This window comes from Prinia subflava, chromosome 2 (genome assembly GCF_021018805.1).
Source record: "Prinia subflava isolate CZ2003 ecotype Zambia chromosome 2, Cam_Psub_1.2, whole genome shotgun sequence".
NCBI classification, from domain to species: domain Eukaryota; kingdom Metazoa; phylum Chordata; class Aves; order Passeriformes; family Cisticolidae; genus Prinia; species Prinia subflava.
The window spans coordinates 57,183,252-57,325,538 of record NC_086248.1 but is presented as its reverse complement, the minus strand read 5'-3'; the positions used below and the strand labels follow the sequence as shown (position 1 = coordinate 57,325,538).

Genomic DNA, 142,287 nt, shown 5'->3' with positions numbered 1-142,287 from the left:
CTCATCCAGTCCTATTGATATTATAAATGTTCTGCAAGAGGATAAAATTCATCACTTTTGCCTCAAAAACACAAAAGCAGACATAAATACATAGCAGAGAAAGGATCCACACTGAAGTCTGTTTTCTTTATAAGTGCTAAAAATATTTGAGTAGGTCTTGATGCAGTCCCACAGAGTTAAGTCATTATATGCTATTGACTTCGATGTAATAAATTTCCTATTATCTACTGACATGTTTTATGATAGTTTCATACCCTGATTGACATAAACCACTACAAAACCTCATATCTGAACTTAGATCAAAAGAGATTATGCACTAGCTCAGACAGATGCTTTTAATTCAGTTCTCTCAGAAATGCCTGGAATTTCCATGGCAAGCCTTCTTGGGACTTTCTGCAGATATCTGGTCATCCACTGAGCAGTCTGCAGATTTACAAAGGTTGCTGCAGAACTTATGAGAGCTGGAAGGAAACTCATTTTCCATAGCTCAGGCCACATTTTTCTCTTGGAAAGCCCTGCATTCCATGGGTTTCACTGTCTGAGTTTAATATATATGACATTCAAGTTTCTAAATGTGTTCTCTGTGAAACTTCTTTTTTTCTAACACAAATACTTTAAAGCAGGCATCATGATAGGAAAAACACTGGAAGAGGAGAAGTGTTAGATGATAGAACGGTGAAGTAATAGTATCATCATTTCTCAAATGATGATACTATTCATCAGAGAAGTCTTCACAAGCTGGCCATTAATTTAGAAAGGAGGGTTAGTAGGAGCTGACTGGCAATATATATATATATATATATATATATATATATATATATTTTTTTTTTTTTTTTTTTTTTTTTTTTTTTTTTTTTTTTGCTGCAGCCTGAAAGTCCCAACACCTACTGACCACCAGCTACCCCTGGTTTCAAGGCTGCTCAAGGTGTGATACTCCTTCTCACACGAGAAGCACCCTCTCTGTCAGGAGAGCAGACATGGAGTTTCTGAGCACACTGACAATTTTTACTTTTTTTGACAATACCAACAGTCACAGGAGGAGCTCCCTGTGAGCACAAGCAGCAAGTTGTGTCATAACCCTGGCACACAGAGTTATTTAGCTCAAAATTGGATCTGGACACACGTTCCCCCCTACACACCAATAGAGCAGGGGCTGACTGAGCACTGGGACTCTGCAGTGACTTGCTTGACTTGTGCTCCACAATCTCTATGTTTGCTTGTAAAAGCCTATTATTGCCTGCTTATCAGTGGTTACTGCAAGTGTTGGTGAGACCTGGCAGCTAGAAATTGCCAAATGCACAATGACAGTGCAAGACAAGGTCTTGTCTCCTGTGCAATGCATGCCACTAAGTTGATGCTACCCTTGGGGACAGGAGCCTTGCTGTGGCAATTCTATTTGCAAAGTTTTGTGGGAACCTTGCTGTGAGGTCCAAGAGCACCAGAAGACCCTTTCTCCTTCCCTCCTCCTCCTTCACACCTTAGCCCCCTCAGCCAGCCCAAGGCAAAATCACAATCCTGGAAAGATCCTAGTGCTACTCACTGTGTTCACAAACACCCTGAAGTCACTGGCCATGTCAGCAAAGCTGAGAGTCAAAGCCCAGCTGTAGGAAGGTTTATTAGAGCTTGGCAACTACTGGGTGACAGCTATCTCAGCAAACACTTAAAACTTGGCCCCCTTCCCAAATACTGTCAGCTTACAGATGGAGGAGTGGCCATTCCAGGCTGTCCTGTGCCTGGCCCTGCCAGCATGGATGGAAAAGCTGTGCACAGGGGGAATAAGGTGTCCCAGGGCTTGGACTTTGTTGTGATCCATCCCCCCTTGGATGCAGGCAAGGGCACTGAAATAGGCAGAAGGGCAGTTCTGCCTAAAACACACTTCTTTACAGACAGCAGTGACATGGAGTGCAATCCAGAAACATGATGTCATCCTTTTTATCATCCATAAATCTCCTGCTTTCTGTACTTCTAGCCAACTCTACGACATGGATCAAAGTTTCCTAGAGAAGGAATGGGAGCCCACTTGTTATTTCTTATGAAATACCCAGTGGATCTGCTACAAAGGGATATCAAACACTGTTTATCCAAATCTGTAGATCTTGTGAGAGATAATGTAGGGATTAGGATGTAGTTTTGGTGCAACTCCACTACATATGCTGTAAGAGAAATAATGTTACCCTGAAGGGATAGCACTTGCAAGTTTTGAGAAACAGTGCCATAGAATATCTCCTTTGCTCCATATAAATACACTCTCTAAAGTCTTGAGCCTTTAGCTCTGCTGAAACCATCAGACAGATAAGAGTCCTTCTCAACCAGATAAGCACCATGGGGGAGGAGGTGCCACCCTGAATTTTAGGACTGGTTTCATGTAAATGCAGCACTGTAGAGCAGATTGAAATGGAATGATTCAGGAGATGTGTGGGAAGACAAAGATAAGGTATGTCCCCAAATAAGTATCTTTTTGTATATGTATATTTTTATCTAAGATACTGCTGTCAGTATCTAAGTATTTAAATCTCATAGGACATAGCCATAATCCATGTTTAGCCAAGGTCAAAGAGCAGTTGACCACTGCATGAAAAAGGAAAACTCAAGAGCATGTTCATCTCTGTTGCAATATATTACCTCAGTTTGACTGGCAAATTAAAAGAAACATTGAACTTGCCATATGAATGCAAAAATATTGGTGAGCTGAGAACCTTCAAATACTCCAAAGCAAATGTGACAACGCCTGTCAGCAGTCCTAGTGTAATGCATCCAGCCCAAAGTGACTGTCCTAGGGAGAAGATGCTTATCTGAGGCAGAGCCTGGACCTACGGTCTCCAGCAATTCCTAAATTATCTTTGTATAGGAAAACCACTGTGGGGACCCAGTGTTAGCGCCCCAATCCCATCTCTATTCCTGTGGTACCTCGTATTTGTGACTTTTGCACGTTTATGAAGATTTTGCTAATAGCAGTTTGCTGGGCAGCTGTAGCTGTGGATGCAATGTGAGGCTGATGTCTGTCAAGTGTGAGGTAGGGGGAACAAGTGTTCTACTGCCCTTTCCAGAGTGAAGCCTGATCCCTAGTGCTGGTCTTGTGGACTGGGCTCACCCCACCACATTTACACCTGCACTCACCAAACTCTTCACAATACGTGTGAACTCAGCCACACAGAAAGGTGCCAGAGTACCTGAGCCTCAAGGTGCTCTTGTATTTCAGAAATCCTTGAAGAACTACTCATACTTATAAAACTAATAGCCTTAAGAGGCTGCCAAAATTATGGTTGCCGACAACATAAATGGCAAATGCATAAAAGAAATGTGACTTTGCAGGAGGACTGGCTGCCAGACCTAACTCCTGCAAGTTTTCTGACTCATTGGGTAGCCTCACACTTGTCTGTCACTGTTGCCAGGCACAGTACATAACCAGCTTTCCATCCTGCAAAATCAGCAGAGTGACAGGAGCACAGATGAGGCAAACATTGGAAAGAACAGGTGTATTGTTTGGCTCTTGCTCAGCTGGATTCTCATACACAGAAACATGCCTGCCTTTGAGCCAAGAGATGTGTACATTGGTATGGACCAACATCAGTATGTGTAGGGTACTAGCAAAATCACATTCCCTTCTTCACTTCACTTTGGCTTAGTGGTCTTCCCTTCATTCAGGGACAGATATCTTTGATTCCTGCCATGTTTAAAATCAGAAGGAAAATCTCTAGTGTTTATTCAGTCTTTGCAGGAAAGGCATTTAGGTATTTTTTTCTGAAGAGCTGTGCAGAACATTTTTCATTACAACAAAGGCAAAGATCATCCTCCAGTTCCCCACATGATCTCACAGTTGTTCTGCCTCTTTAACTTTAAAACTAGGCTTTTCTTTGGAAAGTAATACACCACGGACAACTCAGGCCTCAACAGGATGTGTATATCAACCTTTCTTTTCCTGCAGAAAGGAGGAAACAGGAGATACCTGTGTTGTTGCATGAAAAGGAGAATTCCATCTCCCTGCTTCAGGGAAAAACCTAAGACTAAACCCAAGCATTCTGTGATCCACCAGCATCTCCATGCCTGATGTATCCTGCCGGCACACAGTCCTTACCAGTATGTGTAGAGTAATTTTAAAGGGAGACTGTTTCGTGGAGGAAGAGAGTGCAACAACCTGTGCCACCATGGACAGTCAATGAATCTGGTCAGAGCTCAGCCAGCACAATACAAAGGTGCTGCCTAGTGGGGATGTGGAGTGCGAGATGCCTGTCCTTGTGTCCTGCAGCCATTAGCGGGTCATACTGGATTAAATACAGCACTGATGTAAGAGAAGGGCACAAGCATGTGTTGGATGCAGATGCTGACAGTGCTTAGACCTTTACTTCTGTCTGGTCTCAGCAGCCTCTTCCCCTTCACCTCACCCCTCATCTCACCCACTGCCAGTGGCTATCCAGAGCCATGTTGTCAGTAAGGAAATGGATTTCAAATTTGTATCACAGAATCTGTAACTATTTATGCTGTTACTTGTTGATATTTCTTTTACAGTGCATCTGGCTAATTCTCACTGCCTGTGAGGCTGAAGCTCTTCTGTTTCTTACTTCGGCTGTTTACAGGACCATCAAACTTGCTTTTTGAGAAGCATGGATTACTCGTATTTATTTAAACCAAGGAAGTGCCTAGAAATTCTAGGCATGGACCAACACACATCTTGGTAGGGTGTTATTCAAACATATAACAAAATGATTCTCCACCTCACTTCAAGTCCACAGTCAAAAAAAAGAGAAAAAACAGAGCGGGCACACATGGAACATAGGGAAGCAACATCCATGTATGACAAATATTGACTGTTAAGACTTGCTGGGTTTGATAGATTAAAGACTGTGAATGTAATGCTGAATGAAACATCAGAATGAAACACAGGAATGGTTGTGCTGGATCAGAATAGGTTGCTGTGCTCCTTCTCAGTTCCTCACCATTATGCATGAGGTCCTTGCTTTTCTAAGTCCAGAGCTGATACCTTTGCTAGACTTCTCTGTGGCAATGGCTGTTCATACAAGAATGACAGCACATCTCCATCTATCTTTCTTGCCTAGAACTCCACATTCAGAAAAAGTGCATTGTGACACAGACACCAATCCCAGAGGTCATTCAGATCCACACACAACTCCCAACTTGGAAATTTCCTCTGACCTGAGTGAGTGCAACAAAGCCCAAGTTTGACCAGTGTACTTTATATAAGCTGTACATCATAGTCAGGTGATGGTGGCTCAAAAATTTCTCAGAGGAATGTAGAGCTGTTACTGATTTACACAGCTGCTCTGAAAAAAATCCTTCCTTCCTTCCTTCCTTCCTTCCTTCCTTCCTTCCTTCCTTCCTTCCTTCCTTCCTTCCTTCCTTCCTTCCTTCCTTCCTTCCTTCCTTCCTTCCTTCCTTCCTTCCTTCCTTCCTTCCTTCCTTCCTTCCTTCCTTCCTTCCTTCCTTCCTTCCTTCCTTCCTTCCTTCCTTCCTTCCTTCCTTCCTTCCTTCCTTCCTTCCTTCCTTCCTTCCTTCCTTCCTTCCTTCCTTCCTTCCTTCCTTCCTTCCTTCCTTCCTTCCTTCCTTCCTTCCTTCCTTCCTTCCTTCCTTCCTTCCTTCCTTCCTTCCTTCCTTCCTTCCTTCCTTCCTTCCTTCCTTCCTTCCTTCCTTCCTTCCTTCCTTCCTTCCTTCCTTCCTTCCTTCCTTCCTTCCTTCCTTCCTTCCTTCCTTCCTTCCTTCCTTCCTTCCTTCCTTCCTTCCTTCCTTCCTTCCTTCCTCCCTCCCTCCCTCCCTCCCTCCCTCCCTCCCTTCCTTCTGTGCCTTCCTTCCTTCCCTTTTCTCAGTGAAACATCTTGCACCCATCTTTTTGCTCATTAAACCTTAATGAGAAAATCTAAGTGTAGTAGAAGAAATGCAGTTTCTGTAACACTGCTTCACTTCCAGAAAGATACAAAAACAAGATGCAGGTGTGCTTTTTTGATGTGCCTACACATCTTTCAAAGATGAATCCAACTGTTGTTCTTAGTTTTCCATTACTATTTATTGCCCTCCCAAAAGGTTTCAAAAGTTAATAGAGCTTCTTCAAGATGATTATAGTATTCCCTTTTCTTGAGTAATAGGAAAATCTGATACTCACAGTAATGATTTATTTGAAAAATCTTTCCACTCACCTGCACTTATGAGTAATACTAAAACATACCGTAATATCATCAGTCTGAGACATCTGAGCAAAAATTCTGCTTTCTGTGATATTTTGCAATGCAACTGAAGCTAATGGGATTTAATAAAGTCAAAGTGAGCAGTGTTGGAGGAGAGTGTAAGAGCACTTTACAGGTGCAAAACATCTGTCACCTGGTCACCCTCTCAGCAGATGCAGGTGGGTGGCTCCAGGGATGGAAATGATTGTGAAAATGGCACTCTCACCTCCTGAGGGTCAGAAAAAAATCGGGGTCCTTTGCCTTCCTCTCAGGCATTTTGCTTGTAGTTGTTAATTTCCTTTCTTTTCTTGCAAGTTATTGAAATAACACATTTAATCTGGAGTTAGAAGGGGTACTTCCTGCCAAACTATGTAGACTTAGTTTGATTCTGCTTCATTGGGTGAGAAACCAGACTTCCTTTTCTACACTACTTCAATCCAAAGCCAAATAATTTTTTCCCTTTATCTGGCTTGATACAGCTTCATGAAGAAAAGAAAGCACAGCTGTGCCCCACACCACCAACAGTTCAAGTGCAAGGGGAGAGGCAGGAGATGAGCACAACCTTCTTGACTCTTCCTGTCTTTGAAGAAGTGACAAGAGGTGACAAAGTCTGTCCTGGTCCCCAAATTTATGCCAAGGGCTGTTGTTCCAAATGCTTCTTGACTTGGGCTTGTCTCATCCTTTATTCCATGATGAACTTTCATGTGGTGTCTGACATCCCACGGGCACCTGGGATGAGACAAGGACTTGAAAGACCATCTTTTTTGAGATATACCAAAGAGCAAAACAAAACTGGCATACTGACTGTAACAAAGAGGATCTTGGTAGTAGTTACTGAGTTTCTTACACCTCAGATAGCTGCCCTCCATCATTTCTGTACCTTGGCATTTAACCCCACCAATAGTTGTTTCTCCCTTACAAGTGAAACACATCAGTTTCAAACTACAAGGATGTTTCTCTGGTGCATTGATGAGGAAGACAGACCTCACACAAATACACAGCAGCATTACTTGCTGCTCAGCAGATGTTTGTGTCCCAGTCCACTCAGGAGCTCCAGCCACTGCACTGTGCAAGAACAGCCTCCATATGAGCAGGAGGACCCACAGTGGCAGCATCCTCCTGCCAACCCTGTTCTGCTTTCCAATTGGCTTGTGGGTGCCTCTGCCCTGGCACAGGTACCCTGGTGTGGGCAGAAAGCAGAGTAACTTCCCCCCAGTGGTAAAACAGCAGCTTTCTCTCTTGTGCTGCACATCTGGAAGCATCACTACTACCACCTCAGCCAGCAGTGCAATCTCCTCCAGGCTGCTCAGGAACAACACAGCCTTGTAGCCTGCACTTAAGTGCAGGCACCTCATGAAGGGCAAAAGCAATTTCCATGGCAGTAGCCAGTCTTTTCTCTCTACGGGAAATCTCCCAAAATGCCTGTCTCAGGGTCTGAGTGCTTGGGATTTTGGTAGAGGGTGTGTAATTGATACTGAAGAGGAACAGTCAGTAAATCAAATGCTTGTGGCTAGAAGGGGAAATGGTTTGGCTGAGGCAATCCCCAGTAATTATAGAGATCACTGTAATTAGGAGGTTAATGCTGTCCCAGGAGCCTGGAAAAGAAGATGTCTTCTTGCAGGGATCAGCAAGGAATTTCCCCTGCCATTCCTCACCATGCAGCATTGCTTTCTCCAGGGGATGTCCTGACAGACTTCCCAGCCTCCAGCCTGGGAATCTGGTGGCTATCAGGGCAGTACAGCAAATGATCAGTGCTGAGCTCCAGCCCTCAAGGGGAACATCACAAACTTGAGACCACCATGGAAATGAGCCATGAAAAACCTTTGCCTTACACTGGAAACCACAGCCATGCCATCACAGAGCATTGTCCAGGCTGTTCCAGAAATGACCACTCCTGCACCCTGCTGTGGCTGCCCACACAGATCAGCATTGCTTGGCTTGTGGTACATCAGTGCCTCTTTGCAAAGTCACTCTGGTTTACCCAAACAGCAATTCCAAACACTTCCTCTCCTTCTCTTCCCCTGTCCCTGCAGCATTTGGGGAAAGCGCAGCTGAGGCAGGAGATATTTGTCCTACAGCCTGCAGAAGTGACAGGCTCAGGAAACAAAGCTAGACCTGAAGACAAATGTCTTGTTCATGGCTCTCCAGCTTACCAAGGCCTGTTTTTTGGGGTGGGAGATGACAGTGAGGAGGATGGCATGAATTATCTTCAGGACTTCCTAGTCAGGTATAGAGCTATAAGCATGGGCTGATAAGCTTGATTGTACAGAAATCATATATGTATGTATAAATATATCTATGTGTATGTAACTATATCCATGTGAATACAGAAGAATTTCTATACATGGCAAACCCATCAGTGAGCAGTCTGAGCAGGCCAAGACCTTGGCTCAGATCACATTATCTGCAAAGAAGTAGAACACTATTTTTCCAACCTATAGGCTGAGGCGACAAGCTGTGTTTTCATCCTTCAGCTGAAGAATACTGGAATATTCAGAGGTCCCACGTGAAGGGTAAATATGCCAATTCCATTAACTTCCTTAATCATTGTCACAGCATCACCATGAAAACACATTTGTCCAGAGGTTAATTTTTCCCTAATGGGATAAACAGAAGTATCTGTAAGAAGTATTGTGCCCCTTTCTCCTCCCACAGAAAGCTACATGAGAGACCAGCAAGGACAGGAATCTAATGAATCCAAAAGAGCCCAGTAACAAAAGCAAAGGTCTCTCTGCTGTGGTCTGGACCCAGCCAAAATCTTCCAGCTGTTCAGTTTACTTTCAGCAAGTACAAACCTGGCAGGTAAAAATGGAGAAGCATCTTGGGAGTTGTTGCTTCGAGTACAAGACTTCCCTTCCTCATGCCCCACATTCCTTGGGGTACACCAACCAAATTTTTGCTTTTTCCTGCAAGCTAACATCAGGCTACATGGAGATGACAGCCAGTTCTCTGAATTAAAATGACAGGCAAAGGCTTCCAACCATGCTCCTAAATACCCTGTTTTCAATGCAATTACTTCAATTATTCTTATAAAATATCTGTCCACTGCAACTAATCAAACAGGAGAATGTTTTCTCTGTAAATCGGAGAAGAGTTTGGTTTTGGTAACAATGAAAGATGACCAACCCACATTTTACCTTTGGTAATTCAAGATGATACAGCCTAGATCACCAGTGAAATTTTTAACCCGTGTGACAGTTATAGTCCAAATCTTCAACTGGAACTCTTTTAAAAAGATGGGGACAAAATTCCCCTCAGAAAACATCATCAATAGAATTGATGATCAATCTCACACTATGAGACTGCTGCAGTATAATTCTCTAAATAGAAAAGGAAAAAAATAAGTTGAAATAAGAAAACCAACGGACACACTGAGAGATTTTGCCAGAAAAGACCCGAGGGATAAATGCAGAGGGATGTAGAGAAATTGCTTCAGGAGTAGCAGACACATCACAAAGGTGTATGTTAAATGAAAATAAATTGCAAGGTGAGAAAGTGGTGGAAAAGACAACACTCACACAGTCTCCAAGAGAGGCAAGTGGAAGAGGCTAATAACAGGACTTCAAAGTACCCATATCAGGATTTCATGACATTCATGTTTCTGAATACCTTCAGCCACTGAGCATAGTTGTAAAATATCAGTCAGCAGATGCTCTAAGTCAAAAAATACATCTCATTCCAACACTTTGGCAGCAAGTTACAGACAAGCTTGTTGTGTCAATGACACACATTCATGTTCAAATGTTTTATTTCATCTACAGTTCACTTTTCACCCTCAAACAGGGATTAGAGTGTGAGCACTTTTAAACCTCTACAATAAAACCTTTTACTAGGAACACATTCATAAGTCCATAGCCCGACTGAACTTTCAGCTAAGCCTCAGCCAACCCAATAAAAGAAGTTATTGGCCAGTCACTAATGATTAATAGTATGCTGTTGATAGGAAATGTTTCAGGCAAAACAGGTCCTGTTGATGATCTTGAAAAGAGAAAGCCCTAGAAGTCCAGTTGCTTGCTGAAGCATCCCCATGCCACCGTGTCTCCAGAGAGGACATCTCTGCAGAAGTGACACGTTTTCAGCACTAAAGCTAAGAAACTTCTTAGGCTTTTCTAAGTCTTTTATGTTTTGAAGCAAAAGGAATGATTGCTCTTGGCAAGCATCCTCTCCAAAATGTGCAGATAGTTCCTATACAGTAAAAACGAAAGATAAAATTGCACTGTACAAGAGGACAACTTATAAAACAGACCTTCCTGAGAGGAGCCAAGCTAAACATGTCTAGCAGTCTTCAGGAACCTGCTCTGCTTCAACTGCTGTTGCCCAAACCACAGGGCAGTGCTGGGCTTGGCAAAACCCTGAATGCCTGTGCTGTTTCCCTGGGGATCCTAAGAGCCTGCTCTCCCTCCAGATGCACTTGGAAGCCAGCACCATCATCTTTTCTGTGACAGGGCCAGAGGCTGCCCCCATCACATGGCTTTGCCTGTAGAGCAGCACTTCCATATATCTCCAGGCTCATAATCTTTGTTTATTTCTAAGATCTCTCATGTCCTTTCCCTGAACAATTTCTTCCCTTCCCTATCATCCTTAGGGACCTCAGATAAAAAAAATATCTCCAAGGTCATCCTCCTTCTTACTTCTCCAGTGAGTCTACCCCTTCTCTCTTTCCTCCTTTCACAGGCCTCCTCCCCACTGGGCGTGTGACTGTATGAGCTCAAACACTGTCCAGGTCTTAGGTGCTCCATCAAAAACCTTCATTATGCATGATCCCTTCTCTGGCTGCTGGCAATCTTATGTCATCCTGTTCTTTTTACTGGGTGGCACATGTCAAAACTGCCAATGTGCATCTGCTTTCATGAACCAGCTGAAACTGCAAGTATTTCATCGTTTTCTCGTGCAACCAGAACCAATTTCTCTCACAACAAGGCTTACATTTATCCTAAGTATCAAAGCAGAGCTTTTTAAAGAGTTTAACATAATACAGTGAAGAGTGTGAGGTCACATTAAAAGACGTGTGACCAGCAGGACAAGGGAGGGGATTCTCCGCCTCTGCTCTGCTCTGGTGAGACCTCACCCGCAGTGCTGCATCCAGCTCTGGGGTCCCCACCACAGGAAGGAGATGGATCTATCAGAATGAGTCCAGAGGAGGGCCATGAAGATGATGAGAGGGCTGGACTACCTCTCCTTTGAAGACAGGCTGAGAGATTTGGGGTTGTTCATTCTGGAGAAGAGCAGACTCCAGGGTGATTCTTGAGAAGCCTTCTCATACCCGAAGTGGGCCTACAGGAGAGTTGGAGAGGGACTTTTTACAGGGGTGTGTAGTGACAGGACATGGGGGAATAGCTTTAAACTCAAAACAAGCAGGTTTACATCAAATATAGGCAAGAAATTCTTTCCTATGAAGGGGCTGAGGCACTGGATTAGGTTGCCCAATGGAGTTGCAGATGCCCTATTCCTTGAAGTCTTAGGGACTGGATAGGAATTCAAGAAGCCTGGAAAGGGTCTCTGCCCATGGCAGAGGGATTTGAACTAGATGATCCCTAAGGTTCCTTCCAACCCAAACCATTCTGTGATTTGATGCCATCCCATGGCCACATGTTTCCACTGTTGTAAAGAGGATGGAGGATACACAGCTTGTTGCACAGCTGCAGCTCCATTGAGGCCTGACCCACCTGCTGCTGTACTTTGAGTTAGCAGTCAGTGCTGAGTTAATCTGAACCATCTGGCTGCTGCCATCCTCTAACAGCCACACATTTTCTGCATATTTTCTTGTCATTGCAGTGCTGTGTTCCAGTGTCTTTGAGAAAATGTCTGCCCTGAGGAATCCCCTTTTATAATATCTTTAAAATATGTCACCATCTGCTCACTCTTAAAATTTCTCCCTTTATCCCATCACAAGCAAGTGGCCCCTCAGTGACCTCCCATTTCATAGCAAGGTGCTTGAGCAGGAACATTCATTTCTTTGCTTCACAACGTGTAATACTCTCAGTCAGGTTTTGATCCACTGGTTTGTTCAGTGTATAGCAGAGAAATGTCTCTGCCTTAGCAAATGACTCTTCTCTTGACTGTTGTAGGCTTCTTTGCTTCTTGGCATTGGTGCAATGTCAGAAAGAAGACCTCCATCCCATCTTCCCCTGAAGCAGCCCAACTCCAGGCAGAAATTCCTTTGGTTCTTGCATTGTAATAAACCATTTTTTCCACTGCCCCAAAACCCATCTGCACCACACACCAGACATGACCACTCTGGAATCTTCACTGCTTGCTCTTCCCCTTGTCACCTTGTTTCTCCTCTGCCGTGTACATCCCACAGTCTTCTGCTGCTGCCTCTAACAGCCCACCATGTGCTGTCTCCATTTACTTTACCTGTACTCAGGCTCATTTGTCTCAAACGCCAAAATGCATTGCATGTCATGACCTTTGGACTTCACAGAGTGGCTGATTCATTACACACCCCTGTTGAGTGAACAGAGTGGTTGTTTAATTCCCTGTTTTGAAGAGAAAAAAACTACAAAAATTGATTGTGTGGGTCCAAAAGCTGTTTTCTCATGCCCAATGGGCATGGTTCCCCACGTAATTGCTATTTTAGGGCCAGTTCCAGATAAGAACAGTTAATATCTGCTTTAAGATGAAAAAATTATCCCCAGGTCTTCTCCACAGCTCAGCTTTTAGCTGAAATTTTCTCATGTTTCACAAAGAAACCACCAGGATGGTCACAACTGCTAGGCAAACTGTTTGTGCTTTAGCTCCAAACTACCAGTGCAAAGAAACACAACCTCTTTTGCCAAAACTCTGAGAGACATGAAAATCTGTCTTGTTAATCTGTCTTGAAATGGAGAACAAGAAGTAAACCTTCCCTTGCATCTGTCAAAACACATACTTTAAAAAGTGCTAAATGATTTGGTTTGCATGCAAATACATGAAGATCAGAAAAACAGACTTTGATTTCCTCGAGCGAGTTTATATACTAAAGGCAATGACTTAGCTAATTTGAAAATGTGAAGTATGGAAAGGATAAAACAGTTCTGTAAGAACATATCCTGGGCAAAAAACAGGGAGGAAGAACTGCCCATAGAGAAGGATGTCACTGACGCCAGCAAAAGGGTGACAAACTGGACTTAATACCATTAGCTTGCAAAGTGGGAGAAATCCCTGGACTGGAGTCCTATGAGGATAAAGGACAACCCCTAGGCTCTGCTGGGACAAGCAGCTGACATGCAGAGAGGAGTGTCCTTGGCTCCCCAAAGGGGTCTGCTCTGGCAGCTGTGGCTACACAGCCCCTTTGGCACCTCTCAGCAGGGCCTGGAGCTAATTTGTGGCAGGTGTCTTTCTGCATCTGAGAGCTGAGCCCTACCCCAGCAATCCAGCTGGTCCTGGTTAACCAAAACATTGCAGAATGCTGGAGAGAAATTTTAGCATCTTAGAGACCCAGAGGATGTCACTGCTGTCACTGGACATTATTTTGAATGCAGCATTCTAGAGCATTATCTGTGTTATTGTGAGGATTTGAAACTGGAATCTTTGAGATGAAAAGAAGAAATTGGTTGATTTTTTTTTTTCTTCCCATTTGCTTTTAATTTATTAAAATACTTGTGAATTTTCCTGGAGATTCACCAGGAATAATTCCAGAGGGACTAATACTCATCACTTTTCTGGATTCAATTAAATCTAACATCCACTGCCCTCATCACTAACATGTTCAACTATGTCCAACAGAGCTAAATATTTCGTCTTATTGTAAACTGCATATAATTTGGCTTCCTTGTTTTTCTTTTGTGGGCACTGATAGCTGTTTTCTGCTCTGAATTTCTCATCAATAAACCAGAACTCATCCAGAGAGAGCAGTTAACTGCTTGTGTAAAGTAATCTATCAGAAGTTCCTGAAGAATGTTTGTAATGGGCATTACAGAGAGTTACAACCATTTCTAAAATGGGGAAAATGTTGCAGTTCCCGCCACTGTTCCTTGCACAACTTGACTTCTAAAAACACTGGCAATCAGAAATGTGACACTTGCAATTGTGTCATAGTTCCTAATACTGAACTTTTTAATGAAGTTCTCACTCCCGAAAGCATCTGGACTAGATGAAAATCTAAACTTTCATTTGTTATAAACACACTGTCTTTCTAAACCACATGGTTAGAAAAGCTTGGCAAAACATGGGTGTCATCTCATCTGGATAAACTGTAACTTAGACACCTCATACAAGCAGGCCACCTCCTCCATTCTACAATCCATGAAAGAGGCTGGTACTTCCACAGATTATCCGGCCCTCTCCACTCACTGACAGCTCAAAGTGAGCCTGGGCTCAAGGAAGTGGAAAGAACAGAGCTGCTTCTCTTCCCCTCTGCTCACACATGTCCTACATTGACCCGCCAGCAACTTGATTCAGCCCCCAATAACTTGATTTCAAAGGAAATCCACAGGTGGAAGCAAGAAACAAATCCATGTGGCTGTGTGGCCCCACCATCACCAGCATTCCCTCTCCAAATAGTGGCCGTGGCCTGAACCCTCGAATGGTGCTGGGTGTTGCCTGAGCCACAAAGACTTGCCCTGGCAGAAAGCTGTAAGAAAATAGAGCCCTCCTTTTCCTCAGGAGGCACTGCAGTGCTGGAGCAAGTCCCAGGTAAAGCATGAGCTTCCTTTCCTTGGGGGTTTCCCAAGGACTAACCTAGTCTGGTGTCAGTACAGAGCAGGGCTGAAGTAGGTGATCTTCAGGGATTCTCTCCTTTCGTTATATCCTCACTCTGAAAGAAGTGGATTTTGTGTCAGTGATTATGCCAGCCCTCTCTAGAGAGAACTTCTGACACACTCCTCAGGTGCTGCTGGGAGTCAGCAGAGAGCTCATTTTGAGAGGCATGAATTGTGCTCCATGTACTGGAACATGCTCTCTTTTCATTTTTAATGCTCATCTTTTGTCTTCACTTTCTTAGAGCAGCTGTGAAATAAGTCATAATGTTTTAAGAGCTCCCTTCAAAAACGATTGTGTCTCCTCTCCTCTCCTCTCCTCTCCTCTCCTCTCCTCTCCTCTCCTCTCCTCTCCTCTCCTCTCCTCTCCTCTCCTCTCCTCTCCTCTCCTCTCCTCTCCTCTCCTCTCCTCTCCTCTCCTCTCCTCTCCTCTCCTCTCCTCTCCTCTCCTCTCCTCTCCTCTCCTCTCCTCTCCTCTCCTCTCCTCTCCTCTCCTCTCCTCTCCTCTCCTCTCCTCTCCTCTCCTCTCCTCTCCTCTCCTCTCCTCTCCCCTTCCCCCCCGGCCCCTCAATGTTTTATATCCCCAAAAGGCTTGTTTGAGAGCTGGGGATGTTTGATGATGACAAGAAATATTGTGTTAATAGAGGGAAATGCAAGTTCTGTAAAAGAAAAGTATCATGTGCTATGCATATTTAGTTAAAGACTATTTGAAAGACAGTTAGTTTACCACAGGATAAAGTGTTTTTGACCAAAGTGATGGTTAAGAAAACCTAGCACTTGCACTCACTTTCTAAGGAAGATTCAAAATTTTTAAAAAGTTCAGCAGATAAGCTGGAAAACAAGATGTTTTTCTATGTAAGATATAGCTAGACATGGAAGTTCCTTAAGTATGCTTCTGAAAGAGCAGGAAATGCCAAGGGAGGAAGAACAGAGTAATTCCACAGTTTGAAGCTCAAAAGCTTGTCAACATGGGGAATGCCTCCCTATAGACAAAAAAATCACTGTATTTCTGCTTCATGAAAACCCTAGATGTTCAAAATACTGCATTTAAAGAGAACATAAGGAACAAGAAAAATGTCATCACAACGCAGCTAGCAAGTGTGTCTAGACACCAGAACTGGAAGGCGGACAGAGCTCCTTGGGGCTTGGAAGATCAGCTGCACTGGTTTTGGGGTGCAGCATCCAAAACACAATTGAGGATCTGCTGCAGAAAGCAAGGCTAGGAATAAGAGGAAGATTTTTTTTCCAAGTCAAAAACTGGTAACAAAAAAAGCAAACACAGCCCTCCCCCAGTGGAGCAACAGCCTATCATTGTGCAGTCTTACCTCTCACTTGGCATCTCCACAGCAGCATTACCTCATCTTGGCTACTCTGGCTGTGGAAGAGCAGAGGCAGAAACATGCTCCTAAGGTCACATGTAGACTTAGAAGTTACATTATGGAGTACCTGCGTTGCAGCCAGCAGTAAACAATCTCTGTCCATGTAAGTTTGCTTCCAAGTTGCCATGTGTCCAGCACATGGGGAATGCCTGGGGAGTCAACACACTTAGGGGCAGAATGTGCAGGAACACACACAAGGGAGAAGCGTCAAGAGCAGTGAAAAATTCACCCTTAATCATCTGTGTGTTTTTCACAGGCTTGAAACAGAGTTTGTAAACACAGAGTTTCAGCACCCCAGCTGTGGCAGGGTCTTGGTGGGACATGCTCCCTCTGAAGGACAACTGCGCCTCCGAGTGACTTCCCCCTGCACACACATAGTGGGCCTTGACTAACAATGGCTGGCACAATGTTAGCCCATGCTGCCCTGCATGGCCAGTCTTTTCCATCTGGGGAAAGGTCATGGATAAAATTGATGACAGGACTTTTACACTCCCAGGTTCACCACAACACCATTAACTACAAGAACTGAACTCAGCAGAGAGCAGTGTAGAGCAGACACACCCTGGGGCAGCAGAGAATGGTGCCCAGGCTGGGCAGGAGATTAGTTTAACCTTTCATTCCTGAAGCCACAGCATTCACATTTGCTCAGGAAAAATTGCCAAGGGGATCCAAAAGCCCTTCAGAGGTTCTCAGGGTCAGCCAAACCTTGAGACTAGGAAACAGTAACGCTACCCATCATTCAACCACAAAAGAGAGAGCTGCTGCAGCTTTGGGGGTCATTCTGCTCCTCTCAGAGGGGTGGGGCAGAGACACCCTCGGGATGCCCACATGGCTTTTCGGTGAGGGGCAAGCAGGAGGTCAGGCCACTGCTGGACAATGAGCAGAGTGAAGACTGCTTTGAAGGGTAGCTTTGTAATGTTTTTTACATTACTCTGCTGGCTGGACAGCAGCATGGAGCATCTGTTTCCAGCTACAGAACTGCTCATGGAAAATACTCTGGTGATGGCTAAGGCTCCCTTCCCCCTCCCCAAGGCCTCCCCCCAAACCGCACAGCGCTGGATTGCAGGCCTCACCGCTCAGGGCATTTTGCCTGTAATCACTGGCAATAGATTTAGACATGTAGTCCAATTATGTCCCAAAATTTGTGATTATAACAGAATGATTTATGCTGCAAATGAGAGAGCCAATGGGTCACAAGACTTGCCTTCCCATGTTTCTATTTGTTTCCCTAATGTGTTTTGTTCTCTTTCACTTTTGGGGAGTTGGAGTTTGGGTTTTGTTGCTGGTTTGGGTTTTTTCCTGCCACAGGAGCTGCCTCCTCATGGTTTGACTGTACCAGGCAAGAGGGAGGAGGCATGCCAGCGGGAAGCAGGGCCTCGATGTGTCTTGTACAGTTAATTTGTTTTAATTTATGAGCTGTAGGCAGATGGTGGCTGCAGCACATAAAGATTCTTTAGGAAATAACACATAGATTTTTCCCTCTGGTGCCTGAAAATATTGCATCCTGAATAAAAAGTTTGAGACTGCACAACCCAGCATCAGCACTGTGGCAACACCTGTGTACAGCTGATGAGCCTTAGGCTCTGTTGTTTTCCAGGGCTTTTGTTGAATGAAGGCAGCTAAAGAAAATCACAAGACCTCCAACGAAATCAGAAAAGCTGATGACAACAGATGCCTGCTCCCTCTCACCCTGTGCAACACTGTCTCCATATCTATTTATCTTCCCTGAGCTGGTGAGAAACCTCAAAGGAAAAAGAACAAAGTAAAAGCAAACAGAATCTTGGAAGAGAAGAAGAGCTGCTGCTATGAATAAAGGATGCCAGATGGGAAAATCACAGCACAGAAATGTAGCATGGATCACTACAGCAAGAAATATGGCTCTTCTGCTATACCTGGACCACCGAAGGCAGACACTTCTGACACTGTGTGTCAGAAGCTTGGCATATACTATTACTATTAATAAATATTTCATCACAGGTCACTTGCAACATCTTGTTATAGAAAATGTTTGCAAGAAGACCAAGCAACTCTCTGGATCTCACTACTGACAACTGTAGAAAGGCAGATAAAACCTTTAATTCTGCTCATGGCATGAGGACTCCACCATCAATATCTTCCCACACCAAACAAACTTGGCATGGAATGCTGCAGGAGTGAAAGTCTACTTGGGTTCAAGTGACAGCTTTATACATTCATGAGCCAGAAATACATCAAGAGCTATTACATACCCACTTCTAGCTCATACACAAATTTCTGGAAGATAGGGAAGCATCCCTGTGCATTTGCCCCAGTCTTACACCATTCCATGGCTTTGAGTATGAGTAATGGCAGGGCTCATCTTGCTGGGCTGGGTGAATCTCTGCTCTGACCACTTGGTTGGTCTTATGTTCCTGCAAGATGCATTTTATGGTAAGTCTGGTCAATTATTGGTAGATCATTTACAGCTGACCTCTAATATCTTTCCTCCATGAAAGAGCATATCAGATGTTACCTACACAGTAGTTTCCATCACTGTAGTAGCTATTAAGTGTTTTAATGAGTCTGATTGAGCCAATGAAAGCTTATAGACAGGCACAAAGTGCTGTAATACTCTATTTTAACTCTAAACTATTTTTTTTCATCAAATGAAAAGAAATCAGAATAAGCCACACTTTACCCCCAGTAGCCTAAACCTATGCTGTCCTATATAGCCACACCAGCTACAATATGCAATGTTAATAATGCCTGATATTTTGCAGGGAGAACAGGCCTTTCTTGCAGTTCCTTGGGGATGCTTTGTTCAGCACCATGAAACCACAGATGCAGGTGTGGACAGAAATTTTTGAGAGACTATATAGAGGTGATACAATGTTAGGGTCTATCTAGCATGTCACTCTGCATGCCACAGGGTTCCAGCAAACCCCTCCCTGGCTGTTGGGGGTTGAAATACTGGAACATCGACACTGCACTCATGCCTTAGATTTAAGGAGGTGGAGAGATATCTTTCCCTTGGAAATGCTGCTTGGAGTAACAGAATGCCTTCGAGGCATCCAGTCCCCATATGGGATGAGCACTTTGTTCCACTGCAGTAAGGAGAGCAAACCTAACTTGGATTTTGGACTGTTTTAGAATGTAAGTATAAATAGGAATTATACCCAACACATACTTCACTCCTTGCAGTGACAGAATGTGCTTAAAATTGTTCTTTCCATTTGTCTGTCCCTGCTTCCAGTCAAATGATTCAACCTCGCACACAATTCAGAGCTTGAACCTTGCAGGGGTTATTTTATGTGCACGTGTTTGCAGAGATGAGAAACGCTTCTGGCCATAAGGCCATACTAGATGTTTGAAAAGAAATCATATGGAAAATATATTGCAAAGAACCATATCGGGAATCTTAAAGCTCCAAAAATACAGTATTTAAAGTAGCTGACTTCTATTGAAGAACAGTGCAGAAGTTGGTAAAGACTCATATCTCAAACAGATCTCCAAACAGAAGACAACTCCCTTCATAATCCCAGTTTGATGCTAACCAGCCTCCTAACACTACAAGCAATATACACCCTGAGGTCAAAGCAACCAGCTTTACCAGGTAAACACGTTCAAGCCACCCTTGTGCTCAAGAAAAGAAAGCATTGAAAGCCTCCTGGGCTCATCACAAAGAGCAGCGCTGTGCCAATCCACACCATCAAAGAAGTGGAGCGAGAGCACAGCTTTTGTTGGCACCACTTTGAGTAACTCACTGCTCAGTGCCTGCTGCTCCAGAGCACGAGCAAGCCCCTGTGGGCAGGCTGCTGGGAGCCTGCTGGTCTGAGAGATGGTGCTTTTGCCCATGGGCAGCACAGATCCATCCATGCCCGTGTCACCTGCAGGTGGGACAGCTGCCGTGGCCTCCCCCAGGCTGCAGGTCTGGAGCAGTGGGGGCAGAAGCTGGGGGAGGCTGAGCTGTGTCCCTGCCCTGAGCGCAGAGAGAGGGGAGCAGAGCCTGGAGTCCCTTTCCCACAGGCTCGGTTTCCGGGAGCACTGCGGTCCCCATCCAGTGGCTCCTGCCAGCACCGCTGTTTTCTCTCTCGGCTCCTCCTGGCTTCATCATCTGCAGCTGTGCTCTCCACATCAGAAGGGACTTTTCATAGAAAAGTGGAATTAGCACAAATAAAGATAGTTAAATGCATTCTGTTTCACCAGAGAGACTGTTTGTGGTTAGCAAATAGACACGAAATGTTATAACATAATTTCTAACAGTACCCTATAGAGATGACTTGTGTGTTAAACATGAAATAAAACTGGCAGGAAACCACCATATTGACTTAATAAGGCATAACATTAACTGACTTAAGAAGTAGAAAACTTTACAACCTCAGTTATTTGAAAAATACAGAGGTAGCCCAGCAATTAAATTGAAAGTGATCATTAGGGTGATTTGCACTATTCTGTTCACTGCAATTAAACATGATGCCATGAATGCATTGGGTTGGAATTTATTTGACTCCATTCTTCTCCTGACTAGTCCTGATCAAAAAAAATATTAAAATACTAACTGCCAGTTGAAAACCATACATTGTTTGGCAATATTCATTTAGAGATATTTCTAGCTGAGCCAATTAAAGCTTCAGAGTTTATGGAGCACACATCTTCCCAGTCCATAATGGTACACACATTCTTGACATATTCTGTGGCTCAGACTGGGTAACCAGAGGTACTGCCTGCATCTGAGGCCCTGGAAGCAGGTGTTGTTAATCCTTTCTGTCTTTTAACTGGGATTTTGCAAGAGCATCTGTTCCCCCAAAAAAAGTGAAATACAGTAAGATGCTAAGCTAGAAGATAGTTTCTAGTTCACACCTATGTTTCTGTACTGTGTTCTCCCTGGTCCAGACTTAACTCCTTATGCCATGGGGCCCAGAAGAGCATCACAGTCTCTGCTGCTCTGCCTGTCATGAGCAGCTTTGTGGAAAATCACAGGATGCTCAAATGGCTGGTGAGGCAGATCAGTGTGAAACCACAGAGAGGTGAACATCACTTGTTCATGCTGCAAGCAAGCCCTTGTGACAGTGCAGCTGGTACTATTTTAGCTGCAATTCCACAATCCCAATTCCTGATTGTTTGTGGTGGGAATCTAGGGTACCAGATCATCTCCTGATGACTGTCAGCAAAGGGCTGGTATAACTTTACCTTGAGGCAGTGCATGATCTCAAAGTACACCATAAGGGCCTATCCCACAACTGGATAGATCCTGACCCTATTCCTCTCTATTCTCCCCACTGTCTGAGGTGTCTCCTTTTTATCACATCTTCTCTAATAGCATAGTTAGTAATTTATTCACTTTTAGATGTACAGCTTCCCTGAGAGCATCAGCAATTACCCCTTTTTTTGCTAAAGACAAGCACAACCCATGTTGGGGTGTCAGGGTTTATTCCAGCTGCCTCTTTGCCAGACTGATGCAATACTTCAAACACCCCTGCAAATACTTCAAATACAACAAGAAATACAGCTACTGTAAACATTTTCCCAGTACCTAGACAGCCACAGAAAGAGAGAAAGGTGAGAGTCTTTTGGTAGTGGTGTGTGTTTAAAGAGTGTCTAATCCCATGGATTATAGCAAGTACCTAAGTCTCCTAAGTGATAAAATATAAAGAAATTAATTAGGAGAACAAAGCAATTATATGGAGTAAATGTATAGGAACATTGATTCAGCCTTCCTCCTTAAACTCTAGAGTTGTGGTGCCATTTGTCTTAAGATAGAAGACTTCAAATGCCAACATGCAAAGTTTTAATATGCTTTTTCCCTAAGGCTAAAGAAAATTGGCTGCACTTTCCTGGAGTTAACAGGTCACATTTATCATGCTGCCACTTATGTTCAAGAACTAGCAATTTACTGTTCCTAACTGGCTTGGTTCAGCCTTCCTGAAACTGGAGATGGGCTGAGGTTTTTACATAATCTTATCTGCTGGAAGTGACTAATATTAGAATAACACAGGACTACAATCTTGACATTCTAGAAAGCTGGTGAGATCCTATCCCCAAATTCTCCTTAAATGCTGCTGCTAATTTCAGCAGTGTTTGTGTTATTACTATGATATATATATATATAGGTCCCCGATAAGTTAACCACGAAGGAAAAGACAATCGACAAATTCTCCACTAGTCTTCTGAGTTGTTTTTTCCCCTCCTAGGATCAACATTTCTTTAGAAAAAAAGATGATTATTCACTCCCCACAGCTATAAATTCCTCAGCCAATTCCTCTGTTACCATGCAGTCTGCTGGGCATATTCCAGAATTATTTCTGAAGTTTTCTCAAACTTCCATATAAGTCCAAACATTCCATAGTCCTGCTCCATGCCAGCATGACAGTCGACCCTTACTGCTTGGTATAAATTCTTGAAACACTCAGTTCCACCGATGCGGAGCAGCCAGTCAAATTAAGGGCACAAAATCCACATAGTACTTTGGGAAAGTGCTGCCACAATAATCACATCCATCTCTCCAGAAGCTTCAGTTCTTTGTTGCAAACCAAGCTGCCCTAGAAACCATGGGGGCAGAAAGCAGCCAGCCATCACCACATAGCCTGACACTGATCACTGCCAGAGGAGGAGGTGTTGGGGGGCAGTTATATAAAAGAGTAGGGTAAAACCCCTGATATCTGTCCCAAAATACATGACATGTACAAAACAAAATAACGCTCCTCCACTGGAGGCAAAGAAATCACTCCCAGGCTACAAGTCAAGCATGACTTGAAGGACTTTATGAAAATAGATGCAGCATTCTCAGCATGGTGGTGTCCACAGTGAGGGCTTCCTAGCAGAGCCTGGTGTCCCAGGCAAGGTGTGGCTCCCATGCCCACCACAGGCTGGATGTGCAAGGCCAGTGGCTGCTCATGGCCTGTGCATCCCTGTTCCCTGCTAAAAGAGCAAGTTAGCCAAAAATAACAATGTTTGTTTTGTTGCCATCTCAGTAGACGCTCTAATACAGCTAATAGGAAAAAGAAACCTCACCAGAGAAGGGAAAGGTCAGAAGGCTAATAAAATAAATGCAGCTATTGTGCGATCCCTTGGCAATTCATAAGGGAGTGTAATTTTCTCTTTTTTTTTACTCAGTAGCATGAGAATCTTCTAATGAATCCAGAATGAAATTTCGGCTTTCATGCAAAGTTTATTCCTGGCAGTCACACCACTGCAGAAGTAGGAATATTAGAGATTTATTTACATTTGTTAGATTCCCCCCTCATTTCATTTCTCTAGGGTTTTCTGAGCTTTTCTTCCAGTCAGCTTTTGCTACCAAAGAGAAGCAGTGTCATACATGGCAAAGTGTTGGCCAAAAAGGTAATTTTACACTGAGAGTCCCATGTTGTTCTTGAAGGACACAGCTGGCCAGCTGCTGCCCTTTCAATAGCACTGCCCATCCAGGTAATTGATGGTTGGTTGCTCTTTAATCTAGCAAGTGTTCCTCTGTTTATAATCAAATACCTGCTGAACAGTTCGGCTGTTCAAGGGCTTTGAGTCGACAAAACACGGTTTGATAAATGGTTTTCTTCCAAGCACACTCCTCTCCAGCATGATGTTGACACCACGGCACTGCTGGATTCAGGGGCTGCCATTCCTGAGTGTCTAAGTGTGCATAGACACCTATATCCTGTGTCTCTGAGAGTCACAAGTGACACACACGGCTGGAATTCGATCCTCATAGCAGTAGCAAAATCACTACAGTGCTGGAAAAGATGTCCCCATGGATAAGGGATTTAAATGCAGCTGCTGCCCCTTCTCTAGGAAGGTTGCACCTGTGCTCCTCTGCCTTCCAGGAGGAGCCAGCAACAGCAGCCTGGGGCTATGGGTGAGTGGGCACTCTGGGAAGGCCCAGCTGGTACCCCAGTGCCTGCCCTGCATCCAGGCAGGACACACAACCAAGGCAACAAATCCTCCAGTGCTGCCAGCCCTTGGCTCTTCTCATACCCAGTGGAGAGGGACAGACTCTGAAGCAGGGCAGCTGTTGTAAGGGATATGAACACAGGCCACGGTATTAGAAAGAGCACAGCACAGCACAAGCTCAGGGAGAAGGTAGCCTGAAAGGCTGCCAAATAAGTTGCATGGCCTCACTTAAGGAGGTTTGCTCCCAGGAACCACAAGAGGAGGCCACCTGCTGCAATGAAACTCAGATCTCAGAAGGATGCAGAAGGATGCACTCAGGCCAGCCCTCTCCCCTGCTATGGACTCCTACAGAGCCATCAGCTGAATCAGCAGCACCTGCAACTTCCCAGACAGCCCAAAGACATTGCCTAGTTTAAAAACCTATCACACACAGGAGAAGGCTACATCCTGGCTTCTTGTATGGCAGGCTGATGCAAGAAAACACTCAGGCCCCATGCCCTGGGGTGGAAGGAGAGCAGTGTTTTGGAGTGATACAAATCCCTTCCCAGCATACTAGAGGAGAAATTCACTGTACTAGAGAGGAAAACCCATCTGTCATTTCGGCCATCCCTCTACAGCAGTGGAGCTTTTTTGTAGGCAGTGTTTGTTAATTTAAAGGGTCCACTTTGTGGCTTTTCACATCAATCATTACTGAAGTTATGTCAAGAACATTAAAAAACCCCTACATCTGTAGTCTCATCTGGTATATATGCTTCACAAGTAACAATACATCCTGCCTCAACAAAACTTTACTTCTTTATAGAAAAACCAGCCTGAGATTCTTTACAGAGTTAATGGGATGCTGAGATTAATTAACAGGATATTAAGCATCACTCAGAGGTGTTTTTTACCCTCTGTACTCAGCTCTGGTGAGGGCAGGACAAGGACAGGTGCAAGTACCAGGCTGACAACCATCCATTCAAAAGGATGCTGAAAAGAAAGCAAGTTCATAGATCTGCTACAAGAAAAAAATCTCATCTTTGGCTGGAGTCTCTGTTCATACAGTTGGTGACAGACCATGAAAGAGAGCTCAGTTAAACAAAGCAAATCATGGGAACACAAAACTAGTTTGTGAACATCTTAAGTTTTCAGTCCACATAAAAACCTATCGCTCATCATGTATAATCTATCCTCTTGGCAACCCAGGTCTCCTGCCTACGTTAGTAGTACAGCTCCTTAGCTCTCCCTGAAAGTTTCCTATCCAAATGCTTTCTTCTATGGAAAGAAAAACAATTATATTACATCAGTGTGACTGAGAAGGAGATTAGTTATTGCTGCTGTTAAAACAAGAGATCATAATTTCTTTTTGAGGCTCTCTTGTATCACACGGAATTGGTTGGCCTTGGAAAACTTGGTTATTTCATACACTTTAGTGCAGAGGCTTGGACTAGCAACAGACATCCTTCTCTGTTGGGTTACACACATTGGAAAGAGGAAGGCAAGGATTTAATCAGAGCTTCTGGCTTCTGCAAGGAGAGACAACTCAACTTCTCATCAAGGAAAAAGACAGAAAGAGTAAACAAATTATGTAGGAAATGAGAAAGGGAAGAAAAAGTTTAAGTTTACAGGCTTTAAAACACAAAGAGACACTGTGATCAACCATTTTGTATAGATTCCTGCATAAGCCAGGCCACAACATGATTGATTACCTTCAAATAAATAGGTGGTTAGTTCCTCTGTAGCTGCAATTACAGGTGTTTTCAGAAAAAAACCACTTACTTGTATGCTAATATAGCAGTATTTTACCAGCATCACCCATTCACATTTTGGGAATATATTCCTATATCCTGTTCCAGATGCTGGATGTGAACTTGTGCAAAAATGTATCAGATATGGTTAATACATTCACTAGGGAATCTCAGAAGAATATGGGATTTCCCAACTCTCTTTGTTAGAGAACATATATTGCTATTCAAACTACTTCTAAGTCAGCATCCCTCTGAGGAAGAACTGTCTCAGATTTTTCTGCAAGCTCTCATTATCACAGCAGTATTTATGGCTGTACCTCAGGGGAGCAAGCAGACAGCTTCATCCACCCCACACACAGCCAGCAGTTCCTGGACCCTGCTTACACAGTGGGTTCTTTTAATATAAATTTTATTTTAATACTAATTTTATACATTGCCAAGGGTTCAGGCAATGGCCTTCTAGGCACCAACACAGCCTCAGCAATAATTGCTTGGACTGTAATGCCACCTTAAATCCCATAACCTTAATCTGCTAAGTGGTACTGAAAGAAGAGTGAGAAGCCACGAGGTCACAGCTGTTCAAATCCAGCGTTATCAGTCAGACATTCACAGACCATTGTCATGCTGCTGGGGCTCCTAAGGACTCTATCAGTTCCCAAAGCAAAAGTATACAAAATGCTTCTCAAGATATTCAAGCCTTCTCCAAATATATACAAATCTGATGTGTTTTCAGAAAGCAGCAGCATATTTTCTGGTCTCTGCTGCTTATGTTCCTTCCGAAATGTATTGATGTCCTGTGTCTTAAGGAAATTGCAATTGACGTTTCCCGTAGGACTTGTTATGGATGAAAGTTTTACATGCTGAGGATGCAGGACCAGACCAGCAGGCACCACCTCAAGGACTTCTGCAGCTCTAGAGAGGTGTTGAGACTTTCCTGATAGAGAGGTCTGTGAAATGCAGCAGGCTTTTTACTCCATGACACTCTTGGCTATGAACACCACATGAGAACAATTAACATAAATCAGAGAGAAATATATTTGTTCAGAATTTAGACCTCTACATCCTGACATATGAGAGAGCTCCAGAAGCAGATAGGGTTACCATTGTCTGTTCTCTTTTTTGCCACATGGCAAAAAAAGCGACATTAAATGGATTATTTTGTTTCTATGGAAATAAATACCATCTCCTGCTGGAAGTGCTCTTCTCTGCCTGTGTAGACCATGGCTTAACATACAGCTGTCTGATGGATTCATCCAGCTGCGAGCTCTGCCTGAGTCATGAGGACTGCTGTCACTCAGGAAAGGTGGATGTTGGAAGCTGGAATGCAACACATCAGACAATAAACCCCACAAGCAGCTACAGGCTCTTCAGGGAGCCGTTCATTTGGTGATGAGGAGCAGCTACCTCCAAAGAGAGCAGAGGGTCCCTACATACATTAGTGCTGCCCAGTTTCATGTTAGTTCAATTTGAGAGTGAAAATAATATGGAAATAGGATATTGTCTCATCTAAGCGGGGTCTCTCTGTTATTTGATATATTTTTCTTAAAGATTACTGCTAACAAGGGTGGGGCATGCTTGATAATCCTTGACTGAAACCTGAGAATTTGACAGATGATGGCAATGGAGGTGACAGGTTGCTCTGAGTGGATGGTGCTGATACTACTAACTTCTGTGGGCAGATTTAAATCTTCACCAAAAATATCCTGCAACAGATGACCAACATACTGGCTTTCTACAACCACCTTTTGTTGTGGTTGTTGTTGTTCCAGTTATATTATTTTTCTGATACCTTCGTTTGGGCTTCTTTCTCAGAAAAGTTTTACAAATTTTTCACCGTTGGCAAGAACTTTGCAAATTAGTATGAAAGAAAAATCAGAGCCTTTTTCCTCTCCCTGTCTTTTCCAAGAATTTATTTTTCTGCTCAAGGTGAAGGATAAAACCTGATTGCTCCTCCAAATGAAGGTGAGGTTATGTGGCTTCAAAAAAGAAAATTATTATCACAGTGTTCAGGCTATAGTATTTTTTTTCCCTTGAACCCCCCCCAAACTACAAAAAAAAGCGTTGAGACTTTCCAATATTCTTCTCCCTTTAATCTGCTGTCTGACAGGTAGTTCTTTCTTCTTTTTCAATTATTTTTCATGTTACTGATTCCTACTTTGTGCTAAATTTAATTTTGCACTATATTTAATTTTGCTGTCATTAACATAACCCAAATGTCACTGCCAGCTGCCACCAAGACAGTCATTCTGACTTCAGATGAACAAATTCATTATGAATGCATTTGGAAAAAAAACATTCCATAGCCTGAATATCTGTGGGAGATGGAGTCTAAATTTGATCATGACAAAAATCAGTAAATCAGAGTTCTTGTTTAGCTGCTGTTACATGTTCTCTGACTCAGTCAACAAATTTATTTCATTCCTCTTCTCCTTTCAAGCCAACAGAAAATAGTTTCATGCAACTGAAAAATGCTTTGGGCAAGACTGGGAGAAGCAAATAACTTATTTACTGACTATGGAGTGTTGACTGATTCAGAATGTCTTGCCAATTCATCCAAAGTCACCGAATGCTTGGAGCTGGAAAGAGGATGTGGGGCTCAGACAGTGGAACGAGATCATGCTGAGGGCAGATGGTTCCCCTTGAGCAGTCAGGATACTTCCCATAGTATTTTTTTGATATCCAGATTCTTTCCATTAGGGGAGTACCTTGGGCATTGGTCAGGAGGGGGGGTCACCTTTGCCTCAGCAAACGAGCATTTCAGTCATTTCGGCTGCAGGAACTCAAAATACATCACCTCTGAAATGCTCCTACCATGGCAGACAGAGCACACCACTGGGAGATACATGTTCAGGGCCATGTCAGCAGAGGAAGAATTCCATGCTCTCCTGAATTTTGGAGTGTCCAAAGTACCTACCCACACAGCAGAGGCAATGCTCCAGCATCCATGTCCTCCCTCTTTGCATGAACTGCACTATCATCCAACCCTTTTCATTCCTACACAAATAAATCAAAGAGGCAAGACACAGGGTCTCATTTCCTTGCATGTGTGTGTGGTGTGTAAGCAAAGCATTTTTTTCCTGAATTTCAATTCAGAGGCCAAATGAAAGCACTTACTTTTATCACATTCATAGTGCAGAACTGACATTTCACCTCTACAGTGTATCTGGGTAACTGCAAGCACAGTTCCAGCCCAAGCGAGGGCTTTTTAAGGATAAGGTTTCAGTGATGAAGCACTATGAGAACCATACACATATACTGCCACATGGATTACCCTGGAAACACTTCCATGTAAACAAAGTCTAATGGTGGACACCTTCTGTCCTTCCAAGACATTGTCAGATCACACTCTGCCACGAGGGATGAGTTCCTCTGCAGCACTCAGCTGTAGCAGGGAATCAAAGCATGGAAACCACATGAGCAGAGATTACACAGACTCTCAAGTCTGGCAGCCAGATGTTGGCTTGCAAGATTGAGTGCAACCAGATGGTTTTTCTGCCATTTTTTTCTCCAAACATTCAGAAGAAGTTAACAGAATGATACACATAGAGATAACTTCATTATCAGATTTGTGTATTTAGACACTTATACATATTAGCCCCCTCAAAACTGTAATCCCAAAGGATTACAGGCAAGACTATGATTTTCAGATGTCAGGTCCAGCTCAGACTCTGCAAGTAACAGGCTCCATATTGCTGCCCTGATGTCAGGATCAGCCCAAGGGTGCAATTCCGAGAATCCCTTTGCAACTGCTTAAAAAACATGCTCCTGGGTGCAGTACATGGGGACAGCTCATCAGCTGGACATGGGCAGCTTTGCTTTTTTCTACCCATGCAAAACTGCCTTACAGTGAACTGCTTGAGATTTGGAATGAAAAAACACAGCAGGAAGATCACTGCATTGTTGTGACATACTGGCTTCTGAGGCAAAATGCTCAGGCAAAGAAAAGAAGGCTTTGATGGGATAGTCCTGCATCCCAATGTGATCTAGCTGTTGCATACTTCTCTGAGGCCACAGAAACATGCTACTTTCTAATGAAGCTGACATCAGAGCCCACTGGAGAGAAATCTGGGCAGGTCAGCTCTGAATCAGTAGATGCAGATGTTAAATTGAAGGATCAGTTTCAAGGCTGAACCCTCATCACTAGCCCATACCTCTAACTGTTCCACAGTGTCTATGCCAGACAGCCACATCTGTAACAAAAACATTTTGTTCCACTTAATGTGCTTTTCCCCATACAAGACATGGGTTTGCCACTCACACACTCCATGTGCACTGCACAGTCTCTCACAAGCTGGAGAGAATGCCTTTGGGACAGCAAGGAATATCAGCAGATGGACAACAACCAACACTTATCTGCTAGGACTTACATTCTAATAAAACAAAATCCAGGAACAACTCTAATTCCCAGCTAGATTATACAGAAAAGCAGCAGTTCTGGCCCTGAGCTGCTTTTAACTGGCTTGGATCTCATGAAGGCAAGTGAAAACTTCCATTGGAGCATTTGACCCTAAGACAGGGTAATTCCACTTGATTGTTCCCATTTTATTTAGTTATGCAAACAAGCATCAAGTCCTATACTTAAGCTTTTATAAATAATATCCCTTCATCCCCAAAAAGTCCAGGTGAGAGCTTCAGTTTTGTGACCCTTATTCTTTCATAAGAAAAATAAATAAGCCGAAATTAATTAATATATTTTCTTGTAAATACCAGTAGAACCTACTGCAATTAAGCCCAGGAAGAGGTGCAGGAGCCCAGATGGAAGAAAAAGTTAAAGTCCTTCTGACACAAGTTCCTCTCAGTGACTTGGGAAACAAATTCAAACACAAAAAAGGGACCCAAGAGTCAAGCTCTTCTCCCGGCAGGCTGGCCAGGCTTGTGTGCATCTTTACAGGAGGAAGAAATCAAAGACAGCTTGATGCTGCATCCTTTGAAAGACTGCATTTCCTCTCCTCCCTACAGCCTCTTAACACAATTCTGCTAGGGGGATAAGAGCAGCTAGAAATATCCCAGTGAAGCATTTAGTCAGAAGGCAGATACATAGAGAGACAGAGAGCTTTCTTAAACAAATACCTTTATGTGCCTAAAATGTTTTGTTTGAAACAGCTCTGTGTGGATGACCTTTGGAGAAGCCTGAGGCTTGAAGCCCACAACAGCTGCCTTGACAGACAAGACACCAGACTTCCCTGACAGCTGTAGGGCCTGGGGAGCTTCTGGATTCCTGGAAACACTGACAAATTCTCAATTCTATCCAGTTTTGACCACAGCCAAATTTCAAAATTCCTGAAAACTGGGAGCCCTTGCTTTTAGCTACCTCAAGTCTGAATTTCTAGAGGGGAAAAAAAGGGTTGCAACATCACCATTTCCTGTGAAGTTCAAATATTTAAATCGAACAAATTAGTCCTTCTCAGAATTGTGAGATTACCTTCAAATCATGACACTTGAATGAACAGATGTTCTTTTCTCTTGCCTTCTGATTTATAGACCTCTGATGTGTCAGTGGTATTCTTTGTAGTAACCGCATAAAAACTTTTAACTTTCTCTTAAAAAACAAAGCAAAAAGGAAATTCCTGGGCAGTAATCTTCTGAGTGTTGCAAAGGTTATGGATAAAAGTAGCTGCATTACCATGCTACTTGCTCCTTGATCTGACCTTTTAGTGCCACAGTCCTAGTGCCAGTAGCACAAAGGACAAGCCCTTGAGATGCAGCCCTATGGAGCAGCTGGTGAGAAGGAACACAGCTGCAAGGAACAGAACTGCAGAGCACACTCCAAAGGAAGGGGAGCTCAACAAGGGACCTCAGGAGAGGTAGGGAGAAGCCAGGGGAGTATAGACTTGGTTCCTCCTCAGAAAAAAAAGGTGATGAAAACAAGAATGGACTAAGGAATTATAGTCCAACTGAAGACAGACCTGGACTTTTCAAAGTTTCTACCTTTCCAACTGGGACAAAGCTCCCTCACAGGAAGTCAGATTCTGAAAGCCTCCAACCTGTCTACAAATACCATGTGCAATAACCAGGAACTTTTGTGTGTTTCTGCAGAGTTCCACAGAAATTAGTACTTTCAGAAAACTGTTGTTTCCTCTTCAAATTTATATGCAACAGAAGCCCACAATTATGGGGACTGTTGGTCACTTCACACAGTCCTAATGTCAAGGCGTCCCAAGTAATGTGCTGTAGGGAGTTCTCTGAGCTCCAGCAATTTCCCATCAATGCAGAGATGCTTTAAAACACTGCTGTAGGACACACGTCAAAGCTGCTTTGTTATGTCACAAGGCTGTGTCAGTCCACCACAGCTCTGTCAGGTCCAGGCAGCAGGTTTACCAATTCGTGGTAATTGGTTTATCCATCTCTTTAGGTGAGAAGATTCAGTGAAAAGCTGCTGCAGCAGCAGCCCTATAAGGCAGCACGGCTGTAACTGCAAAGCTCCGTGCCTCAGGTTATGCACTTCCTGCAGACTTGGTTTAATTACAGCAATGGCACAGGCTTCATCCCCTGCAGTTAAATCTGTGGTCTCTGGACTTGCAAGACCATTCAGGATGTCACGTGTCCCTGCAAAGGAACACTTAGAGCCCGATGAGGCAGGTGGGAACCATAGAAGCATCTTCATTTCAATTAGGAGTACCTCCCTTTAGCCTCTGCCTGCCTGGCTCTACTTATGGTAAATTCTATACTTGACTGTACGTGTTACCACAAACTGCCTTCTCCACAGCAGCACTGTCTCCTCCCCACATACTGTTCACTGAAGAGGGGGACTTTGATTATTTTGAAAGTGGAAATCCAAACAGATCCATCCCCTGATGAGCAGTGAGAACACCCAGCCAGGTTCCTGACTCTTGGAAATTCAACTCGGAAGCCCCAAGTCACACAGAGTTAGACAGACAGACACTCCCACCTAGTGGGGAAGGCACAGCTCTGGGTCTCTGGGACTGGAGCTGCTTCAGCCCTGCAGACTCACACACTTCCACCACAAAACCCTTTGTTTTTTGAATAGACAAGACTGATAGCTATGACGAAACCCGAGAGCCTTACTTTTAATCATTAAGCAGAAGACAAAGGAAGTCTTCTTTGTCAAAGCCTACCAAGTGACCAGTATTTTTATCTCCTCAGTATTAAACTTGACTGCAAACACAACTCTTTCACTTTATAGCAGTGTAATGATTAACTTCTGCAAGGTCAATGCAACAGGCATGTAAAATATTAGCAGAGTGGTACAGTGGCATTTTAAACCTACTTTGCCACATTAGAGAGAACTAAATTCTTGAATGCAAAATAAAGACAAGTAAGTCTTCAGTAAATAAAGAGGCTTTAATATCTAGGAGAGCATACCAGCTCACAAGCTGTGTCACTGTCAGTATTTTCTGGAGACAGTTTAGGGGGGTTTTTAATACATGCTGTAGCTAAAGGTAAAATAGAAAAATTGTGAGGTGGCAATTAGAAGGTGGAGGGAAAAAGCCTATTTGATCTTTTTCCATTTCTGCATGCTCAGTAAAGACATCCACAGACCCCTCCTGTTTGTGAGCAGGATGAAGGTGCCATCCTGAGGGCTCACTGGGGCTGGCCATGGCATCACCCCCCCGGCCTGCCATGAGGAATGGCAGAAAGGCTGCAAGAGCTCTGTTTGGCTGGCCTTGAATTACTTTAATCTGTTCTGGTACACAATGAGATATACACAGTTTGTGATTCATATAAGCCTTCAAATGTCTTTTCATGGGTCAGCAAAAACTCACAAATGTGCACTTGCATTTCCCAGCAGCATATTACCCTTTTGGACTCAACTGCATGCTTCTGAAAAACATTCAGCCACCAAAATCTGCAACGTGCAAATCTAAGTCCCTGCGTGCAGCAGCTTTGCCACCTGCAAGTATTTATCATGGGATCACCCTGATGCACCCTGTTCTTTCAGCCCATAACATGACACATTATCATTTCCCACGTTTTGGGTTAGGTACTGCACTTTGTTCCCCTCTTGAAAATTATTCCAAGTTTTCATCTTTAACATAATGTGGCCTACAGACAACTGTATCTACAGACATGGCACCTTCATCAGCCACACAGCTAAGCCCCGGGTCTGTCAGGATGCAATTTTGCAACTCTTCTGTTTGGTCCAGCTCAAAGACTAATCCAGCACTGAATTATGCTACTCATTGCTACTTGTCATGCAGATCAAGTCTGCAAACAATTCCATGCTCACTGATGATACTCTGCACAGTTCAGGCTGGAGATGACTTTACGCACAGAGTTATTTTTCACCACTGGGGTTAGGGAAGTCTAGGTAGAACAAACTAATGGGTCTCAGACATGTCCAGACAGGGCATTTGAGCTCAGCTGTAAGGCTATCCCTTCCTGTTTCTCAATTCATGCAGGGAGAGACAGACCTGCCCATCTCCACAGCAACCACTCTAACACAAAGTGCTAGTTCTCAGCAGCAATACTGAGTTTACTGCCTAACATGGATTAGTAAGAGGTTTACAGAGGTTCACTGCCCAGTCAACAGCTTTGCTAGCACACTAGCTAAATTACAGGCACATACTCCACCTCACAGCACCACAAGAACCACTTTTTCCAGATTTCACAGCAGTATGGAATCAAGACAGTTTAACCAAACCCTTACTTCAAATGAACCACGTAAGAAACCTTTGTCCTTTACAGCTGTCCGCCAGAGCAAGCATTAAATAATTTTCACTGCTTCACTGTCCCTATTATTTGCCTTCAACAGTTACTAAGTTCTTATCTTCCTGTTCCACAGACATTCCTTTTTGTATAAAGCTGAGGACTTTTCACATTCAGACCTAGACAGGACACAAGGTAGCACAACTGACTCATCAGGCTGACTGGAAGCAGGGGATGAGCAGAACTTTAACCTGGTGCACAGCAGAAACTGAGCCTTACTGGCATATGCTGGGTTTCACACTATTGCCTTTAGAGCCTCAGCAAACATGGGCTGTGCTTGAGGAGCTCTCTGTGGTTTAAAGCCTCACCACCAGGAGTTAACTCAGCCTCCATAGCTTAAGCACTCCTTTCCAGAGCACCAGTCTACAGGTATATTTACCTCCTGTTCCTTTGGAGTGTGCAGTACCAGGATGTCTGGCACACACATTACAGCACTTCTCATAGCAGTCACTCATATTGAGGAGCACTCCACCAGTCTGTATGTAATAAGGAACAAAAAAAAATTCCAGTTTTCTTCACCTTCAAGCAGACACCATGGCAAGCACAAGATGCCAACCATTTCCTTTACCAGACCATGGGCATGCTCTGTTACCCCACAGTTTATTTCGTCCCTGCTTCAAGCATCAAGTTTGATACTACTGCTTCAGCAACAGGACTGTGCAGAGACAGCTCGTACTTGATATACGCATGGAATCAGTCCCTTTAGTTAAAGGATGGTCTAAGACATACCTGAACTAGTATGAAACGAGTGTCCCAGGCTGTCATTCAAGCTTTATGTGAACAATTTGCCTGAGCCAGTACTGTAATCTCTTGCCCAAGGCAATGCTCCCAACGCTTGTGCATCAATGTGATACACAAAGATTTCACGTAAGAGATGCAGGAAGGGGTAAGGATGACTGAAGACAGCCAATTCCGGCAGGTACAGCAACATCTATTTCCCCTTTATCTTTTCAACCTTTTTGAAAGCTCTGCAACCTGAAATACATCCAATTAACAAAAGGCATTTTTCTCCTCCAACTGTTTTAAGACCAAGTAACTAGACCAGATATTATTAAAAATGAGTCTCTTGTAGACAGTTATAGAAGATTCTTCTTTTGACTTTTATTTGTTTATAGCAACAGTAGCACATATTTCCACTTAGGTATTTTAGTGCAACAAGGAAATCCATTAAGCTTCAGCAAGGTGACCTATGTTTCTATATGCAATGGAACAGATTAAAGTGTCTCCCTTTGTTGCACAACAGTTTAAAGCTTCAGAACTCTAAGTAAATACCTTTCACAGAATTAAACAAGCAGACACTTTGCTTGATTACGAAATGCTTTTGTTGGATGAGTGAAGTACTTTCTGCAGTAGAACAATTCGTTTGTAAGCCACAGGCACTACTACAAGAGTGGTATCAGAGTAGAACTGGTGACATTTTAGTAGTCTGTGCAAGAATCCCACTCTACTTTTTGCAAGTTGCGTATCTTGACGCTACGTTCTCCCAGTTGATCACATTCCAGATGGCTTTCAAATAATCAGGTCGAACATTTTTATACTGAAGATAATAAGCATGTTCCCATACGTCAATGCCCAGCAAAGGAATGAGACCTGTGAAAAAAGAGCATAAATTTTGTAAATGTATGGAAACACACTTTACATGTAAAGCTTTATATTGTATCCCCAAGTTGTACAGAGTTTCTGAGTCTTAATCTGCAGGAAGACAAAGAGCTCTGCAGCATACTGGTCCTTAGTGCAATTTTTACAAAACTGTGCTCTCAAACACACACACACACACACACTCTCTCTCTGCATAAACTCAGAGAGCTGATTTGGCTAAACACATCTATAAATATTCTGGAACTACCCTGAAAACATAACCAAAACCAGATGAAGTAATTTTTGAAAGGTTTATATCTTTTGCACAGTTATGCAAGCACTTTCATGAAAATTACATTATAAAGGTTTTGGGCTATGCCAGATTGCTTCCAATACTTTAATCACAGGCCATTTGTTAAGTGTCTAATTACCTCCTTGCTTTTGTGCTAAAATACCCTTGCCACTGAGTTTTTAACGGTAAATGTTCACAAGACAGAGGGTGACATTTACCCCCATTATACTCTGTCCCCACATTAAATCTATAATTGCTTTTCACCCTAGTGATAGGCAATACACAGACTGCTGGCAATACATGAAATTCTTTGCCATTCTCTATGAATTTTGCAGAGCATGTTTTAAAGGTATCTGCAAAATTATTTGGACACTGCAGGCAGATTCTCACTGGTCACGACCTTTTCCCTCTGTGAAGGGTGTCCAGCCTGCCATTACCACTTCCATGTGTCTCTAAGGAAGTAAGAATATTTTGGGAAGACATCATTGCCAGTACTGTGCTGCTTGTCTGGCTGCAACATTTAACCACATCATAGACTAATTTGGTTGACACTCATTACTCTCTGTCAATATAAAGGAAGCAGATTATAAGGCTCCACTTTAAACCCAGTTCAGACAGGAACAAGAGTTATTTTGTTCATCTTCCCCTCTCTTGTCTGGCTTCCACTGACAGTGCTGTGAATAGCTCCTCTGCCAGAGAAAAAAAATCTGAAGGTAAGAGCCTTAATGTTGCTTGACATGTGCAAGTTACTCCAGTTAGTCAAAAATTCAAGGAAGCTGAAGCTGAAATATTTGCCAAGTAAAAAGCACTTTCACAATATGGCCTATCTATTTTCCCTTGGACTAGACAGACTCTTAATCCTTCTGCTCTTCACAGTTTTTAAGTCCTGCTTTACAAATGCTGCTCTAAAGGCTTTTTTCACATCTGCTAGAAGAGACATTTGGTTTTTCAGATCTATTTATCCATCAATTTCTTCTCAGCATTGCCCACAAAACACTTGTCAGATGTCATACACTTGCCTATCAAATCTACAGGAGCAGAGGGGAAGGAAAGAAACCTGACCTGTTGTTCCTTGCAAAGGGTCTTGATTTGCACAAGCTGCTATCTGTAGGCGCCCCTGCTCCTTGTTATAGCCAAGCCATCCCCAGCCTGATCCTTGAACACCAACTGATACAGCAGTCAGCTTCTCCTTGAAGTTTGCAAAGGAACCAAAGTCACGCTTGATGGCTTCCATCAATTCTCCTTTAACAGAAAAAAAGCACACAACGATCACAGGAACATAAACCTCAATCAAAACCTCTCCAGTTTATCGCAACAGCTTTTGTGAGAGCTGTACTAAAAAGCCTTTACCTTTAATTGCAGGTCACTTTAGGCCATCAGTACCCTATCCTCCCCAGGGGGATTCCCTCCTTTAGGCTTTAACTGCTAAACTATGCCTATCCAAACTGGAGCGTAATACCAGCCACTGGGCTGGGTGGGTACGCAGCACATTTCTTCTCTTTCTGTGAACCGAGTACATGTGGCAATTCAATTAGCACGGCTTTGTACAACGATTTTCTCTTATGAAGGTGGAAAGGATATATACAGCAGTAGCCAGGTATTTTGCAGTATATACATAATTAGCTCTAGAAATAAAAACAATTTGTAAATGACTAGTTTTTTATACTTTTGGCTTACATCCCAAAACTCCCAAAATACCTCAGAATTTTGATAATTTTTACACAGAAAGGTGAAATAACTCTGAAAAGTAAAGATCCTTTCAACTCCTTAAAAGAGAGAAAAGATCATCAATTCCACCTGTTAATGAAAGCTGATGCAATGAACCCCTGTAACACACACTAACCTTTAGGCTCCCCTCCTCCGTTAGGGGAAAGGTTTGTCCAGAAGATTGTGTGATTGATATGGCCCCCACCATTGAACTTCAGTGCAGGCTGAAGTGACACCTGAGTTGTAACATCACCTAAGGATACAGAAAATAAAAATACATAAATAAAAACATTATCACCACCACAAAAGGCAGTAAATTTCTACTAGGCCTCCACTGATCTCCAAAGTCTTTCTATAAGCTTATATAAACTTATCAATGGAAAACATAAGGTTTGTACTGTTATCCATATTTTAGACAGTCACAGACAAACTCTATTAAAGATTTATTATCTTTGACCTTTTTTTGTGCTGTAAAATGTGATCTGCAATATTGCAACTATCAGGCAGTCCATACTACACACTAAGACCAACTGTCATTCTACACTGGAATAAAGCAATGAGCACAGCCAGAACTCTTAAAGGACACAGCACTTGCAAATTCTTCAGTACCATCACTACAAGGCAAGAATGTTACTCCCCCATTAGCTCACTGATTTGCAAACTAAGCATTTTTAAACTTCTTAAAACCATTTACAGGCCAAACAGCCTGTGCTTGAGAAAAGTCAGTAAGTACAGTGAGCACATACACAAAATGTTATTCTCCTTCCTACCTTTTGTTTCACTGGGGCTTTTTTTTTTTGGAGGGAGGTACTCACAGAAAAGTGACCCAAATCCCTTGACTACATCTGACAGAATCCCGCATCTGAAATCAAGATCAAACAGCTCTGTATTTCCTCTCCCTCCACAAAATGCTGTATTCCTTGAACAAGTCACAGGTGCCTTGTGTCTCTGAACAGTGTTGCACTACTTCAATACAAGTGTTCTCATTATTCTTTTGGCTTTTAAGAACACTGAAGCATTTCAAAGGTTTTTAAAGCTTTTTCCACCACTCCAATACATTCTTTAGCAAGGAAATGAGGGAGCTGTTTCCTCCATTCTCAGGACCTAGTGATAGAAATTTTCTGAGTCACCTCAACAACACAGACATGAAGTCAAGCCTCAAAGCAGTAATACATCTCAAAGCAGTAGCACATCTGTTACTAAGGTTTTAATTCACGAGTCCACATTCTCAGCATTTCCTCACAACCTTCACAGAGGGGTACAGCACTGAAATAAAGCATCCAGTGCAGTTTCTAAAAACATTATTTGCTGGATTTAGGTATCAGGTTAAGGATAAGAAGTCTCTCATGGCCACTCAGATGGCATCTTTTGGACATTATCCCTGAATTTTGCATGCCTGACAAATGATGACACTTTCAAGTTCATCCAGAGCATACAACACATAGCTTTACTCAGGTATCAGCAATTCTCACTTTCACCCAAGTCCAAGCAGTTAAATTCCACTGTGAAGCCAGCTGGCAAGCAGAGAGAAGTGAGTCTATACAGTAATCATTTCTTTGAGGTAAATTAATACCTTTTAAGATTATCACAACAGAAAAAGAACCCAGAAAATATTCCACCTTTTTAAAAAGATGCATGTTATTTCACACACTCTCAGCAGTCCAACTGAAAGAATCAAAGTTTAAAAAAATACAGCTCATGCTTTAGTGTAGCTCTGCTACACCTGCAGCATATCTAAAATTTGAGATTGTAACAAAAAATTCCATTATGGTTTCCTGCATATTTCAGTGTCTCACAGGGGCTTGTGACCTACATGACCCCTTAATTTCACCCAGTGATGTAACTGACACCCAAATTCAGGTCTCTCCACTGCGTGTTGTATACATTAACTGCATGTTTGTCCTATTTCCACCTGCAGGCAACTGAGATTATTTACCAAGACTGAGCAGAGCATCTGATGTGAAAACTATCAAGGCACACAAATTTCACTTTATCTGACTTTGCTACTAACCTTTTATTGCAAAGTACTTGTTCAGCAAAATGACTGCAATTTCCTACTGACTCAGTCGCTCTTTGGTTCAAGTTACTGATGAAGTATGGACTAAACCCACAACAATCAATAATCTAGTTCTATAGCACTACAGCACAGTAGTGCTTTTTATTTACATTTAATTTCCAATTATCAGCACCACTAAGCTACAATAAAAGATTTTCCCCTAACAAAACTGCCATGCCACAATCTGAAACTTTAAAAATATCTCCCTTTTGTTTTTTCTTTTTGTTCTCCTGTATCATCTATGTCAATAAGCTTCCATCTCACCTGTTGACTGTGGATATACAAACCTTTTGCCAGTGCCTCCTTGTATTTCTCCTCGGCAACGTTCAGGTTGTTCACGTAGGTGGCATGATGCTTGCTGTGGTGCAGCTGCATGATCTCTGCATTAATATGAGGTTCCAGAGCAGCATAGTCATATGGCAAGTCAGGAAGAGTGTGCTTTTGTCTAGAAACCAAGCACCCCAAGGGTGCCACCAACTTGGCACTGCTTCTAGAAAAGAAAACAGAAGGAAGTAGTCTTATTCAGTAAAACTTGGGCTTCACCAGTGAAATAGACTGAATACACTGATGTCACGATCAGCTGCTTTAAGTACCTGGGGTGATATCTTAGCCAAAGAAATCGGATGTCTATTTCTCAAGAGTTTAAAGCAAGCATACTTTGCAGCTTAACTGCAAAGATGAATTCACACGAAGGTCACATTTACAGGGCTTTGCACTGAGAAGCTGTCACTTCTCAAACCGAGCTCCAGTCCACTGCAAAGACTCCTGTACCCCCCTCCCAAGCATGCACGTGAGGGAAAAGCAGGGATAGCAATGAAAAGCCAGTAGTAACTTGATGAAGCTTCAAAGCTTCACCTAATCTTTATTGAGTAAAAATAGAAGCAAAGATGTCGCTGAAACGTCCTTCCCTCGCTATCCACAAGGTCCCTGTGCTGCGAAACAAAAAGGCAAGGAAACCTCCACAGTCACTGGGTTCCCAGGACTGAATCTCTCCAGCATTTACAGGGACATGGGTTTCCCTGGCCCCACACGGGTACCGGGAAACCACACGGGGCGTCACGGCCGCGACACCCGGCACAGACACCACGCAGGGTGTGTTACCCTTCCCCATTTTGACACCTCGCGCTTGTCATGCGACATGACAAGGGCCACGACGAGAGCAGAATCGCCGGGCCGGCAGGACGGTCAGCTCTGAGGCCCGCCGCCGCATCGCTGGTGACCTTGACGGAAGACAGGGACACACCGCGGGCAAAGTCCTCGGGACCCTGAAGAGCGGCCGAGTGTGGCGACCCCGGCCAGCGAAAACAAGAGGCTCTGGCAGCCCCGTGTCAGGCCACCCGAGCTCCTCCGAGGACGGCGCGGGCAAAACCTCGAAGCGCTCAAGGACGGCCGCCAGCAGCCCCCGCCCGAGCCGGCGCCGACCCGGCGGGGCAGCCCGCAGCGGCGCGACCTCCCTGCGCGCGAAATGGCGGGGGGCAGACACCGAGGGGCGAGAAGACGACCCTCCCGCCGCCTCCGCCTCTTCCCCCGCTCCCGTCCTCCCGTCCCCGGCTCGGCGGCGGAGGGTGAGGGCGGTGCGGCCGCCGCCCCCGCGCTCTGCCCAGCCCCGCGCTTTGCCCGGCGCGGCGCGGCTCTCACCTGCCCGCGGCGGCGAAGCGGCGCAACATGGCGGCGTCTGCAGCCGGGCGTGACTCCCACGGCGCAGCCGCGGCCCGCCCGCCCTCCGCCCCAGCCGCGGGGGCCGAGCCCGGCCGAGCCGCAGGTGACACACCCCGCGGTCACCGCTGTCCTTACAATTCGGGAAAGTACCGTTTCTTAGCAGTGCGTGTAGCTCGTCTTTATGAAGGAAACCGCTGCTAGAATTGGTATGTTAAAACTCAGGCCCGCGGTAATTCCAGCCGAGGCGAGGCCGCCTCAGCGCCCCTACGAGACAGATAAAATGCCGTGCCCCGAGAGGTCCAGCAGCGCAGCACTTCGGCTGTGAAAACGTGCCGCGTAAAAACATGGTTTTAGCAGGTTAGCGACCGCAGCGCTAACGCTACCGTTTCAGCTGGTGGTTTTTTGGTTGGTTGGTTGGTTTTTTGGGGTTTTTTTTTCTTTTTTTTTTTTTCTTTTTTTTTGTGTGTGTGTGTGTACGACTTAACTTTCGTTGGTTGTTTTCTTTCTTTTTACCCTTTTTTTTGGCATCTTGTTTCCCCGACATCTGCTTTCTTGCATGTAGCAATTCAGCGGCCTCTGGTGCTCATGAAAATCCTTTACCCAAGTATCTTAACCCCCTCAGCTAAAATAAGCGGTAGAGTTAATGCAAGTGAGTCCAAAGACCCATTAAAAACTGACTCTCCAGCGAGGTCAGGGAGGAGAAGCTCATCCCTCAGAGTTAGGAGGCACTCTGTAGACAAGACAAACAGGTAAAATTTTAATTGTATGGAATTAATCTCTGCTACCACAAAACCTTTGATCTTTGTATTTTGTCTTCTTAAATAGATACATATAAACTTGAGATCTTAAGAACACCCACATTTACTATAAAAACTCAAATTACAAAAATTCAGTGGGGGCTAAGCCTGAACCATTTTGTTGAGAATAAATAACCTCATGTTGCCAGTTTGGAAGAAATCCACCTGGAAGGATCCCACAAAGGGAATGCCAGACAACTGGGACACACAGTGCTTCCATGCCTCACTTCTCAAGGCAGCCTTGAGAAGGACAGTAATACAATTTCTGTGATCAGCCAGCAGTGCTCTTGCAGCAATCTGAAGAGTGAAAATAACTGCTCTAGCAGTAGCTAGCATGTAAGGCAAATTGTCCAAAATCAGCAAGCTGTTTCTTCGTCACTGACTACTGAAAATACATACACTAAGATATAGGTTCTGTCTCATTTTAAACAGAAATATATTGTACTGGATCAATAAAACGTCATTTTTTGTTAAAGTGAACCAACTACATCCAGAATTATTAAGTGTCCTAATACAGGCACCAATAGCCAGGTAAAGCCATGAATATTACAGGCTTTAGCATTTGCATATGTAGTATTACACTGTGGTTTAGTAATGCTTGTAGCAAGTGTTCCATGAAAGCAAGTCAATTATGTAATTATATTATTAATTTTATTAACTGGCACAGTTGCTGGGTTGCCTTCATTTTGGAAGGGAAAAAAAAAAAAAACCACACAAAGCACCCCAGCCTGCTTATTTAGAAGATACCTTCTAAGCAGAGGATAAGGGGACTGGTTTCTTACACCTTTTTTTTTTCAACAAGTTAACTTGAAGTCCGATGGTATAATTTGTATTTCTAATTATTTTTTATTATTTAAAAATAACATACCATTCTTGAGAAAATAAAAGCCTCATGTGAAGATCATTTCAAAGTCATGAATGTCCTGTACTACCTGACTGATTTAAATAAAGTCGTCACCACCTGAGAGCTATGCCTTTAACGACTTACAGATTTCCTCACAAGGCTTTTTACCATCTGATCACATAAAGCCTGATTACTAAATTGTGTTGAGCATTTGAAGCTTCTTACAAATACCGTACCACATACAGGATCCAGGATGTACATATAAACACGTGCTATATAAGCAAGCAATATGGTTGCGAAGATCAAATAAAATTTATGATCAGAGACTTCTGTAATCTAAAAATTCCTTTGGGTGCCAGGACCATTTGTGTACAGGTACTTGTCACTTCCCTTTCATGCATTCAACCAATTAACTGCTATTTTTCAAGCAATCAGGCCTGAAGCAACACTCAAAAACCAACAATGGAATTTATACTTCCAGTGACCACTACCAAGTGACTTTAGAACACTGATGTGAACCCTATGAAATTAAAACAGCAGTGGTGCTAGCCATGGACTAGCATGTTTTTAATACAGACAAGCATAGATGGCAGCAATTTAATTACATCCATTTGTCTTGGACAATATTACTGCAGACACTAATTTATGCCACTTAAAAATGCTACCAACAGAAGCCCTTCTATAATCTAAGAATTTACTGTAATTGTAAACTTAAAACAAGTGTGCTCTAGAACTTTTGAAAAATACTGCTTTCAGCAAGTCTGTTTCCACAGTGAATTGCAAAGCAGTTAAGCTATGTCTTTTTATTTTAGTAGCTATATATGCATTAATTTTATTAGTCATCTGGTAACTACAAGACTCACAGGTAGAAAAATGATGGAACTGGACTTAAGTCCACCCTAAAATACACCACTAAGTACTTTTGTCTTACACCTTGAATAGTGCTTTTTCATCTTCTTGTTCATGAGCTACCAACACTAAACTAGTAGCTAGAAAATAAACACCAGAAATCCAGGTTCTGAAACTCATAGCTCATTGCTACTGAGCAATAAAAGTATGTTTAATTAAAGGGAATTCTTTCATTCTCTGCACCTGTCAAGACATCAGTTTCTTCAGGTAGGCATTAAAAAAAAATATCCAGCTCAAAAGGCTAAATTGCTAATTCCTTCAAGTTTTTTAGTTTAATTTATGCATTTACCTGTTAGGTACTTCAAGTTTTTGGCTTTTGTTTGTTTTTGTAATTGTTTATAAAGACCAGGTTCAAACTGTTAGGTTTACTTTTATAAACCTCTCCTATCCACCTCCCCCCCACCCCTTTTCTGCCACTAAGGACAAAACCTGTGGAGCAAGCACCATCAGGCTGTCCTGCAATCAGGACCAGTACACCTACAACTTCATGTATTTGGCACACGCTCTATCAGATAGGACTGACACAGATACAAACTCGTTTCAAAAGCAAGGCTATAAATACACTGCATACAAATAAGCCATGGAAGCCAATGGAGAACAATGAGGAAATTACATTATTAAAAGTTTTTATTTAGGTTTGGTCAGTACAGGTAAGATAATATTGGAGTCACAGAGCAATATGCATCAACAGGATACAACAGTTCTTAAAAACTGAGTAACTATGCACACAATTCATAAACATTCGGTCACCTAAGGAGAAAATGCACAGATGTATGGTGGGAAAAACTGTAATTAACACTGAAACTACTACAGGACTCCTTCAGTAAGTCCATCTTTTTAGTGATAAAACTACTGTACTGGGCAAACTTGGCAGTCATAAACCCACAGCTATTATGACAAATCTTGAAGGTGGTGTTAAGTATGAGTAAGAATGCCCTTACACAGCACAGGTTCTAGATATACACAGATTTGTACAGACATCATTTATGTTATACTTTATGGAAGTAATTTCCATTTCAACTTCACATTAACTCATATAAAAATAACTTGAGCTACACAAACGTCCTTTTAGCAACATTCAACGTAATTAACTGTTAAAATTTCCAAAGTGGCAGAGGTATTGAAGCAAAAAGAAACCCACAAAAAGGCAAAATTGTGACAAGTATGCACTAATTTAAACGGCTTCTGGACAGTATCCTCTCCCAATTTCAATGACACTGTATAAAAATTCTGCAGAAAAATGTTACAAAACTGAACCCTGCACATTTACATTGGAGTCCAAACCATTCTGGACATGACGAGAACCCACAGTTCTGTTACCTTTCACGCTCACTGTTTTCTCCTCTTGAGGATCATGATTGGAGTCTGTGTCATTTGAGTGGTGAGTGAGAGAGTTTTCACTGCCAGTGGGAGAGTCTACACTTTCATACCCAGTACTGAGCTGGTTTATGTAGCTACCACTTCCTCTACCAGTTCTATCTTCAGAGTGGTTGGACAGCTTATTACCATTGCCTGGAGAAGCTGGGAAGTCATCTTCCGTGCCGCTACCCTCCCTATAAAATCCAGGCCCAGATGTCCGCTGGTGGGAGGAGCTGCCATTGCTTGGTCCGTTTGCCAGGCGGCTGCAGTCTTTGCCCGCAGCCTCTCCCTGCTCTGCGGGCTCAGAGGATGGAGTCCTGCTGGTACCGGGGTTGGAGGCCTGCAACTGCTGCTGCTGGTACTGCGCCAACTGCTGGCGGGTCTCCTTCAACTGCTGCTGGAGAACTAGAATGGTACTCTGCATACCCTCTACCTCCTCATCAAGCTGGATGATGAAGTCATTCAACTCTATGTAAAGAAAACACATTTGTTGCAAACACTTAATAGCCCATATATAGCTTGAATCTCAGACAAGAAATTAAAATCTGTAACTCATTATTTTATGCTAGAATTTTTCAATGAACTATTTCTCAGCCATCAGGTATGCACTGGTTTTGATACTCTGCCTCTGAAGGAGAAAATGCTTAACAACTGTGGTATCTACCTATTTTCTATACTGCCATTGAAAATATGTGAGAAAGATTTAATTTCTGGGCAAGAAAAGAAAATCTTCAGAAAAAAGCTCAATTACATTAACTAATATTTTGCAAGTAGATCCTAATGTGTCTTACTTTACTCAAGTACAAATCCCTGGCAGAAATACTGTAAAAGTACCATGAACCATAGACATACATATATGGTATCTGAGTTACTGCAAAACCCTATTCAGTGGCCAAAGGTATTATTTCTTCATATTTCAAGGAAGTTCCAATTCTTACTGTGTTTAATCCTTTATATCCTTCAAAAAAGGACACAAAAAGACTTTCTTACCAACAAGAGTGTTAACTAATTTCACAGAGTTTTAGTATTTATGTATTAGAAAAAGGATTTTACAATTAGTACTGCATTCTGGAACAAAATAAATTTGACCTCAAAACAGTATAAGAAACACTGACTCAGTCTTCAACTGCACCATCAGTATGACAGACGAAATAAAATGCAAACTGCTTAATCTTGTAAAAATAGTGTTCTTGCTGCTATGGAAAACAATCATTAGGAAAACTGTTGTTGCAGGAATATCATCATCTTGATTCATCTATGGGGAAGAAGCAACTCAGTGCTGGAGATCACTACATTCAACAGCAGCAGTCTTTAAAGAATGCCTACATTTGCTTCAGTTATGTACTCGGTAAATTCTGTTGAAGTACATTATCAAAACAGTAGTTACTATTCCCACAAAACGACATTATACAATCATTTACCTTAAGAGTTCTAGTTATTTTATACTGCTGCTTTCTCAAAGAGATGAAAATATGATTGGGGAAAGATCTATCCTTAAAAATGCAGGACATCTCAGATGTGATGCCGTATCAAGTTTCTGGTATCCTACAATCTTCATATGTAAAACAAACAAAAAGGTACTCAGGTCTATGTGATATCTAGATAGGTTATATCCCCAAACTTCAGACAACCTAATCTAACCTTCTATGAAGAGCCACTGATACCACGCAGAACTCAAGACTGAAAACTTTTAAACGTGCATTTTCCCCTCCATTTAAATTATGCAAGAGGTCAGAGTTTTTAGATTATTTCAATTTAGGTTTACAGTGTTACAAAATTTAGACTATAAGCATGATGAAATTTTCATTCATCTGAATTACCAAAGGAAAAAAAAATCAGTTTTTCACATTCTTAGGCATTGTTGAAAAATTGCTGATTTTTTAAAAATAAATTCCAAATGAGTCAGAGTTAAGAAGAAGCTTTCTGTTCTCAGTGCATGCCTAGGCCTTATGTAATGTTAAGAGCTTTCATCTTGCCAATTCACCAGTAATGTGTGCAGTCTAAACATTCCCTATTAAATAGCGAGACCTACAACACAAAGATCTTTATTTCAAACACTGCATTACTGGAGCTGCGAATCCCACCAGTTCCCCCAAAATTAAGGATTTTGTTTGTTTTTAACTAAGACTGCCAGTAAATACTTACTTATTGTTATATTTTACTCAATACTGCCCTTCCATTCTGGCAAAGATGGTTTTGTATTACGTATATCACAAAATTAAAGTTGTAGAAGTGCAAGGCAACTTCTATTTTTGTTAAAAATCCCTTACCATCCTGACTGCTTTTAAGTTCCTCACTATATTTCTTCTGTAAAGCCAATTCTGCCTCAAGCTGTGCAATACGTCCTTGGGACAGCTGCCTTCCAAGCTCTTGATTCTCCTGGATAAGCATTCGACACTTCGCCATTAACTTTTTCCCTGTTTGGCTGCAAAGGAAAGAGCCATCTATCACAAAATGAATATAAAACCTTCAGTCATCTTCCTCAATTCACAATTACAGACAAAAAGGAGATGCAATTTCTGCATGTCACAATTCAAGGAACATTATGCCTCAACATAATTGTCATAGCAGAAAGTCTCCCTATAGTTACCACATGCTGTTCCAACGGCAGTTGATCTTCTGTCGCTGTCCCACAAAGTGGAAGGCAAGTTTTATTACTGAAAATATGAATAAGCATATTGTATTGTTTTGATACCAACATCTGGATTATCAATATGCACAATCTCGCATGTGCCAATTCTTAACAGAGTTCAATATTTGATTAAAGATGTGTTTTGCAATTCAAAAGGTCAAGGACTGCACAGAAACTACACAAGCAAATGATAAGCAAAATCGCTCCCCATCTGTTGTAGCAATGAAATATAATAACTGAATTTGGGTGCAAAGGAAGATGCTTGGGGGAAATAATAAATCTCAGGTTGATTTTTCATACTGACAACCATTTTTCTCTAAGAGGTTTAAACATTTATTTAAATGCTGTCCAGGTACTCTTGTTTAAAAAATGAGATGTCTATTTTTCAACTCAACTCGTATGTTTGCCAGTCACATGTACAGTCTGCTTCATGATTTCTGTGGTCAGCATTTTTCAAGTACATTTTGTGTGGTGAAGAGAAAGAAAATGTATCTGAACATGGAAAGGGCATCAAGGATGGGGCATATTATCTAACTCCTTTAAAATGACAGATTGCAGATTGTAAGTAATGATAATTAGGACATTCAGTTTCTGAAAGAAATGTCAAACAGGTAGGATCTGACAAGATTTTCTTTACTAAATTGGTACCATTACACATCTTTAATCTTCTTGATAAAAATCTCATTGTAAAGCATTATAGGAAGTAGTATGCAAATTAATATATAGGCAATACAGCTGACTCCACAAAAGAGAAAATTAAAGTCCTTTAGGACTCTTAGTCTGCCAAGTCAGGATAGCATCCCCAAACAGTTCTCCTTTTAGTAGGCTCAGCACCATAATGAAGCTGTCTTCTTTTCTATAGAAGTGTAAGCTCTGCCAAAACCCCCAAACTTGAACAGTTTTATTGTGAATTCATAGCAAGACTTGCATTACTTTTCAAGACCAAGAAGGTCATTTAATTTTTTGTATGCTTTTAAACAAGTGACAAAAACTGAAAAGAAATTGAGAATTAAAAAAATAGAACAGGAAATTTCTGCTACAATCACAGCCACAATTCTCTCCTGCAACCAAAATACCCCACCAGAAGAACTTAAAACAGCAATTTCCTGATCAACTACCTTCTGAGCACTCAAGCCTTAGACAACTTTTAAGTTCTCTGCCAACTCTGCCCCATTTAACATTTTTCAACTGACTTTCCCAAATCTTTCAGATGGGCTGCTTCAGAAGGAATCTGGCTGTGTAAAGTCCTGGAGGCCTGAAAATCTGCTAAAGGCAGCAGCCTGTTTTCTTTCTTGATGTGATGTCCAATGCCAGGTCCTTGAAGTTTAAATTGTGCCGACCTAATACAGTCCAAGTCGCACATTTAAGATGCAAGTTTCCTTAGAGATGTTCATTCTGTGCAAAGCAGGACCACTTTGGAGATAACCAATGTGACACATCCCAAAAGTTATTAGGCAGACATGATTTTTAGCCAGTTGCAAATTCTTGTTACTGTATTCATCATCACTACAAGTAGAAAAAGTTTACAATTCTTAAGTCATTTAATGCTTTTCTCTTCACAAACCAACATCAACTGCAGAATCAGCAAGTACCAGTTACCTTGGAATTGGGATAAATTTAGAATCCCATTAATATCTTCAGGTTAACTCCTGCCAAAATGTAAAATATTTATTACCTGTATAGAAATTTGCATAGTTACCTATAATGCTATTTCTTCCCATCAAAATTTTCCAGATGTTCTGAACTAGTAGAAAATAGCCCTTGCAATTTACAAAAAAGACAACACATTCAAGAACATTAAATTCAATGACTATTAAAATAATTCCTATGAACTGTAAAACTAAGTTCAGCATTGTTTTCACAAATCCTCTTGAACATACATGCAATAAAACCTGTAAGGATATAAATGGTTAAATTTCAGAAGACTGAAGTTTGTTGTACTAGGTTTACTGCAAAATGACATTTCAACTAACTTTTATTCCAAGTTTATACTCTGCTTAATGATGGTTAAAATGGCTTAGCATAGCCATTCCTTTGATTATGTGCCCTTTTATTTCCCCCTCCTGACATCAGCAATGTTTCTGCTGCACAGCCTTATCTACATTAAGGTCCAGAACTCACTCTGCTTAGGGCTGCAGTTAACATGTTATCCACCCTAAGAACATCAGTTCAGGATCTGAATAGGGCCACTGCCTCTTGAAAAAGTAGGCCAGATGCCATGAAATGAGTAGTTGTGTACAAGGATGGACAATTAAAGCAATTAAGGGGGAGAGGGCAAGATGCAAAGAGAATGAAAAAAAACCTACAAATATTTTACATGAGCCAATTTCTTCACCTTTCAAGAAATAAAAACCAGTAAAGTCTTAAACCAGTTAACAAAGCCTCAATTATTTACCAGGAAATCCAGCCACTGCATGTATGAATTATGCACATTCACACCACCAACTTAAAACTGTATGATGCAAATCAGGGTATGTTGTAGCTACAGAAATAACATTTTCTTTTGACATTTGGGTTTGAAAGGAAGTGGCAAGTTACTCATCTCTCCTCGGTTGTACTCACACATTCAGAGTCTGAGGACTTTAGAAAACAACCAACCTGTATCTAAATGTATTAAATAGTTTTCTGAACTTCAAGTTTGAAACAAGCAATCTGCATGGTATGCCTCTTCCAACACATTATAGTGAGCTTTACAAATGGCTTAGTAACACATTAACAATTTATGAATGTAAGTCTTACCTCTGTTTTGATGCTAGATCAATAAAATTTTAGATACCGCTATAGCAAAATCATTCCAGATGTATCACTTTTAAAAAGGTAAAATTTTTCTGTGGATTTTTCTTTTGCTGTTAAGTCATTACTCATGCAAAAAAAATAAACCTGCATACGTACACTACTCTTTGATCCCATATGAATCATCTGAAGCACAAACAGTTAAAGATACTTCCAAGTCAAAATTATTTAACGGCATCTTAATAAAAGTCCTCAAAACAGTTAGAATACATCGCCTTCTGTGACAGCTGAAAGTCTCTTTTTAATTTAAAAATGGATTTTTTTAAACTGAGTCATAAAACATTGCCCAGCTGTTTTGAAAAATAAAACCCTCAGATTACTAAATAGAGCTCTATTTGCTACTGAAAAAAAACAAACACACAAATGCTACACCAGATCTACATTTTGCTTTACAGACCTTAGACATGCACTCCCCAACTGTCCCAGATCGCTACTTTTACAAGTAACTTGGGACAACAGAACAGAGGCATCAACAGAGTAGCAAAAACTCCTTCACTGAATCCACCAACAAAAATGCATGCATTTAAAGTTTTTTGGTTCGTTAAAATACTGATTTTGTTTTCAGCGAACGAGACAATTCAGAAATAACAACCTGTTCAATTCTCGTTCATCCCAGGAGTTTCACGATACAACGATATAACCAGAAGTGTTCCTTGAACTATGTATTACAACTATTTCAAGGCACATTTTATAGAGAAGCACAATACAAAAAAAAAACAGGTGTACAACGGAATAAAAACATCCCAACTCTGAAGACAGTTGCCATCATGTGCCTTCTGTATTGAGCATTTGAGATCAGTTCTTAGTATGAAGATCAAAAAAATTCTCATTTCTGCATGAAAACATGCAGTGAAATTCTTATCACAACCAGTTTTTCTTATACATGCTAGTTGTGATCAAATATATATTGCTTCAAACAATTTTAAACCTGCATTTAGATGGAACGTACATTTTTGTACAGTCCTAATTTTGAGGCGTCCACAGTATTACCAACCATCCAGAAAACAGTTCATTATTTAGCAACAGTGACTTAAGGCTGCATCAAGTGCTAGAAAGCCCAAAGGCTAAACAGTCAAATGCATACACTACCACTGTTGTGATATCAAATAGCACTCTTGTGGCTATTCAAAACTGGTTAGCAAGTCAACTCTTTAATGCAAAATTCACCTCATCGAGTTTTGACCCAGCAGTTCAGTGAACAAGCAGGAAGTCCACAGTCTTATTGGCAAAACTGACTTACAGTGTCTCTAAGTCACTAGGCTCAAGGTTAAGAGCGAAGCATATTCCACTTCTACATTTTACGGGAATTTTACATGTTCAATTCAGGATTTATAATCTCTAGGTTTTCTCGCCTCCAAAATGTCTGTAGACACAGTGTGCCACAGACTTAAGACTTCTGTTTCTCCCTCTATTTTCTTCAAATAGAACAATTTTGCAAATGTCTACATGTTCTAGAAAATATTTTTTTCGAAGACGGCCATTTCTTCAGAATAGTCCGACGCTGTCAGGCCTCTGAAGCAAAGGGGAGAAAAAAGCTGAAACACAAGGTTCATCTGGTAAGTTTTACATTAAGCATTACAAGCTGGACAGTATAAGAATGTGGCTTTTGCCTCAAAACGTCTGAGTCTTGGTGTGGAAACGAGTACTTGGCTGTCCCACCATAGCATTCTCGTAGTGGGACTGTCAGGGAAGTCTTGACTGGGGAGTATTTGTTTTGTTTACCTATCAGGCGTAAATTTCCAGGCACTCAGTTCATTTTGGGCTTGTTCCAGTTTGTCTTTAGTCTGTTCCAGTTCACCTTTCATTTTTAGGAAAAACAAGTTGATGGCTGGGTCCACCATTGTTGATCGCAGTTGGGCAACACTAGGCTGCTGGACTTGCTTGAGGTACTGAATCTGATTCTGCATAAAATAAGATAAAAAGACTGTTATTCATACAATATTAAAGAAAAGTCTGAAGTCCTTTCAGTACAAATAATTACTTCAAAGTTAACATCAAGGTAGCTTGCCTTCCTTCACACTGTAACCTGAAAAAAGCAGATGAAAATCACTTGTCCATGTACCTGCTCACCCAAGCCCGCATCCTAAGCACCTGCCACGCTCAGCCTTTCACAGCAGATTTCCCTCCAGATCCCAGATTATTTTCTGCGTGTCAATTTACATTTGTTAGAGCAATATCTGGAGCATTAGAATGCTCCCTTTCTTTTGTCTCTGCCTACACTCCTTCTCGGGAATAAAGAGCATATGGACAGAATTATCTGCTTAAAACAGAGTTAATTCCCACTAAAGTTCAGTGGAATTTATTAAGGAACATTCCAGTTAAAAATGACAAGAAATATATACAAGCAAATAATAAAAAGGACCTTTCAGAACGTTCTGAAGTTTTTTGCAACTGCAATAATCACTTTTGATGCAAGCTTGTGTATTTTTAAACAAAATAATTTAGAAATACTAATAGCAATTAAAACAGATTTTGATTGGATTTTATTCTCTTGCAGTAACCACAAGCCAAAGGAGTTACAATTGTATATATTTAGAACATTTGCAATAGTCAAAATTTCAGAAGTAGTAACTGAGAGATTTTCTTTACATATAGTATTTATTATTCAAAACATGAATGTAAATAAACAGGATGAACTTTAAAAGTTTCTTCAATTTTAATCCCATCATAACAGACATATCTTAAATTGTACTAAAAGTACATGTTTAGAACCCTGCTAATCACTGATACCACATCAGCCTGCACAGAATGTGCTGATTCTTAAATTCAATTTATTATGTCTCCTGTATCACACACATTTCTTCATCTGCAAGAGGTGAGCAGAATCACACGATGATAAAAGACATTAAATCAAAGTCATGACTGTTTGCTTCCCATGCAGGCAGTCTTGCAAACAGACTTGAGAGCAAGAGAGTTTCACTGACAAACCCTAAAGGGAAAGACACTCCCTGCACTCTGCTTTCCTTGGGACACACAGCACAGCCAGCAGCACTGACAGCTTCACCATGTTCCTGGACATGCAATTACTCTCTTACAGGGTCTTTGAACAGCAGAGGTGAAGAGGAAGTACAGAAGTCCAATGTACATTCAGTGTGCAGTAGCAACCTCAGTCACTTCTAAATTGAGTATAATGTGTTTTAATTTCCATACTTTAAGCAGCAAAAAAAAATCTGGATTTTATTTCAAGTAAGTGGTTTCAAAGGTACTGGAATAACTGAAGTATTTCCTTTGACATACTAATTTGCTATTATAAAAATATCAGCTACTTAGCTATTTAAAAAAACTTAAATCATCATACTTTAAATTTCAAATAGACAAAGTTTTGTGTATCAGAAAAAATATAAAGGGAATAAAGAACTGCATAAAAATATTTTCAAGAAATAAAGCACTCAAGAACCCACATATAAACATTACCTAGAAACAGGAAGTTCAGATTAAGGTTATGCTAACATTTCTTGGATGGCATTTTACCTCTCAGGTCCTCTGCCTCACTGAATGCACAATATATTGCTCACTGAATAAAGATCAATTTTATTCATTGTTATTGAAGTACATTTTCTATCCACTCTATTTTTTGATTCTTCTGCTTTGTGATGGCTAGAGCTAGTGGACAGTGAAATGGACTTCCCTGGCAACATATTTCAGAAATATAATCATGATACAGCAACACTGTTCCCAATCCATTTTTAAAGAGGCATCACTAACTGGAAGAAAAAAAAAAAAGGGCCATGTTCCTTGTCTTACCAAGGCCCAGATTCCTCCCTCCTCCACTGTAAATCTAAAAACTGTAACAGATTCCTTGGATCCCTAGCACACGGAATTGCTGCCACTGCTTCTCAGTCACGCCAGAAATACACTTGAGCACTGCAGAGGACCCAGCCAATGCTGTCAGTGCCAGTTATTTGTCAATCCCAGTGGGGTCTCTCCAGCTCACATTCCTGAGCCCAGCAGATAGCACCCGCCAGGACTTCAGCACAACCACCGTTTCTAAAGCAGTCATGTAGAAAAACTAACTAAAGCTGAACAACCCTTGGTCATTCCCTCCCTGAACTTTAAAGACCGTTCTTTTCCTCCACTTTTTCTAACTCAAATTTTCTCAATCCCTCCACAAATGCTTTTTCCAGTTGTTAACTCCAGAGTTCTTATCTGTCAGACTTTACATCCATGAAGATGTAAAGCAGCCTCCTTCCAGTACGACCTGCTCCAAAGCAAGCCCAAATGTCTTCCCTTTTGTGCAAATTTCCTAATTAAGTTTGTCTTCCCGCTCAGCCAGTCCAAACCTCACCTTCTTGCTCCCTCTAATCACTTTCTGGTATGAGTCACCTCCCACTGATATTCCAGGTGGTAAGGGTGAGGGAGCAGGAGAGTTTGCCTGCAGTCAGGACCAACTTCAGCTACAGCTGAACATACAGGAATAGTCATGTTCAATGCCAGACCCTAGGGAATGCCCACTCTAACACCTGAAATGCCTATGGACTGTTCATATTCCCAAATGTGAAAGCACAGGCTAGCTGGTATTTTTCAAAGGCCCATCAGATGGACAAGTAGAGGTAATTTTCACAAACACAAAAATCTTGCTGTCAGCCTTCTCTCTGTTCCAACCCAAAACGGGAGAGCACTGGAAGCAGTTTATTTCGAAGACATCAGGCTGTGTGAGGTTTTGTTTATGTGGATTTTTATCTTTTTGTTAACGACAGACAATAACATTTTCAATCCCCCTAGTTCTCACAATTCTTGGGAACAGCTGCATGCTTCCAGCTGAAATCATTCAAAGATAGCTACAAAGAACAGACTCTCTGAACATGAAGAATTTACAAAACAGATCACTGGTGCCTAAAAGAAAGTGTAAGCAATCTAAGTCAGATCAACTGTATATCCTTCTTATAAAGAAGGAATAGGAAGGAATAAAGTGCACAACTAAGAAGAGGAAAAAACACAGCAGGAGCTGTAACCTAAACCACAAGAGTAATGACTATCTAGTGCTACAGTCCAACTGCAGCCACAGAAAGTTCCACTCATTATATCTGTTCCATGAAAAACATATCTGAGCAGCAAGTATTTCCAAATGTCTACCCACTTTTTGACTCTCAGTAGCTGTGCAATAGCCTGGAAGGAGGTTAAGGCTTTTCCCTGAAGCAGCATTAACTTTACCACCACCTCTGCCACAAATAAAGCTTTAAAGCTCTATAAACCACAGCCAATACCTTACCCACGCTTCCCTAAGAGCAGCAACCTCTTCTAGGGGGTTGTTCCTGCTGGGGGAAGGTAACTCGAGGCTGCTGCTGACAGCAGGGCACACAAGATGTTAAACGCCCGAACTTCAAGGTAGCCCTTACTCACCCTGAAGCCACAGAGTAACTTTGCAGCACCTCTCACAGATTTTTACTGAGCTGCTGGCTCTGAAGAAATCCATATATTCTCCTCCTAGACTCAGCACCGAGCACTAGTGAGGATGGATCTATGCACTTCCATCTTGTTTCTTCAAAAACAGCACTGACAAAGAATAAGGGCAATGGTTCTGCTACTCTGACATTCACACCCTACACTGTCAAGATGACAACTGGTGACTTTCATAAGCTGAGAATGCACTACAAAGCTACTATTTTAAAAAAGAGTGAAAACTCATACACCAAAATAGAGTTCATCGCACCTTATTTTAAAACAGAGCTAGAGTACTTTAGTAAGCAAGATGTTCTACACAAATAATCAGAAAACTCAGTTTTTGCCTACTACTAGCAGCTGAATATGGTATGGCATTAAGTTTTTAACCATTTAAATTTTGAAGTGGTAGGTCTGTGAGAATAAAATGTCCCTAAAACACATCCATAGCTTTTACGGAACTAGACACCATCAATGCTCAGTCTTTCTAATTAAAATGTGACAGGAAACACTGAAGCCTTACATATAAATATTACAGGTATATTTTACATGTAAGTGTGGATTACAAAAAAATTGTTAACTATAATAAAAATATGGAAAAATTATTTTATGGATTAAAATCAGGCATGTCAAATAACATCACATGATGAATAGCTTATTAAATGATTTAGCAACCTGTAGCTTAGCTTTGGATCTTATCTAACATGACATTTTTCTACCGTTACTGTAGTAGAAAAAATGCCCTCTAGTAATACAAAGCCAAGTAGTTTTTCAGACCGCCATGAAACTATGTGCATTTTTAAACCTGAAAATACCTAGAGGTGACAATGTCTCCATTATACACCTCCAGCATATCCGTTTTATACCTCTTCTTCAAGGATGCCTCTTCCTACCTCCACATACTATGAAGATTACATCCTTGGTGGTATTCTTGAGTCAAGAGCAGGAGAAAAAAGCTACCTGAGTGTGTGGGCATGTGTCTTTTTTTGTTTCTTTTTTAGTAGGTTGTTACCCACTCTTTTTTTTTAAAGTACACTGAAAATAAGAGCTCTCCAGAAGTTCTTCTAAGCAGATGTTCTGGAAAGATTATGCAGCTATAAACATCTAACAAAGTGCACTCCAAAACCCTATAGTCTTCACGATATTGTCATATTAAAAGCATTAAATACTTTAAGTTTATAACGTCAAGGGAGGAAGAAAGGCAAATATATACACAGAAATTTGGTTTTGGTGAAAAATTTATGTTTCTTTTTATTTATTTGTAGTATTCATTGCTTTAGCTATGCTTAGAAATTCAAAAGAAAAAACCTGTTATTTATTACTGCTGTTCTAGACTGCAGAATTTATCAGTAAAATTCCACAAGTGAAGCAGGAGCAATACAGCAGCCTTACAACTAGGGAAGTGTTGCAGTACAGCCTCCACTGGCATCCTGGGCTGCATTAGCAAGAGTGCTGCCAGCAGGCTGAGAGAGATGAGCCCTCCACTCGCTGGGCACTGCGGAGACAGCCAGGGTACTGGGTCCAGATCCCAGTACAACAGAGACACAGACGGATCAGGGGGAGGCCAGTGAAGAAGGGCTGTGAGGCTGACTAAGGGTTTGGAGCATGGGACACAAGCAGAGGCTGAGAGTGCTAGGGCTGCTCAATGTGGAGAAGAGAAAGCTCAGGGGATGTTACCAATGTGCATGAATACCTGAAGGGGAGTAAAGAAAGCAAAGCCAGTGGTGCCCACTGAAAGCACAGAAGGTGATGGGCACAAATTGAAACACAGCAAGTTCCACTTAAACATAAGAAAACAAATTCTGCTGTCTCAGTGCTTAAACACTGGCACAGGTCACCGAGAGTTTTGGAGTCTCCATTTTAGGAGCTGCTTCAAAGCCAGCAGTGCACAGTCCTGAGTAACCTGGTCCAACTGACCCTGCTGTGAACAGGCAGGCTGGACCAGAAACTCCAAGTCTCTTCCAATCTCAGTGATTCTGGGCTCAGTTTTTGCCACTGCAAAGTAAGCTTAATCCCCTTTATTTCTTTCCTGTTTATAACACTATTTACTGTGAACTAAAGTGATCGTATGGTCTTAAGAGCAGATAAAATACTGTGTATGGAGTTCAGTCACACTACTATACCTGACAGCTCTGAAAAACTTGGGCAAAAAAGAAAGGAAGATTTAAAAAGCAAAAGAAAGCTACAACACTAGTTATTAGTTTTACACAGTTTGTATTTTTCTTAAGAGAAGCTCTGAAGAGTGTAATACTGAAACTAGCCATAAGCTTTTTACACTTGTCTCAGAAAATGCCAGATTCAAGCAGAACGAAAACTATGTTAAGAAGGTAATCCAAAATGAGACCGTTTCCAAGAAATCAAAACTGAACACAGATGTAAAAGTCACAGAAAATGGCCAGAAATAAAGGAGAAAGAAACAAAGATCAACAAAATATGTATTTGGAACACTACAATTTAAGCAGATCTGGCAAATTTCAAAAGAGCTTTGAACAAGTCAGTAACATCTTCTCCTACCCAGCCAAACACGCAGAGGCTTACAAATACCGTGTCATGCAAAGGCACGCAAACATCAGCCTAAAACCTCCTAAATGAAACCAAATAAACTCAGTCATATCCTTACATTGTTATTTGTTCCTGATTCTAATGATACTCAGAGAAGTAACATTTTTATAGATATGCACCACAGATAAATGCTAGACGAGAGTAAAGGATGGCACATGCAAGAATTCACTTGGTTTGAAGTAAAAGCCTTTCCCATCACAACCGCTGCTGAAAATCAACAAAAATAACTAATATTAAAAAAACCCCAAACTTTTAAGATGTGATCTTTACTAATTCAATTAAAGCTAAAGTGCCCTGCCATGTCTTTAAACATAGAAAATGTGATGGTCTAGATACACAAAAAACATAGCACATAGGTACTGGCTCAACAGCTGATATTGCTTCAAGTCTGAACACACTCATCCTTTCTAAATACTTACAGTACACTCTTGCATCTCCTGTTCCTTCGTTGCCAGCCTCATCACCAGAATATTTTCTCTTCGGGCAGACTCTTGCTGTTGCTGTTTCAGCTTCTCTTCAGACTCTCTCAGCCCCGTCACATCATTAGCTAACACAAGCAACAACACAGAGAAAGCATGTTTTATAGTACCCTCTCACAGGATGTTTTTAAAAGCTAGGTGAAAGAATCTAAAAACCAAATTCATAAACAAAAGTCAAACAGTTATGCTTTTTGTTCTGATGTTTATAACTAGCATAAACAAAAACCAAAAGATCGTTAAGTATTAGAAAAGCTTGACAACAAGTGGCTTTAAATCCATACTCCTGGTCCTTCTTTAAGACTCACTAAAATTTTGAAGATGTTTCCATTTATATATAGGAAATCACTTCTAAACTGCTTGCTTAACCAACTGTTACTACAACCTGCAGTCTGAAACTTGTGGAGTTGGAACTGCACAGGTATGTATCAGAAAGCTGAGGCCAGGGTGGCAGAGGAAGAACGTCTGTACTCTCGCAAAAACCAGTCAGCGATCAGTACAACAGTTCTGTTTATGGGCAATCCTCAAACTGGTCTCCACACTCCATGAGCAAACACAAAGACATTCAAGAACATTCTGTCACAACTAGATTCTGATCCATGGATATCTATGAAAATTTATATATGAAATGTGAGAGAAGACAGCACATTTCCAAATTACTCACACAAAAACACATGCAAGCAACCCGACACCAAGTGTACACATTTATTGTACTTGTCATATGTAAAACAATTAAAAATTTGAATAATTTAGATTTTCTTTTTTTTCTGATTTCTTGAGAATAATCAGCTGTAAATATAACCTGAACATCACAAATTGCTTCAGGACAATGATTTCTACATAAATTTTTGCAGGTAATTCATTAACACTGATTACTACAGCCTGTACTGTTTCCAAAATCAAGAAACCAGGAATGCTGAAACAACTTATTTATCTGTGTTTAGATAGCTTGAGATGTGAATGGAATCACCTGTTGCTATATATTAGTCTCTCCAAAATCCAAAATATTATGAGACAGCAGTAGAACAAGGGTGTAACAACAGCAAAAGAGAAGACATCCATTTGGACTGACAGAAAAATACCCTTCCAACTCAGTGGTATTGCATCTTTAAGTATTTAGATGAAAAGGTGAGTGGAAAACAGGAAATACACCATCTCTAGCTGCCAACGTAACTTTTAAAAGTGACTTAGGACTGGCTGTTCAGTCACTCCCAGAATGTATGCATATTTTCTCATTTCAGAGTAGGATGTTTTCCCCGTATTATCTTCCAAAAGATCATATTTTAATGACCATGTAAGAATGTCAATCAAATCTGCCTAATCAGATCAAATAATCCTTGGGAACTCATTTTAGACATTTACCTCTAAACATTATTTCCCCTCCCAGTCTTACAATCCTGGATGTATTTTGTCCAGGCACAAACATTCCTGGAGTATTTTGATAGATAAAGTTTTCTTTTCTAATAGTAAAATTCTGAAAGTACACCTATTTATGGGGTTATGCTTTGAAGCTTTCCCCTGCCCAGCAGTCTGTGCCCTACAGATGCAAAAATAAAGACTTTTTAGATGGTGGGATAAATTTGCCACTGGAAAAGAAGTTGGTAAGAAAGCTGGGAGAGGCTGAAAACCCACAGTCGAAAAAACAGGGGCTCTTTTCCTGACAAGTAACTGACATAACAGATTGTTCTCTCTTATTTATAGTGCTTTTAGAAAGCATACATATTGCTTATCACTCTGCTTTATACACTCTGCACCATTTTGAAACCTGGATAACTTACAATTAAGGTCTGTGTACTTGCCCTCCAGAGCTTGCACGTACGCTTCATATTGTTTCCACCTGTTGCAGATATAAAGAGAAAAAAAAAGAATTTTCTGAAGCTCTGTTTATTAAATCAAAGCATCTCATTCCTGAGCTTTCAGGGCTCACACTGATACCATAATCAGAAAATGTCAAGAGAGAATTACACAACTGCACAAAAGACAATTCCAGTTTTTAAAAAAGAGCTTTTAATCATGGAAATAGTTAAATCTCCTTTGTATCCCAGAGGAACAAAATGGTAGATGTGCATTACAACACTTAAAATTGACATCTTAAAAATCAGTTATTTTAGGCAAACATTAGGATCAAACACTACTTTGTAAAGTACCCTATATACATCTTATACTCATAGCAGAGCAATTCAAAGAAAAATTTGTAACAGAAACTGTGATACAAATACTATATTAAGTATGTTACCAAGTAAGCAGGACAAGCAAAAGCGTGTTCTAACACTAGAAATGGCAGTCTAGGTTAAGCAGTAGTATCAGCTCATTCAGGTTAAGACCATTCCTTGATTATATTCATCTATAAGCCAAACAGTTTAATCACTCTTCAAAAACATGTTATTTAGGCAATTCATCTGCAGTCAAAAAACAGCACTGCATTTTGTACAAACCATCAGATCAGTAGAAAATAAAGTCTGCTGTAAAGTTTAGCATAAAATGCTTTATGAAAAAAGTTCACAGCACGATGTTTTGGGATTTTTAAGTAGTACTCTGCACCTAACTATGTGTGTTCCTCATGATGGTACAACTGCACATTATAAAGAAAAATAATCTAATAGTTTACCACTACAGAAAGTGTCTGTTCCCTCTTTCCAATTACCTTCTCTCCCTGGCATGTATTTTATGCCAGACTCATCACATTTTAATTCTCTAATCTACACCACTACTTTAATTGAAACTCTAAAATCTACCTCTAGGTAATTTGGACCATTTAGTGAATTCCAACAGCATTTTAAAGGGTCTTAAAAGCACCAGAGATATGTAACAGCAAGCAAGACCACATCACTGGGAAAAGGATGCACAAGATCTCTTCCTTCAAGCAATAACAAAATTTTACATCTCGTCAGTCAAACATGGCAACAGCATGAATGAACTCCCAAAGCTCTGTAAAACAAAGCACTAGTATTTGTACTTAATCCTTAACCTAATCTCTCTGCTCTAGGAAGTTTCATCATTTGACTATTAAAAATTCTACGTTAGCTCAGGAGATTTCAATCTCCCAGAAGTAAAACTGGACAGATCTACTGAACAGCAAATCTAGAAAGAAAGACCCTAATTTTACATTAAAAAATTACATGCAATAAACAGTTGGTCTTCAAATGTACAGGACTCCTTGACTTTTAAGTTAAACCTAACAGGCCAAACCCAGTAATTCTATCGGTTGTGACACCCCCACATTCCCCTAACAGGAGCGATATACAGAGCAAATGAAATGAGGACGTGAAACCCAAGTTAAGTAGATGTGCCAGACCACTATCTGACAAAAAAAGGAAAAGAATCCCCGAAATAACCACCCACAAACAAACCATGTAGCCTACAGTCACCAAGAATGTTGTAGATAACACCTCTAAGTTCCCTCTCAACAACTGCAAGCAAGAACCAAACTCCTGGAAAAGAAAACCTAGATGGCACTAGGCTGTGGTACGGATTTCAAGTCATATGCCTACCAATGCTTCTGGAAAATGTAACTATCCAGATGCGGCATTTTGTCAAAAACCTGCTGAAGACTCTTGCAGTTCGAGCAGCTTGTATTGGGTCTGGCTGAGACAGAGTTCATTTTCCCCAGAGCAGCCCCCACAGCGCTGTGCTTTGCACTCACAGCTAGAATGGTGCTGGTAACACAGCAGAGTTTCAGCCACTGCTAGGACGTGCTGACGCATCATCACTTGCACATTTTCCAACACTCCCTCCTCACCAGTAGAGGCCAGGAACGGGCAAGATCTTGGGAGAGAACACAGCCAGACCCTTGACATCCTTGCCCCAGACTACGCCTTCCAGCACACCTGTAGCAGACTAAGGCAGCTCATTGGTGAATCTGAGTAGGGGAAGAATGACAAAGGCTAAAAACCACATTTTTTTTCTCCCATCAGTTTGCTTTCCATTCAATATGGCAGTTTATGTCCATAATCTGATGGTTCAAAATTAATAACCTGAAGAGCTTCATACAGAGATAGGAGAACTGGGAGGACACTCCTGAATCTGTTCTGCGTTCAAGGGATCACTTAGAGTCTCACAAGAACTGGAAGGTAACTGAGGAGCATTATATCAGTTATTTAACTTCCTTCATTCTCTAAACATTAAGCAGACTTTATAGAGGTAATTTGAAGCTATGAAGTCCTAAATGCTTTTTTCTGGAAGCACCTATTTTTATGCTGAGCTTTGGGGTTCACAAACAGTTAGAAGTTAAGACACACTGCACACAGGCATTTCCATTTCTGGGTATATTGAATAGTTACTCTCCTTAAATCCAAAAATGACTGGCTCTAAGTTCCTGTTGACTGAAGTTTAGTAAAAGCACAGTACCTCCTCAGAAATGCCTGTGTATATCAGAGTGCTTCAGTGTTTTACCAGCTAACCACTCCGCTAAACGACCAGAGCAACACTGATCAGAGTTTTAGCAGTGATCCACAGAGCATTTCTTCACTGTGTTCTTCCTGGCTCTTCCTTCTCTCAGAGGCCCCTACAGTCAAACTAAGTAACTATTGCATTAAAGAAAGTTTAAGTTGAGTCCACAACAAGTCATGGGACAACCAGAAATTCGAGGTCAGATTAAAAGGCTCTGCTCTTTGGTCCTGCTCATGTTTAGTCAACTAAAGCTAAGATGAGCAAACCTAATTATGTGCTTCATGGAAAAGAACGGTAAAATTGGGACTCATGGCATAGAAACTGACAAAAAAATAATCTTTTCTACATATGTATTTCATCACTGCAACTGGACAGCAGTGGTGACTTCTTATCTAAAAGACTAGAAGGTGATTACACATGTCTGTGTCAAAAAGCATTTGCCCCACTAAAGCACAGACCAAAAAAATGCATTCCAAATCTTAAGACAATCTAGAGGTCAACACATGCTTTTCTACATCTCAAAGTAATAGAAATGACATTGATTAAAATATATGTGTAATAATAATATTTTATTCCAGCCTACAAATGAAGCCAGCAGCTAGTGTAATAATTGCTAGTTTTATGTGAAATCACAATTGGAGGTGAACGTACTAAAAATCCGTAATTTGCCCCCCATACAAAAAAAGTGTCTGAAAGATTGACCAATGCAAACTAATAAAAAGAATACCACCCAAATGGAATTTAAATTTCTATTTCTGGGTATATTGAACAGTTATTCTCCTTAAATCCAACAAGTGCCCTTTTTGAGAGCATGTTAGTTTTTCTACACACTAAGATGATTCCATGGCAACACAGCTGCCATTAGCAAATTCCCTTCTGCCTCTTAACACAGGTGAGCTGCTGACATACTTTTACCTCCTTGGGTGTATTCCATCACATTCTCTCCAGAATATGTGCTGGAACTTCATCTCCTCTATGGTAGTAACTAATCATTGCAAGTTACGGAACCCGATTACAACTGACGGCCTCTTTTTGCTTTCACACTATCAGTCAGAAAGCAACTGGCACAGAATCTGTGCTTTGGAACTTTCACACGGATTTTATCGCAGGAAGTAAGGGCACAGCTTTGGAGACTTAGAGTTTACTACTACCAGAGATAATCTTGAGTACAGAAATTTCTATAAAAAGGATCACAAGGCCAAAACCACTTATGAAAAAAGGGCTTTTTCTTACTGTTTAAATACATTTTTCTTGACAATCCAAAACACTGGATACTCAGAGGCAGACAGAAACCAGTTTTGAGCGTATGGAGCCAGACTGTGTTTACTCCCTGAAAAAAATTCACCCCAAAAGCAGCTAGCAGGATAATCTACCCAGAAGGGAGGGCAGCTGATCACCATGTACACTAAGTGTTGCACATGTAACCACATGTTTCTACACAATTTAGTCTTTGTTTTATGGAACAGCAAAACTTACCTTGAGACCCTAAGATTGCTAATAACTCAGTGTACAAGAAGCCAAGAACTAATGTTTACCAAAATGCAGAGACTACTCCCAGCAGATAAACAGATGCCCCATACATGGCTGGTTTTGATAGCTCCTAGTTTATGAATCAGAAAATTCAGGCATACACAGACAAGTGGCTTGGGGTGGCTTCTTTACGCAGGTGGTGTGTGTAACAGGATTTTCTATAATTGTTTTGTAGTGACACTTACGCTTTCTAAAAAGTGAAAAAGATGGCCAGGTTCTTCATTACCAAAGTTCTAGGCGATGAAAACATAATTGTAACATTTTTCTATTAATATCTGAATATGCTGAGAGGACAACTGCATGGACTGAGAAAGTGTAAAAAGTACTGGAGATGTTGGCATTTTTCTGATGTTTAAAATAACTTGCTATCCATCAAGGAATGTAAACAACCATATCTTCTATAGTTACATGTGAAAAAAAACCCACTTGTACTCATGTTTTACAAAATACTATTAAGGATTTTGCCTCTTGGGAAAAAGTGTTCCCTCCCAAACTACAAACAAAAATATTTCAGACAAGAGGAGAACTTTACAGAAGAGATGCATCACGAAACAAATAAAACTGGTTTTCAGAACAAGCATGCTAAAAGACAGTGGAGTAAATTCACACATCTTCCAATGGGCAGTTCACTAAAATGTTAAGATGGAAAACCACTTTTTACATTACCTTAGGATAAGCTCATCTCTAGGTAAAACCTTAAAATCTGCTTCACTAAGGCGAACCTATGAAGCAAAAAGAAAAGCGTAACTTATCAAGCTGTCCTCCTGATTACCTGGAAGGGTGAAGTCACAAGTAATTTTACACATACCTTCTTTGGGAGAGGTTCTTCATTCGTCATTGTGAATGCTGAAGGGAGAGGAAAAGAAGGAGTTTTATTTAGTGTAGTTTCTAGTGTAAATGGAACACCGAACGAGTCAGAAACTTGTACTTCTAGCCTGAATTGTTCTAGTCTGCAATATTACAACACCAAAATATAGGTTCCACACGATGTAGCACCAGAGTACAAAACAACATTATGACATGTTTGGTCCTGTAATCTAGATATAGCCAAATGCATTTTGTCTAAAAGTTACCTCAAACTTTATAAAAAGCAATCAGTAATCAATTCTTTGTACTTAACTACTCAAAACCATCCAAATTTGTATCAAACTGACATTTAGTATGTGTCTACATCTACATAACATTGGATCTTACAAGATAAAGGATAATCAGGGTCTGAAGAAAGCAATTTACACTACTGCTCCTCCTCTTTGAAATAAACGAGAATAATTTGTGAACATTACAACATGTTCTTGCAAGTACTTATTCTCTTAGGATTCTAGTAAACAGGAAGTACTGTTATTTTACAACCCATGTGAATAATTTCAGGAAAAGTAAGATGTAAAATAAATGGCTTAGACAGGTCATCAAACAGAATTCCTCTAGTGCATACAGAGCACTAGAGGACTGCATTTTGCTAGGTTAAATATTCACACTGCCCTGAGTTACAGGACATGCTTCCTTACCTCACAAGCATAATACACTGTATTTTCAACAACTATGATTATGGGAAAAAAATGAGTTTCTAAATCTTATTCAAGGTATTCAAGTAAAAAATGCAAGGTTTGCTAGAGGCATGCATCTTTGCAATATGCTTTCCAGTGGAAACGTTGCATACAATATTAGGAGTAACAAGCTTGTAAAGCTGCTACTGCACACGTACCAGGGAAAGGATGTCTCAATTCCTTGGTTGTGAACACTTAGCTTTAAAGAAACAATGCTCTTAAGGAGTAGATATTCTATTTTCTCAATGATTTTTATGGATTACCTTAGTATTTTCACAATGACACTCAATGAACCAATATAACTTTTTCAAATCCTAAAACTGTTGGTCAGTGACAAGCAAATACATTCCAATGAAGCAGAGCCTTTTCAACCTGCACTGACACCATTGACAACTACACAGTACCCTAGCAAACAACGTCCTGGTTAACAACAAACAAAACAACCAACACTCACACTCCCTTCCTATAATAAATACTGACATTAGAACCCACAGAAAGAAAACATTCAGTAGAAGCATCTCACTAATGAATGGCAGCTTCCTGTTGCTAGGCTTAGTAACATACAGGCACGTAAGTGCTTCCCTAAACTCAGAGGTCCCCTCCACTGCCACCCCCTTCCCTCCCACTCAAGAGTTACTCAAGCATTTGAACTTCTGCATGCAGCTCCTTATTTGAGACTGTTTTAACAAAAACATAACTTAAATATAAAATACAAGCAGAAGAAGCTACTGATACAAATTGCCAGTGCCCAACTCAAGATTACAGAAGGAATTCTTGTGACCCCTGTACTTAGGCTGCCTTCCTTCCTCACTGTAATTTTTCCAAACGTTTTCAGAATTTTTAACTCCTTTGGAGTTCGGAAATAGTCTTGAAGATCTCAGCTAGTGTTAAGTTCCTGACAGAGAGAAACATACTTTTCAGATGTCGCACACAGCTACAGCTAACACTGATAAAATGGTGCACATATGTCAAGTCATTATGTGTGTGTTCCTCAAAAATACCAGAAGCACACAAATACCAAAAAAGGTGAACTGCTCCCCAAAGACCTGGCTTGTAACCCCTGCTGCAGCATACAGGCAATTACAAACATATGATTGCTGCCACAATCATGACTACAAGAAATCAAAGGTTGATGCTCCATTCAAAGGCAGTCAACCTTACATTTCCACACCTCACACAAAATTCCAGCACCAGACCAGGCCACTCTAACCTCCACACCCAGCACATCACCCTTTAGAAAACCACCTCTTGCTTTCAGACAAGAGCATGAAAGACTGAAGTTATAGGGCACTGAGTTACAAAAGTTACTGCCTTACTGCCACCTGTTATCACTGGCCATGACAGAATCACACACTAAAAAATAAAAACACACTAGCGAAAAATATTCTGTAGGCTATTCTGGAAAAGTTAGGTAGATAATATCTACAGATAAACACTTAGTGCTCTTTCCACACATATGAATTTCACCCTGCTACTGCCCTGCAACAGCTTTTTGGGAATCTGGAGTAACTCAGCAGAAGCTTTAGCATTTAATACTGCCGTATACTGCTCTCGTTGTGCTCCGTGTTTCTCGGAAACATCAGCAGCGCCAGGCGGGCCACAGCAACTGTCACAGTGATCTGCCTTAACGAACAGGTCAATCTGTATGCTACAGACAACAACTGCAGCTGAAATGTTCATTCTTTGACTCTAACACAGTAACTTCTCCAGCACTGTGCATCAAGAGATGCTTATCACTCAGCTCTCCTCTAAAAGAGATCATCTCTTTCCTACCCGTATCAGAAATACCTTGCAAGAACATGAAGTGTCACTTTCCACAATAAAAAGAATCAATGTAAACAACATTCCTGCACAGCTGACTGGAATAACCACAATTGCATTTTGTGATTTATATTACGAACAGCCTAACTGTACTACCCTAACTAAGCACTTGCATGATTTTACAGAAACAGTGGCTGCCACACACCACTCCATCTGCCTATCTGCTCCTGGCAACAAGCAACATAAAACCATACTCCATACTTAGAATAATGTTGTCACAGGCACTAAAAGAATTTTTAGGAAAAATCAATGTTTTAGGTTTCTATGGCAGTTTTAATTAAAAGAGATGTGAAATGGGGAAAGCTCTACTAGAAGTCCATATGCCTTTGCCTACAACTTTTATAAAACAGTTTTTGAACACCTCAATGAACAAAGGTGACTGAATCAGCTAGGAGGCTCTACTTGTCATACCCGAACTGAAAGTTATCTTAATAATCTGAAGAGCTCCATGGGGAAAACCCCAGTACGGGCTCCCAGTTCCCAAAGCACCTATGTGTGTGCATATACATACAAACATGTAATTTACAGAATCACAGACTCGTTAGGGTTGGAAGGCACCTCTGGCAACTACGTAGTCCAAATCCGCCCCCATCCCCACCAAGGCAGGGTCACCTAGAGCAGGCGACACAGGAACGTGTCCAGGTGAGTTCTGACTGTCTCCAGAAAGGGAGACTCCGCGACCTGCCTGGGCAGCTGTCCCCAATGAGTGTGCTTGAGACTGCTCAAAAATTTCTCAGATCACACTACAGCCTGGAAAGGAGTTAACAGGGAATGCACCACCACAGCAGCCTGCTCCAGTGCTCTGTCGCCGCAACGTGAAGAAGTTCTTCCTCATGCTGAGGTGAAACTTCTTGTATTTTAGTTTACGGCCATTGACCCTCGTCCTGTCGCTGGGTACTACTGAAGAGAGTCTGGCACCATTCACTTTAAAACAGCACTCGTCTTTAGGATATCTACATGTATTGATGAGAGTCTCCCTCAATCTACTCTTTTCTAGAGTAAACAGGCCCAACTCACGCAGTCTCTCCTAACAACACAAATACCGCAGACCCCAAACCATCTTTGTGGCCCTTCCCTGGACCCCCTCCAGCAACTCCTTGTCTTTCTCGTACTGACTAGCCTTTTGATGTTTAAAAAGAAAAGCTTCACAGTAGCCCCGTAACTGGCCAGCCCTCACACTCGCCTCAGCAGCCGCGGGGGTGCCGCCCCCCGCCGCGGGCCGCAGCCGCAGGTGTTTGACAGACCCAGCTGCGGCGGCCGCCCCCCGCCCCGAGCAGTGCCCGCCCCGCCGCCCTCGCTCCTCTCCCACAGGGGAAGCGACGAACGCGGCTCCCGCGGCCGGCGGCAGCCCAAGGCAAGGGGAGGAGATTCCCGGCCGCGCAGCCAGGCCGGGCTTCGGGCCCTCGAACAAAATGGCTCTAAGTGCTTCCGCTCTTCCCTCCCGCGCCCCAGATGAGGAATGGAGGCGCTGCTAGGGTTCGGCACCCCGGGACCGCGGGCTGCCTGGTCCGTCCGTCCGGCCCGCCGGGGCGGAGCGCTCGCAAGGCCACTCACCTCCCGCCCGCGGCGCGGAGGCCCCGCGCCCCTCGCACGCCGCTTGCCTGGGCCGCTCTCCTCCTCACATCGAGCGGGGGCTAAACGCCACCACCAGCTCCACCACCGCCGCCGCTATCACCACCAGCAGCTCCGCGGCCGGGACCGCCGCACTCCCCCCGCCCGAGCCTCCCCGCGCGCCGCTCCCGCCCGCTCTTTATTTGCGGGTTCTCTGCGCTACAAAATGGCGCCCAGGGAGGAAATGAGCGCCCGCCCCGCCCCGCGGGCGGCGGCTGCGCGCGCACCCGGCGCGGGGCGGCGGCGGGAGGCGCTGCAGCGCTGTCGGGCCGCGGCGCGGACACCTCGGGCTGCTTGCGGGGCCGCCGGGGATCGGCGCTCACCGCGGCCGGGAAGCGGCGGCTCCCACGGGTTATTAGCGCGCCGATTTAAAGCCCGTCGGCCGAACGGGCCGCGCAGCGCCCGTATCCGTGGGGTGCCGCGCGGCCTCCTGCCGGCGGGGGGCGCCGCTGTCCGCTGGGATGGGGCGAGCGGCCCCCTCTCCCGCCAAACCGGCTGAGGGGAGCGGGAGCCGGCGCCTCCTGGGAAAAGCGCTTGGCGCCTTCCCGGAAGGCTGGCGGAGGAGACGGGATCTCTGGGAAGGAAAAGTGCGCGCAGCAGTAAATGAAGTGCAAGATGGGTGCCGGGCTTCTCGGAGTGACTGCCGCAGCTGTTTGTCCGCCGGCCGCCGCTCGGCGGCGTCGGTGCGAGCCAGTGTCCTCGGCGACTAATGAAAGATAGTGGACTTAAGTTCCAGCTGCTTCCAGAGAAGTTAAACATCAGTTTCCGCGTTTGGGAATAAAAGCCAGTAAAGTTTGCCGTTCATTGCCGTCTAGCACTGAGCTGGTGCTTTAAAATAAAGTTTATCCTTTTTACTATCCGTGATTTCGTAAGGTGTGCTATTGGGTAAATACTTTTGCTAGCAAAGTCGTAAAGCTGCTGCAGGCTAAGTTAGTCTGTCACCTGGGTTGCACAGATGAAATTGTCACGCACTGTGTCAGTGCAGAAGGTGCTCCAGAAATCTCTCCTGACTCTTAACCGGTAGCAGAAAGAATGTAACTACTACAGAATAAAACCCGAAGCACATGGTCCCACATCCACGTGTATGTGTAGATGTGAATACACAGAATTTTCAGTGAGAACTTAAAACATTTAAAAACCGTGCCACTAGTGATTTGACATAGCTCCCCGAGGTAGGATGGTAGGGTGACCACAAGGAGAATGGACCTGAATAAATGCCTTTGAAATCTTACCTCATTTAAAAGTGAAAAGAGAGAGGCTGTGATTACTGTACAGTTACCTGCTCCTGCTTTTCTTGCAGATATTTAAGCATTCAAGATACCAGTTAAGAGATGAAGCCATCCCAGGATATCGTAGCATGAGAGATGGCACTGAAATATTAGAGTAGGACTTAATAAGAACATTAATGTAGCAAATTGACTTGATTTCCTCGTGTGCAAATGTAAACATTACAATACTAAAAATGCATATAAACCAAGCAGGAGAAGAAATTGAAACTTTTTCTACACAAGATAGATGCAGACATACACTCAGGGCTGCTTCTATTCTGTGTACTGTGGGAAATAGAATAAGCACAAAACTCTCATAGCAGTGCGGATTTAGGCCTAAAGGTAAAAGGATACAAGAATAAGGACACAAAACAATTTTTTAAAAAAAGGAAGAAAAAAAACCCCAAAACACCAAAACACAAAAAAGCCCCCACAACTAGACAGGTTGACAGAAAAACAAAACCAAACAAACAACCACCCACCACCCAAAAACCCCACCCTGTTTCTATGAGGTTTTTTTTTAGTTTTCTGAGCGTTCATATTAAAGTAGAAGTTCTTACTTCTCACGCTCTCTTCAAGTAAACAGGAGATTGTTTTTGTAAATACTGCCATTGTTTTTGCAGTCTTCTGCAGGAGAGGAGAGGGTTGAATGGCAGTCCTTTTGGCCAATGTGGGTGAAGGGTGGGAATTCCACCCTCCAATCCATGGTCACCTTTCTAAAAGTATATAACAGGATGAAATAAACAAATGAGGGCTTTTCCGTCCTTGCTCTGTCTTTCTCTTAGCTTCCGTGTCTGTGTGGTCTTTTCAGCGTGGCAAACAGCAACAAACACCAACCACCAACTAGATATACCTGACATTTTCTGTGTATCAGTAGTGATTTAAACTCAAGATCTCCCAGTGCTTTGTCTAGAGTTTGACTACTTTTTGTTATGTTCAGAAACCAAGCCTCCTTTGTGTCATCTTAGTAGTACAGATCAAGTTCTAGCTCAGATAGACTCTAAGGCGTGGGATGGTAAACCTTCCACAATTGTTTGGATTCATGAGCATGTAGAAAGTATTCCTGCATTTTTTACCCCTTGTCAGCACCTAGTTATTTTAAATACACCTTTACAAATGTAGATTACATTTGTGGGAAATATGCTAGCTGAGTGAGAGGCAGCCAGGGACATGTAGAGATAAGTGGAATCAGCCTGCAGAGTTTAATATTCTGAGCTGCCTTCCTTCTGTACTTTCACGTTAGTAAGTATATTGTCAGGCTACACCTGTAATTTTAGTTTAGGGAAATAAGGGCAACCATTTGGTGACCAGTCCTCTGATGCGTTTGGGAAGAGGACATTGAACTGAAATACTCTTTTATTCTGTTTGCACATCACTTTACGCACTGAAAACTAACCTGGGACTTTTTAGTGCTGCTGGAGAAACGTGTTGACACCTGCCTTGGGTTGTGTTTACAGTGTGGTAACTGTAGTAAATTAGCTTTTCAAATAATAGGTGGTATCATAACCCCCACAGCAGCAGCATTGTTCTTTGGATGAGAGGGCAACACCATGATCTGTCCAAGCACCAACACAAAAGCCAAATTCCTATATTGGTTCACCTATAGTGATAAAATGGAATAGGAACCAGATTGTGAATGTGTGGGCAGGACAGCTCACCGGGTTTTAGGTTCCTTGAATGATGGTGTGTTACTCATTAACTTAATTATCCATTAACTGGATGGCTCCTCCTTGGTTTTACCAGCTCATTCTGGGTTTCTGTTCCACCCCTTGGTTTCTCATGGAGGCCCACTGGACCAACACAAATACCACAATGTTTCCTAGCTTCAAGGGCTACTATTTGCCCCTGGGGTAGGCAGGCTCTGAGGAAAAATGCTTCCTAGTGTAAAACCCTTGTAAAAAAATTAGTCTGCGGCTCAGGAAAGTGAGGAATTAGGGGGAAAATGACACAAAGCCTTTTTCAAAAGTTAAAAAAAAAAAAAAGTTTGGACATACTCCTGGCGTTTTAAAGGACCTTGACTTGCAAGGACAGGAGATGGAGCAAGGCAAACCCGTGGCACAGCTGTAGCAGAGAATGAGCTCTCAGGCACTGGAAAAGGCTGCTGCAGCCTCCAGGTGTGAGAGAAAGATAAAATCTAAGGATTGCACTGAGACAAAAGTGATACAGAGAGGTCCTTCAGGTAAAGATCTGGGCTGCAGAAAGCTCAAATTTGACATCAGAGAATTCTCTTTTTTAGAGAAGCTTCCTGAATACTAGGCTGCAGGCTTAATGCTGTCTTTATATCCCCTGCTAACATGCTTTATGAGTCTTAGTAGAATTATCACCTATTTTTCTTACATCTGTATAGCAAAAAGTAACTAAACTTCTTTAGAAAGCTCTTGCAATAATTACTTTGTAATAGTAATTTTTATCATTTTTACATAGATATAGATATAGCAATAGAGATGATAGAGATAGAGATAGAGATAGATGATATAGTGAGTGAACTCCAGAGCCTGTCCTGAAGACATCCCCTGACTGATAATCCATCCAGATACAATTACAACCAAAAGGTGACTCCAGCTAAATTCATTTTTGGGGATGCTTGCTAAATACAGCAAGCTTACATTTGGAGTACAGGTGTGCATATTGTTGCTAAGGATATAAGCCCAGGTGTTTACTATACTTTTTTTTAAACCATAGAAAGGCCAAGATAATTTTAATAGTGCAAGAGTTTTAAACACCAGTTAGGTTATGAACATTCCCTTATAAAGATGGATTCAAGGAGAACACAGACTGCTCTTAACACAGCCAAGGACATTTTATTGCCTTGATTTCCAAGGACCCCATCAATCAGGTGGGAGATTGAGAAATTTTAGCAAATGTATCTCTTTACCTCACTGGGACAACAGTGTGTCCCAGTGAGGTGTCTGTTTTTAAAACATGTCTTATGTGCTGAACCTACTCATAGACAACTGAATGTCAGTCCACTGCTAAGAAAACTTGGAAAAAGAATGAATTGGCTCTCTATACATGAAAAAAGGCCTTAAGATACTAAGGGCATCCAGGAAACCTGAGTGCCCTAAGCAGATATTAATACCAATATTCATGTATAAGACTTTAGAGACTAGAGAATGTGCTGTTACAGGAAAGTTATGAAATCTATTTTTAAAAATTAAAATTGTCTCATATTAAGATTTATGAATTTAAAGTAATTGGATTTTGTTTGAGTGAGTTTTTTTCCTTTAAGAGGTACAGCTTAATTGTTATTAAAATCACATTCCCAACAAACCTGTTTTTGCAAATATTTATTGACCAGGTGTCAGATTTAAGAAAAAAAAACCACAAGGGCTTCACATTTTGGTAACAATATTGATCTTTTAAAAGGTCACATTTAAAAAAAGTCATTTAGCAGGAGAGTAAATCAATGAGCACTGAAATCTGCTAACTTTTTGTCTATTTCTAATAAAACTGAGCCACCATTAGCAAATGAAAATGCAAAAATCTTTGTGCCTTGAGCATGTCATGGAAGGCACATTTCCATTTGACTGTGTTCATAACAAAGTAGTAAATAAACTTTGTGCAACTGAAAGCAAGTAAGATTTCTGTTCTGAATTCATGACTTCATTTCCCAGAGTTTAGATTTCCAAGAAATGGCAAAATGTACCAGCATAGGGCAATAGTTTGCGTATTATGCTGCTCATTAACTACACTGAATTTAAAAGCACAGCTGCCTACGCCCATTCAGTAGTGTTTTCTTCTGCATTTAGATGACTTAACTTTGATCTGTACCATGCATGTTTCATAATTATTTGCATTTCTGCGATTGCTACATTATTTTTTTTTTGTCCATTTGTCCATTCGTATCTCAACTTTGGACACCATCCAAGCAGAGTTAAATAGAATACTGCAATCCTGATAGATGTACCAAGATAAAATTCATCTCCGTTGTTTTTGGATGTCCCAGCCTCACAGCCTGGTTTGTCACTAATGCTGAGCTGTAAAACTCTTCTGCTGGTTGGGGCTCAGAGCAAAGGTGCAGCAGGTCAGCTCACTGGGGTGAACTGGCCTGAAGTCCCTAAGGCTGCTCCATATTTGAACTTTTTCTGTCTGCTAGTGAACTGTGGGGAAGGAAGGGTTTGAAGCCTCACTTTATGTTAGTATTTGTGGTGATATTTGTAAAGTTTTGAATTCAAGAGAATCCTGTTCATAAGGCTTACTTCAGGTGTAGTGTCAGTTGTGGACTTTGAGCACCTGCTGACATTTAATCTGAGCTCATCTCTCATTATTGACTTTGTATTTCCATCAGTGGCCTTAAGCTGTAATCAGTCAAATGTTACATTAAGAATGACATATTGGTATATGGTACAGTTGATAAACAAGGTTACTTGGTGCTGCCCTGATATGTCTGTGTTGCTCACTCTCTACTAATTTTGAAAATGTGCAGGGACTACATTCAGTCATACAGGGTTGCTCAGGAACTCTGCAATGTTTTTCTAAAACAATTACTGTATTGCTTAAAATCATACATTCCTGAGTTTTCCTTGTATGTTAGTTCTACTACTTGCTACTGATAGCCTCTTGAAAAGACACAAAACAAGTTTTTCCCCTCTTACTGTATTGTCAGTGTTATCAGCTGCTCTGAGTGCACAGCATCATGAAAGAAAAGCAGTGGTGCATGCACGTTGCCAATTAATGCATCCTTTAATGCATCTCCTTAGGAGACTGGTACATCAGTTCACCTAAGCATTTGGCTGCCTGTGGGATTTTCCAGAGATTTCCTTTCCTGAAGATATCTGAGGGGATTCTTCTCTTGCTGAAAGCTGGAAACCCCAAAGTAACTGAAGAAGTGCTAGGACACATGGTTTTCTGCTTTGGCCTTATACTGTCGCTATTGTATTAGAGATGGCTTAATAATGACACAAGACTCCAAGGTCTTCTCAGAAGGCAAAAGCCCCATTTATTAGAGCGTGCATCTTTTATAGACTGCTCTGAGAGAACTAGACATGATTGGTCCTCAGACTAACACCCCTCACCATTATTGGTTTATTAGAAACAACACCGCTTCGCAAACATTTTGCAAGTGAACGGCAAACGCAAAAACACCAGGTGCAAAGATTAGAAATTGTTTGGAATTCCTTCATGAGTTTTTCTCACAGCTTCCCAGACTAGTATTTGGGAAAGCTATTTGACTTTCTTTCTCACAGGCCTTATACCTGTCTGATACTTGAAAATTCCCCTTTGACGAGGCTGTCAGCATCCACATTATCCTTCACAAAGACCAAAATATCTAAAAGGAGGAATGGATTTTGAGTGTTGGAGTCCTGCCACGTGATTTAACAGAGTTATTGGTGAAATCTAGGCCACTCTTGCTTTCCATAGCTGAAGTAGGATTTTCTCCCTATCTAGTAGTGCTGTAGCTTTTTACATGGTAAAGTAAGAATGGAGGCTGATAGGAGTCAGAAGAATCCAGCTCAGGTATCGTAGTGCTCCTGTTGCTCATTGTGCCCACACAGAAAGTTCAGGTGCATTTTGTGGATGCAGATTTAATACTGCCAAATTCAGATTAGTCAGCCTGCAGGATGTGACCACAGGTGTGCTGGTGCATTCGCTGCATATGTTTTTCACATTTATGTTTGTCGGTGTTTGTCATCACATGCTGTGTGCTTTTTAGGACTTAATTTATACTTCTGTTCTATGAAAACCTACGGAGTTTTCGTACTTGGATAAAAAAGAAGTCTCCAGACTGTAGCTAAGGCAGGAGCTACAGCACATTTTCTATCCATTTTCGTGGCATTCAGATGCAAATTCAATGCAGTGCTTTGGCTGCTTTATCCTCATTCACAGATACCTTAGGCCAGGTATCCGTGAATGAGAAAGGAAGGAGTAAGGACTGAAGATCAATAGACCAGTTATTTTGCCCCGTGTAATTTTTTTGGTTTTGACTGTTGTTAGTTGCTTTGACTTACTTTCTTGGTTCCTCCCTTTATTCTGTCCCTTCTTCCTCCAGATATCTTAATATTGTTGCTTCCCACCTGGCACCTCTAGGCTGCCCAGCCACATTTCCCCGCAGGGAAGCATTCCTGCCTGCCCGCCCTGCCGTGGGTGGCGGTCACTGCTGCGGCCGCCCCGTCCCCTGCAGCTCCCCGGCTGCCGGGAGCTCCCGCGGCCAGCGCCGCGCCCTGCCGGGCTACCCCGCCCTTCCCCTTGCAGCACCGCTTCCCATGCGAGTAGCCGGGCAGCAGCCTCCTGCTCGCTCTTTAGTCAGATCAGACAGGAACAGCTTTTGGGCCAGCGGCAGAGGACTGCCAGTACTAATACTACTAATATATATATATGCACATATATATGTCAGGCTTGTGCTCAAATTAATAAAAAAAAAAAAAAAATTAAAAGGCCGGGTTGGGTGTTGGTAATCTCTGGGCATCAGTTGCGGATGCGGAGCAGATCAAACCAGTGATAGGCAGTTTTGTACAGTTTTATTCAAATTATTATTCTTTCTTCCTGTCTTCCTGCTCACGCAGATCCTAAGAAATGCCATCATGAAATAAACAAACTGTCCTTAAAGCCACTGTATGACAAGAGAGCACTTGACCCGCACGCTTTCTTTTGTCAATAAATAATCCAGGCGGAGCTGGCAGCCGGCGCTGCGCAGGCACCGGGTGTGCGAGCGGGGGCACGGGGCGGTGACCGGCCCCGGCAGCCCCGGCCCGGCCGGCGGAGCCGCTGCTCCCTCCGCCGCGGCGGGGAAGGGGCGGGGAAGCTGCTGGGAAGGAGCCGGCAAGAGCCACGCTCGCCCCATGGATCGCCTTAGGGGGCGGGCCGGCCACGCCACCGCCCGCCCGGCCCCCGCGCTGTCCTCAGGTGCCGGGCGGCGAATCCCCTGCTCGGGCTCCGTCCTCCCGCCCCGCCCGGCGGCGGACGAGGGGCGGGACCGGCGCCCGATCCGCTTTCGCTCCGGCCGCAGCAGCCGTTCCGTTCGGGTTTCCTCCGCTCCGCGCCCACCGCCGCTGCTGCCGCCATGAGCGCAGACCCCGTGGTGTTCGTGTCGGCCGCCAGGACCGCCGTGGGTGAGCGGCGGCGGCGGGCGCGCCGGGGGCGCCGGGGGCGGGCGCTCCCGCCGGGGCCGGGCGGGTGTCCCGGTGCTGAGCGCGCTCCTCTGTGTCCCCCTCGCAGGGTCCTTCAATGGCGGGCTGTCGTCGCTGCCCGCGCACGAGCTGGGTGCCGCCGCCATCCGGGAGGTGCTGCGCCGGGCCGGGCTGGCCCCCGAGGAGGTGTCGGAGGTGATCCTGGGGCAGGTGCTCCCCGCAGGTACGGCCGGGCGCGCCCCCTCCGCGGCCGCATCGCTTCGGGGTTGTCCCATTGGAACGGCTCCGGTTTCACCTTCCAGGACGGTATCCCTTGCTGCTGGGAACACGGCTCCTTAACAAAGGACTTAAGAGGCATCGTGGCTGCTTCTCCGTATGCTCTGGGTGATCGAAAGGACCGGTTTTTGGGAAGGATGTTACAGTGGGGGTAGTTCGGGTTTTTAATCCCTGAAGTAGCCAACAGTGTGAATGTCAGTTTCTTTTATTTGTTACAGCATCCTTCTCACCTTGGTCATCTCAGCTTCTAAATTTACATCCTAAGTAATGATAACTCTGAGATTTTAAGAGCTAGGCCTTCATTTGTGTTTATCTGCAGGACCTCTTGTTTGCAAGATCTCTGATGCCACTTGTTTGGAGACAAATATTTTGGTTTAATGAAAATGCAACTGGCTGTGAATTCCTTGTTCTTGACCTGCTCCTGCTTTTTCCAGGGTAATGTTTAATCAGCAGAATAGTAAGCAGGTTTGTATTTTAAACATAGAGGAAGAAATATATACTTTTGTCTTAAAGATGATTCAGATGCCTCTATGTTTTTAGCTTGCTGAATGATGTGCTCTCCTTTTCCTTTTATTCGTGTACAGAGAGCTTTAGCCTCGGGAGATGCAGATGAAGACTGTTTTCTTTGAATATAGTGCTCCCGTTATCTCCATCAGGACCACAACAAAGACTGGAAGCTTTCATGTCCATCTGTGAATAGTTGTGCTTTTGGTTTCCATATAAACTTTCAGGGAAAGTTAACTGCTGGTGATGTACAAAAGATGTCAAAAAGAAACTCTTCAGCAAGTAGCAATTTAAATGATTCTCATCTTACACATCTTGCTGGGCACTTCTGTACCCACCATCTAAAAGTAGGAGCGAGCTCTAAGTGTTTGTGGAATCGGGCTGTTGTTGTGAACAGTGACAAGGAAGATGTTTGTGTTTTTAAGAACAGACAAAATCAAAATGCCTGTTCCCGCAGGTGCCGGCCAGAACCCTGTCCGGCAGGCCAGCGTGGCTGCAGGAATCCCGTACTCTGTGCCCGCCTGGAGCTGCCAGATGATCTGCGGGTCGGGCTTGAAGGCGGTGTGCCTGGCTGCTCAGTCCATACTGACGGGAGACTCCAGCATCGTGGTGGCAGGGGGCATGGAAAGCATGAGCAAGGTAAAGCACAGGGTTAGACTCGTGTTGCGCTGACGTACTGGGAGCAACGAGCCCGATGTCGAAACCCTGTGGTTGCAGGCTGGCACCTGGAGGCAGATCGAAAGGTCATTTGCTGTGCTTGCAAGTGAATTTACACATGCAGCAGTTGTCTTCAGCAACATGCTTCTTTTAAAAGAAGGAAAACACTTCTTCATACTGCAGCTACTGAAAAGGTGCCCTGCAAACACACGCTGCATTTAAAATTCCGTGTTCATTTCCATCTAGCCCTGTTGCAGTGAATGATTTGCCTATGACAGGTTGCAATAGACAGGATTTTTGTATTTCAAGAAGCCCAGAGAAGCAATAACTGAAAATGTTACTGTTCGCCAAGCAACTCGAGCTTGGAAAGAAAGCAAAGCAGTTTTATTTCGAGGTGTTCATCCCAAGGCTGAATTCAGGAACGGGTCTGAGCTGGTGATCTGATGCCCAAGAAATGGATGGCCTCTTCTGCCAGGGCTCAGCTGCCTGTGCTGAGGGTGATGTTGACATTCCCTGACAGCAGAGTGCAATTGGGAACTACCTGGAGCAGGCTAGTAGGATGGGAGAGCCACATCTGTGTGGCCCCAGGAATTATAGATTTGGTCTGTGGAGAGGAAACAACACTTGCAGTGTGGTGATCTGCTACCAGGGGAGTCCACAGGCCAAATGCCATGCCAGCTGGCAGGCTTTGGAGGGACAGGCAGAGTGGGATGCTGGAGACAATGCCAGGATTTTGGATGGATACCTCCAGCCACCAAGCAGGGGTCTGTCTCTTCAATGGTCTGTCTGAATTGTGTATTAGAGATGTAAACATCTCACTCCTTTCAAAATTTGCTTTTGCAGGCTCCTCATGTCATTCATATGCGAGCTGGGGTGAAAATGGGAGAGGCTTCCTTGCAGGACACTATAATCCTTGATGGCCTTACAGACGCTTTTTATCAGTATCATATGGGCATAACAGGTAAGTGATGACAGTCCATAAAATGGAGTGGTTAACAAAGAATTCACTGACAGGAAATTTCAGAAATCTGAAGTTACAAATAATGTGTTTCAAGCTGTCTTTATGCTGTAGTTATGAAAAAGAAAGAAAGATATATGTAATACTGAAAGGCATTGAAGGCATTTTCCATTTTGTCCTTGTAAAGCTACTGTTCTGGGTTTTTCTTCTGTCTGAGCTAATCTCTCTGCATCTCTTCAACATCTGAGAAATTAAATTTCAGAAAAAATACAAATAAAATAATCCCTGTATGTAACTGGAGCATTCAGGACCACAGATTTACAGTGGGGAGGAGTTACATAAAGTGTCCGGTGGATGTGCGTGGTTCTGCAGCTTCAGGTTATTGCACCCTGGGTAGGATGGTCAGCCAACTGCTTTGCCAGACCCTGCTTATGAAACAGAGTGACTTCAGAACTCTTCCCTTTCCTGGAAGTGGCTGCAGAGAGATCTGAGCATAGTAATTCAGAGAAGCAATAAACTACAAAAGCTTGTTTGCATTTATATTTACTTTGATATCATCTGCGGGGAGATTCCATCCTCAGAACAAAAATTTTCACCCTCAAAGTGAAAATACCGTAGAAAATCATGAGTAAACAAAATTAGGAAATCGGAATGAAAATGGTTCAACGAACTCAGCTGCTTGCCACAGCAAACATTAATGACCACATTTGTGCTTACAATTCTGCAACTTAAAATTTTGGCATTTCCTGATGGCGGTTTGCATTTCGTTCCTGTTTCAGCTGAAAATGTGGCCAAGAAGTGGCAAATCAGTAGAGGGGAACAAGACCAACTTGCTGTACAGTCACAAAACAGGGCAGAGGCAGCACAGAAAGCTGGCTATTTTACAAAAGAAATTGTTCCTGTTCTTGTACCTTCTAAAAAAGGTAGGTGTGAATGGATAATGAGAACTGATTTTAAGGAAAAAATCTACTTTCTGCTATGTCTCCTGTAATCAGTGGATGGTTTCCCACTTACACAGCCTTTTTGTAAGTGTGTAGCCTGTTGCTCTCTTTTTCAGCTTTCAGTGGTTATATTTTAAATAAGAGAGAAGCAATGCAAATGTGGAATATCTAAATGTAGCTTTCTGCAAATACTACTAGTGTGTTTTATTTGATTTAGAATAACAACCTAGACAAAGCGCTCACTTAACATAGGCTTGGATATGGTACCAAAATCAGTATTTTTAATTTTCTTAAGACTCCTGCTGCAGCAAAATTAAAACAGTCATATTGATCTGGCAAACCTTGCCCACCTAGTAAAATACAGAGTGACAATAATTAGGGGTACTAGTTAATTATGTAGTAAAGTTATATATAATGGGTATGTTTCTCTTTAGATCTGTGAGGGATATAAACAGACCTATTACAATGCTTGAGCCAAAGGTCTGTTTCTAGAGCAGGAGAATCCCCCAGCTCCTTGTGAGGTAGATGCAAAAATTGAATTTTCCAGAAAGAAGTCAAGAATCAGTTCTTCAACAATTCCATTGAACAGACCCTGCAGAAAAAGTCCTGGCATTAGCCGGGTACAAACTATTTCATGATACTAGTTTAGATTATTAACATTGAATGATACTTGACTACTCTTTGTAACAAGATTACTAGAAATATCATTTGAAATATAGCCTGCTGCTGAAAGAGAAGCTCTTGGGTTAGGAACAACAATACTGACTTTTGCACAACTAGACAGTATTTTAGCTGTTGGTGTTTGTCTCAGAAAACCTGAGCTGTCTGCTGTGCTAGAAGGAGCTGGAGGGTTACAGCCATTTGTTAAACTGCCCTGAGTTGGCAGCTGTCTCCAGTGTAAGAATGCCTTGTTGATCAAAAGGAATATGGTGTCTATTCCCACTCTGCATGTTGCTGTCTTTCTGTTGGGGGTGTGTTTGTGTGGTTAGACCCTCCTGTGAGCATAATGCTCTGTTTTGCAGGTCCTATAGAAGTTAAAACAGATGAACACCCTCGACATGGGAGCAACTTGGAAACAATGGCGAAGTTAAAGCCCTGTTTCTTGACAGATGGAACTGGAACAGTAACAGCAGCTAATGCTTCAGGTTGGTCCATCTGGCCTAAATGGAATGGAAAAGAGCAGGAGCTGCTTGTGGCTCAAGGCAGGGTCTCTGCGAGGGGTGTGACTGCTGTGTGTTTACTGCTTTGCAGGAAATGGCAGTGTGTTTGACAATGCAGGTAGAACTCCATTTTAGATGTGGTGGAGGATTTCTTTACAGAGTTGTCTTTTGTTTCCTTGTTTTCTATGAAACAATACAACAGTTTGGACAATAACAGCAATATTTGATAGGCTGGAAAGAATATCTCCTTTTAAAATTAATGGTTTCTGACACTGCAGGTCTAGACAATGGAAAACTTAACGATTCACGTCTGAAATGGTTACTCCTGTAGGACTGCCACAACCAGCTTTTAAACATCTTCTTGTGTCCTTACGCTGCCCCTTCCAAAGCCTGCCTAACAAATCTGATGTACTTCTTTTCCAGATTGTACTTTGATTCTTCCACCTGCTGCTTTCCAAATAGCATCACAAATGTGTCACATTTACAGAAATATAGTTTCAAGTGTTTGTGGCAGAGAACAGACTTGGCTTATATGAACAGTACTGAAATAAACCCAATAAATTATTTGTGATTTTTTTTTTAATCTAGATTGGGATTTTAAGCAATCAGGAGAAAGTGGTACAGTAAAAGCCATAAAGTCCAACAAATACATACAAGTTGTTTGTTATCCCACAGGTATAAATGATGGAGCTGCAGCTGTTCTTCTAATGAAGAAATCTGAAGCTGCTAGGAGAGGTCTTATGCCGTTGGCTCGGATTGTATCTTGGGCTCAAACTGGTATAGACCCATCTATTATGGGAGTTGGGCCCATTTCAGCAATAAGGAAAGCTGTAAGTAATTACTTACTTATGTATCTATTATGTTAAAACTCTTGCTTTCAATTGCTTTTTGTTTTCTGGCCATGTCTTGGTTTTGCCCTGTTCTAAAGAAAACTTAGTAGGAAAAAAGTAAGCTATGTGAAAAAGACTCAAAATAGTGTAGTATATAAGATTAGGAATCCTAATGCTACTAGGCTAGTACCTACTTGTTGGAAAAAGAAAACCCAAATGCATATGTGTATAAATGGACTTTAGAGCATAAACTAGTCAGGTTTGTGGAAGGGTACCCAGGTAACGCAGGGGGCTAAAGATGAAATTTCAAGGATGTCTGTAACTAATCTAATTCAGCGATATGGTTCTGATGCTATGTCTGGCCAGGTTAATTTTCAGATCATTGCCTGATTGTATTTGCAATAGTACAACACTGAGGGAGGGGCCACCAAGTGTCATCTGCATTAGCAAATGGGATGGTGCCCTTTGTGTTTCAGTGTGGCCTGCAAAAAGCTTGGAGCTTAAAGCTGGGTTCCTTTCAGGTGTAACTAAACAGGAAGGTGCATTCCAAAACCACATCTAACGTGCTCAGAGCATTACTGTACCCACTGATGTGCTCAGTTGTCTACAGGACAAGGTTCTCAATGCCAGAGTGAGCAGCCCTGTTGGTACCATACTGCTTGCTAGTATGGTTAGACATAACCCATGGCAGCCCCAGCTGATTATTTATCAAAGCTTAGTTATGAAATTGAGCATTAAAAGAGCTAAGAACAGATTTGCTTTAATGTTCCTTTTTTTTTTAGTACTGTGTAAAGGCCTTATTTTGTTCACCTCTGAAATGTCCTGGCAATGTGGAGGTCTGACTTGAACTCACCCAAGCTCTGTGGCTTTTGAGAAGAAAATAGGAACTATAATGCTAAAGCTTTTTCTTACCAGATCTCAAACTGTTTTTTTTAATGAGGAGTGCAGTAACTGCATATAGAATAGTTACAGTTTAAACTGTGGGACAGACAAGCTGTACCTGTAACTGTATACATACTATGAAAAAGGGCACACTACTTCGTAGAGGGTGGTCCTAATAACTCCAAGGTCGTGGTTTCGATCCCTTTATAGGCCATTTACTTAGGAGTTGGACTCAGTGATCCTCATGAGTCCCTTCCAACTCAGAATATTCTGTGATAAACTTTGTAATGTGTGTTATCAAATGTTCACACCCTCCATGTATTATGTTCATCACTTCAGAATTTTAGAGTACTTTATAGGGGGAATGACTTATAACACAGTGTATCTTAAGCCCTTCCCAGAAGAATGGGATACTTCATACTGTCTATCTAGTAGAAAAAGGCTCTCCTCCTTGACTGTAGCCTCAGAGGTGCACCAGTCTGGCTGGCCTAGGTTGTGAAACATCATTGCTGATGATTCTGCTGATAAAGTATTGCTAGTTAGAAACAAATTGAGTGGAAATAAAAATGTACATATGTGAAGCATGCCTAAGCCTGTACCAGAGTAGGCAATTGCATCACAAGTTTCTCAAGTGAAAACATGAGCCAAATCATCTTCCAAAAAAGTCATCTGTGAAAAGCTTTAAGTGGCAGCTTTCAATGTAAAGGCAGGAGAGACTGGCCAAATTAGATGTGGCACTGATCACTAATGGTTGACACCTCACTATTTCCTGTGTAAGTCTCTGTTAAGTAGAGACTCCCAAACGGAGTCAAGTCTATGTCCTAAAACAATTGCTTTTAATCTGTTAAAGCCTGCTTTTGAATCCAGTGCTTGTTCTAGTAAGGGCACCAGGTAGTTTGATTCTCACAATTGCACCACCACCGCTACGTGTGTGAAATTAGTTAAGATTTTTATGAGCACCCAGCATTATTGCAGCTCATTGTACTGACTTGTCTGACACCAAAGTCTGTAGTCTTCAAGAATTCTGTCAACACTGGCTATAAAAAATTTTCTTTCAACTTTTTTGAAGTGGTAGCTTCAAATCACCCAATTTACTTCTTACGAAAAGCTCCCTCTGGTGCTAAGAAGACCTGTAAGATAGTAAGATCCTATTTGCACTGTTTTCTCAGGTTGACAAAGCCGGCTGGACTCTGGAACAAGTTGACCTGTTTGAAATTAATGAAGCCTTTGCAGCACTATCTCTTGCAATAGCGAAAGAACTGAAAGTAGATCTAGAAAAGGTAATGAATTTATTTGTAGGCTGTCATTAGTTTGCCTCCTGTAATTCAAACTTGTCCCATTCTGTGCATCTGGATTGTAAGGGTGAGTACAGCTCTCTTGCAATCCCTCTGGTGTAAGCAAATAGGGTGGGAGGCCCAGCAGGCATTTCCTCACACTGCTCTGGCCGCTGGCTTTGCTAGCAGTTTCCCAGCTGAACAAGTTCCAATGTTGTTGCAGTGGATTTTTATGGAAATCTAGGCAACTGCTCAAGTATATTTAATTCACAATTTGAAATTGCTGCTGCAAATGTATTTGCCACAATATTTTTTCAATGATGGAAAAAAGCATGGGTATTATTCTTCCCTCTTCTCTCTCTTAATTCACCTCTTATCTTCAGAATGAAGACAGCACACTTGCAGAGGAAATACTGATTATTACCAGCTGTTGCACTCATATGCACTTTCTCGTATGAAATGGTGTTAGGGGCTTCAAGTCCACAAATAATCAAGGGCTAGATCCCAGTGAAGCCATTTATGCTGAAAGTCAGCTAAGCCAGTTAAATGTTCCTGACTGTCTATGTATTTTTTTTTCTAGATCAATGTCCAAGGTGGAGCTATTGCTCTTGGCCACCCTCTGGGCGCCTCTGGTTGTCGGGTCCTTGTAACTCTTCTCTATGCACTGGAACGAACTGGTGGGAAACGTGGTGTGGCTGCTCTCTGTATAGGAGGAGGAATGGGAATAGCCATGTGTGTTGAGAGATAAATGTGAGGCAATGAATGAACAGCTAGTGCAAACTAGATTTGAAACATTTTACTAATAAACTTCTGATAATGGAGCTCACATTTTGTTTGTATTGCCTGAAAGTAAAGAAGCTTACACCCTAACTTTTTGACACTCAGTCACTGACGTGACTGAGATCAGTGGTTACTGCAGGCACGTTAGTTAACACACACCAGAGCCTAAATGCTCGCTGCAAGGACCAAGCTTGCTTTCAAAAACTAAGTTTGTTCACAGGAAAATAGCAGCAACATTGAACCACTTGTTTTATTAACATTTTAGTTATAAGAGTGGGAAGTGTAAGTGAAACAAACATAAATAAAGCCTAAGTTATTCTTCAAGTGCTCCAGACTGAACTGCATCCTCATAGCACCCTCCTCTCTCTTCTTTAGTTTCAGGGTGCAGTTTAATAAGATCATCAATTCGAAGAATAGTAATTGCAGCTTCTGTTGCAAACTTGAGGCTCTTAGTTTTGACCATGGTTGGTTCAAAGACACCGGCTTGCTTGTTATCACGAGGTTTTCCATTGACCAAGTCAAGACCAATCCTGCAAAGGAGGAATGCTGTCAGATGGAGAGGCAGAAACAGTAGAAATACACCTGGGAGTATGCTGTGTAGCTACTACAGCAATACATACACACCACTGAAGCACAGGGGCAGAGGAGTTCACTGATAACATACATTTTTTTTTTTACTATGCAAATCACAGTTCAGTAAACTGGGAGAACCATTTCCCCTCTAGGTCACCAACCCACGTCACTTTTACTAGCCCTCTAACAGACAGATACTTGCCATTTCAGATTTTTGCGATCTGGGTTGACTTGAGCCTCATTGTGGAATGCTCTCAACTTTGCAACGAGATCTGTGGCATCCTGAGCGGCATTTACTGCCAAAGTATTTGGAATTACTAAGAGAGATCTTGCAAATTCTGCTATTGCAAGTTGTTCACGTGATCCCTAGAAAGAGGAAAAAAAAGGTTTCAAACCAGTAACTACAACAAGAGGAAACAACACAGCCACAATCAAGAACAGCACCAATAGGTAGGGGTTTTCACGTGTAAAACTGGTGTTTGGGTCAAAGAACCATGCAGTCTAATTATCAGAGAAAGAGGTAACTTATATCCTTCATTTTCAAGAACTGTCTTAGATTATGTAAGATGATTAGGTTTTCATGAACCACAGAAATTGCTTCTAGTAGATGAAAATAAATGGTTGGAGATTCATTGTTCAAGTCTAACACATACACACCACTGCTTCGTTGTGCAAGACTTACCATGCTGGTTGCATAATTTTCAAGATATATTGAAAGTGCTGCCTCTACAGCACCACCACCTGGGACAACAGACTTGGATTCCAAAACCCTTTTGACAACACAGAGGGCATCATGTATAGATCGTTCCATCTCATCACACATGAAGTCATTGGCTCCTCGTAAGATAATTGATGCTGAAGTACGAGCCTTTGTACTAAGAAAAAAAGGAATCAGAAGTCAGCTGTGTTGTATGGAATCTATATTACAATTCTTGGTTAATTTTTTCTTCTAAAGCTGAGTTCAGTTGAGCCTCATTATGTCCCCTTGCAGGCTACATACATTGTAACTTAGTCACCATTTTAATTTTCAACATGCAAGCAACTAGTTTGAATTTTAGTCCTTTAAAGAAAGCTACCTGCTGAAGTGTGATGACAAGATGTTTTCCCATCAAAGAGGGGAAAGTGTACTTAGTAAGGAAGACCCCTTCTGCACAGCCCTCAAGTGAGCTAATGACTGCCAGTGTTCTAGAAAAGGCTGTCACTGTGTAGCTGACACACAAGTGCCATGGGCAGAGCATTTCATTCACAAATGACACCTCAGGAACATGAACACCCAGAAGGGATACTGAAGCAGTAAGAAGTTATTTTCCAAAATATGTTCTCGTTAAATGAATTGATATTTCAGTCTTCAGGTACCAGACAGCAGTGACAGCAGCACCAATGAACGCTGTCTTTCACTACAAATGGAAAGATTTAGCTCATACCACTTTCAGATGAAATTACTCAGATGGTACCTACTTCCCCTACCATAGCTAAAGGGAAGCCATTTTAGAAACATTTGCTTATAAACAAAAATTTAAGTAAAAACTGTCTAGCAATCTGATTGTCTCATATACTGCAGTTCACAAAATGTATCCAGCTCCAGCCAAGGAGATTAAATACTGATACTTTCACCTCTAATTTGCACTGGATTAGTGTATAACTTCTTTCCCATGTGTACAACTATTCCAACCACTAAGACAGCATGAAGTAAGTAAACGGAATTTTAGTTCAAACTTAGTAGAGAATACAAACAAAACTGGGTATATTTTTAAAAGGATCCTTACTTCTTGATTAAAATCAGCTCATCGTCACAGATTCTCTCTTGAATCACCTCTTCTGCCTGTCCCAACATTAATGCCTCAAAACTCTCCTCACCTTCAAGATTTGCAAGGGTTGAACATATGGTTGCTTTAAAAAAAAAAAAAACAAACGTGAAGTTAACATTCAATTCCTGCACATCATCCTTTGCCCACTTCCTAGAACAGGTGTACAGAAAGAAAAACAGAAATAAAAGCTGTGTTAAATAGATTTTTCTCAAACAACACTTCTAGCTCTCAGGCAGCAATTCAGTATTTCAGCACTTACAACTGAAAAACTGACTGCTCCTTTTGCTCAACTTTTACAGCACTTCGTTTTTCAGTACTTGTACAGCCAGTACAAATTCCCAAGCTATACCACAAAGAAATTTTTTTCTTCCAAATTTAAGAACAGACAGATAAAAGTACATAGGGACCAGATTTTTTTTGAAGTATGTATTTAGTGATTTAGGAGTTCTTTATTCATCTTGAACTATCTAAACAATGTACTTAACTATCTAAACAGAGGCTTATGAATGCATGCATAATAAAGACTTCTAAATAAACACAGATTATGGCTCGTATTTCTACAAGAGGCCAATCTTCACAGTGCTAGGCAGCTTTTTCTCCTCCCACTGTAAATCTTCAACAATCCAGTCTTACAATACTACTTTGATGAAGGTCACTTAAAAGCAACATTCAAGCTAAAAAGAAGTGGCTCAGCTTAACTCATCCTGACCTTGAATGTCAAGAAGCTGTATTTTAAAAATCACTTAACAAATACCCTAACAACAGCTTCTACTCTGAAGAACAAATTTATAAACCAGTTATTCTGATACAGACATACCTCCTGATGCCTTAGCAATCCGCTTAAGGTCCTTTTTTACAACTCTTCGTACTGCCATAGCTCCAGCATCAACGAAGTATTTCAGACACATATCATCAATACCTCCAGTGGTGAGAATAACATTGGCACCCGTGGCCAGGATCTTCTGAATTCTTTCTTTGGTAATATCTGACTCTCTGCGAAGATGAATGTCAAAGTTATAAAAAGATTTTAAAACCTTTTTAATATCATCACATCCTGTCCACCAAGTTCCCGAAATCTTTATGCAGAGCTCTGCAAGAATAGACCACTGCACAAACACACTTGCATTTCTTGAAAACTGACTTAATACTAGTTCTGCCTCCAGAAGTGAAGGCTTCCTCCATTACTATTTGGTATTGTTGGGAAATGTTAATATTCAAAACATTTTTTACCTCCTGCACTCAGCTAAAATTACACTGAGCCACCTCAACTGAAAAGACCAAATCAAGCCTGTGAAACCCCCCTGCCTCAGTTATTCAAGCTTCCACACACCTCTGCCTTATCTGGTCCAGCTTCTCAGGGTCTGAGATAACAACCTGAACACCAAGCTTCATTTTTGCTTTCTGCAGGCTGAAGTCAAGGCATGCAATCTTTGCATTAACTATTCTCTTGGTCATACCTGATGAGGAAAAATAAACAAGAAGGATTTTGTCAAATTGATTTAACAGAACATCAAGTCAACATTAGAGATTAAAATTAGCGTTTCTTTCACATTTCAGATTTCTACTGTTTGCTTCTGCACCTCCAGTTCTGCCCTAGGGCAGAAAAACACCAATCAAGACTTTCCTGTGTTTACCTTTTTACATACCCTGTCCCCAAAATGTGAATGACATCACACACAGACACAATCTGACCTGTAGTCTCACATCCTCTAAGTCACCCAAATCACAGCACAGCTCTGCTAAATCGAACAGTTCCCCACGATCCTGGCACTGGCTCCCAACAAGGGAAGCGTTTAAGTTCCACCAGACCATAATGCTACCTTGCTGACACCGAGCTAGGGAAACCAGAGCAACTCACCAACACTTTGTGGATCACTGCTAGCTGGCAGACTCTAGTCTAACAAACACTGGTGAAGTGCAGTATTTTGTGTTCTTGTTCAATTGTGCTGGAACTGAAAACCCACATGATTTGCAACGAACGCAGCCAGTAAGAAGAGCAGTGCAGGAAGAGGAAGAGCACTGAGCTGACACAGAAGGTTTCAGAAACACGGCCTGTTCTTACCCTGTGAGCCCACCACGCAGTTGAGAGCGTAACCGTTCACAAGAATGCTCTCCTTCTGGCTGCGGCCGTGGGCCTTCAGAACATTAACCGAGTTGATGGGGTACCGAGCCTGACCCTTCTGGTCTGTGTATTTAACTGCCAGTGCAGCATCCACCACCATGTTAGCAAAGAAATCACCATCACTGAAAGGCTGTTAAGGTTAAAACTGAAGAAGGAAACTAGTGTTATGCTTAAGGAAAAAAAAACAACAAAATACAAAAAACAAAACAAAAAACAAAACAAAACAACAACAAAAAAAAAAAAAAAAAAAAACAAAAAAAAAAAAAAAAAAACAAAACAAAAAAAAAACAAACAAAAAAAAAACACCAAAAAAACACCCCACCAAAACAAACCATGAACACAAATAACTGACAGTGCCCAAACTAAGTTTCCAAAAAAGAGCTTCAGAAAGGCACAGAAGTGCTAGCTCTCCTTACATTATCTTAAAGGAACAAGTCATTCTAAAAGCTGAAACACTGGTAAGAAAATTATGACAGACTAGTATGAAACCTGCATTTTATGTACCTTTTGTTGCTGAAGAAAAATATATATCCTATGTTCAGTCTGCACAAAAGTAAAAATGCAGGTTTCTGTGCCCATGCAGTATCTTTCCTCTAGATTCACTCCCCAGGTACTTCTGTAGCACATTCTTCCATTCACACAACTCTTTGTCTAGTCTCCCTAACAAGCAAAGCAATTCTTAGGAAACAATACCCTTTAAAAGCTATCATGATGTGCCAACCCAGATTTAAATAAATTGGGAAGAATTTGAACATGCTTTCCCATGCCAGGTCACAATATCTGAAAAATGCCTGTTATAAACACAACAGCTTCAATACTGCATCGTGTTCATAAAACTTGCTGCCAAGGATACTCCAGCCTAGCTACTGAAGCTCTCTAATCAACCACTCTCACTTCACTCAATTGATCAAGTTAAAGGATACACTCCTATAATTTTGGAGGACATCGATGTTTTAGCAGCATTAATTAGGCACTCCCTGCCCAACTCATCTGTGTTAATAACAAGATTTTCATTGATGTAGCGAACAGCTTCCCTGGAAAATAAAGACAAATACACTGGTAAAGAACCATCTCCACAAAAAGACGAAAACTTACATGGTTTCAGCTCTTCTAAATGTTAACTCGAGGAACAAAGGGATAAAATCAATTGCTCTCCAAGGATAGTAAGATGACTGTCATTCCATTATGTGATTACAGAAATACAATTAGGAAAAAACAAGAAAATCCACAAGAAAACCCAACCCAAATCAACAAAACCACCCCTGCAACAAACCACCATGTTCCACTGGGGGCCAAAAAGTCTGTATTAATGCAGTCACAAAATGCAGAAATTCAACTGTATCAGCTTCTTACTTGCAGGCAAGTCTGTATCCACCAATAATGGAGGTAGGGTGAATTTTCTGTTTCACCAGCTCATCTGCATTTTTGAGAAGTTCTGCAGCAATAATTACCTGTTTGAAATACAAACACCAAATACATGCATTCCACATAAGCAAAATAACTACCTTGTGCAACACAGAACTAAAACAAGTTTCTGATGTGAGCTGAGAGCTACCTAGTTCCAACCCCCACCAAGGTATCTAAAGTCTCAGGGAAGTGTTCAGCACTCAGTATCCTCGTTGGTACTTCACTTCTTGCAGTCATTAAAAATTAAAAGCCTCAATTCAGCCTCTATCACCAACCTTCAAGACAGGAAAAAATCAAGAATGAAACAGAAGTAAACAAATTCCCTTCTGGAGCACCACTTTGCATAGGGAAACTAGCATCTATGGAAAATACCAAATCTAAACACTGACTTTTGATATATCTGCCTGTAAAACCTGCTACATACCACTGAGGTGGTCCCATCACCAACTTCTTTGTCTTGCAGGTCTGCCAGCTCACAAAGGACTTTTGCAGCAGGATGTTCCACCTCCAGCAGTTTCAGAATGGTCGCACCATCGTTAGTAATGGTCACATCCTAATTTTCAGAAATCAAATGTGCATATGAGGTACATTACACTTTCACTGTTGCATTTCATAACATTCATCCAAAAATAAATTATTCTTTGCAATTGTTCATAAATTACTTTTTATACCAAAAAGAAATCCCATTCTAATAACAGAAATGTTACCAGTGCAGAATCTGAACTTTCTTTTGCTTAGAAAAGCCTTTATGTTATGGAAACTCATCAAGTATTTTGCAAATACTTGATAAGTAGTTATACAGTGATATTCCTTCAACATAGTTATGTATTATATCAGCCTAGAAAATGACAATCTTTCTTCAATTGCTTGGAATATTTTAAAATAGAAAACATTGCTTAAAATTTTGTTATGAAGCACTTATGTTTTTTGTTATTTCTCCTAATGTGGAGGCCAGGATATACAAATCAGCACCCATGAAACCTGATTTCCATGGTGAAACTCACTTCTTGCAATCTGACCCGTGTTTTAAGTGGTTACAAAAACGTACCTACAGAAATAACTGTATCACATAAATCACTACCACAATAGATGAAACTAAAACAATGTAACACACATTACACAATACTCAATTTTACCACAGTTCTTCTACCTCTCTCAGAACCACTGCAAAAGCAGGCACGTGCACATTAGGCCTATGAATTACACTAAGGGGAAGCACTTTTACACAGCAATACAAATCCTCCTGACACTTCTTAATGTAACATTACTTACCCCAATATCATCCACCAACATCTTATCCAGACCAACTGGCCCAAGAGAACTCTTCACAATATTGGCAATAGCAGATGCAGCAGTAACTGAATAAATGAAAGAAGTAAGAAAAAAAATTTCATTTATTATCTTCCCAGCTTTAGGATGATTCTCAGGTTTGTAAGAAACAGTGCCAAGAATCAGCAAATCAGGAACTTGACAACAAGTGATCTAATCTAGTATTACATTTCAGCCCAACCTGAAGCTTTACCTTACTTTGCTAGGCTTGCTGCTACTAAAAGAACACAATCTGCACCAAACCCCACTCTTCCCTCCAGGCTGGTTTAGTTAGCTAACCTGGCAAAACTGCCTGAACAGAAAAAGAATGCTTTCTGTGCTGTCTGGGTAAGATGAAGGACAGGACTGAGGTCAGAGGAGCAGTGGTGCTAGATTAGGAAGGGCTGGAAGCACTGCTGCTTTGGACTGCAGCAAGCCATGCCACGAGACTTCACTCTCAGGTACTCCTCAGTTCCGAGCAGACAGAGAACAATGGTATCACCATACACCAATTAGTAAAACACCTTTCGGTCCACATCAGGCCTGTTACTGAAACAAAACATTTACTTCTGCAACTAAGTCACCGAAAAATGACCTTTGAGTCAGTACGAAAACAAGACAAAGCCTCTAAGACGTTGGCTCATTTAAAGGTTGTTCTGCCATTTTCATATAGGAAAAAGATACAATCAACCTTTTCCTTCAGACCATGGCAAGCTTTTCTCTATCCCACAAGCATAGCCACTTAATCTAGACATTGAAAAAGTGGTAGTTAAATGGGAATAGTTATAATTCAGAGACTTTCCAACAACACAACAATTTCCTTTGCTTAGGAGGATTAATGGCAGTTTTCTGGAAGAAATACCAAAGATGCCATTACCACGTGAAATCTCGCTCGTGAATTAAGGCAAGGCTCGTAAATTTTAAGTGATTTGCCTAAAGTATCACCAAAGCTACAGGAACGAATCTCAGTTTGATCAGGAAGCAAGTCTTTGGCTTCTGTCTACTCAGAATTTGAGCTCGGTCTCGGAATTTGCAGCCTTGCCCCAGGGCTTGTGGTACAATCCTGAGCAATGGGTAACGTGTTTGTGAACCACAGTCACAGACACGCATCTCGAGGGCAGTCCCCACTTTCCGAAGCAGGTTATTCCCTGTGCTGGGCAGCGGGGACCTTCCCCAGCTGCCCCTTTCCCTGCAGAATCCCCCGCAGGCCCTTCAGGCGCAGGCCCCACGCGGTCGAGGCGGGCAGAGCCAGCTCCGTGCCGCAGCAGCCGCCCTGGCCCGGGGTTCGCCGCCACCAAGGGAAGGAGGGCGGGGGACGCGGGATCGCGCCGCCACTCGAGACTCCTGGAAGCGGCGCGGGATGGCGTGTGCTCCTCGTCCGCCTGCTTCCCTCCCTTCATCCTTCCTTTATTTCCTCCCTGCAGGCAGCAGCGGCCCAGGACGGAAGGAATCTGTCGAGTAGAGCGGCAGTTCCCGGGCAGACCGGGGCGGGTGAGCACATGGCAGGGGTGACCATGGCCGCGCCATGTTCGCTCCTTCCAGCCCCTCCCTTCCCCCTCCGCTCCCCCGGCTCTGGCCGGGGCGCGCCGCCGTTACCGTTTTGTGTGCGGACCGTGTCACCGCTGGTCCGCTCGCCGAATACGGCCAGGGGCCCCTCCATCGCCGACATCTTCCCGCCCGGGCGCGGCGCCACACGCACAGGGAAGGGTCGGGAGGGCGCGGAGCGGCGGGATGGCCGGGGCGGCGCGAGGCACGCTGGGAAGGCGGCCCCTGCGCGAGGGGGCGTGGGACGGGGCGCGCCCCGCGGGGGGCGGGGCCGCCTGCCGAGCCTGCCCAATCCCGGGGCGCGGCGCCGCCCGGCCTCGGGCCGCGATTGGCGGGCGCGGCTGAACAAAGCGGACGCGCGGAGGGGCGGGGCCGGCGGCGCTTCCACGAGCTTCTAGAAGGTGTCCCGGGCCTGGGCGCGCAGGCGCGTGCGCCTCCGCCGGTGGCGGGGTAGGGAATGGGCGCGGGAATGGCGCCCGCGGCCCAGCACTGGGATAAACCTGCTTGCCAAAGTGGGGACTTCGGCGTGCGTGGCTGTAACTGTGCTTCTCAAACACGTTAGTCATTGCCTAGGATTCTACCCCGAGTCCTGGGGGAGGGCTGCGAATTCCGAGACCGATCTCAGGTTCTGAGATGGTGAAAGATGCAGGAACTGAAGACCTGCTTCCTGGAGAAACTGAGATTCAGGCTGATACTTTAGGCAAAACACTTATTAATGACAATTACCTTAAGTCGTGACTGCGATTGTGTGCACTTGATAATGGCACCATTGTATTGTTTGAAGGTCTCTGAGCTGTAACTGTTCCCATTATCCTACTACTTTCCAATGGCTAGGTTAAGTGGCCGTGCTTGTAGGATAGGGAAAAACTTGCTACAATCTGAGGGGAGAGTCTCGGGGAGTGGTGGGGAGATGGAGAACCTGCAAGGCTCAGTATGGGCATGTAATGATTGGTAGGTGTGAAAAACGTGAGATGATTAATTCATGTTCTTATGGTAAATTGGAAAATTATAAAGCTGTATAAATTTATATCAGGTAAAAGGTTTTAGGAGGTTTCTCCATTCAGAAGGGAACAAAAGACTTTGCAGCTTTCTCAAGTATTGGGAGGGGACCTGTTGAGATGAGCCGGTATCAGCAACTCACACCTCGGGAGCCACTTTCACAGACCATCAAGCAATATCACCCATATCTCGAACATTCATCAACTATAAGGATCCATAGAAACTGAACATTAACACATAGACTTGGGAGGGGAGCTCTTTTCAATCCTACCGGAGATGGATTTGGGTTTGAATAGCTAACCAAGAAACAAAGGGAAATATGGGGAAATATTGCCAGAGGCAGAATAAAGAGTATAAAAACCAAGCCTCGAACATGGCTAATTCGTGTACCCAGCTAGAGACACAGACGGCCAGGGTCTATGTCTATGGGTCACCCTTGGCTCTCTTTTTCCCGGGAGAAACTCTGTCAAGTAAGTGTCGCTGTTTGTGGGGGGGTTTATTGCTTAAAATTCTGTAATTTGATTCCAAATTTTGTGATTTGAATTTTTAATAAACCAAATTATTGAATTTGGTAATAAATTGTCCTGGCATTTATAACAGTAGGGCATGGTGTGAACAGGCTTGTGTTTTAACAAGCAGGTACTTTGTGGGGCCAGGAGTGCTCTCCACAGCCAGAGTTGCATCTGGCGCCTGCGGCAGCGTCCAGAATTCATCTGCCATCTGGTGCCAGGGTCTCACCAGGCCTTCAGACTTCTTTCAACACAATTTGCTCTTAGATGGCTCATCAAATACATTTTCAGGACTACAGCAGTTAAATCTGGCCCCAAAGTAGGGTTCCTGCGTGGTCATGCTTGCAGGAGGATGCTTTGAGAAGGCAAACAAGCTCTGCTGTGCCTGTATGCCGCAAGAGCGCTTGGAAAAAAGCCTAAAGCAGGATGATGGTAGCTCCCGAAACCCCTATTGCTGCTCTCACCCACTCCCCTTTCCGCGCCTTGGTCCCCCTTCCTTACACCCGTTCCAGGAAAAGCCGACCCAATCTCTGGAGGCCGGCATTTCCTAAAGCCTCTTTTCCACGGGGAAAAGTTAAAAGATGACCCCCCCCGAGTCGGGGCGGTGTTTTTTGCGCTGTTTTGTGAGACGCGAGTTTCTCACCGGCGCCGGGGCGGCTCCGTGCTCGGCGCTTCCGCCTGACCCCGCCGGCCGAGCGGAATTCCCGCGGCCGCTTCCGCGGGAAGCGCCGCCCCTGGCGCATGGCGGCGCTTCGGTGTCCCTGAGCGGAGGGAGGGCAGCGGCGGCCGCCCGGGGCTGTGGCGGGCTCGGCTCCCCATGGCGCTGAGCAGCCGCCTGCTGCTGGCGGCCGGCGGGCTCCGTGCAGCGGGTAAGGCCAGGGCTCGTCGTGCCGGTCTTTTCCGGCACGGCTCCGCGGCCCCCGAACTCCCGGGGCCATCCGGCGGCCGGGTGTCTTGACAGTGCTGCTGTGCCAAAGATGAAGGGTTTATGCCTTGTTATTTCGTATCTCTCTCTCTGGTTCCTTTTGTACTTGGCTTTCAGCGTTTTGTAAAGCTTTGGTCCTAGGGATCTAGGACCAAACGCGTGAGTTTATATTTTATATACGAGTTTAGAAACGGCATTAGTATACTTGCAGTTCACCTCATAAATCGGGGAAACAGATTGAGGTCTTGTCATTCATCTGCTGAATGCATAAAAAATAAAGGCAAGATGATTCTGCCCTGCAGACTTTTGTAAGCTGTGTCATTCTGTACTGTAGCCATTCTACTGCCTGCATGAAGTGTTTTTTTAATCTTTGGTGGCTTTTTATCTGCTCCCCCCAGGTCTTCGTTTAGCATCAACTACAGCCAGACTCAAAACTGAGACTGAAGTGGACACAAGTGAAAATGAAGTTGTTGCCCCAAACTTCACGAACAGAAATCCTCGGAACTTGGAGCAGATGGCCCTGGCTAGGAAGGAGCGTGGCTGGAAGACAACATGGCCAAAGCGTGAGTTCTGGCACAGGTGAGTCAGGAACTTACTGCCAGAAATGAAGACTCCAAAAGAAAAAAATAAAAACAAGAAAACAAACCCCATAAACCCACATAGAAAATGTATATTTTGGGTTGCTGAATCAGTTATCACGTTAGTGTTTCTTAATCAGCCAGCATCTGTGTTCAGAGAACAGTGGACTAGTCGCATGTGGAAGCATATGTGGTCAAGATTTTTCTATCTATTGTTAAGGCAACAGTAATGTTGCTTAAGCAATAGCTTTTTAACTTGGGATTTTCTCACTCCTGTGCTTACCATGCTTCATGGTTATATTTCAGGCACCATAATAGTCTGTTAGGGGTTGTTTTATGTTTGTGGATTTTGTTTTTTTCATTTACTTGTTCTCTGGAAAATAAGTTTATTTTAAGATGGCATTTCAAAATCTTTATTTTGTTCTTGTGAGAAGAACCCCATCCAGTTTGTTCTTACCAGGAAAGCCGATACTGTCTCAGTGCAATAAGAAATAGTTGCTTCTAATAAATATTCCAATGTTTTGTGGAGGCTTATGAGGTACTTTCTGACCACTTGCAGATCTTAACAAGTTGTTACCTGCTGTGTCAGCACAAGCCTTTAAGGGACTGCATAGCAAACCCAAAGTTTCATTTCTGTTGGAGCAGTTCCCCTCATATATATCCGTTCCACACTGTGCAGGTGTACAGTGCATGGTTTGGAGGGGTGCTGGCCCTGAGTAACTGATGAGAAGTTGCTCTTGGAATTTCATTTTTCTGAGCTAGTAATAGGAGTTGTGTGAGTTGACACAAGCAGGCAGCTGGAACAACCACAAAGTGACGGCTGAAATGCAAAGAGTACATTTGCTTCATTACAACTGGAGGATTCAAAGCAATACCCAGGCAGAGATGCACAGGCCTCGTCTGTGCAGGTGGTGAGCCTGCTGTTGGCACCCATTTATGAAGGGCATTAAGGTTTACCATCGTGCTGTGGTCTCCCCTGTGCTTTTTATGATCCCTGAGCTTTGATCTTCTGTCTGTCAAAACAGGGAGCTCAAGCACCTCAAGCCCAAGAGCCTTCAAGGCTCTTCAAACACCTATGTTATCTCTACACAGAGATTCTACTTCTCAAAACAGACAGGATAAACAGCACTAGGCATAATACATGGGGTTTCCCAGAATGTTATTCTCTAGGCCTTGGCTTTCCCAGCTGCACGGTCACTTGAGCAAATCCTCCTCACAATTCTTCCGCTTTTAACCCTTTCCTCAACATGAGTCATGTTTTGTGCCTTAATAAGCAAAACATAATACAATACAATATAATGTTCAACTTTATTTCATAAAGGGAATAATTTACGCATTTGACTGTGTTCTCTGGAAAAGACATTATAATCCCCTGTTATTTTACTCGTGCACTCAGATTACGGCTTGAGCGGACACAGCATTACGTAGAAGCCTTTGTCGAGCGCTCCAACGGGGATGTTGTGGTATCTGCCTCTACCCGAGAGTGGGCCATAAAGAGACACTTGTACAGTCCCAAGGGAGTAGCCGCATGCAAAAACCTTGGCCGCGTCATGGCGCAGCGCTGTTTGGAAGCAGGAATCAACTTTGTGAACTTCAAAGCCATTATCCCCTGGGAACGCCATTGTGACTCGGCAAGTACCCATCTCCTTATTCATTTGGCCCTTTTCTCCTTTTTAGGCATTAATATCTTTTCACCATTAATTTTCTTATGTGGCTTGACAATCTCTCCTTGCAACACTCAGAAGGGCAGCTTTGACAAGCTGCAGTTCCTGGTATTATGCGTCTGTGAGGCTGTTAACCTCTGCCCCTCCATATAACATGTCCCCACTGATATTTAAGTGCTGCTAGCGTGGTTTTTTTGGGGGGTTTTTTTTTGTTTGTTTGTGGGGGGTTTTTTGGTGGTTTTTTTGGGTTTTTTGTTTTCTTTTTTTTTTTTTTTTTTTGATGTGGGTTTTTTTTTGGTATTTATTTGTGTCTATCTTTTAAACAAGATTCAGGAATTTGAGAAAGCTGTGGAGGAGGGTGGTGTCGTTCTGCGTGAGCCACGAAGAATCTACCGGTAAAATGGAGACCATTGGGAAGACTTTCCAAGGAAGATCCTTCCAAGGAAGGATCACTTCTTTAGGTTTTTGTACTGGCAGAGTGAAGGTCCAGAGCTGGAAAAAGTTGGAAGGTGTCATCTTATAATAAAATATTTCCAAATGGATAGAAGTGTGTCGTATTCTTTATTTTAAAATGATCAACACGTTTAAGGCTAGAATAAACTTACCATAGTTCAGCTTGACAGAATTTATTAATAATTCAACGTTTTAAAAGTCTATTTTATTTTTAATATTTGATTTTGTTTGTTCCAGCCTGAACTCTGGAAATGCTTTGATATTTGATTCCTGTACACTGCCAGTCTAACCTAGCAAAGTGTAGTCATTGCATGAATGTTTAGAACTGTGATAATGTGCAAATCTTGGTGAAACGTTTAAATTCCCCCAACTCATCTTTGCACCTTTCTTGCAATCCTGAGATGCTAACTGCTTAACCACGTGGATAGCTCTCGGAGGGAAGCTGCACAAATGCAGCTGTAGGGTATAAGAAGCTCCATTCTCCCCTTGTGTGTCTGCCTGCTGCTTGGCACGGCCTGGTGCTGTCAGTCTCTGCCTGATGGCTCGGCAGAGCTCCGAGTACGGCCAGGCTGTGACATCCCCACAGTGTGCTGCAGCCCCTCTGACAGGCAGGTTCAGGGAGGCCAGCCTGGCCAGTGAACTCCCGTACCTGTGTCCTGGTGCTGTATCTGCTGCCTCGTGTTTGCGGGCTCTGGGGCAGGAGATGGGAACGCCAAGGGTGTGTGCTGGGCTTCGGCAGCGTGCGGGGTGAGCTCAGCCTGGTTCTGGCATCTCTAGTAAATCCTCAGTGTTCAGCTGACATAATGAAAAAAACCCACTTGTTTTACTGGATTTGTACTTAGTTGTTGGTTCATAATAATAACGACTCTCAGCTAGTGATGGCCCCTCTGCGATCTGTATTTGCGGCAGACGCGCAGCAGGAGCTGCCCCTGCGCTCCCCGTGAGCGCGGGCTGGGCCGGGCGGCTTCGCAGCCTCTCCAGTTTCCAGCGCAAACCTCGCTGTCCCTCGTCACGCTCGAAGCTCCCGTGCGCTGCCTTTCCCATCCCTTGACGCGGGCGCGGCCCGCCCCGCGGGGCAGCGCCGGGCACGCAGGCGCGCCGGGCCGGGCCGGGCCGGGCCGCGGGAGGGCGGCGATGGACGTGGGCGCGGAGGGCTTTGCCCGGTGCCTGCCGCGCCTCAGGCGCCGCATCCTCCGCGCTGCCTTCGTGGGTGAGCGTCGGGGAGTCTCGTCCGGCCCCAGTGCTGCCGTCGGGCCTCGCCCGGCGCCCAGCGGGGTGGCTGGCCCCTGCCCGACATGGGGAGCCGGGCACCGAGGGGTACTGCAGCCGATAATGGCGCTGCTGCGCCCAGAACAGCGAGCGCTGAGGCGCGGGGATTGAAACGGGCAGCAGAGCCTGCAAAGGGAACCCCGGCTGCCTCGGCTCGGCGGGCTGGGGCCGGGCGTGCTCGGGGTCCGGGGTGGGGGCACGAACACCGCACAGGTGAGGCAGGCCCCTCCTGAGGGCCGTGGGGAGCAGTCCCTGCCTTATCCTGCCACAGGAATGAGGCCGCTGGAGGTGTGAGCCTCTCAGCTTTTCTCTTGAGCTTGCATCCTGTGGTTTGACAAAGGTTATGGTGAAGAGAAGTGTTTGAGAGGTCCCCATCCTGGTGCTGGTGAACCGCGTACCTCAAATTTCAGATTCTCTTGTGTTCTTTCCACCTCAACAGCCCTTGATATGGAGTTTACTGGTTTGCATTCAACTTCCCTGCAAAACAACGAGCCCAGGTAAAGCTGTTGGACTTGAAATATGAGGGACACTTGTTACTCTCGCCCTGTGAGAACAACGTGTGCATAGCAACCCTTCATGTGTGTGCTCTCCTTTCCCCAATTCTGGTTTTGTTCCTAGCCTGTTTGACTCCCCTGCAGAGCGCTATGTGAAGGCCAGGCAGAGTGTTCAGCGCTTCACTCTTGTTCAGCTTGGTAAGTGCTGCTCTGACGCAGAAAGTGATGTCCTGAGGTCCTACAGGTAACTGGCCTTTTGCTCACAGCTGGGTCCTGCAGGTGCCTCTGGCCTTAATTCACTCATTCCAGAGATGTTTGCTTGTTGGGGTTTTTTTTCCCCTTCTGATGTTTAACACTATCAGCTTTTTAATAAATAATGTGAAGTCAGGTGGGCTATATAGTTTTTACTGGTCTAAAGTTGACCATATTTAAAGGTCACAATTAAAAATACATGGCTTTTAAATCAGAGGATGCAAGCAAGAAGCATATGATGGCAACTCTTGTTCAGAGCTGTGTCATTTGATGCAGTGCATCATGAGTAAGGGGACTGAGGAAAATGAAGGCTGCTATTTCTGTTATTCCTAAAATAACAAATCAACATGAGAAAGGGCCCGTGGAGGAGGGCTACTGACAGTTAAGAACCAGTAAGGAGTCAGGAAGCCAGCTCGAAAACAGTTTGAAATATTGTTCAAAGTCATGGGGTATGTAAGAGCTTAATGTGTCTTTTAGGGATTAACAGAAGGAAAAAGAACCTGAGAAGTAAAACGTATGTTTCAGTCCTCTGTGGTGCCCAGCTTGTTCCAAACATTATTGTGGTGTAGTTGGACCCACAAACTCATCTGTGTATGCACAGTTAGAGAGTCATCACCATCTCACCTCTTGCCCATTGCTCAGTCTTTGTTATTTAATTCAGATTTGACTCCTTTTCCCACGTAGCAGTGAAAGCTTGTCCCGTTCACCTCTCGGGAATCCAGGGAGTGGCCTGGCAGTTGCTGCTAGGGTTGGCAAGGTGACATTAATGAATGGAAAAGATGTATTTCTTGAGGGGTTCCTCACATCCCTCATCTAATCTGCACACTATCTGTAGACATCCAGCTAAACACTGCCATCTCAACAGAGGTTTCTTTCTTGCAGGGCTGGCAATATTCTCAAAAGAAAATTCAAACAAGTAAGTAAAAAAGCAGTTTTCTGTTACAATGAGGATAGTGCAGTAGAGATTTTATGCATAATTCCCTTTGGGCAGAGTTGTTTCTTGTCATCATCTTCTAGAGATATATTTTTTTTCATTTTAGGTATGTGGTGCATTCATACAACTTTTTTCTCTTTCCCTCAACCCTGGGAATAAGGGATGTTGAATTCACCCTCTCTGCATCTAGTATTCAGTTCCTGTCTCATTATGGCTTTGACTACAACAAGGTATGCAACCTCTGCCAGAAATGTAGATTAGTATCCCTAAATATTACATTTCTGGGGTAAATGGCATCTTCCTAAGGTATGGATGCATCAAGCAGTTTGTTGTCAACAGGGGTAGTGAGTGCTGTTTTTTCTGAACTAATGTAAAGGTAATAACCACATCCTTGGCAGCCTGAGACAGATTCTTCTTCCTCAAAAAAAAACCCAAAAAAACCAAACCCAAAAACCTTATCTCATGTGAGTTAAGGATTTACTAAACAAACCCTGGTGGGTGGCTGTACTATCCATGAAGGTGCAGAAGTATCAGTTTACCACCATCCTATGTATTGTCACATTTCCCATGGAATTCAGGCTCTGTCATCCCATAAGAGTACTGTTTTGCAGTTCTGAGCAGGAAGCATCTGACTTCTTGACTTTTGGAAGCATCTTATTAAGGGAAAGATAAAAAGAAGAGGAAAAAATTGATTAAAGTTGACAAATATCCTTTTCTTTCCTCCATACCTGTTGAATTTGCCTAACAAACAAACTGTTTGTCCTGACTAACCTGCTAATTCTCTAATGTGCTGTAAGAAAATCCAGGGGAATGTAACCAACCTGGCATTTTCTCCCCCCTCAGTTCCTCAAAGATGGAATCCCATATATGAATGAGGTACAGGAGAAGATGCTTAAGCAGCACCTCTTAGCAGGCACCTGGAAAATCTGCAGGTGAGCACTTCTCAGAGAGGTGTCTCCTCACTACTGTGTTCATGGCTCAGCTTCATGAGCTCAGATCACATTTTGTAGAAATACTGAAACCTGTTGGTCTGCACACCTCACTGCCAGCTGTTCCAGCCGGCCGCGGTGTCTGAAGGAAGGTTGAGATCACAGGATAGTATGTGGAGAATCGGGTGCGTCTTGGGAAATGGAGCTTTTACATTCCTATGGCAAGGCACAAGGCTTCACCTGTAAAGAGCGTTTCTCACACTGCCTCTTTTCCCTCATCCAACATTAGTAATGCAGACAGGGATATCCTGAAGAAAGCCATTGATGAAGTGACCTCTTGGATAGCTGCAGCAAAAGACGAGGATACTATGATTCTGCAGGATCTGAATGGTATGAGACAGTGCCTCTCTTAGACACCTGTGGGCTCTCAGTGACTTGATTAAGAAAAGCACCAATGCCCATCTGGCCTTTACAACTCTTTACCCCAGTTTACACTTTAGCTCCTATCAGGAGTTCATCTCTGGGCTCTGCTTCTCTGCTCTGTTGGGGTGATGGGTCTTTCTGAAGCAGAAGTTGATGTCTGGATGCTTGGAGCATGCTTTGTCATAATTGACTTCCATTTTGTGCTTCTTCTGAGCAGCAACTGGAGAATTTGTAGTACCTCTGAATCAGGATGTTTTACATGTTTTAAATCCTGGGTGACCTGTTTTTTTTGTTTATTTTGTTCCCTTCAGAGTTTAGTTCCTGTCATGTGGAGCAACAGGGAGCCCCATGGAGAGATATGCCAGTGGGAATAAACAGGCCACTTACCCTGTATTAGGTTTTGGGAGCACTATAGCAGAGCTGAGGAACTTCTGTGCTAACCTGAAGAACAGGGAGTTTTTGCAGGGAATAATTTGTAGGTTTACTCTCAGAACCCAAAACTTAATCTTCTAGGTCAGGGAATAAAATATAGAAAAGGTTAGGAAAAACAGTGTTCAAGGCATTGCCTGTTGACTTTTTTGCAGTGTGCAATAGGAGGGATGGAGATAGTGCTGTGCTTTTTATCTTCTTTGTCAGCTAGATATGATACTGGTATTTTAATAGAGTCTGGCACTGGTGAGCACCTGTGATAAGAAAGACACTTAAGTAGGCAAGATTCAGGTGTCTCTTTTAATGCTATTCAGAAGAGGACTGAGTTAGTTCTTTATCAGCTGTTGGAGAAAATGCATTGGTACCCTTTGTGTGCTTGGCTTCTGGGTCTGTTGGTCTGAAACTGAAACTGTCCAAAACCAGAAAGTGTCTTTTTCAGACTAGTAGCCTTCCTCCCTCTTCAGTTAGTCTTTTCCTTTCCTCTCTGTCCTTACAAAAGCTCATTTGCCTGAAATTTGCACTGTGATTTTTGGGATTTTTAAGTTTTGTTTATTTCTGTGGGTTTGTGGTTGTTGTTGTGGGGAGTTTTTTGTGTGTGTGTCTATGTTTTTTGTTTTGTTTTGTTTTGTTTTCTGTCCTTGTGTACAGTAATGTACCGGGATCATTTGTTGAGGAATATTTTCTATATGTTGGGGGAGAAACATGTGGTCAGTCCATCTGTCTAGAATAATGATGTGTTTTCCTTAGTAGACTTGTCTGTATGTCTGAAGCATTTTTTTTCTTTTTTTTTTTTTGTGTATGTGTCATAGGCTATCATATGCTTGAAGTTCAGCTGGTTCTGAGGCAGGCTCTCGAAAATGTTTGGACAGAGCCTCTTGGAGACATGAAGGTGAGATGGAAATGTGGACCTTTTGAGAAGAAGATTTCTATCTGGACAGATAGGAGTGTCATTCTTGTAGAGACTCTGCAGTGTTGCTTGTACTTTTAATGATACAGTCAAGGAAGAGGAGAAGATGATGACAAAGGAAATGTTGATTGGGGGGTCCTAAGAAAAGGGATACAGAAAATGGAGCACTTTGGTTTCTGTTTGTCCTGTAGCCTCATTTCTGTTTAAATGGGAATGCTTGCCCTTGGAGCACTTCTGGAGGCACCCTTTCTTCATGAAATGTCTTCAGACTTTATTAAGTCCCTCCTTCAATACTTTCACGAGAATGTACAGTTTTTGCATTTTCTGTGGTTTTCCTTTGCTGACTTCTGCCACTAAGTTGCTTTGAAGAATTTTACTCTGTGATTTGCTGTTTTGCTATTTGCTACTGGTATTTTACATTCAGTGGAATATTTTCTGTTTTAAAACTATGGTTATGGACTTCTCAAACTCTGGGTATGAGTATGATATCAGTCAGTTGCTTAGAATTAGCCTACAGAAATCTGGGGTTTTTTTGCATCAGTCCTACTTCATTCTGATAAGCAATGTCCCCAGAATGTCAGATTTTACCCAGCCTTCTCATCTGAAGCATTGCCTTTGGGGACTCCGCTTGTATGATTGCTCTTTGTTTCTGGGTTTTTGGTACCATGAACTTACCATGTTGGTATCAAGTTAAATTGAATTAGGTCAATTTGTGCTCAAAAAACCCCTTTGGTAGGAATCATCCTCTTACATAGAGAAGCACAATTAAGACTCACTTTGAGCAGGCCTGAAGTTTAGTTACTGGAGCACTGATCTCCATATAGAAGTGAGACAGTCCCAAGGTCCCAGGGGATGCAGTTTTTCTGTCCTTCAGTGCCTTGAAGATGAACTTGACTTGTGCTTTACTGAGCCCCAGTAAGCAATGTACATACAACTAACATGGGAGGCTGAGATACTCAGTGACTGTTCTTTTCAGGTAATGGTGAAAAAAGTGAGTCCAGAGCACCGTCAACTTCTGGAGAACTCTTCTCATGACCACTGTCAGACAAAGCTCATTCTCCTGTCTGCCAGGGGCTTCACCAACCTCTTCCACATACTTGTTAAAGCCAAGAAGGTAAAATGCCTTAACCCTACTCTCACTTTTTATCTCTTTTTAATTTTGCTGAGTTAAATGCAATATTAAAAATCCTGGTGTTGCAGTTTGAGTCACCATCCAAGAAAGCTGAGCAGATTCTTGCGTTTTGGGCAAGCTGTGCTTTTCAGTATGCAACAGACCAGTTTATTGGACCATGTGGACCATTAGTCTGACTTTGTATGGAAATTCTTACGTTCTTTATGCAGCTTATCAAATGGATTTCAGCTTTGGAGGACTATGGGTGATGTGCAGCACAGACCATCCCTGACCTTGCAAGTGAGCATATAAATCTGATGGCTGGAACCCTGTTCAGCTGAACTGACAATCCACTTAGGTCCACTGAAAATAGAGTGCTGCTGAGACAATACTCTTTCAGAGAGTCCACAAGTCTGATTTCCTGCAGGCAGTAGTGCTCCTGTTAGCCTTGCAGCCTGAGTGACTCCTGTGTGAGCATGTGTGGATGTTGTCTGCTGGAGGAAAGGGTTACAGCTGTTGAGTGTGCCTGTGTTGGTTATCTCTGAGCTCTCTTCAGAAATGTGCTCCAATGGGCTGTTATGTTTATATTCCTCCCGTAGCCCCTGGTGGGACACAACATGCTTATGGACCTTATGCATCTTCACGACAAGTTCTACAGGCCCCTCCCAGGTACTGCTGTGCGTAGCTGCTGTCCCAGGCTGCTGCCTTGGCACTGGGGGTGGAGCAGGAGGTGTAGTGGCCATTTGCCACCACACCTGCAGGGCTTAGCAAGCAGCAGGGCTGGTTGCCTCTTCTGAGTTCTAAATGGTGGAGAGGGCATCATTGCCTGCTGTCACTTCTCTTTCCTAATTACTTTGTGATTCCATTGGATTTTCCCCAGTTTCCTGATGCCTTTCTCCTCATGTGCTTTGCTTTCAGAAAGCTATGAGGAGTTTAAAAGGAACATTCACAACCTGTTTCCTGTCATCATAGACACCAAGACTGTAACAAAATACGTGCAGAAGGTGAGATGCACGGGTTTTTCTTGTTTGAAGTTCAAACTTGTGTTTCACCCAAGAGAGAGGACATCATTCCTCAGTGCCCTGTGATAATAACAGAACTGCAACCAGTTCTCAGTGTTGCTTTGGGAAGTTCTAATTTTAGATCTCATTTAACAAATTGGCAGTGCAAGTAATTGACCTCACAGTAAGGTCTGTTGTGGTTGGTTTTCTAATACATTTTTCTTTTATAGAAATGTCGGTTTCCTCGAGTATCTAGTCTTTTGGAGGTGTATGCAGTTTTGTGCAGGTAAGTGCTGGCCAGTAGACCTTTCAACAATCCCTGTCTTCTTTGGAAAGGTATTTCACAGTCAGCCATTTCCCATGTTCATACATTCCCTCCTCTCAAATGTTTTTCAATTGGATCCTTGTCTATCTAAATTTAAGAGCAAAGGATTTGCTCATCTTTCTTATAAAGGAATTGTGTAGTAAATTATTTGTTCTGAGTCACTTTCGCATTGAATTACCATTATTTCATTGGTCACAAATTTGGTTTGCATACAGCTGTACACACAGCATGAGAATTCTTTTGCTTGTGTCATGTCCTGAAATAAGTAAGATTCACTTCTTGGTGAAAATACATCCTTATTTCAAATGCTTGTGCCAAGAGAGGGCTGCATTGAGCCCAAAGCAGTAACTAATGGTGATGTCCAGATGGAGTACATGAGTAGATGTTGTATCTCATGAGCTTAGTCATGATGTAGTAGGAGACTTATTTCACACTTATTTTGTGAACTATTTTTTTCCATGTCAGTTTTGTTAAGGAAAGGAAAATTTTGCCTATTTCAAATTACCCCCTAGTCCTAAGAAGGAGATGCAAAATTAATACAGTTTTAGAAACAGTACTGGGATTCCGAGTACTGGAAATGTTTATTAGCAATTCCAGACTGCATATTCTGCTTGATTGTTCTTTCTTTTATTTCAGTCATTCCAGGGGTATCTGTTTGTCCTCCAGGGTTCCCCATTCAAATAGAACCATCTAGTCAACCTCTCTTCCTGCAGTTTTAGTTCTGCTCAATTTTTTTTTTGTGCGCAGTTGAAACAGATTTGCTGCTTACAAGTTTTGAGTGAGGGAAGAGACTAAGGAAGTATTTAGGAGTTAGTTTTCAGGAAGAAAATATTACTCAAGTAAGAATTTTGGCCTTTTCCTAAAGGCCTACCAAAGTTCATTTTAAAGTCTCCAGTAGCTTTTTCTGAAATGAAGCTACAGGTCACTGGAGAATAGTAACTTTTCTCTAACATGCTGAGGAAAGACAAAAAATCTCCCTCATCCACTTGTCTCCAGCAGCAACCTAGATCCCAAAGGTCCACCGTACCCTGTCATAGCTCTTGGAAGTGGCTGCTCAAGATATGGTATGTTCTTAATCACATCTTCACTGTCAGAGAGATCAAAGGAGTTTGTTGTACTCTGTGAGGGAGCACATGTAAAGCATGAGGGAATGCCAGTGGGTCTGCTGAACTTGCCCAGAGCTGCTGATACACATTTTTTTCCAGACCCAAAGCCGGGGCTCCCAAGATGTGTGTTCTGCATGTCCCTGGTAGCTGCTGAGGGTAATGCAGGGCAGGTTTGCCTCATGCTGCTGGTGCAGACAGCATTTACACTATGTTGGGCTGAACTGAACCTGACTTGGGCTGTGAAGAGTCAGGAGCCCTTGGAAGGGGCAAGGGGAGGTGAGAAACAGCTGTCTTAGAAGGGAAAGTAGAAGGAGCTAATGGCAAAATAGCAGGAGCTCAGTGGCTGGTGTGCAGGGTTAGTGATGCCTGTGCAGGAGGTTGTGTCCAGGACATGGTGTGATACTGGCTGTGAGGCAGATGTTTTCTGGCTTCTCCTGGCAGCATTGTATCCTGCAGGGCCTCCTGTGTTTTGAAATGGACCCCATATCATCAGTAACGTAGATGACACAGCTTGGTTTAGACTTTTATAAAAGTTAAATTTTTTTAATCTGCATATTTTCAGTTTCAATTTTCAGACATTTATGTATCTGCTGCTTCTTTTTTGGTGTTGTTTTAAAATGCATGCTAGAAGCGCAGACTTTTTACCGAGTGTAAAGTTTTCAGGGTGAGGAACGAAACAGAGCTGAGGGGAGAGGAGGAAAGAACCTCCAGAATAGTGAATCTAGGAGTTGGGATTCTGCAGGGTAGTAGTTTTCACAGCATGTGTTTACTTCTTCTTGGTTTTGTTGGACACTTACAGCTGAGAAGAAATTTCTTCATGAGGCAGGCTATGATGCATTTCTCTGTGGTTCAGGTAAAATGCTCCTTAAAAACTCCTTCAGATTTTGTGTTGGAATTTGGCAATCTTTTCCTTCTCTCTAGATCTATTTGATTCTAAGAAATATTTGTTTATATACAGTCTGTTGCTCTTAGTAACTTAGCTGCATTTCAATGCATTTTTGCTTTCTATGTATTTAACTGTTTCTCTAGCTTTCTTCTAATGCCTCCTCATTATTTCTTTCTCTAGTTCTTCTGATGTCAGCTCATTTGCTACTCTGCAGATCCACAGGGTGAGTAATTTTTAAGTGTCGACTGAAAATTGCATTACATGGGATGTTTTCCTATGGAAAACAGTCTTCCGTTTGTTCTGGCTGACTTTTTGTTTTGCAGGCTGGCCTTCCTTTTGGACAAAAGAAAGTGTCATTGGAAATGTCATGTTCTAATTAGATTTTTATTTTATAAATCTGAAAGTAGTAGTTTTATGTCAAAGCTGACATTTTAAAATGAAATCGAGGCCATGTGATGGCTCAGAGGTTGGGAAATGACATTGTGACTTCTTTATTCTTGAACAAGCTCTCTCAAGTTCAATTCACTTGGGTAAGGGTCAAATAATTTTCCATTAGTTTCCATTTTTGAAATCTCTGTGAATCAGTGCCTTCAGTTAAGTTCCCTCTTCTTGCAGCTTTTTGACTTCTGTAGGAAGATACTAAGATCTGAAATACCTGTTCTGTCACTAGTTGAAGAGCTTGACACTGTGTAGTGGTGCAGCACTGGAGAAAGAAAACTGTGTTCTCTTTTGTTTTCTGGTTTAGTGACGCAGTGGAGGCCGATCCTTCTTTCTTGCAGTATCTCACCGTGTTGGCTGAGCACGTGAACAAAGTGAATTTCATCCGAGGGGGTGTTTCAAGCATTGTGCGTATGAATTGCAGCTCTGTGTCCTGTTTGTGGGGTGCATAGGTCAGTAGCCCACTTGAGAGTTTCCTTAGAGGAGAGCAATCCAGTGCTACTGGGGCCCACCTTGGCAGAAGTTGTCGTCATACGAGGGATGCAGCAGGCCTTTTAAAATGGCCAATGAGTTGAATTTCTGCTTTGCAAAGTGTATTCCTGCTGTTATTATGTAAGATGGCATTAGCCAGTTTACATTGCTGCTTCTCAGGTAGTTGCTCCATGGTAGTTGCTCCAGTTTGCTTTTACGATGATATTTAGATGAATCTTGGGGCAAAAAAAAATAAATTTTACACCGCCAGCAGTATTATACAACCTGTCATTTATTTGTCATGTTCTGCGTATTTTCTGATTATATTAATAGTGCCTCTATAGTATTTCCAGATTCAGATATGTCTCAATATTGTACATTTTCCAGAATTTTTCTGGGGAAGATGCTCCTTGCCGTCATCCCCCTGCCTTGGTTGTTCATGTCCGAGGCTGGCCAGGGCTGACTGAGAGACAGATTTACGAGGAGTTTAAAGCTCATTGTCGCTTTGATGTCAGACGGCTATCAGAGAACCAATTCATTCTGCTCTCCAACAAATACAAGCAGTAAGTGATCAGAAAATCCTGGTTTTCAGTCCTTTCTTGTTCTGATCCAGGCCTTTGTCCCCCCCTCTCTCTGCTGTGGCAGCTCTTGGACAGAAATTCCTGCCCTGAGCTGTGGGGCGCTGTGAGCAGCCTGCGGGCTGAGCTCAAGCCGTGCTTTCCTGCAGCGTCAGGCTCGTCCTGCGGAATTACAGGCACCACCCTCACCTGCAGGTCTCCGTCTATCGCCGCTGGAGGCACTCGCCGAGCGTGAACTGCCTGCTGCAGTGAGTTGCAGGAGCACGGGAATGGGGCGGGGGCAGGCTTTCCTTTCAGGTCCCAGGCTCTGGCACGGCAGCAGCCTGCCACGTGTTTGCAGTGTCCTCCTCCAGCCCCGCGGAGGAACGGGGGACTCAGAAGTTGCTTGCTGAGTGGCAGCTCATGAGCTCATTTCAGCCCTGGGCAACTGGACTTCAACCTCACTCATGGGTAACCCAGGAATGTTACCCGTGGACAGCACAAAACTGTGTGTGCTGTCACAGCAGAGAGGCAGTAATCTTAATGAGTGTAGCTCCAGCTCTAATAAGCTTGATGAGAGGGAGGCAGAATCTCAGGTGTGGGATGGATGTGGGTTTTTTTCTACTGCTGAGTTGAAAGCTTGGCAGTGGGAGGGAATTCCAGATTCAAACTGCACCCCTCTGGTGAGGTGGTGACAGTGATGCTCATGAAGAGTGAATTTCTGCCTTGACATGCTTTGGAAAACAATCTAAGGGCTTAATAAACACAAAATTAAGCTGTAAATATAAGTAAACTAACAACATTTCATTATTCTTGTCTCTTAGAATCTCTGGTATTGTGGCACTGTGGTCTCTCTTGGCCTTTGTGCTTGGAGGAGCTCGTAGCTGTTGACTCTGAAGGACTGTAGAGATGAGACGTGAGGAACGCTGATCTTATTTCTTGTGTTTTGTTTCATTCAATAAAATATGAGGAAAAAAAAGAGCAAAAAGTCCCCCAAAACTATGATTATTGTTTGAATTGTTTTCTTGGAAATGTGTTTTTTAAAAGGGATGTGTTGGTTTTCAATTTGTGATATTTTGTAATCTGCTCAAAGCATCATCTCCTCCTGAAGGGAGAGATGATTGTTTCAAGGCCTAGTTTACTTTGGTCCTGTGTAGATTCTTCACAGCTACTGAGACCCTCACGTTGTTCCCAGTGCTGGTGCTTGCTGCATCAAACACAATCCTGATAAAGTTCGGGAAGTTATGAAATGAAAGATGCTATTTTTAGCTTCAGTTGTAAAGCAGGGGAAATGTCACTCTTTACCAAATGAAAATGGGCAGAGTTGATGGAGAAACCACTCTTGGGGCTCATGACAGATTCTGGGGAATAGTAAATAATTTGCTGTGCTGTCAGTGCAGTCCCATGCACTGGTATTTTCAGTGGCAGTGTAGCTGAGGTTTGACACAGATAAGTGGAATTTATCAGGTTCCAGTTTGTGGAGTATACAGAGGTCAGGTGAGTCAGAACACATTTCTGTTTGCTTCTAGTGCACAGCGTGTGAGCAGTCCTTTATCCAAAGTAGCATGAGACATGCTCTGTGGATCAGTTTCTCTTGATATAGCTGGAGTATTTTTCAATCCAGGGAATTTGGTCTTCAGAGATTTTTCTTATTAATGTCCTTCTCTTCTTAAAAATAACTTGTTGATCCAGGGTTTCCATATAATGGTTCCTAGATGTCATTAGTCAGACTTAATTGCATGGGGCCCATGCTCATCTAATAGGCAGAATCTGCCTTTAATTAGTGGGAGCTGCTGCAGGGGACCGTAAGGCAGCAGCACAGCACTGTGGTGTGCCTGAGGATCATGTGCTCTCTGCCGCTGAGGTCCCGCTGCTCTGCTGCTCTTGGGGGGAGAAGGGCAGCACATCTTCAGATGTGGTTCTCGAGTTCTGCACAGCTTGTGGTTTACAGCTCTTGTTTCATAAACAAGCTCCTGCAAGACAAGTAACTGACTCCTTGATGACCTTTTTTACAACCCCTCAGTGATGGGGCTCTCTGTCACAGTGCTGCTTCAAGTACCAGTGTGTCTCCCTGCTTGTTCTGTAATGTTAGTTTGTCTTCTAGCATCATTAGACTCCCCCCTTGTGTCACAGAGAGCACAGGCTCTTTGTGTTGAGCAGGTTTAGGAAGCTTTTATCTTGTGTTATATACAGTAGCATGTGTTTTCACATAAAAACAGTTCTTCTTGGCTTATGATCTGGGAAACATAATACTCTTGTTCTCTGGGGTCTAGATTCAGCTAACCATTTAAATGTGGGGAGAAAAAACCTCACTTGCATCTAATCTTTCCAGTCTGGGGATCATGAAGATACAGGTGCTGTTACCTATGAGAAGCCCAGCAGTTTTCATGGGAACATGCACTTTGAAGGAACAAAGAAATTGTTCTGCCTTTAATTTTGTTCCTCCCATTTTCTTCTCAGTGGCACACAGATAAATAATGACTCAGTTCCCTAGAGTGCTGTTCTCTCTTGGTTCGCCCTCTAGAGAAGCACACTTCCCTGTGAACAAAAGTAGAGCTCTCTCACCCTTTTTGGAGAAATAGCCTCTGGGTCTGACCATGTGTTTTCCATTTCCAAGAGACAGACACACCTCATGTAGCAACGTGGTGTAGGGAATCCAGAGACCTGATTTTCCTGCTTTAGAGCTGGGAGAAGTAAGAGGCAATTGCTGTAGAAGTACTAGGTATTCCTAGTATCAATCAGTGAAGTTTACATGCAGAGTAAAAACATGAAGAGATCAGAATGAGTTGAGTATGTTCTGTTCTTCCAAGGAAAGCTTTTACAGAAAGAAGTTGCCTTCTCTGATAATCAAGGGTCATTCATTGCTCAGTGCCTCTTGAAGAGCTGATTGAGGTGTACTGGCAGTCAATCCAATGAAACTTGTTAGCTGGGGGCTACTCAAATCAGAGCAGGGACATTTGGCCCTGGGAACAGAGCTGCAAGTTTTTCTGAGCAGCTGTTGATGAAGACACAATCTTCCTGAATATGTCAATCTGGCCATTCCAACCTCACCTGTTGCTTTTTGCTCCAGACTCGGGAATTCTTACTAATTGAACTTGGAAGTAGCCAAAGTATTTCAGGTTATGCCTGTTCCTGCCTGTCTTCTGCAAGCAGTAGGAGATAATTTAGATTCTTCTGAGGCCAATTCATGGTGGTGCAACCTGACTTGTAACTCTGGCCCCAAAGAGATGCATGTCAGAGTTTCTGAGTTGTTCTGAGGGCTGGCGGTTCAGAAAATCAAACCTGTCTCCCTTAGATAGTGGTAAAACCCCAGCAGAGTCCCTAGCAGCAGTTACAGCACACCTGCCTCTTAGCACTGTGAGAAATTTGTGCTTTAGCTGCAAGGCTTGATAATTCCAACCCTCAATGAAAAAAATGTTAAAATTTAAGTGGTGAAGGTGTACACTAAAAATACAGCTCTGCAAATGGAACAATGCAGATCAGAATATATTTATTTACAAGAACAATTTGATTTTTGATACACTGACTTTTGTTAATGTGTTCAAGATTAAATAAGTGGGTTTTGATATAACATCTCTACTCCAATGAGAAGGCATGGAAAAGGCAGAACTATCTAAATATTCTCACTGCTACTCATGGCTTCAGTGGTTATAGGCCAGATTCCTGCTGGCCCTGGAGGACAGGAGAGCAGGATTTGCCTCTCTGAAAAGATACTCTTTTCATATTGAAGGAAACTGTGTATAGTTCTGTGTTTTCAAATGGTGTGAATCAACAGTTCTTCCTCACAATATGCTTTCATTCAAAAGACACCACAGCAGAAAACCTTGAAGCGGCGAGGTTGCAGATGTCTTTCTGGCTGAATGAAGTGCAGCAGCCTGGTGCCGAGTGCCAGCAGTGCTCAGCCCCTCGGCAGGAGGTTCCCTCACAAGCCAGAACAGCTTCGCTGTGCTGCTGCACCCCAGCTGGGTCAGAAGGTTGTGTGCTGATGAAGCCACTGACAGAGTTTCCATATGCCTTAGACATGGGAAAACCCTGCTGAGCAGCTGCTCTGTTAACATATTTTTGTGGTGTTCTTTTACATGCAGCAGCAAACCTGACTTTCATTTTCTGTTTTTTATCTCCCTTTTTCCCATGGCTTTTCCCAACAGCCCCTCTCCACTGGTTGCTGTAGACTCCAGCACTGGAGAACCCCCCCAGGAAGTCTGAGTGAAGGGGCAGTGCATGAAATGCCATGGGTGTATTTCTTTCAGCAACCCTTACGCTTAAGGAAGAGGGGGTGATTGTACCCAGAGTGACACAAGGGACCCTTGGAAGGGGAATGTTGCATGAGCCCAGGGCCATCTGAAAGGCGTCTCTCTAAAGGCCACACAGAGCAGTGATGCTGGGGAGAGCCCAGATCTGATCCCTTGGTGTGCTGGAGGTGTGGCATGGCTGACACCCATGCTGGCTGTCCTGCAGAGCTGTCACCACACATCTCCAGGAGCACTGGCGGAGAGTGACCCACATGAGTGGTGTCAGTGCTGTGTTACAAAAGCTGTGCCTGAGCAGCGGGGAGGGAAACAGGACCTGTGCCCCCAGAGACAGGTGGAGCTCATGGCACGGAAGATGGCCAAGCATTGCTGTGGTGCAGCGACTGGAAGGAGAACCTGTGCAGGCAGAAGCCATGAAAAGATTTTTTTTTTTTCAGATGCCCCTGAGGAGCTGTGAGTTTGTTGCAAGACAGGAGACCATGAAAAGTGGAGAAGCGTTGGATGCATGGAGGATGAGGGAGAGTTTATGCCCAATGTCTTAACTCATGCTTTCTCTTGCTTTAGCGACCACCTTGTTCAAGCTTGTGGTTTTAACTAGTTTTAACAAAACCAGTGCTTAAGTATTTATGGGAGTACCTTTGGGCTTCCCTTCTGGGAAGGATTTTGGCATAATCCCATCTCTGAGGGGTACCTGGCTGGGGTTGCTGCCTTTTAAGCACAGTCACAGTATGCAGAAACACTCCCACCTGACATTCAGACCCTGCCCTGCAGCTTGGGCAGGGAAATGAGACTTGTATCCTCAGAGGAAGTGGGTTCAAATCCCATCAGTATCCTAACAAGCAGGTGAGTAGTTGAATCCTCTTGGACTTTCTCCCCAGCCAGATGAGCATATAAACAGACAGAGGTTTCACCAAAGTAAGATGAAGATGGGACTCCTGCACCACTTCCTCCCTGTGCAGGACAGCTAAGGACCCCCTCGGACACAGGAGTGATGGGCACTCAACCTCCTCTTTCTGGAGATGGCTGTGTCCATCCCTTGACCTTCTGCAGCCAAGCTTTAAAAGAAAATGGCAACAGCAGATGTGTTGGCAAAGAGCTTCATGTTAGTGATGTAAGTTGGAGTAGCTTTTAAAATACCTGTGGGAAATGTGTGAAAGGTAATAGCTACTATGCATGGGAAACACATGCTGTCCTGGCAGAAACACATCCAGTTAAAAAGAAAAATTAAAAAGAGTGCTATTTAAAACTTACAGACAGCTTATTAAATATCATCCAGGTGATAAAATTAGGGAATCCTAAAGTACTTCTAAGTTTGGACCTGGTCCACCCATGAACACTCCTGGAGTTTTTAGCTGGCTTTATAAACAGTGGAAGAGTAATCTGCAATCCTCATTTTGAATTTTGAAGTAACACAAACTATTTTACTTGCCCCATAAAACTTGGCACTAGTGTTTGGACAGATCGCTCACATGTTCTGACCTTGCTTGAAAAGGTGCTCCTAGAAATTCCTGCTTTGCCTCCAGCTTTTGCTTAACAAAGGTACAGCTGTTTTAATTTCTCACCATTTAGCAAGATGCTTGCTTACAAGTGCAGCCAGCCTAACCAAAACAGGCAGTTTCATTCACTCAATCTGGAACTCATCTGTCCTGTGCATGAAACATGTACGACTGACTTTGCCATTCCTACATAAATGTGAGGATTTGCAAACCCACAGGCTCCCACAGCTGCCTGCAGTGCTCAAAATTTGCCCCCTCCCCTGGGATGCAGGACAGAAGCAGCTTGATGTAATTGTTCCACAGGGCCACTGGGTCATGGGAAGCAGTGCCACAGGAGACATGCTGGGCTCCTGGGCCTCCTTTGGGGTCCTAGAGCCTCCAGAAGCTGGGCAGCCTCCAGGGGTTGGACTGGGACTGGCTGCTCAGTGAGGGGTGTCTGGGGGCTCTCTACAGCCAGAGACACCCCTGTGAGGAGGGGTGCTCTTGCTCCATGGCTTGCATTGATGAATGTCCTGGATATACCGTAACTTAACACAAGAATAGTGCATGGTGATGGGGGAGCAGAACCGCAACCAGAGCTCTTCCCAATTCCACAGGCACCTGTCACCATCTTAGACTCCCATCCCAAATACTTGTACAGTCTGGCTGGCACCTCTGATTCTACATCTGCTGCCTACTGAACTTACCCTCCTTTACCTGCATGCTTGCAGTGGTGTCACTGCAGAAGGAGGCACCTGCAGGGACAAACAGTGCCTGTCAGTGGCTGCTGGCTCATGGTGAGCTCCAGTGGAGCAGGAGGCAGGGCTGTGGCTTCACTAAGCACCGCCCCATCCCCTTGCTGCAGGCAGTTCCCAAGGAAGATGTGCTGGCCTGTCAGCTATTTCTAGGAGTATTTGTGCTAGAGCAGTGGCACACGTGCCAGGATTAGCAGCCTCATTGCCAGTAGGGCAGCGGGGCCCTGACCCTGAGGTTGGCTCAGCTGGTCAGAGCATAGTACTGATAACACCCAGCCTGTGGGGTCAGTCCCTGTACGGGATATTTGCTTGAGAGTGGCACTCAAGGGTCCTTGTGGGTCCCTTCCAACTCAGAATATTCTGTGAATCTGTGAACCTTGGACCCCCTTTCTTCCAGTTTTTAGCCCCCACCACATCCCTGGAGCAGCAAGCACAGGAGAGATGGACTTTGCTCCTCAGCAGGGAAGAAGGACCCGGAGAAAAAGTTGTATTTGGAAGAACTGGCAGGAATAGGTGAAGGGGAGCTGGAGGTGATGTGAAAGGGTTTGCTGATGATCATCTGCAGGGGGAAAACAGGCTTTAGACAGGAGATTTTGGCACTTCAGCCACACAGGAGTTTCTCCTTGCTGAAGGTTACCACTTCTCTCAGGGTTTTGCACATTCACCCTCTAGTCTGCCACATTCACCACAAATCCCACCAGAGTCAGCCAAGAGGGCTGGAGCAGCTGATGTGTGGACCTTCAGTAAGGGTCAGTGTTTCTTTCCTGCTACTCTCCTCCTGCAGCTCTGAAGTTTAGAAATGAACACAGCTTCCTTCTGTAAGTATGGATTTCCCCTGACACCGACATTTTTCTACTGTGGGGATGGTGCTGGCTCTGTGTCCACAGGTCTTTTTGTCAGGCAGGTGTCCCAGGAAGCTCAATACAGCTGTGGTTGCCCTACTCTGCACCCAGCTTGCCACAGGCACAGGAACAAGCCTGGACCCCTCTGTGCTGGAGCTGGCTTCTCTGCCCCTTTTAGTCTGCTCAGCTGGCTTGTTCAGCTGGGGCAGAGACTGGGTGGAAATTTCTCTTGAATCACTCTGGCAGGGATCCAGTGTGATGTTAATTTTCTAGCCAGGAACAGGGTGCCTACCTGGTAGGGTGGACTGAGCATTCCTTCCTTCACTGCTTATTCCTGCAATACCCAAGAATCAGCTTCCTGTTCTGTAGCTACTTGCGCTCCATTTTTTGAGATGTGAAATGCTATATCTTAATAAAGTTTCAAAGATTTAGTGGGTTTTGGTGTTTTCCCAAGAAATCCCAAATTCATCAGCAAATGGAGTTTTCACCACAAAGACTGGGACTATTTTTGAAAATAAGAGAAAGTAAAGTTTACTTTTTTCCCTGAAAATCTCCTTTCATTTATCAATGGCAAAATGCTTGGTTTTGTCACACTGCAAATCTGACATCACCACGTGCCACCGGTTTCACCTCCCCCTCAAATCCACTTGTGCTGAAGACTGTGAGTCTTCTTGGGTAATATCATGTAGTAATTTTCTCTCTTTATAGTCTTCAAAAATCTGAAAAAATGAGGTAATTAATGACTGAAGATAATTATTGCATTGTTGCTCCCAGAACCCTTAGCAAGCAGTTTGAGAGACCTTCATTCCTTAAATCCTCCATCCCACTGAAACCAAAGTAATGAAAGATGCTTCTCCTCTTTTGATAAAGGCCCAGGAAATATAATCATGTTGGCAAAGCACCTGAATTACGTGATTCATCAGCTACTAAGTACTTAACATGGACACCAATCTGATAAAGCTGCAACTGCCATCAAAGAAAAAAATCAACATCTGGATAAAGTCTTGTTTATGTAGCTGAACAGTTTGTAAGTTTAATAGAGAACACAAAGTCATTGATCAGAGATCTGTATCTCTCTGTGTCAAAACGGTAATTAATGCACTATGTTAATAGATAAATATACACAGCTATGTGTTGGGAAAGATGAAGTAGAAAGACCTTACAAATATGGTGGTTTAGATTCTGGGAGTCTGGGTTCAACAAGCAAGATAGAAATGAAAGCAAGCTTTGAGATTTAGGGTGTGGGGTGCAGGGCCATCAGCTTGTGAACAACGACCTGCTAAGCTGAGGGCCAGCCCCCTTGATTAAACAATATACTCCTGCTAAGCTGAGAGCCAGATCGTTTGATTAAACAATCCCCTTCTGCTTGCCTTGGGTGGTAGGACATTTCTATTGGCTGCATATGTTGTCATCTTGTATTAGATTGGTTGGTCCAACTCATACTCTTCAACTTAGAAAGATATTTAATGTACGGGATTCGGGGCTCTGCCCTCTCTCGGCTCGGTTCGCTGTTCCTGCTCTCCTGGCCTGCTTTAGCCGTGCCCAGCAGCTACAAGCAAGGCCTTCACAATAAACCACGTGTTACCCCTGCTCATTGCTTATAGAGATACTTTGTCGCCGATTCTACCGTCACGGAGATACTCCTTCAGCTATGTAAAGATAACTCACGGTATCTTTGCCTTTTGCTCTCTAGTGTAGTTTGCTCATATTTACATAGACTTGGAAAAGTACAAAGTACCAAGCATCTTTTACCCCATTTATGGTAACAGCAGCTGATAATGTTCAAAGTTTGGAGAGAATAGGTCCTACATTTTCCAGGAGTTGTGAACTTTGTTGTAATTTGCCTCCAAGGACCCAGCTGGGGGTGCAGCACTGATCTCTCCAGCTCCGGTGGGCTGATTTCAATCGGTTCTCTGTATCCATGAGAAAAGGGGAGAGCTTGGTTGTGTCCTGACCTTGTGCTCCCCGAGGCTGTGTCTCAAGGCAAGGAGACTCAGCCTCAATGCCTCTGTTGTGAGGAAGGGCTGAGTGCTCGGCTCTGTCGCTGTGACCTTCCCCAGTGTGTCCCAGGTTATCTCCTGTCAACAAAGGCAAAGCACCACTTTATCAGTCTGCTTTTAGAGACCTAACAGCGAATGTGCAAGGGCGTTTTTAGAGTACATAAGTAAGAATAAAACCCTACCATTGCTCTTTAAAATGAGACTGTAAAAAAATAAACAAAATTTATTCTGGTGCATTTGATCGCTGAGTTTTGAATGAAATGGCAGAAACCCTTTAGGTTGTTTAAATTTGTATACTCTATTTATTTAAAAAGACACAGGAAAAAAATAACTACTAGGCAGCATTGATTTAAAGCAATAAGCCAAGTATTATAATTCAAGTTATTTCTCTTCTCTCGTAGGCAAAGTGGCTCAGAGGCATTTGCTAAGACTCTTGCTTTATGCTCGTGGTGCCCACACCTCCCATCCCCACGTCCTTCTTGCTGGGACTGAATGTGAGCCTTGTGGCAGCCCCGTGTTTTTTGTTTCCTGTGAAGGAGGAACTGTGGGCACAAGGGTGTATTCTTGCTATTACGGTTGTTTGGGGCTGCTCTGGTCTCTAGGGACTCGCAGGAGACAGCCACCTTCCTTCTCACACAACTCTTGCTCGCAAGACCTGAAAAGTGAAGCAAATGGGATGCTGAAGGCTCCACTGGTTGTACAGGAATGGAAAGCCACAGGCATATTCATGAACTAGATTCAAGCCAAATAAGCAGACTTTATTAGTACCACTCCTGCACAAAAAGCACCTGAATCCAGAATTCCCAAGGGTAGAAAAGATGCAAAGGAGGATATGCTGACTTTTCTTTTTTTTGCACTACACTGAAGTGAGATCATTAATGTGCCCAAGAAGGAATGCAGGACTAGAAGGGAGCTCTTACTTTGCAAAGCTGAATTTCTTGTTATTGCAATTTAAAAAAAAAAATAATAATCCTGTCCTTAAGCTGATCATATTCTTTCCTGAAGGTATTCAACAGTTTCTGCCAGTTGTTATTCCAGGCTGTCCAGAAGCCATAGTCCTCTGGTGGCAGATCAGTTTCCTGCCCAGTTTCACTGTCATGCTAGAGGTGGTACAACCTTGTCAGCCAGGCCAAGCCACTCTGACACTTCTAGATAGTCCCCAACAGAAGTAATCATATCATTTCCTAACTGGAGGAAAAAAGCGTGCTTCACAGGAAGTTTTCCTCAGTTTATCAGAAAAAAAGTGTAAGTCAATGTTCAAACAAGGGTCAGGCAGGGTCCTGCTCCCAGTCAAGCCAAGAGATGAACTTTGCTGGAGGTTTCAGTGGGAGCTGCTGTGGTAATTAAAATGTTTAAGATATGTGTTAGACATAATTATTTTTATCTTGAAAAACGCCAGCATGCTACTTTTCTTCATATGTACAGTTACCCATGCAGATAATGGGTAACTGTGCATATGAAGAATTGCAGACATTCAGTGGCAGCCACCGTGCTCATGGTGAGGGGACCCCCAGCTAATCCAGCTCATGACTTTGCCAAGTGTGTTAGTGGTGTTCCAAGTCTGTAGATGAGCCATGGAGGAGGAAAGTGAAAGGTAGAGCTGAGGCAGGTCACCACATGCACTTGGACAAGTGGGCTAATGTAACTGGAGAGAGAGCATAATGCCTCCAAAAAGGTAACATTTCTTCAATGCTCACTGTATCTAAAGGGTTAATGTGACAGAGAAGGTTTTCTTTTCTGCCTAAATTAGGAAAGAGAAGAAACTTCTGGAGATCCCGTGTTTTGTGTGCATGTTTGTGTCCTGAAAGACCTCTACCAAATAAAGACTTTACATAAACAATCAGACAAAAATAAATTTTCTCCCTGAGGTAGAAGGAGCACATTGTAAGAGGGGGTGAAGGCAGCCCCCTGGAGCCAGCGGGTGAGTTTGAAATGAACCTGTAGACAGAGAAGAACTTTAATTGCTGGTGGTATGACAGGAGAAAGGTCTGAAGCAGGTTATGATCAGTGGCTTGCTGAGTAAAATTCAGAGAGGACATGGCAGGGAGATACTGAAGATGCCTGTACTCTCCACACTCTCCATATATGTTTTACTCATGTTTTGATGGCTCTGTCTGCACTGAAGTTAAGGAAAAAGTCCCATGCCTCTTTGCCTTAGAGCTTTTTTTCCTTTGCATCATTTTTCTTTCCATTTGCCCAGTCTCTCAAGTCTTGTCTGGCACTTCAGGTGTTCAAAAGAAGAAAGTGAAAATCTCAAAGGAGAGCTACAGAAGTGATGAGAGAAAGGACAGAGCAGAAAAAAAAAGCCATAAAGAAGGAAGAGGGAAACAGATACACCCAAAGCTGTGGACACTGGAGTAATATGGTGGACAAAGGAGGCAGAAGAGTCATTTCAGTACTGCTTATTTTGTTCCTTCTGCTTGGTCCAATTCAACACAGGGCTGAAAGTCTGCAGCCAATGCAATGGCAGAAATACTATTTTAAGGTCTGTTTGTTTTCAAATCAGCTGTCAAACAGTTTATTTAGCAGCCCAGGCCTTTGCCTAGCCCCAAGAGGACATCTCTGGCTTCTACAGCCATCAGATTGTACAGCTATCCAAGAGCAGAAAAGACCAGGGCAGATGCCCAAAAAGGAAATGCTTCCCCTACTTGCCCCAGAATTGTTTCTAAATCTTCATCTGAGCTTGGCTTTGGTATCTAAAAAAGAAATTACCCTAGAAGAGAGGGGCCACCTGTGCCTATTCTAAAAGAATTTTGACTCTTATGCAATACTTTCTGTGGAAAGAAAGGCTTTGAAGTGCACAAACATGTAATTTGCCTCATGGTGCTAGAACAGTACCAGAATGATACTAGGGAGGGGATGATGTGCCTGTGATATAATGCGTATTTGAGATGTGTGAGGATAAGCAAGAATGTGAGTATTGCCAGTCACAGTTACTGCAGTGGGGAAGTGCTCTTGGCTGTGAATTAGGGCAGAGACTGTATCTTCCCTTGCATTAACATAAAGCCTGTTCTTGGAAGCCAAAAGGGATAATTAGGCTTAATCAATCACATGTTTCCCACCAGGGAAGTCTGTTTCACCACTGACACAAGGAGATGAATGCTTGAAAAGCCTGGCCTTGTTTCGCCTGGCACAATGTTCCTTCAGGAATCACACACCTACAGTTTAATGATTGTCCCGAGAAAGATTTACTTTTGCAATTATGGAACAGGCAGTACCACCCCTCAGCTGATTCTTCCCAGCTGATGAAATGTGAAGACTAAAGAATTTAAGCCTTGATTGAATAAAGTGCCTGAACACAAACTAGAATTTAGGTGCCATTTAAGACATGTTCTCATGCCATCCTGACTTGAGCCTGCCCTTCAGAAGAGTTTGTGGTTTATAGACCATACAAAGCCTTTGTATTCAGAGCCTGCACCCTGATCCCATCCTGAAGTGCACATAGCAGCTTGCTTAAGTAGCTGAGAGGATGCAAGAAACCTCTGTAAAGCTAGTTAGCTGGGATCAGGAAGCACCTGGGGCTCATTCCTGGTTTTGGGCTCACATATTCTGTACTGTAGTTTAGCTCTGCCAAAACAGAATTAGCAGATGCCTGAGACTGAGACTATTGCAGGTAATAGGAACAAAAAATGTCCCATATTTACAAATTCTGGCCAGCATCTACTCATATTGCCTCCTCTGTCCCATCAAACCAACAGCCACAGTGCAAGAGACATGGGCTCAGTGACTCATCTGCCATGTGAGGGATGAGCCCCACTGCTGGGCCACCCTGACACGGTGCTGTATGAGGCTGTATTACAGGACTTTGTCACTGGAGTTACCTTCTAGTTTGGAATGCTGGCACTCCTTCTCTGTGCAGTGTCAAAAGACAGCTCTGATTTTGGTCATCAGCCATCATGGCTCCAAAACTTTCCAGTGAAAAAAAGAGATGCAGATCATCAGGTTATTTTACAAATCTCTTAATCTGCTTTTTTTCTTCTGACTCATATGGCTTCTACACAACCAACTGTATTCTAGTCTCTTGCTGATTCTTCCTTCCCCCATCTCAGTCCCTCAAAAAATTCCCCAACACCAGAAACCAAGCCTTTCTTCCCTGGGAGAGTACTCAGTTTAATTTTGGCAAGATATGTGTATAAATATTATGCATATTATATGCTATACAGTCATCTGGATGATTGGTACACTCAGCCTGATGAGGAGGAGCTGTATAGCTCGGTGACTAACACCTCTCTATCTCCTTCCTTCGATCCATAGTTGGAGGAGGACTAGGATATAGCTTTGCTGAGAATATGTCTCAGATTAGAGTCTGATCTCTTTGTACCACAGCAGAACAATCCACATAACATAGTTGCAGAAAACTTATTAAGTGTGTTTATGTGTGCCTTAAGCCATGCTTGTAAACTCTGCTCTTCCCCCTTACTGAAAATGTATATTTTCCACATTTGGAAATGTGGGTGCATGTAAACCACAACAAGGTATTACAAGATTAAGCCAGGATCAGAGAGAGAGAAAAAATAAGAAAGATAATGAGAAAGAGAAACAGGATAGATGACACAGAGCCGCCAACCTTCAGTCTTTTGCACGTAGGTGCCTTGTGAGCAATGAAAGTGCAGTGAAAGTGCTTTGTTGCCAGGGCTACATCCTGTGGGACTGTGTTGGCCTGGGGGCTGGTGGTAACCTGAGCATTTCTGCTCTGCACAGCCATCTCAGACCCACTCCACCCCACCATGGGTACACAAGCAGACATGACTGCCCACCTGGGACATGCTCTAGAGCCCTACCTGCATCTGCCTCCACTGTGATCAGCAGCACTTACTGCATGGCCAAGAGCTGCACAGAGATGCTGGTGTTTTGCACATAGGGCAAGGAGTATCATGTGTCCTTGTCATCAAAAGGTAAGGGAGAAGTATGATCAGGAATAAAAAATGTAGTCCTGGGAAATGTGTTCAGCAGGAAATAGAGGCAGCAGTAGTCCTTGGAACATATAAATTCAAGGAAAATATTTTCTATTAAATAAAGACTGAAACTTCAATTGACTCTGAACATGTTTTAGTTGTTGGAAGTCTCCTGTTAAGGAGAGGGAGAAAGCAGTGGTGTCTGTAACCCCTCCAAATCAGAGGAAGAAGGACACTTATGTTTTGATCCAGGAAGAAGAAGTGGAATGCCTAAAAAACGCAGAATTTCAGGTTCTTTACCTTCAGCTGCAATTTGGTTGGGTTGGTTGTTGTCCACTACACAGCTTATTTAGTCTTATCTAACTCTGCAGGGCAAATACTTTGTTACCAAATCAAACTGTGAATAGAAGGAGACAAGTCAATACTGTTTCTGAAAGCAAAATGATGGCACAGCCAATATGCATGTTTATGCTGGAACTTTGGCAAGATGTGCCATTGCATCACTGTAGGGGAGAGAAATTCTGAACATGAAGTCCTCACGAGCAGCCTTTGTTCATGTCCAGGGCCTGAATTATTGCCTGGTTTAATGACATGGATTTCTATGTGATGACTACCACAGCTCAGCATTTTGTCCCATTTCAGTCAAAGGTATAAAGGAAAAATCTGAAAAAGGTGGAAATATATATATATATATATATATATATAAAGCTAAGACCCTGTTTTTCCTGTAATAGAGTCAAACTAATTTCTTATTGTTTTTGTGAGGTTGAAGCAGTAGGTAAATTCCTTGTATTTTTAGTATTTATGTTATTATATTAGGTAAGTGTCTCTCAGATTTGAAGTTGGCCTCCCAGTGCTCCCACGCTACTCCCATTTTGCAGAGGAAGAATTTTGATGATGTTGAGGAAGTCTGAAACAGAGTAAACCCAGGCCTCATGACTGCTACCCTCAGAGTCATTGTCCTGTACTCTTGCTACACTTCAGCAATTTCATTTTTCAGAAAATATAATGGCCTTTTAAATCTTTTAGGACTCTGGATCTACTCCATATATATATGTACACTTGACAGAAGAGACAGTTCAGTGTTTTCACTCAGTGACCTTTTGACTTCATGCAGTAAACCCACTGCCTGAGCTTGTTTTGCACTTGTGTTCAAGATGCATCGCCTTGAAAAATAAAAATTATCTGAGTCTATGTTTTGTGTTTGGAAAGAGACAGGTATTAGAAGCAATTTAGAAATAATAGAAGAACTTTACTCAAAGGAAAATGTTTAGCTACTTGAGAGTCCTAATTTGAAAATCCAGCATTTGGGAAAAAGCCTAAAGCAGGAGGAAATATTTCCCTTCTGCAATGATATTTTGATGCACTGTGCTCTGGTTCTTCTCTATCAGTCATGCTCCCAGCTGGACACCAAGAGAAAAGAGGATTGTAATATAAAGTCACATTACATGGTGCACTGTAGGAGGTTCTGTTCAAAAAGGAGAAATGAGACATGAGAAAATTGGGCTACAGTTTCCCTGCAGAACCACAATGTGATATACACACACCCATCACAACACTGAAATTTTGATTTTTACAATATTGAATTAATTTGTGGACCTGTAGATCACTTTTACAGTTCTGATGGAAATTCCTTCTTTAATCCACACCTCATTCAGGCATGTCATTACATGACTCATGTTATTAGCTGCTTATTGTCTAACTACAGTCAAACGCAGTAGTTCCATTTTCAGCATGTCATTAAATGACTTGTAAAGATATTGCCCTAAGGAGTTACAGACCTACCCTGGCTGATTCTAAAGACTGTACAGAAAGGGCTGTTAACAATTCCTGTGTCATCTACATCAATTTTTTTTTTTAAACTCCTTGTGCCTCCATACACCAGTTATCAAATGATAAATATGTGATACAGATTAAAAGTAAACGGGGTAGAAGGCAAAAGATAGATTAGTACAATAAAGAGTAAAGATTATTTCAGAGCAATCTTTCTTACTAGGGCAGGCACATGACAGACATAACTTAGTCTGACAAGCAACACTGTTCCAAGAAGGATTTAGACATAGGTTGATGGGAACATCCAGAAACAACAGGGGTGAAAGAGAGAGCACCATGGTGTCAGACCCTTCTTTTGTTCACTTTATCAGTAATACAAAACGTCTTACTCTATATGCACTACTGGCTAATCAGCATTCACAGCTTTCCTTCCAACATTTTATCATGGGAAGCTCTGACTCATCTCTGTCATGCCCCAGTCACATTTTCTAATGTGCAACTTCTGCTTTGCACAACTGAAGCTAAAGAGGTTTAAACCGCCTGTACTAATCATATACGCCGAGTTATTACTGCCATTCTTACCCCATTGTCTCCCCAGTGGTTTCCTGTATTGTTTTACACATACAAAATGAAAATATAGAGAGAAAACACTCTTTCCTGTATTGTCTTACACCGCAGAGCAGTGGTGGCCCTAACGCTTGGTTGCTGTTGGGGCTGCCAGCAGACAGGTGCAATGTATTTTCCTTTTGATGCATGGCCATGCTGTGTTTGGTGCAAGCATTTGTGCCATCAGTGACCAGACCAAGAGGGAAATAGGACTAAGAATGATTTTAGCAAGGGTAGATTCCCACTGGGGACAGACTCCACTGTCTTCAAGGTAAGAACAACCACCTGCTATGCATGTTATGAATGAAGGTAGGTCTGCAGACAGCTGGGGAGCCTCTGAAACCCAAGGATACAGGGGATAAAAATGGGCATTAGGAAACCTTCTTATTTTGTATTAGTTTTCCCCAGCTCACAGCAACACTAAGAACTCTTCACTTGCTGATACTCTCTCTGATTTGGGAAACTCCCTGCAATTTATTCTGGCTGCTTCCTCACCAGCTGTGACATGACAGAGGTATGAGCTCAGATCCAGAGCACCGCATGTGCTGCCATCCAGGTGGGTAAACACAGATGTCTGGGATTGTGTGAACAGGTCTGTGCAGCTTCTATAGACAAATTGGCTGATTTCTCCTCTGACTGTGGGGAGTGGAGCCAGCTGTGTCCCCCCAGAACCCAGCAGACCTGTGGGTGAGCAGCACACACACCATCCTGAGGCTGCTGAACTGGAGCTGTGCTCTGGCTCATCGCCGCTGAGTGCTGAGCCCTGGCTTGCCACCCAGAGCTGTACAGGTCAGAAAAAAGACGGTGTGGCTCAAGTCAGGAGCAGGAACCTTTCCAAATCTTCCCTTGCTCACAAGACAGTCAGTCCATAAAGTTAACACGCAAACAAGTCCTGTAGCCTTCTACCAGCCTGGGCAACATCACCAGAGTAATGGGCCATACACCTCAGTTTGCTTCTAGAGATCTGCACACCAGCTTGGGGTTCACCTGGCCTTACCTTTTATCTGCTATTAAATACCCTTTTCTCATCAGCATTTTCAGAGCAGAACCTAAAATTCATGGATCATTCAAAAATATCTCTGACAAAGAATAGAAAAGTAATCTGAAAATAGCTTTGCCAAACTTTTAGGAGCCTGTATGGTCCCAACACCAACTATAAACTGCCCCATCTCTCACTATATCCCTTATTCTTTCCTCAGGTAAGGTTCATCCCTGTTTCCTACAGTACACCTGGCTTTCAGGCCCTAAATCCACTTTCATTAAAAAAATGTGGTGGGTCTTGGCCACCCACAAAATAATATGATTAATTCACCTCTACCAACTTTAGCTGTGAAAATTTCTCAGTAGGATTACAGGATTAAGCAGTAATCCTTGATTTAGAGCCTGCTATTCCATACTGTTCTCATGAAAACACAACCCTATGATTGCCACTAATAGGATTTTACAACTGGCCTTACAGCAGCTGAGCAGCCACCAAGGAGTCTTCAGCCTTACACTAGTTCTGGACTTAGTTGTCTTTGTCTTATGTTTTCTAGGATTTTATCTCCTACAATAACCTTACTTTTAGCTATTGACAGATGACCTGGGTTGGCTTCAAAACTTGCTGGTGACATATATTTTCACCTTGTTTTGCAGAAACCAGCAATAAAGCCAGCTTTCACACCTGTTGCCTATAAAACACTATCCATCAGTTACCACCCTTTAGGGAATTGGTATATACCAGGATCACGGCTGGTACAAGTGGGATAAAAGATGTCCAGCAACTTCTGTAGTGAGTTTTGGGTTAGGCTAACCTTAATTACAAAGTTTACCCCACACCTAACTCCTACTTTAATGACACTCTCATATCACCTACTGAGGAGTATCCATAAGTCATCATGGCTCTTCCAGTCTCTGTGAGACTTAAGGGGTCTTAAGACCCTTAGGATTCATGCATTTTATAGAGTCACAGAATGGTTTGTTGTATGGGACCTTAAAGATCATCCAGTTCCAATCTCCATGCTATGGGCAGGGACACCTTCCAGTAGATCAGGTTGCTCAGAGCCCCAGCCAGCCTGGCCTGGAACACTTCCAGGTACGGGGCATCCACAGCTTCTCTGGGATACTCATTCCAGTGCCTCACCATCCTCACAATAAAGATTTTTTCCTAATATCAGATCTAAACCCACTCTCTTTCAGTTCAAAGCCATTTCCCTTTGTCCTATCACTGCCTGCCCTTGTAAGAAGTCCCTCTCCAGCTTGTTCTCAGTGTGTTCCATAGTCCTTGTTCGCACCCTAAAGCCTCCTGTTTAGTCTTTAGCCCTCTTAGAACCCCTGTTTCTCAGCATGCCCCTCAGCTCTCTGTTGGTGGTTTGCACTCAGATCTTCAGTCCATACTCTGAAACCCAAGCCCAACTCCCAACCTTTGTTAGAGCTGAATAGTTAAGGAATGAATTTCAGCTGGAAAGTGGTAATGACTGAATGACCATCAGGAAAAATCGCATTTCCTGAAAGTGCTACCAAAGCTCATCCCTGAGGGGTTTTGGTTATGGCTCCTGTAAGTATATAGTGGCAGATCTGACTCCTGGGTACACAGAGGCTTTTTTTATACATTGGCACCTGTACCAACCACATAAACCCCTCCAATCTGGTTTACAAATCCTAGGTTGTTGGGTTGTGTTTAGTGAATGAATTGGAAGTTCTTTACAGGTTGCCTTCTGCTTCCAGGAATTGGAGATGGGAAACATAAAATTATTCAAAGACTTTAGGAAAAATGATAAAGGATAACACTGCTAGCTTTCTACATACAGGCTACTTGCCAGTGTTAGTCCATTCAGTTTACATCTATAGCAAAGCTGCTCTGTCCCACCAAGTTAGTGTCAGAGAGAATGATTTTAGGATAATTTATCATTCATATGACATCTTGCTGTATATTCAGTTTAGATCAAAATTAAAAGAGTTTCCATATTGTCCATCATGTCTTTACTGTCAGTACTAATTTCTAGTCCCAAGATCAAGTCAAGTTTCACATTTTGCAATTGTAGCCCCCTTGTTCACATCTGAATACTTAAACTGATTCAGAAATAGCTGCTCCAACTCTTGGCAACATCTGATGTAAAGACTGCTATTCAACCTTCCTCTTACTCTCAGAATCACCAAGGATAAGCTGCATTTGTGGCCTATTCCCCTCAAGACCAGGTTTCACCCTGGTGCCCTGGCTGTGTAGATGGTGACTGGTGGTGCTACAGGGATCAGTCATGAAGGAGGTGCTGAGGGAGGTCTCACTGACCAACTGCCTCTTGGAGACTGGGAAGCCAGGGCTTTCCAGTTTTGGATTGCAATGGGCTGCAAACACAAGTATCTGGTCAATCTTGACATGTTAACATATTCCTATAATGATTCTCTCATTACTTGTATGCGTATTTCCTTTTTGGGGAAAGGAGCAGGTTGTTTCCTTTTTCAGAGGTAGCTTGAAATTTTTGGTCCCATAGGTGTTGAACATAAGGTAGATTACAACTTAAGCCAACAAAAAACAGTTAGAAGTTGTTTTATTTCACTCTGTTCCTTTCCTAACTTTATTCTGACCCTCTCTTCGGGGTCATTTATTTCTCACATTAGTTAGTTGCTCTTCCCATTTGGGGATTTGGTAGTTTTAGTGAAACATTTAAAGGAGAAAACCAAGCAAACTCTCTCCTTATTTGGCTAAGAATGTTCTGTTAATATCTGAATATGAAAACAACCTAATAGTTGGGGTAAAAGCAGGGGGCATCGTCAGGACACTTTTCAAGCTCCTAGTCTTGTTTGAACTTCTCAGGGGAGATTGTTTAAATCTCATGAAAAGGTCTTTGAGTTTGATTTGTTTGTTTGTCTGTTTGTTTTTAGAATAATCTCAAGGTACAGATTTTTCCTAGAGAAATGGATGTATGAGACTAACACAGTGATGGGCTATTTTTTGCTCTGTGATTTCTTTCTTTCTTTCTTCCTTCCTCTCTTTCTTCCTTCCTTTCTTTATTCCTTTTTTTTTTCTTTATTTCTTTCCCTTCTATCTTTGTCCTTCTCCCTTTCTTGTTTTCTCATATCAAAAAATATAAAACAAATTCATGAATTGACTTTTTTTATATGGCATGTGGTGGCACAGTTCAAAACTGAGACTTTTTTCTTTGGATCTTAACATCCCCAAATAGATTTTCTACTCTCTTCATGTTTGTTTGTTTAAACTAGGTCTCTTGGTATTGTAGCTGCTCAGGACAACTTTCCATATACTGCCCTTCAGTTCCCACAAGAGTTAAATCCCAGGCTTTCAGCTAGATGGGTTGCCAGCTACTGAGTGATGCCATTTGAAGGTCAGCCTCAGAGGAAGAGCCTGGGACCCTTTATTTGGCATGCCCCAGACCTTTGGAGCAATGGGAGGACTGCACACTTCTTTTTGAGTCATGGTCAGAGCCACTATTTGCTCTCTCTCTTACCAAAGGCAAATGGTTGGAGGAGGTAAACTTCAGCTTCTTCAAGGAAGTTCTTCAACAGCCTCAGGGAAATCAGAACAAACCATGGATGTATCTGGAAGAAGAGGATTCTTTCCATCCTCATCTCTAAATGCTGTCATGTGGGAATGACCTTAGTAAGTCGAGAACTTTTTCCTCTTTGTTTTACTCTCCAGAGAGAAAACTCCTTTTCTCCAGTGATACAAATCAAGAACTTGCTTGAAACTTTTCATACTCTTTTTTTTCATACTTGAGTCTTTTCATTCTTTTTTCCCTTTACTATTTGTTTTAACTCTTGAAGCAGATAGTTTCTCCTCTCCTTTTTTTCTGTGAACCTTTACTGTACTTCCAGCAGCACACTGCTTGAGCATCTTGCCTCTGCAGTTTTTGCAGAACACTGCTTTTGGGAGGCTTGCCACTCATTCTGGTCACTGCATTTACTTGTTGCATTCACACTCCCCTACCACATCTCCAGTTATGTTGTTTGTTGCCTTCAACTGTCTCAGGTGGTGGCATGGTCAGCATACAGGTGGGATCATCATTAACATTCTTGCACAGGTTTAAATGCCAGCAAGGCCTGAGGCTTCCCAGGTTGCTTACAGAATGCTCATTGTTAGACTGTGATATCCTGTCTTAAGCAGCTGTTTCGAAATTTTGAAATCAGGAAATGCAAGGCTCATGAGAGAAAAACTGTGACTGGGGTGAATGGCTCTTTTTAAATAATAACTGAAAAGTTGCCCCATAAAACTTCTTTACCTTGCATTTGATGTTCTTAACTACTTGACAGTACGGGTAAATTCTCATTATGGCATGTTAATGAATAAGGTAACTTATATGGATGAACCAAGTCAGCTAGGCAAGCTTATTGTCAACAATTAGTTCCTGTTAACATCAGTAAATTCCAAAGTGTCCTGAATGTGACTGTGTATCATCACAGAGCAGCTGGGAAGTTAACAGGGAATGGGCTATGAAATATTTGTATGAAAATCAGCAGAAGCCAATGCTATTAACTCTCTGTTATGAGACAAAAGGAGAAGTCACCCCATAACTCAGCAAAACAACAGTTAAAACTATTATAACAATAGCAGGGAACCTGGACCGCTTGTGGTGATGATGATGATGATGGACGTGATGTGATGAACATCTCCTTGTGATGGGTGTAGATGTATGTTTGCAAGATACCTGCAGTCATGTTAAGTGTTCAGAGTGTGTGAATATGTTTAAATTATGTTATGCTGTAACAAATGGCACTTAAAGCAGGTAAGAAATTACTCTCTCAAAACAGTGCCATTTTACCTTCCCTCCACCTCTGTACTTGGGGGGAATACAATGCTGAGTAACTACATATTATTTTTACTTAATTAAATCCCTTTCTGGAAAACTGATGTTGGTATCAATGTTTTTTTTTTTTTCAAACCAAAAAAACCTATGAGCCACGTTCACTTGAAACTTAAAATTAATGCCATTAACTTCAATAGGAACTGAAGAGACCTGTCTGGGAACAATCTAGGGCTCTAACAAGAACTACCAATGCCATTTGTCACCCTCACTATATAATGAAACTGTGCAATGTGATGGAGACGTTGCTTGTCCAAGACCTCTTTAAGAGAATCTCTTCAGCTGTAGTTTAGCACTCACAGGCTGAGCCCCTTAGAGAAGGCAGATCAGGATTTCTGCTGGCATGATGGGCTTAGTGATCTTTAACATTGCCAAGAGCAGTTCCAACTGGGTTTTAGCTAGCATCAGTATATCAAAGCTGCTGTTTCTTTAGCCAAGGCCTTCATGTATGACCAAAAATTGAGGGTCCACAAAACAGAAGGAAAAGGGGGAGGGGAGGAGCACACAATGCTCACAGTATATTTTTATACATATTTACAGAAGGAAGAGCTGTGCTATCCAAACTTGAGCTTTCCCCATGGATGAGCCAAACATAACGTTTCATCCCAGCGAAGGCACAGAGAACATCTCAATGCACAGAAACTTTTCTACACAGGAAAGGGTCTGGGAGATATTGACCCCACTTTGGGTAATTATGATCATCTCCTTCCTGGGTTTTTGTGAAAATGGAATTGTCCTCTGGTGCCTCTGCTTCCAGATCAAAAGAAACCCATTCACTGCGTACATCACACACTTGTCCATTGCGGATATCTCCTTACTGCTTTGTACGTTTATTCTGTCAATTGAGTACATTGCTGGTTTTGGATTTGCATATGGTTTTTACTATTATGTAACAACCACACTATCTATTGTCTTCCTTCTTGGCTATAATACTGGTCTCTATCTTCTGACAGCCATCAGTATTGAGAGGTGTCTGTCTATTGTTTACCCCATCTGGTACCGATGCCACCGGTCACAGCACCAGTCGGCAATTGTGTGTGCAGTTCTGTGGACTCTGTCTTTCTTCATGACAGTAGCCGAGTATTTAACATGCAAAGATGATTCAACCAAGGAGCAATTCGACGATGGCAACCATTGTCAAGCACTGCTCATCTTCACGTGGATCCTGACTTTCATGATCTTCATCCCTCTAATGATTCTGTCCAGCCTGATCTTGGTTATCAGGATCCACCGTAACTCCCTGAGACCCCATTCGTCAAAACTCTACATCATCATCGTGGCCACAGTCATTGTCTTCCTCATCTTTGCCATGCCTATGAGGCTGCTGTATCTTCTGAATTACCACCACTGGTCATCTTTGCTCAGCCAGCAGAACCACGTCACCATTGTTCTCTCCACCGTTAACAGTAGCATCAACCCCCTGGTTTACTTCTTTGTAGGAAGCAGCAAGAACAAGAGGTTCAAGGAGAGCCTCAAAGTGGTTCTCAGCAGAGCTCTCACTGATGGCTTGCGGCCAAGAAGCCAGGAAGTCGGCATGAGTTTGGATATAGCCGAAACAATTTTCTAAAGCTTAGGGGGGAAACTCTAGGGGCAAATAATTGGACGTGGAACTTTTAATAAATCACTGCAAAACTTGAAGTATTTTTCATAGAATGTAAAAAGCAGTGGTGAAATGGTATTGTTATCTTTGATGGTTGAGCAATGGAAAAACTTGGACTAGAATAAAGATAACTTTTATTTGTGGTGGTTTTTTTTTATTTTTTATTTGTATTTTCTTAATTATTCAAACACATGCTACATCCTGATGTGACTATGCCAATCAAAGATACCATAGTGAAAAAGAGATAGGCCAACAAAGAATATAAAAAAAAGGGCACAGAAATATGTTATAAATAGTGTGACATTTATAAAAGCACCGAGCACCCATAAATGCTATTGAAGTCATCAGGGCCTGTGTGCGTTCGCATTTTTAAAAGTCAAACCCAATAAACGCAGGATTCATATTTCATACTGGGATTTAGTTTCAACTGTTTCCAGCTCATTTAACTGCGCAAAAGAGCTGCTCCCTGGGGAAAACAGAGGAAGAAATCCATGTATGACAGTAAGTCCCCATACATAGCCAAGCACATACGGTGTAACTTTGAACTAGCAAGACATTTAAGTATATATTAAATGGCCTAATTCATCTGTTGTTAAACTTCGGAATTTGTTTTCACAGTATACAATTGCACAATTTCCACTGACATTGACCTGTCTCTCTGGGTCCTTGGATAATTCAGTACTTGACACATAGGAGTATCTGGCAACACAGGGATGTTGCCAACTCACAGAGGGCTTTTGTCCTAATTATGAAGGGTGGAGCTGGCTTATCCTCAAAATGTCAGCATTCCTGTAGGTTTAGATATTCAAGGAGTCTATGAGAAAGTCAGTCCCAAGGTTTGCTGTCCCAGCCACACAATTAGTATTTATCTCTTCTTTGGAGAATATATATTCCCTGTGTGGCCTCTCTGTTTTATAACAATCAGTTTTGGGAAAATAGAAAAAAGAAAGGTGCCTCACACAATGAGTGACTGGAGCTACACACCAGCCACACTGTTCCAGCTGCCTGCCTCCTTCTGTTGTATGCCAGGGTACTGGGGCTGGCATTTTGTGGTGTTTAATTCCCAGGGTCACTTGCCCAACTATAGCCAAGCTGCAGAGTGCAGAGGACAACAGGAAAGAGAGGATAGGGCCAGATGAGCTTCATCACACAAAACATGGGAGATCTTGGCAGTCAGAGTACTGTGGTGCTTTCAAAGAGACATGCATTTGCTTCTGACCCCCATGGAGCTCCAAATTCAGCAGGAACTGAGACCTCCTCTCATGAGCAAAAGCAGCACCTTCAGCTTCCCGCCAAGTTTCCATTGGCACACTTAATAGCTAACTGGGGAAAGAAAAATACAGCCCACCCCTCCTTTGTTGAAAGATTGCCAGTCCTGGAATAAGGAAGATTGTAGGTTTAGACAGGGGATTGGATGGGAATTCATGTAGAGAAGAGATCTCAGAAGGACAAATGTTCTTCCTACACACGTGCCCCTTCCTCGTTATATTAAAGTGTTGCAATGTGTCATTGTAGAAAAGACTTGAGAGAAGGAAGAGGTTACTCCTACATCTTCCTTCAAAACCTTTATCTATGACAGCCCCTCCACTTATCCCAGTTTTTGTCTTTGAAACTTGTCCCAGGCTTGTCACCTCTACTGGTTTGGGTAGTAGATGAGTGAAGTCTGTGTCTCTCCTAGGGCAGAGATCTGCTGTGCTGCTGGACTGACACAGCAGCTGAGCTGCACCCCACTGCTGATGGGGAGTGCTGGATAGGGCAAGTAGTCTGTGGACACCTTGTGAGGAAGGGCCAGGGGGAAAAATGTGTGTGATGTCCACATACATGTGTCATGTGTGTGCATGTAGCTGCTGAGGCCTGGGAGATTGCTGGGAAATTTGTCAACACTAATGAATGCCATAAACTTAAATACTAAGGGTAGATCTAGCCTCCATGAAAAAAAAGCCCCAAACTTGCCATTAAGTTTCCTTAAAACTGTTCCTTTAAAGCTGTTCCCTACCCTTACCTCAAAATCCTTTACAATAATCACACAGATAACCAGAGAGAGGGGCAACATTGCAGGAAGCATCTTCAACACATGCTCCTGCTGTAACCACACAGGTAACCCAGTTCTCTCAGAGTGATTCAAGTGAGGTAAGGCATATGATTTACAGTGCTTAAACATATCCAGATTATTACAACAGGCTTGGGTTAAGGATCACTATGCATGCAGCCAGGGCAGTAGATCTGAAGATGCAGATGCTTGGGATGCTTGTAAGCTAGTACTTGTAGCTTCTTATCCCTTTTCACCTGGCCATGCCTCCAAATGTTTCAGATTTTGGTCCATAGATCAGTTTACAGAGCAATGAAAATTAACACTCAGCATGAGAGGAACATCCAGAAGGACAAATAAGAATGAACATCTAACAGCTGAAAAATTATTAATATTTCCCAGTGGATAGACAAAAATAACTTACGGATGTTCCTTGTTTTTTTTATCATAGTACCTGGTGACTGTTCTCTCTGCAGACAGGCTGCAGTGCAAGGGGAACTAAAAAGCACATGATTCTACGATTAAAAAAAAAAAAAAACAACCAAAAACAAAAAACCAGAAAAACCAAGACAGGGAAAATGTGACAATTTGTTGCACAACAAGGATGTGATTCTCCACAAGCTTGCATCTTTAAAAATTATTTGCAACTGTGGGAGAGATTAAAATACCACTGTATAGATCAAATGGTTTAAGCACTCTGTAGTGGTGCAGAACAGGAAAGGGCACTACTGTCTTGTGGGCACTACAAGTACTAGCTATGGGGTTTAGAGATGTGGGTTCTATTTTAATGCAGTACTGGTATCTAATTTTTCTGTGCCACTCTTTCCAGCCTATAAAATGAGAGTTATATTATTTTGCCTCCAGTGTCGTGCTTTAACATTTGCACTACAGGCACTTCAAAACAGCAGCTATCTTGGTTATCTCTTGTAATGTCTGGGGCAATAAGGATGTAATTTTGCTGTGCAGTCAAGACAAGGAATTATTCAGGAAAATAATGCCCAGTATAAAGCTTGCTTTGTTAAAACTCTCTTTACCAGGCTTCTGATCAACTTGATACTAATGAATGTTGTGGGATGTGAAAGTATGACTAGAAATACTGGGCGAGAAGTCACTTCCCTAGGCACAGAAGAGTTTTTGCTCTTGTAGCTACTCCCTGGGTGGACAGGATGATATGGGGCAGGCTGCTGTTTCAGGTCCAAAATGATGTGATGAGTTCATACAGCAGCTTTCCTCCATAACTCACAGACTTTGTGAACAGTCCTTGTGACAACAAGGGCAGAGAGGTGAGGAACAAGATATTGCCCAGTTTACTTCTAGCCTGGAGCATAGCCTGGGAAATCTCTAAGGGAAGCTTCCAGTTGCACTGGTTGCTGCAAACAACAAACCTCCCTTTCCTAGGTGTGAACAATCCACAAGTCCGCAGCATTCCCTGGTAAGAAGCCTCACGTCACTTTGTGCAGTGAGGCTAAGGGGGACAGTTCATTTGCAGAGTCCTCCAAAAAACCCTAGATAGAGGGTCTGGCTCCATATGCACCTCAGAGAGACTCCTCAAGTCCTCCCACTGCATGATCCACTGGGTTTTATAAGCAGACATTGCAGTGATGATACTGGCCAGCAGACAATATTCCCAGATGGCACCAGGTCAAGGGAGAGCAGAAAGTCAGTGTGAGCTTGTGTGAAGCTCTCACCATACAATGCTGTTTGCCATTTGTGTACCTGTTGCTTCTCTTCCCAACTCCATGCAGAAATAATTCATTAAAATCCACTACACAGGGTTTCTAGCTACCCATCCAACCAAAATGCCAGTTTGCTTTTTATTTGGTTGCCCAGGCACTTCTGTGATGCCCACATGGAATTATTTTCTTTTCCAGTTGACTCACACAAGCCTAAAAGATGAAGCATCAGGATCCACATTCAAACAAAAATATTATAGGTGCAAAACTTTGAATTCAAAGAAGAGGAACTGAGATAGCCTGCATGATTCTAATACTTCTTCCTTGCATATAACTATTCCATTTTTAATTATATGATTGCAACCTATTGTTTTCTCCAAACTGCGCTCTTGCTTCATTCAATACACAAGACTGGACTGCTACTGGTTTAGTTAAGTATTTCTAGAGTCCTTGCTTCAGTTGTTTCAGAAATATGAAGGGTAGGAAAGGGGAGGGAGTAGCTGTGGCTGTATCCATCTGGCCCCAAATCCTGTCCCCAGCAGTGCTCACAAGCAGATGCCTGCAGAGGAGAAGGAACAGAGCAACCACGTATCATGCTTCTTTCTCATCCTCTCCAAGCCTTCAACAGTTATCAGCTCAGAAACACTTTGGTCTAGAAACATTTACACTTGGTAACTTTCAAGGCTCTTCAACAAAAACATCTGACCTTCATGGGAGCCAGACAAGTTTTTTACATTTCAACACTTTCACAGAAGTATTTCATAGTTATTCTGAAGAGTTGTCTTCCGGAATAGGAGAATGAAATTCTTACTTGGATTCCATCATACAAAGCAACAATTTTTTTTCTCTTAGAGCTGGACACAAAGCATCTCTGCAACTGGAGTTACTTTAAATTATTTATTTCTCTTGTTAAGAATTTGCTTTATAAAAATATGGCTCTTAAAAATGGGACATTATAGCAAATAAATAGCAATTTTAATAATAAAACTTAACAGGTTTTTGAGGTAAAGAATAAATTAAAATATTTATAGAATCCGTATTTTTATGTATAGTTTACAAAGAGATGCAAAACTGAACAGCTATGTGCAGGAGATGGAGTGAACACCTTGGTGTCACTGTTCCATCTTAGAACAAAAACTCCATTTGCTTAAATGCATTAGAGGAAGATGTTTTATATTTTATGTTGTCTTTGGTCTATCTGGATTTATTTTTAACTGAAAAAGTGACATATGTGTTTCAAATATTACTTTTTAAATATTATTTATAGGAAAAAAGTTCTCTTTGTTACAAGTCAAGTATTTCAGATGAACACATATGCTAAGCTCAATGACTAGACTCAATGATATACTACAGCAAAATGTAATTATTTTGTGAAAATAAACGTATACGACCAGTAATCTTTGTTTTGGCTGATCTTTTTTCCCCTGGGCTTGGCCTGGAATGGACCTGCCCTTAGCCAGGGGACAGGCTGAGCCTGTCAGACCAGTGTCTGAACAGTAAACAACATCTCTATTGCTAACCTCGGCCTGGCTGAGGTCCTCTGTAAATATAGCTCTGCTCTTTAACTATATTCTTTGTATTATCACCTCTCTTTTGGATCATTTTTCTGTTAGCATATATAGCATTTCAGTACAACACTGGCCTCTGTTTCTTAGCAGCATTCAGTGTGCAGAAACTTTTCCCTGTACATTTCTGTGTCTGGATTTGATGTCACCTCCCAAAGCATCATTCAGCCACTGCATGTGCCACCCTGTGGGTTCTCCCTTTTTTAATCCCTGTGGTAGAAGACTTCAAGCCTACAGCTCAGCTATTCTAACTCCTTGAGCAGACACTATGAAATACGTGCCATGCATCTCTCAGCTTTTTATCATTCCTGAGTTTCCTACTGTGTACTCCACTCATACTTTCCTTCAGTTTCATCATTTGCATAAGGCTTGTAAAATTCTGCAAAGATTTGATGCCTCCTACCCTGTCTACTCAGAGTCACTGCAGCCATCACGTTCTTCTCTTGGCCATCCTCATGACATCACATCCCTCCTGTAGCGCTGGGATAACCAAACACTGCCAAAAGGACTCAACAAGCTTTCAGCATCGCTGCCCTTCATCAAACAGTGCCACTCTCCTCGTTACTGCTTTGTGTGGAACGGCACAAAAGAAAAGACACAGAAAA

General features: G+C 42.7%; 7 protein-coding genes and 1 non-coding gene across 9 annotated transcripts; 4 read left to right on the top strand and 4 right to left on the bottom strand.

Moving 5' to 3' along the window:
- Nucleotides 1-35,539: 35,539 nt before the first annotated feature.
- On the bottom strand, nt 35,540-41,890 carry SOD2 (superoxide dismutase 2). Its single transcript, XM_063390082.1, has 5 exons — nt 41,735-41,890; nt 40,384-40,586; nt 38,177-38,293; nt 37,396-37,575; nt 35,540-36,053 (listed from the first exon to the last, which is right to left on the bottom strand). The coding sequence occupies exons 1-5, from the start codon at nt 41,761-41,763 to the stop codon at nt 35,908-35,910; spliced, it is 675 nt and encodes a 224-aa protein (XP_063246152.1). The 5' UTR covers nt 41,764-41,890; the 3' UTR covers nt 35,540-35,907.
- A 3,024-nt stretch (nt 41,891-44,914) lies between these two features.
- Nucleotides 44,915-70,548, bottom strand: WTAP (WT1 associated protein). The gene is made up of 8 exons (XM_063390081.1): nt 70,345-70,548; nt 66,234-66,271; nt 66,092-66,147; nt 61,285-61,343; nt 59,450-59,577; nt 52,812-52,990; nt 47,935-48,089; nt 44,915-46,132 (listed from the first exon to the last, which is right to left on the bottom strand). The coding sequence occupies exons 2-8, from the start codon at nt 66,261-66,263 to the stop codon at nt 45,549-45,551; spliced, it is 1,191 nt and encodes a 396-aa protein (XP_063246151.1). The 5' UTR covers nt 66,264-66,271; nt 70,345-70,548; the 3' UTR covers nt 44,915-45,548.
- Nucleotides 70,549-78,394: 7,846 nt separating this feature from the next.
- On the top strand, nt 78,395-87,044 carry ACAT2 (acetyl-CoA acetyltransferase 2). The gene is made up of 9 exons (XM_063390079.1): nt 78,395-78,718; nt 78,825-78,959; nt 79,974-80,155; nt 81,017-81,134; nt 81,911-82,054; nt 83,095-83,217; nt 83,908-84,062; nt 86,114-86,224; nt 86,799-87,044. Exons 1-9 carry the CDS (start codon nt 78,670-78,672, stop codon nt 86,964-86,966), a joined length of 1,185 nt encoding a protein of 394 aa, XP_063246149.1. The 5' UTR covers nt 78,395-78,669; the 3' UTR covers nt 86,967-87,044.
- A 186-nt stretch (nt 87,045-87,230) lies between these two features.
- TCP1 (t-complex 1) lies at nt 87,231-95,987 on the bottom strand. Its single transcript, XM_063390078.1, has 12 exons — nt 95,813-95,987; nt 94,181-94,266; nt 93,333-93,461; nt 92,855-92,952; nt 92,425-92,535; nt 91,442-91,623; nt 90,710-90,836; nt 90,197-90,372; nt 89,338-89,461; nt 88,254-88,446; nt 87,774-87,937; nt 87,231-87,528 (listed from the first exon to the last, which is right to left on the bottom strand). The coding sequence occupies exons 1-12, from the start codon at nt 95,883-95,885 to the stop codon at nt 87,312-87,314; spliced, it is 1,680 nt and encodes a 559-aa protein (XP_063246148.1). The 5' UTR covers nt 95,886-95,987; the 3' UTR covers nt 87,231-87,311.
- On the bottom strand, nt 94,862-94,997 carry LOC134547844 (small nucleolar RNA SNORA29). The gene has a single exon (XR_010079633.1). It is a non-coding gene; the product is annotated as a small nucleolar RNA SNORA29 (small nucleolar RNA).
- A 1,991-nt stretch (nt 95,988-97,978) lies between the features above and the next one.
- MRPL18 (mitochondrial ribosomal protein L18) lies at nt 97,979-100,983 on the top strand. Its single transcript, XM_063390080.1, has 4 exons — nt 97,979-98,138; nt 98,593-98,773; nt 100,169-100,403; nt 100,764-100,983. The coding sequence occupies exons 1-4, from the start codon at nt 98,087-98,089 to the stop codon at nt 100,833-100,835; spliced, it is 540 nt and encodes a 179-aa protein (XP_063246150.1). The 5' UTR covers nt 97,979-98,086; the 3' UTR covers nt 100,836-100,983.
- A 954-nt stretch (nt 100,984-101,937) lies between these two features.
- Nucleotides 101,938-113,423, top strand: PNLDC1 (PARN like ribonuclease domain containing exonuclease 1). 2 transcript variants are annotated; one of them, XM_063390077.1, is made up of 19 exons: nt 101,938-102,099; nt 102,598-102,655; nt 102,777-102,850; nt 103,787-103,820; nt 103,945-104,068; nt 104,682-104,770; nt 105,057-105,157; nt 106,429-106,508; nt 107,503-107,640; nt 108,237-108,306; nt 108,556-108,641; nt 108,869-108,924; nt 109,963-110,027; nt 110,869-110,922; nt 111,136-111,178; nt 111,701-111,800; nt 112,252-112,427; nt 112,592-112,690; nt 113,246-113,423. In XM_063390077.1, exons 1-19 carry the CDS (start codon nt 102,024-102,026, stop codon nt 113,310-113,312), a joined length of 1,590 nt encoding a protein of 529 aa, XP_063246147.1. In that variant the 5' UTR covers nt 101,938-102,023; the 3' UTR covers nt 113,313-113,423. The 2 variants fall into 2 exon arrangements, with proteins under 2 accessions (XP_063246147.1, XP_063246145.1); XM_063390075.1 differs by having other exon boundaries at nt 109,960-110,027.
- A 21,969-nt stretch (nt 113,424-135,392) lies between these two features.
- MAS1 (MAS1 proto-oncogene, G protein-coupled receptor) lies at nt 135,393-136,650 on the top strand. The gene has a single exon (XM_063391867.1). It carries the CDS (start codon nt 135,393-135,395, stop codon nt 136,380-136,382), a length of 990 nt encoding a protein of 329 aa, XP_063247937.1. The 3' UTR covers nt 136,383-136,650.
- Nucleotides 136,651-142,287: the final 5,637 nt, after the last annotated feature.

Bases quoted from the DNA above. Each gene is read 5' to 3' on its own strand.
- PNLDC1 (XM_063390075.1), top strand. From the start codon at position 102,024: ATGGACGTGGGCGCGGAGGGCTTTGCCCGGTGCCTGCCGCGCCTCAGG. The intron at 110,028-110,868 runs GTATGTTCTTAA...GGACACTTACAG, and splicing joins AAGTGGCTGCTCAAGATATG to CTGAGAAGAAATTTCTTCAT. The intron at 111,801-112,251 runs GTGCGTATGAAT...TACATTTTCCAG, and splicing joins GAGGGGGTGTTTCAAGCATT to AATTTTTCTGGGGAAGATGC.
- WTAP (XM_063390081.1), bottom strand. From the start codon at position 66,263: ATGACGAATGAAGAACCTCTCCCAAAGAAG. The intron at 52,991-59,449 runs GTAAGTATTTAG...TATTTTATGCAG, and splicing joins AGGAGATGCAAGAGTGTACT to AATCAGATTCAGTACCTCAA. The intron at 48,090-52,811 runs GTAAACAAAACA...TTTCCTTTGCAG, and splicing joins TGGAAATTTACGCCTGATAG to CCAAACAGGGAAAAAGTTAA.
- MRPL18 (XM_063390080.1), top strand. From the start codon at position 98,087: ATGGCGCTGAGCAGCCGCCTGCTGCTGGCGGCCGGCGGGCTCCGTGCA. The intron at 98,774-100,168 runs GTGAGTCAGGAA...TCGTGCACTCAG, and splicing joins AAGCGTGAGTTCTGGCACAG to ATTACGGCTTGAGCGGACAC. The intron at 100,404-100,763 runs GCAAGTACCCAT...CTTTTAAACAAG, and splicing joins GGGAACGCCATTGTGACTCG to ATTCAGGAATTTGAGAAAGC.
- ACAT2 (XM_063390079.1), top strand. From the start codon at position 78,670: ATGAGCGCAGACCCCGTGGTGTTCGTGTCGGCCGCCAGGACCGCCGTG. The intron at 78,960-79,973 runs GTACGGCCGGGC...CTGTTCCCGCAG, and splicing joins GGGGCAGGTGCTCCCCGCAG to GTGCCGGCCAGAACCCTGTC. The intron at 82,055-83,094 runs GTAGGTGTGAAT...TCTGTTTTGCAG, and splicing joins TCTTGTACCTTCTAAAAAAG to GTCCTATAGAAGTTAAAACA.
- TCP1 (XM_063390078.1), bottom strand. From the start codon at position 95,885: ATGTCGGCGATGGAGGGGCCCCTGGCCGTATTCGGCGAGCGGACCAGC. The intron at 94,267-95,812 runs GTAACGGCGGCG...TCATTTATTCAG, and splicing joins CACGGTCCGCACACAAAACG to TTACTGCTGCATCTGCTATT. The intron at 87,938-88,253 runs GTAAGTCTTGCA...TCCTCTTTCTAG, and splicing joins AAAATTATGCAACCAGCATG to GGATCACGTGAACAACTTGC.
- MAS1 (XM_063391867.1), top strand. From the start codon at position 135,393: ATGGATGAGCCAAACATAACGTTTCATCCCAGCGAAGGCACAGAGAAC.
- SOD2 (XM_063390082.1), bottom strand. From the start codon at position 41,763: ATGTTGCGCCGCTTCGCCGCCGCGGGCAG. The intron at 40,587-41,734 runs GTGAGAGCCGCG...TTTCTTTTCTAG, and splicing joins CGCTTCGCCGCCGCGGGCAG to AAGCAGTGCCAAGTTGGTGG. The intron at 38,294-40,383 runs GTTTGTATATCC...CTGTATCCTTAG, and splicing joins CAAGGAGGCACTGGCAAAAG to GTGATGTTACAACTCAGGTG.